The sequence below is a fragment of the Clytia hemisphaerica genome, unplaced genomic scaffold (genome assembly GCF_902728285.1).
Source record: "Clytia hemisphaerica strain Z4C2 unplaced genomic scaffold, Clytia hemisphaerica genome assembly, whole genome shotgun sequence".
Taxonomy (NCBI): Eukaryota; Metazoa; Cnidaria; class Hydrozoa; order Leptothecata; family Clytiidae; genus Clytia; species Clytia hemisphaerica.
The window spans coordinates 178,571-317,789 of NW_027104464.1; the positions used below are offsets into that span (position 1 = coordinate 178,571).

Sequence of the window (139,219 nt, forward strand, 5' to 3'; positions counted from 1 at the left end):
CTTTATATAATTTTTTTTCAGTTAGGCTTGTGAAGCTCATTCCCTCTTACTATTATAATATGATACAGTTCATTCCTCTGTATCTTGAGCTCCATCTTTATCTCCATCTTTATCTTCGTCTCCGTCTCCATCTTCGATTGGATGTTCATCATTTGCCTCACTTGGTTGTTGGTTGTTCATTTCAAAATGGACCTTTTCGGGCCGTCCAGACCCACCCTTCATGTCAGGGGCCTCGTTTGATGACCTGGCCCATGTAAACCTTGATATCGCTCTTGGTCTTTTTTCCGAAATTAGCAAGGACAGCGTCTAAACAAGCAATTTGAATAATATTATATATTTTGATGTAGAGATAGCAATAAGCAGGATGATTGATAGTCGTGTACCTCGTTATTAAAAAATCCATTAAATAGGAGCAAGATTTTACTCTCGACTTCAGTTATTTTGCTATTTGATTAAAACCTCCATGATCACCTGGAATTTTAGTACTGACCCTTGAGACGCCTTGAAGGCCTTGCCCTTAAAAAATCAATAGGGAATAACTAAGGAAAGGAGCTGCAAGACAATAGTAGTACCTTGTACAATTTCTGAGAATTTGTCAAAATCATTGACAAGGTTCCTCTTGCCACGCTGACCTTCCATATTAAATTCGGACATCAATCGATTTTTCATCAACCTGATATGGAAGTCAAAACCGTTTTTTGGTTATTTTTGTTAAGTATTATGTGTGGTTGTATCAATAATAATTCCAGAAAGAAAAAAAACGATTTTTTTTAATGTTCTTACTTACCTCCGCATTACGTTGCCGGTGCTGTCCTTCCATGAATTGCCACCGACTTTTGACATACTTTTGAGCTTATAAGAGAAAAGATTTCATTCATTTAATAACCAAGTCATTCATAAACCATCAAATTCTTTCATCTGTGCAATAGTATACTTGGTAATCCAAAAAAAATATTTTTTGATGGCTAATAGACGATATCGGCTTTCCGAATTCTCCCGAATGATTACCCATGATGCATTGCGCAAAAAAATTCATGGACAATATTGACTTACTGAATTTTTTTGCGCAATGCATCATGGGTAATAATTCGGGTAGAATTTCGTTAAGCCGATATCGTCTATTTGCAATTAATTATTTTCCATAACAGTGACGAAAGAATGGCAAACATAAAATGCAGTTATAAAAATCTAGTTTATTGGTTCTTAAGTTGCGTAATGATAAAGATAAAAGCTCCAGAAATTTAAGCTACCAGACTTACCATATTGTATGCAGGGTTTGTCAGATTATCTTCAAATTTTTCAAAATTTTCAACTGACTCACATATCTGGAATTCTTGAAGATTGTTGTCGTGAAGGTCAATTTCTTTGTCATTGGTCAACTTTTTCAGTTCTTCACGAATGTCAAACAGTAGGTTTATGGTTTTGTACTGGTATGTATACAGAAATAACTATGCAATGCACATTAAGTTTCACTTCAAAGCACTAAAACGCGGTCGGACCTGATTAAATTGATGAAGAGGTGACCAGTAGCGAGCACCTCACTAAAAATCGGGATTGTTAATCTCGTTTCTTAGTAAGTTCCACTTTGACAATTTTTGAAAAATAGAAGCCTTTCAAGTGTTTTGACGCAAATTCGATTTTGGTAATTTCAAAATGAAAATCAGGATTAAAGGAGGGTTTTGCTATCTTTAATAGTGTCAGCTATACGTCGGCTATTCCGACATCGGCACATAAATGGTTAAGGAAAGCAAACACTTACTTTCATCTGATAGAGTGAACAAGCTTTTACTCATTCTTTTCGTGACACGACTTGGTGGAGTAGAGTAGAAAGAAAAAGAAGTAGGAGTGTTTATTTAAATGCATTTCCAATTCCTTAAAAAACTACTTCTGTATTTAACACAATAATTGTATTTGTAATCTCAAGAAAAACTACTTACTCGTTACAGAGACATTAAATAAATCAAAATAGGAAATCAAATTCCAGCAAGACTAATTAATTGTGACCTGAAATTAGTACTTACCCTTAATATGACGTCTCCTTTTAGGAGGTGGAGTGAAATCGTTCTCTAAACCTGGCGAAGTATTTTCTCCTGAAAGCAAAAAGTGTACATTATGTACTATGCTAAGAATAATTTGTGATAAAGATGTCTTCCAAAAAGTTATGCTATATATTGTCCCAGTACTGAAACTTTGAAAATACTTACGTTCTGGATATGATTTTGTCTTGGATGAGGAGTGGTAGATCGGTGAAGCACTTCCCTCTGTCAATAGAATGTAACATAAATTAATTGAATGAACTGCTAGATTCGAAAAGACGATCCATGAAAAGGGGAAATTTTACCTGAACCATATCCTTAACAATGAAAATTAGCTTTGTGAGAAGGGAAGCAATTTAAAAATTACAGATTTTATAATAATGGAAGGAGGGCATATATTCGTAAAAAGGGAAGAGATTTGGAAGTTATGTAAAGCTAACCACCGCTATTCTAGCCACCGAGGTGACCTGAACCAAGTACATAACATAAACAATGAAAATACGATTTGCCCCCCTTGAACCATCTAAAAGTTGTTCTGCTCACATTGCAGCAGTTGCTAAAAATACAATGGATACATATGCATTCATTAGGTTGCGAATTCCGAGCCCTGATGATGTATCTCCACTTTCTAGCTTGCCGCATAGATAATTATATAGGAAACAGCCATACAAAAAAAAACATCAGCATGTGTTGTTGCAGCCGATCATCTGCTTTAAAGTATTTTTCATTACGTAATTTCTGCTGGTCTACTTTATTATTCAACAGGACGGCCTTTTTGAAAAATCTATTGTAATAATTATGCATGCCTATATTACCTATTATTTTCTATTTTACCTATTTTTTTTTTTTTCTATAAAATAATTATTCAACAGGGTGGGCTTTTTATAAAAAGGTCTATGTAGAAATTTAATCACAATTTCGATATTTTAAGCAATTTTACTTAACCCTTCTTTAAATTTTTACTTCTGCCGTTCGCTTAGAACTAATTTCCACATGCAGACACCTAAAGATTAATTTTTTTACTCTAACTTTGATCGTTCGATTGAGTGCGATTAGTTCGATTGTTTGATTGGTTCGACAAGTTTGATTGCTGATCAGGTCTGGCCTTCTGGAAACTGTCAGAACTTTTTCTAGAAGTGGAGGAACCTCGAGGCCAGCGTATGTACCGTAAGTTGTTCTAATCTCGACATCTGTCTTCTAATTTCGACACCCTTTTTTAGAGATAGCAATAATATGAAAGTCGGAATCGGTGATTGAAAAAAGATTTATCCTCTCTTAACATTAAGCAAATAAAATAATTTCAACCTTTTTTTAATTTTTCAGCTCTAGAAAAGGGTGTCGAATTTAGAGGAGGGATGTCGATATTAGACCAAGTTACGGTATATAACATGTTGCTCAACTTCACACCTCTCCACTTAGAAATTTAGTTGGAAAATCTTTACACAATCGTCAAATAAACTTACAGTTCATATCACATCAGAGCACAAACTGCAGATATCAATGTTGTTGTTCTACTGTACATGGAATGTTGAGGACTTTGTACTTTTACTTTCAGTATCTGCTTCAATAATTGCAGGCTAAACACAAAATGATCAGTCCAAATCACATGCATAATTTATTACTTACTTTTTCCTTTTTGTAATTTCTGCGAAGCTGCTGTATGCGACTTCTCTTCGGCGGTCTCTCGTTTTGGAAAGATGTCTTTTGTTTGAGATACTCGTGCGCAGCCGCAGCATTTTTTGAACAGTGAAAAAATAATACACGGGGGTCCTAAATTTTTCTCTTTTTAGTGTCGGGCCTATCCGAATTTTATATAGGTTTTTTCGATAGACGATTGAACCCGACTGATCTTTATAACGATATACGAGATATTTTTTTCCCGCGCAGGTATTCTCGTTTTACCGAGACGAGTGAGTATGAGGCGAGTTAAAGCCCAGTTGTTTGGAAAGACTGGGGAGAGTAACTTTCCGGGGGATTGTTATCATTTTGTATGAGCTATTTAAAAAGATACATGTTTAAAAAAGTAAACTTGAATAAAAAACATCTTGTTAAACTATTTAAGATCTTCAAATAAGATACAGAGAATGCACCTCATTCAAAAATGTGAATGAAATTGGAAAAGTAAATAAGTTTGAAAGCACCCCCGTGTATTATTTTTTCACTGTCCAAAAAATGCTGCGGCTGCGCACGAGTATCTCAAACAAAAGACATCTTTCCAAAACGAGAGACCACCGAGGAGAAGTCGCATACAGCAGCTTCGCAGAAATTACAAAAAGAAAAAAGTAAGTAATAAATTATGTTTGTGATTTGGACTGATCATTTTGTGTTTAGCCTGCAATTATTGAAGCAGAAACTGAAAGTAAAAGTACAAAGTCCTCAACATTCCATGTATAGTAGAACAACAACATTGATATCTGCAGTTTGTGCTATGATGTGTCTTTAGACGGTCTTTTAAGGGCTGGTAAATGAGCAGTAAAAATTTACGGGTCCGGCCCTGATAGCTCGGTTAAAATCCTTTTACGACAATTATTTGATGTAATTGTTACTAAAAATCACTAACTAGCGGCCTGGACCGGTCTAAGGAACGGCCCTGACCGTTAGAGATCACATTTCTAAAAAGTCTGGAGGCCGATCTAAAACAAAACTGCTCAAACCTTTCTTAGATGTAATACCGGACCAAGACTGGTCTTATTTTCAGGTACTTTAAATCGCTTGGGAAGTCACATATTACTTCAAAAGGGTAAAGAAATATCCAAAAGAATGGTTCAGAAGATAATGTCAACAATGATGATGGTTGTAAAAAGTTGTTTTTATTTCTTGGGAACTTGATTTGAACCAACTGATGGATTCAAATTTGATCTCTGAATATCTGTTGCTAAAAATGTCAATTTTGAAAACTTCACTTTAACTCTCATCCCAATCAGTTGTTTTACAAAAGGTATCTTGCTCACAACACTGACGGTAGTTGATTGTTCCATTTTGTCGTTATTTTCATGCTAAGATTATTGTGCTATCATTTATCTTGAGAGAAAATTGTATTCCTGCTTTTTTTACCACGATGGGCTCTGCACAAGTTTATTGACATTTTTCATTCTTGCAAATAAAAATTTGATCATCGGTGGATCCTGGTATTTTACAATATGGGCACAAAATAAGTGGTTTCAATGATGATATATTAACACTTCGTATTGTTCCTACATTGATTTCAAATCCCGAGTTTGAGTGAATGGTTATCACCGAGTCCTTCAAAACTTTTCTTCCCATGTAACTAGATACGGCAACTTCAGTGATTTGATAACATTCATCAAGTTTCACAACTTTTTCACTTGCCAGTTTGCCATACAGTGTGAGCTGTTTTGGCTCAAACGTTGAGTCGTCAATAACTGGACAACGCATTACAAGCAGATTGCCACAAGTAATGATTTCACCAATTTCAACAAACTTTACTTGCAGTAATACCCGTGCAAACATTGGCTTATTGGTAATAGCTTCAATAAGAGTAGTAGCTGACCTATGAAATCTCTTCAAAGGAAATTTGGGTGTAGCATCTGTCATTGTCGAGTGTTCATCAAAGATAAATTCTTGGAGACTATTTACACGCATGTTGAAGAGAAAAATACCACCCACCATTCTTCTTTTCTTCCACGGTTTTCAGTGCATCAATACTGCAAGCAATTACTCTTCGTTCAGCAGCCTCAGTGCAGATTGTGAAGTCAAAATAAGGAACTTTTTTAGATCCAATTCTGGATGGAATGACGTACACCACATATCCTAATAGATCTTCTCAATTAGCATCTTTAAATAGAATGAGATAGATTATTGCCATTAATATATGCGCCAATTTTTTTTTTGCTGAAACAACCAACATCAATCATAACTGTAATTATAACATTCGCTAAAATGGTGCCACAAACTGTTTTTATAAGCAAATAAATAAAAAGTATATTTCATTTATTTAAAAACAAGTGATACTTTTATGGACCTACATGGTTATGTATTTGACACATATATAATTGATATCTACGTGACGTGATCATTAAACAATCATTCAGAACATAAACAGTGACGATCTATTAAAATTAGTCGTTTGTTTCTTATAAAAAAAACGTTTAGAAAACAATATTTCATGCTCTTGAAATATTCTTTCATATTCAAGACTTCGTGAGCAAAAAAAACATCTATCTCATCAAAGAACATTGATATATGCTTAATAATACTGCCGTCCAAAGCAAAAACCAGGTAAGTCCAAAATTTCGAAAATTTATTTTTTTCTAAAAAATTGACTCTATAGCACGCAAGTAACTCATTTTTGAAAAAAAAAATTCAAAATATGTTTCCTACCGGGAAAAACGGCCATGTCATTTTCAGGTATGTCCATCGAAAAAAGGAAATTCCCAAGCAAAGGAAGGTAAGTCCACCTATTATCACAGTAATGGACATACCTTCTTTTTAAGGATAATAAATTATTTCTCTGAGATGGACTTACCTCTTTAATGGACTTACCTTAGTCTAATTATGGACTTACCTTCTTTTAAAAGATGCTATTCCACTGTCAATTTTCAAGATACGAACGTTTAGCATTTCGAATGTGCCAATCGAATGTTCGAATTCATTCTAGAATTCTTAAGTTTGTTTCGAAATATCCCTCACTCTGAACTCGTCTTGTTAATTTAAACATGGACTTACCTTTTTTTTTGTTATAAATACTATATAACCACGACATTCATTTCTTATGTCAAAAGCAGGTAAGTCCACAATCTCTCAATAAATTGATAATAAATAGCCATGTAAAAGAAATTGAATAGCCTTTTACTTTCTACAATTACTTTCTTTCCAAAAATACAAAACTTGAGCTAGTTAATAGAGAAAAGGTACCTCGGCTAAGGTCAAAAGGTTTTTTGCGTTTTTCTTAATTTTGACTTTTATGGACTTACTTGTTTTTTGCTTTGGACGGCAGAATAGTGATTCTTATAGATAAAGATGCTTTTTTTGAGCTGAAAAATTCGTTTTTTACAAATATCTGCTTGAGCCATCTTTTACCTACTTTCATGCAAAAAATCAGAAAAAAAACAATGATCCAATTAGCCTCCGTCTCAGAACGCGGTCAGAAAACTTTGCGGATAATTTCACAGCAAAAGTGCATCCAGTGAAATTGAGGGTAATGTATCATGATTCAAGTCGACTGACATAATTGTACACATAATACATGTTACAAGTTCTGCCTACGGATTCTCAAGCTCGGCTATAATAAAACTATTAAATGTTAGTAGCGGAACCGACTGACCAATGTTATGTAGCAGGTTGAAACATGAGTTTCTGCTGGAAAGATGCAGTTTGTTTTCAAGTTAAATCTTCAAAATAAAACAAACTGTGTGGGTTTCTTTACTTCCAAACAACCTACCAATAGTTTTGGAACACTCCATAATAAAGGAAGATGGCTCTCTTCTTGTGGATTGGCTTTCTGATACGTACCCCATACAGTATAAACACGATGTGACATGAAAGTGAAGAGACATGATTTGTTGGTTTTTGTTTGATTTGATGGCAAATGGGATAGTAAATGACTTTTCATGTATTGCTTGGCTCTACATATGATACCTCTAGCTTTGAACACCTCCAGAATGTTGAAAAAAGCATTTTACCAGATAAGTTTCAATTATAATTTGCATGGAAATTTTTAATCGCCAGATTTAGCTTGGCGCCAGTTTTGTTTGGTTGATGTTTGGTATTGTGATCATTAAAAGCAATGAAATGCCACACAGTCACTCTATACATGATGCCTCCAGCCATGATTGGTATCAGAATGTTGGAAAAAAAACATTTTACGAGAAATTGTTGATAGAAATTATATTGACTTATTTTTACAATTTTGGCGGTGTGGGTTTAGTTGGTTGATAATGTTTACACTCTATGATGGTTTTCAAAAACAGTTATATTGATTGCTGTTTGTTGGAATTGATTACCAAAAAAAAAGAGAACCTTTTTTTGATAAATACTTTATTTTTTTCATGAATCGAGAAAACCGTGTGGATAGTATGTCTTGTAGTAACCAATTCAGTGTCTGTTTTCAAATTTTGAAAGCTCTATGCCTACTGAATTGAAGCTCTGACTAGCTCTGTTTTAAAACTTTGAGCCATGTTTTTTTCTTTGTTGCTATTAAAGATAGATTTTTAAATTGTCGTAATGTAAATTTATTTGTAAAGTTTTAGTTTTTGAGTTTAGTTCATCAGTAGTACATACAGTAGTATTTTTTCAGTAATCCTTTCTTGTAAATATAGTAACATTTAACCAGACTCATTGGCCTCATTATATTCGAATTTGTATTTTTTTAGGACTGATAAGTACATATTTTTAAACACCAAAACAAAGCAAACAACATGCCAGTTCTTTCTGGACAAATATACTTTATTGTGTGCTTTGAGTTCTATTTTAATCAACCCTTTCAACTGCTGATCTTTCAACTATCATTTAGGAGTATAGAATGGGCTTCCATAGTATGTATAGTACCATTTTCTCTAAGTATTTTGTGCAATTTGTCAACAAAGTAGACTTCTTGACTGTCCTTGTCCCTTATGTTAAAGTTGTTCTGATGGAGGAGTTTGCTATTTTTGGTAGCCTTCACGTATCAATAAGGAGCTTTGATGTAACTGTTTTTTCTGATGAAATCATACTAATCTGAAACTATTAGGCCTTAATGAACTTTCTAGAACAATAATCTTGCTCCAATCTTGAGAAACACTGGAAAAATAGGTTAGCATTCCCTGCCATAATTTCACAGATTTCCTCTGCTTTCTGCTTGAAAACGCTGTCGTATAGCCGAAAACGAAAGTGAAACTGTGAAAACGTCCGCAAATTCGGGCCCAGTCCCCTTCCGAGACGGAGGCTAATATTTCACAAAGTCCAAAAAACCCGTTTTTTAGCTGTTTTTTTGGCCCAAATTTGCCCCAAATTTGCCCAAAAACATAATTTTTCGAAAATCGGGCTGCGTCACATTCGAGGGCTTATAGTTATGTATCTTTGTGCACGATTTCATAAAGAATGAAAGAGCCAATCTCGAAAAAAGGGAATACCTAAGTAATTGATAATGTGCTTATAAGGAAATATCGAATTTGGCCAGTTTTTCTATAAAAAACGCCAAGCAGCCAAAATTTCATGTCTAAACACTAATATTTATCAAAAGTAAGCCCTAATGAGCAAAAAAACACATCTATCTCATAAAAAAATTGAGTAATTTGACTAAGAACATTGATGTATGCTTATTAATAGTGATTCTTATAGATAAACATGCGCTTTTTCAGCCAACAAAATTTTTTTGCAAAAATCTGCTTGAGCCCCTATGATGGTACCCTACTTTCATGCAAAAAATCAGAAAAAATTAATGATCCAATTTTTCACAAAGTCCAAAAAACCCGTTTTTTAGCCGTTTTTTGGCCCAAAATTGCCCAAGAAATTTTTTTTTAGAAAATCGGGCTCCGTCACATTTTGCACCTTTGGACCAAAAATCAAAAGATTCCTATGATTCAATCCTGAGAAAAGTTGCTAACAGACGAACGGACGAACGGACGAACGAACGAACACAGGTTAATTTATAGGACCTCCACCCCACCGGGGTAGGTCCAAAAATTGAAGAAAATAAATAAAAAGTATATTTCATTTATTTAAAAAAAATCTTTTTAAAGAAAATAAATAAAAAGTATATTTCATTATTTAAAAAACACTTTGAGTAGGAGTCTCTTTTCATAGTTTTTTTTCAAAAATAATGAATTAAATCACTTTTTATACCATTGGAATTTTGTTTCAACATTTTCCTGTCTGGGGCTGCAAGAGGGTGGTTGTTTAGAAGCCAGTATCCTGATAAAGGCAGAAATCTTTTACATGTAAACCAAATTTCAGATCAATTCTGAAGTTATATTTATAAGTTTTTAGCCTAAGGCTGTAAGGTGGGTAGTCAGATGAATAATAAAATTTGGTTACATTACAGGTCAAAATTACTAAACAGCCTTCGACTATACTATGAAAAGGTCCATAGTATTAGTATTAATTCAACTTTTTTAGTTTTTGGATGTCAAAATAAACAAAAAGTTTTAAATCCCAAGCAGTATTGTGATAATCTTAACTAACAAAATAAAGGCTCTCAAGGATTACTTGGCATGAAGTTTCAAAATATATAATATAAATGTATGCATTAACAAAAAATAACATAAATAAACAGTAATTACGAACAGTTAACCAGTCGATCGATTTACCCACATCGACCCAACGATCGACGAAGTTGTGAAATTTCTTCAAACAATTTGAACTGCAAACTACCTGTTTCCACCAGTTGTGACTTTGACAAAACTTCTTCACAATTGTCACATGTGACCATTATGGAACCTGATTTTTTAACAGGTCGTTAGCATTGAGGACAACCATAGGTTCCTTTTAGTGACTTTAGGTTGATCCTTATGATGGTGCTACTTGATACCTCTACAGCATCTTGCGATCTGATCCTGTCTTTCTTGACCTTAGTGATGCTGGATCTTTTAGTCGATTTGAAAACACGCCGGCCCCCAAACTTCCTAATCGTGATATGTGACATTGTGTACGAACACTCAACAGTTACCTGGCTAATAAGTGCACCGTACAGGGTAAGAACACGGGGTTCTGTATATGAATTTTCGAAAACTTCTTTTGATACACCTCCATCATGATTCTTGAGTAGAGTTGTTTGTTTTCGATTGCGTCTCTTACTGACGTAAGTTTAACTGAATATTGAGCAATGCGTTCAAATGGAGGAGTTTTTTCAATGAAGTTTGAGCCTTCACCAGACTGTTTGACTTTACTCAACAAAATGCCCTTTGTTAGTAACTTGGTAAGCTGATTGTGAATGTCTGTATCGAACGAGACAATTCGTACTTCTCGATTCGATCCGTGCCGAGATTTATTTTAAAAATTGATGTTGTCAACTAGCACAGGAAAAAATGTTCGATTTCCAAGGTTGAAAATTCGATATTTTTGGGTTGGAAATTTTTGTTTTATAATTGAAGGTTGGAAATTTGAGCGATTACTTTAAGTTAATTTGCAAAACGTAAATTACCCATAGGTTTCGTAGGATAAACCAATGCGCTTGAAAAATCAAGTGAAAAAAAAAAATGTAGAAATGACAATTTTCCAAGGCTGGTTGGAAAACATGACTTTTTGGGTGGGAAATTTTTATTTTCCAAACAGTTTAGGAATTGAAAAAAAGGTCAGAAATCTATGTGAAAATACATATTTTTTGTAAATTTGATACCTAGGGTTGAAAAACTAGACTTTTTGGGTTGGAAATTTGTGTTTCTCTCAAACAGGTTGAAAAACGTTAAAAATCCATGTGGAAATTACATTTTTGTGAAATTGAAACTCTTTCGATTGGAAAACTAAACTTTTTGGGTTGGAAATTTGTGTTTCTCCAAACAGTTTGAAAAACGTTAAAAATCCATGTGGAAATTACATTTTTGTGAACTTCTTGAAACTCTTTCGATTGGAAAACTAGACTTTTTGGGTTGGAAATTTTTGTTTCTCCAAACAGTTTGGAAAGCGTTAAAAATCCATGTGGAAATTACATTTTTGTGAAATTGAAACTATTTCGATTGGAAAACTAGACTTTTTGGGTTGGAAATTTGTGTTCCTCCAAACAGTTTGGAAAACGTTAAAAATCCATGTGGAAAATACATTTTTGTGAAATTGAAACTCTTTCGATTGGAAAACTAGACTTTTTGGGTTGGAAATTTGTGTTTTTCCAAACAGTTTGAAATTGTTAAAAATCCATGTGGAAATTACATTTTTGTGAAATTGAAACTCTTTCGATTGGAAAACTAGACTTTTTGGGTTGGAAATTTGTGTTTCTCCAAACAGTTTGGAAAACGTTAAAAATCCATGTGGAAATTACATTTTTGTGAAATTGAAACTCTTTCGATTGGAAAACTAGACTTTTTGGGTTGGAAATTTTGTGTTTCTCCAAACAGTTTGGAAAACGTTAAAAATCCATGTGGAAAATACATTTTTGTGAAATTGAAACTCTTTCGATTGGAAAACTTGACTTTTTGGGTTGGAAATTTGTGTTTTTTCCAAACAGTTTGGAAAACGTTAAAAATCCATGTGGAAATTACGTTTTTCTAACCATTTTCTGCGCATGTCCTTGGGAAAACCACAAGCGATTTTTCGCTCAAAACTGTTTTGATATATAGCTAACCTAGATATTAGGCTATAATGTGAGCAGTCAAGCTGTAAGTTTCCGTCAGGTGAGGCGTCTCTTCGGAGCGGCCTCGGTCAATCGCAGTGAGTTCGCACAGTGAAGCACATAGGGTACTTGTGTCATAGTTTCAAATAGCGCCCTGCTGAGCTGTGTGAGTGATCTAAGATCAACCACGTATCTGTGCGAACAATAACGAGAGATTGACCGGGAGCCATCGAGCCTAGGCTAGCGAGTGACTGTTCACAAAAACAAAAAACCTTGTTTAAGATCTTTTTCCACATCTCTGCCATCACTTTTTGGATTTTGGCTTTTTTCAACTTGAATTTTAAAAAATTCCAACCTTGTTAAATTTGGATTTTGGCTTTTTCAACCTCGATTTTCGAAAATTCCAACCTTGTTTAAGCTTGGATTTTGGCTTTTTTCCAACTGAATTTTAAAAAATTCCAACCTTGTTAAATTTGGATTTTGGCTTTTTTCAACCTGAATTTAAAAAAATTCCAACCTTGTTGAATTTGGATTTTGGCTTTTTCAACCCCGATTTTCGAAAATTCCAAGCCATGGAAAATGCAAAATTTTCAACCTTGGAGAACGTCCCACATTTTCAGGTTGGATTTTCCATTGGATTTTATCTTTTTTCCAACTAAGAAAACTTAAAATTTCCAACCTTGGAAATCGAAAATTTTTTCCTGTGTAGGTGGTAATTTCATTTTCTGGAATGGCCCATTTGACTTTAATCTCCTTCAAAATATGAAAATTTCGAGAGCTTAATCGACCTTTGACCTCAATCTATTGTAATCTTATTGTTTTCCAAATTTTGGAAAAACCCTCAAGGATTTACTCAAAAAAGAAGTGTAGAAAATTCCAGCCAAATCAGACTATTTTTGAGCTTTCCAGAATAACCCGAAATTTCACCCTCGCCTAGAAAAATGAAAGCAAATACTGAAGGAATAGTTGCAAAATTTAATCAATTCGGACAATTTTCGGCCTTTAGGTTGCCCGAAAGTTTTCGGATAGACTGACGGATAGCTTCTCAGATTCTAGTTCAATTTTTCCACTTTGATTGTAAATAACTCCTCTCCACATTGAAGCAGACTTAAAGTCTTTTTGTAAAAATGCTCCCAAAAACTTAAAAACTTCTTTTTTCCAGGAGAGTAAATTTAATGGATAAATATAGGAGATACTTTCTTCAAAACACCCAGGTAAATCCAAGAAAAAGCACAAACAATTTTCCAGCGGACAATCTGTTCAAAAAATCCAGGAGTTAAATTGTGAAAAACACAAGCAAATGCCAGATTTTTTTCAGGGAACTTCTTAATTTTCTTAAAAGGTCTCATTTTCTAGGAGCATTTAAATTTTCTTAGAGAATAACTGTTATAATTTTCCAGAAGCATAATATTTCTAGAGATATACATTTTCCAGGAGTCCCATTTTTTTCCCAGAACAGATGATATAATCCAGGATACAGAACAGATAGTTTTTCCCAGGAGAAAGGGACCTCAAGAACAGATATTTCATACTTCCTAGCCAGTGGCTGCTCTCGAAACTTATACATGCGAAACAAGGCTCTTCAAAAGAACTTTTTATCCACGAAAAATTCACCGCTAAAGTATAGTTTGTTCACTCTAACTCGGATAATTGTTAATGACTTTCTAGTGGAATTCTTTTCTTTCAACTATCGAAAACAATGGGAATTGAGTGTTTGTATAAAAGACATTATCCAAGTTAGAGTGAACGCACTATAAATACGATACTCAAGGAACCTAATCCCAGACAGGACATGTTATTCAATATTTTTTCAGATCAAAAGATGCATGTAGCGTTTTTTTCTAAAGCTATAAATGTATAATCTGGTAATAAAGTAAAAATTAAATAAGTCAATGAAGTACTAGTAAGATGGCGCATATAAATCAATTATAATTGCATGACTCACATAGAATTTAACACAAAGCATCCACAAAATTAAGTCAATGCTTTAAAAATCTTTAAGAATGACCTACATTAGGGCTAAAGTAGCTACATTGTTTTGATGAACTGGCTCATAATATTCTTATTTTCTACAAGAATTCAAGAGAATACGCTCTCAATTTAAAACTACAATGGCCCCTAAGCATCACAAGACACTTCCAGTTATAAAATTTGTGAACTGGAAGTGTGCCAGAAATGGAAGCATGCCCTGAGCCTTAGGGGCCATCGTATAAAACTATAGAGGTGAAATATTACAGCCCTAGATTCTTTCTTTTTTAATATATCATAAACTAAAGAAAATGTCTTCTAGATAAGTAAAAATAAAAGGAACTAAAATTTAGTAGAAATTATTAGAATGACCATAAATTGGCAAGATTTTTGACTCATTGTACACCTCATTGTACATGTTTTTCTTCAAAATGTAATTATGTAAATAATGTAAAAGGAAGCTTAATTTGGCAATTTTATTTCAATTTAAAAGTACAACTTGTTTTGCCACATTTTTTGTTCTGGCAAGATTATTTTCTCTCCATCTTAATTCTTACTCTTGTTTTGAGTCTCCGTTTCTCGATATCGCCGTTTTCGGTCCTCCGTTTTACGATGTCGTCGTTTTGTTGCGAATTTTTAGAATCTGGTCTGCAAAACTAACATTGTCAAACTAGACTAGATGCTCCACTCTTTTGTCTTTGATTTAATTTAACCGTAGGCTATCTAAAATGGCAGACTGGTATATAAACAAGGACCTTATAAACAACACATACTCTAAGTTACACTTACAGCTTTCTGTTACAGATCCGAATCTAGACGATATACAATGGATTTGAATACTCATGCTAGACCAAGGTTCATGGTAAGAACTAAAACTTTTTGAATTCCCTTCCTTCCAGGGGTAGAATGTCAATCAACTGTTTTGACTACAAATTGTACCAGAGCGATTCAGACTTATAATAAACGAACGTCATATCACAAAGACACAATAAATATAGTTGTTTGTATTATAACCAGGCAATGTCAACCTAAAACTCGGTCGAACTGATTTTTGTAATCAAAACACCAGGGGTCATCAAATAGAATCAATGTGTGTGTTGGAAGAAAAAGGTTATTCATGATATTCATGACGGAATCTTTTATACGGAAGCACCCGAGATAACCCGGAACTAGTGGCAAAATAACAAAAGACTAGTGGCAAATTTTGCCACTAGTTCCGGATTATTTTGTGTGCTTCCGTATATAAGATTACATCATGAATATCATGAATATACCTTAGTCCTTATCCGGCGTTTTTAATGCCAGCCCTTATTATGCCTAATATCTGCCTTATTATAACGCCAATAAGGGCCGGTGTGAGGAAAATAAAACCACACATCTATTGGATGCCTAAATTACATAAAAATCCAACAAAGTTTAGGTTTATTATAGCTGCCCCTTGCTGTTCCATCAAGCCGCTTTCTAGAGCAAATACAAAATTTCGTCAGATAGAAAATTATCATGCTAAATCTTTTTTCTATTCAAGTGTCAAAACATTTTGGGTTATTCAAAACAATGCCGATGTTATCAAATGCATTAACAAATTGAACAAGCGAGGTTCTTTTAGATCTACAGGTATATGTACCCCAAAAACAATGGTACCCCAAAAACAGCACACTCACTTAAACTTCAATTTTAGAGGTTTTAGAGCACTAGGATGAAAAATATTTCTATTTTGGAGAGCCATGGTATCATGGGATTATGTTAACTGACCATTTAATCAGAAAAGTTTTCATTTTGGGAAATTGCAGCCTGATTTATAAAAAATTCACAGTTCAGAATTTTCAAAATTTTTACACTAAGGCCACTGAATCAATAAGGTAAGAGACTAAGTTTGCAAACGCAGGATTAAAATCAACCTTCAACAGCCATCTTTCAAAGAGATAAAGTTTGAATAGCAGGAATTATTTACAAATCTCATAATTTTGTCAGAAAAGTGAGCATACCGCAATGTGGGTGTTGGGGTACACCTGGGTTACAGAAATGAAATTTGGAAAATCTGTTAATTTCTTTGATTTACATCTCTCTTTTGAATAAAACATGAGAAAATAACATGAACACAAAATGTACAACAAAATAATATCAACTATGTCATGCCAGAATAGTCACAATTATGGCAACATGTCATTAATAAGGTAAATATGTATTCCTATTCAATTTTGAAACAATAGCGAAACGTTCTTTGACAGATGGATACTCTGGTACAAAGAATTTGTTTCCTTTCATTGGAGTTGCTTTCAAGGGACCAGCTATAATGTCTTCCATCTTAAAAAGACCAATGTCTAGAAGGTCTTGAGTTGTATCTTCAAGGGTTGTACCTTGGCCTATTTTTGGCTTTAAACACCGAATTTCAACTTTATCAACATCTCCATCTTCTTCAGTCAAAAAGGGATGTCTTGCGTTTTGTTTGAAACAATAATAATCTGCTTCTTTGACTGGGGGTTTGATGGTATTCCACACTTTTTGCATATCAGCAATCGCCTGCTCCTCAGGGTCATTGTTTTCCTTGTCTTCCTCGTCTTCGTATGTTTCATCTTCCAGCGTACTCTCTTCAGACATGTCTATATCTTCTTCATCACTTTCATCACTATCATCTCAAGTTTTCTTTGATGAACAGGCCTTTGCTGGAAGGATCATCACCGGCTTGTGACCATCTACTTTGCTAGCTGCTTTGCTGCACAACGATCGTAGCACGTTCTTACAAACTGGACATTGTTTGAGCCTAATAGCCAAACATTTTTCTTCAGAGCATGTGCACTTGTCCTTACACTTAAGGAAATTAGCTTTGTTTTCCTCCTTTTGATTTGCTTTGTCTTTCTTGACTGTTTCCACTTCTTTCTTCTTTTCTTTAATGACCTGGACTTGGCTTGCAACATCCTTGGCTCCGATCGATCCATAAACATTTGTCACCCGCACTGACTATTTTCGGTTGCTGGTTTAACTTTTTTGATACTCAACAAACCGGGTACCTCCTCTAAGGCAATGCTTTTTTCACCGTGATCTTTAATCAAATTTTAAGCCTGTTCGAATTTACTCTTCCAATACTCAGCCGAACCCCTTCTTTTATTTGGTTATACAATTGAGACTGGGGATGATTCAGCAAGGGTTGGATTTGAGTTTGATGAACCAGCCTCCTCTAATAAGTTTTGTGCTCTTTCAAACTTGTCCTCCTGCATAAAATTGACCTTTAATGAGGTTTTAGTGATGCCAACGCGTTTTGAACACTTAACAAGTGTTTCACTAGTTGCCCATATGCCAGATCCTCGATAGAATAAGCATGAAAGATTCTTTGTTTAGTGAATGCATGTCATTGAAGAGCTCATCCTTTGCGTTTTTGTATTCTAAATGGAGGTTCTTATTAAGCTGGTCAAGCAATTGAGTACTCCTGTCATGTCTGGTGGAGATATAAATAGCCAAATGTCTCGAGATAAAAGAAACTTAAGAACATCGTAATCATATCTGGAACTGTGCCCATCAGATAGTAGAACAACTGGCTTCTCAATTCCTTGTTCAACCAGATACCGATCAAACTCTTTGCATGCTTCAATGTAAGTATCATGATTGGATACCCCACTTTCTGATGTACTGATGAGGAGATGCTCAATATTATCTACCGCTTCTAGTGAGGCCATGTGACTTGTAATACCAACAGCAGAGAAGATCACTTGGCAAATAGCAACATCGCCTATATGTAACAGAAAAAGTTGTATAAATTATTTATAGACTGCTTCAATGTAAGTATCATGATTGGATACCCCACTTTCTGATGTACTGATGAGGAGATGCTCAATATTATCTACCGCTTCTAGTGAGGCCATGTGACTTGTAATACCAACAGCAGAGAAGATCACTTGGCAAATAGCAACATCGCCTATATGTAACAGAAAAAGTTGTATAAATTATTTATAGATATATATACCCATATATACCCATATATATACAGATATATACCCATCCAAACGACGGTTAATGGTTTCACGATCTTTAATTAGAGGAAAATTTCCAGTATTCAGAGCAGCTTGACCTTTGACACCATTTTCCTTACAAAACTTGACTGCTTCCTCTATTTGCTTGTTCCTCAAGTTGGTCTTTTTTCTAGCCACATTTGCCTCGTCCCTTGTTGAAGGCTTCTTTACTTTTAAGTTAAACTTAGGCTTCATTGTTAAAATGTTATATTTTTCAATTTTACTTAAAAAAAAGAAACTATAAATTGAGATAACTCCNTACCTTAAAGAATAAATTATGACGGAAATAAAATTTGATTGTATGGCGGAATTCCTGGTAAATCCGCCAAATAAAATTCCCGCCAAATTTAATTTATCTCGTGTATTCTCCAAATTTGTGCTATTTCAGGCCTTAAAACAGGTTTTTGCTTATTCGGTAACAATTTTTGGCCAAAAATTTCCTTCAACCGCCAAATTAAATTTTCGCCTGATTTCTTTTTTCTAGCAATCCACCAAATTAAATTCCTCTGAAAAAACTTTTTCAACCACCCGCCAAATTAAATTCCTGCCAAAATTTCTTCCTTCAAGGTATTATTATCAATTTTGTCAAGTCTCGAGAACAGTGAAGGTAAAGTACAATAAATCCAAATTTTTCAACTTCAAGGTATCAGATGCTTTAAAATTAAACAGCTTTGCTCCAAAGAAAATGTGACATTTACAAAAAAAAAGCAGAGATATGTATTCAATTTTTTGTAGTAAATTTCTCTATCATTTTGTATCAAAATAACAGAACTTGAACTGAAAAGACATATATAATCTTGAAGTTCTATTCTGGAATTTTGACCAAAATGTAGTTGATTGCTATCTTTTGAAACAATGTCCAGAAATATTCATCTATCAGCTTGGTAAAACCCGTGTGTTTTCATCATGAGAAATATCTCGCAAGTCATCAATGACGTAAGCAATTAACAAAAGAAAAAAAAGAAAGATCAAAGAGATTTTTTTTAACTAAGATTTAAGATACTTTCGCCAATCTTGGGAATCTCCATTTTTCGATATTTTATTAGCGCTTTTCGTGAAGATTACTCTCATATAAATCTTATCACCACCAGGATTGGCGAAGTTTGGGAAGTTGAAGCACACAAAGAATTGACTTTTTCAATCATCTGCGGTGGATCTCAAGTTATCTGAAATTGGAAACGTCTAAAACACGATGTGTAATGAATTGTAACGAACGATGATTGTTGATTTTAAAGTCGTTAAAAGTGTTTTTAAAAGTGCGAAGTAATTATCTTGGGAATAAACGAACTGAAAATCAATTAAAACAATGTAACAAAAGAGTTACAGAATTATGTCAATTATGAACGACAGATGAGACTTTTATTTATGGCTTTTATTCGCCAATACGATGACATGGTTTTTGGCTAATTTTACGAAAAGAAACACACCCCTGTCTCACATGTCCCTCATATCTGTTTTTTATGAATACGGGCGAAGAGTGGGGAAACGGTACATCATATCATCTCAGTGACGCTTATTACCACCGGGACAAGGGGTGAAACTTTCCACCTCTTAGCGAGTTTAGTTCGATTTTCCTTTGAGTTCAAGCTGCAAAAATATCTTGTTTCGATGTTTTTCCATTCGATGTAATTTTTACATAAAAAGGACGTGAGATTTCGGTACGGTTTTCCTTTTAACTACCTTAAATTTCCTTTTGATGAGATAGGGATATGAAGGCCAAGTAGAAATAAAGAGCATTGAGAAATGGGAACTTTCATCGGGTAAAATTTTGACAGGCTCGGAGATGCTTCGGTCGGATTTCAAAACTTCACCGAGACAGGGGTGTATAAATCTTACATTTTACTTTAAGGAGACGGGGGTGTATAAATGTTAATTTTTATTCCCAGTTTTACAGATGTTTTTTTCTGTCTATAAGCTTTCGCGAATGGACCTTAAAAAGAATTGTCAAAAAATGCTGTGGCGAAGGAATTTGTCCGCGCGGCCTTACTTTCGATTTTCGGATGCGGAACATACGAAATTTAGAATACGGGCATTGTGAGATAACGATGTTTCAGAACCCTGATCTTGCCACTCCATGCTCATTACTAGGTCTCCAGTGGTCTAGATTGGATGAATCACAACAATTCTTCTCTCGTGCTATTTTCTTTTTTTCTTTTTCATTTCAGTCATTTTCATTTTTTATGGGAACACAATTGCAATATCATTTATCCAGATGACACGTGTATTTTCCACATTTCCGCTGTCGTAATATCATAATGATACACATTCATTGGCGAAGGCAAGAATCTGGAAACCTTCCGGAGAATACCTGTGTCAGAGATCCGGTGGAGCCCTGCAAAACCATCCCCATTGTAAACTTCGAGCTGGAATATAGATTTTCTATCCCAATCGGGACAATACGATTAGATAGAAATTTTCATCCACACTGAATAAGCAAAAGGCTCCACCGGGGCGGCATTGAGACAGTGGTGCGTGTGGCGAGAGATTGAAAAGAACGCCCAGAAAGAAAAGAAAGACCAACGAAGTTACAGTCTATATTCTATTATAACTTGATTGTAATGATCAGTGACCTCATTTTTAATTTTCGCGCCACTTTTTTTAATGTTTTATGTATTTCGTAACGTATATTATTTTATGAATTGTTAAATTTAATAAAAAAGGTGGTTCTTATTTTCTTCTTCACGACTCCCAAGTAGCACGCTCTCCCTGAACAGCTCATAATGGTAACAATCGGTAACTAAATAAAGAAGAACAATTAAAAATACTATCATTCATATGACCGTTAGAAGATCCATGGTACTGTAGATTTTTTAAGCTTCAAACTTTAGACAAATTGACAGTCGCTCAAACTCAAAAAGGTCGGTAGATAAACTGCCGAAGTTACGGTGACAAGAAACAACGCACACTAATTGATGAGACGCACAAAAAACAATCTAGATTCCAACATAGATGAGATAATTGTTTCATATAACAATGTAACTTACGTTGTCTCGGACACTTCTTGAGTTTAGTGAAAGCAGTCCGCAATGATTGTGATATTGACGAATTGACTCTGCTTCATTTGATCCGTTTTTCCTGAATAAAAAGAAAGTAAAAACATCATTTGAACTTGAACTTTCAAAGTATTGAAATCAACGGATTATCAGTCGCTTTTGTTAGCAGTGAAGCAAGTAAGTCCATAATCTTTGGGAAGAGAATACGGATATGAATTTGATGCAGGGGTGTATTTAGGATTGTTAGGCATCGCTGAATAGTATTCTATATGATATAAAAAAGATTGAATGGGTGGAAATTTTTTCAATGGGCACAATACCTTATTAAATTTAAAGAATGAAATCTTGTAAAGAAAAAATGAATACCCGCCGTTCATCTTCATTTTCCCCCGTTTTCACTTTAAAGTTGAAATTGGCGTATTTGCCTGACGCGTTCTAGCTCATTTGCACAGGGTAGGGAAAAACCTAGGGGGTACTTAGGCAAATGGAAGTACGGTATGTGCCACCCTTAAGAGTACCTTTTTTGGATAAAGTCCGGGTAAGGGTCGGAAAATTCACAAAATTTTCCTTTGTTTTCTCCTTTTTAGTCTCGTTAAGGGTCCGAGGGTCGAATGTCGGGCAGCACCCCCCTCGTCAGATCGCAACCCTAGGATCCTCCCCCCAGGGGGAAAACCCGTTGCAAATGCACACCCCGTGCAAATGCCCAAGGATTTGTCTGACTGCCAAATATAGTCCATCTAAAGTCGATGCAAATTTATGCCAAATTCATTCCATAAGTCATTTATGACATTAAGTTTTTCGAATAAAGTCGCCTGGTATTCAACTTTTATAGCTTAAAAAGTCACTCAAGCATGAAATGTAATGTGCCGTTTTTAATTCTCCTTTGGGAAAACGAAAGCTGTTATGCCAGTTACGATTGATTCGTTTTTTTATACTACTTAATTGACAAGGAATTTACGATGTTCTCTACCGTTTTGACTTTCTCGACGTCACAACTATGTGTAAGTACTTTCGTTTACATAATGAAAACACACGGGTTTTACCAAGCTGTCTATAGATGAATAGATTTATAGATAAAATAATAAAATTTGACACTTAATACAGCTTATGAAAAAAAATCTGTCAATGTTACTTTAGATGACTGTACTCCTATTTGATTTTATCCTCAAAATAGGTTAAAAACTGAAGACTCTATGGAAAACTTTCCAAAAATTTTGTTATGTAGCAAATCAGAACATGATGACGACAGTGAAACATAATCTTTAGGTCAGAATATATTCAAAATCAATTGATTTCAATCTAAAAAAGTCTAACATGTCATAATTGATAATCAAGATGACAGATTTGTTATATGTTCGCATAAATTTTATCCCGATAAAAAAACTACTTCCAGCTTCAACATTTTTTGTCAAATTTAGTCCAATATACACAATGTACCATACTAGTTTGTATACTTTTTTACATTTACGGTCAATATAAATAAATTTTCAGTCTGGTAATAGGATATGTTTAAAAGAATTGTTTCATGGTAAACAAACAGATTTATTTCTTTTTCAATACTTGAAGTTTCTTGCTTTTACACATTCATCAGTTGATTAGAATTGTTCACATAATTGCCAAGCTTTTAATTGTATAAACCATAACCAGAGCATTTTTGCAGTTAGTTTGTATTGTACGTAGTCTCAAGTTTTTCTGAAAAAGCTTCTTCACCGATCAGTTCATTTTGACTACCAGTCAAGAAATCCCTGGAGATGTATGCTTTTTTCTTTTTCATACTCCTGATGCCCATGGTCATGGACAAGATAGATGTCAAAATGTATAAACATCAGTCAGTCATTCATCACGAGTGATCATATTATAAAGAAACATGCAAGATTGCTGTTGGAAATCAGTTCAAGCAAAACAATTATATGTGGACAGCAGAGGGTCTTTTCGAGTGAATCTTTAAACTATTTTCCATAGTCATTTTGTCTTTCTGTAAAAAATCGTTTTACAAGCAGTTCCAGTTCGCTCAGTGCAGGGATAGACTGCTTATCAAGGTCTCGTAGTATCTTTCTCTGCCAATCAAGTTTCATTTAAATGACATTTTACAATTGCCAAGAGTTCTTCCTACTTCAACTTCTTCATGTTGAGAATCTATCTTTGACTTTTAAATTTACTATTTACATCAGCCATTCATTATGTATTTAGCTTGTTTTGATTTTTTCAAATTCTCGGAATTTGTAAAATGGCGGGATTATGCTAATCGACATACGTTTCGCGTACATGCCTAAAAGTACTTTCGTTTTTAAAGTGCACCAGGGCTTATATCCCCTGTCAACGCGTCCATCAGAATCATCAATAGCGTAAGGGGGTTAGATAAGCCATGGAGTCGAGGGTGATCCTAAATATTCAATAAATTACGGTTTATAAACGCTATATTTGACGTTAAAAATTTGTATTGGAAAAGTGTCAATTTTTTGACACCGTACTGTCAAAAATGTCATCATGCTCAAGGTGTGAAAATTTTTAGGTGTCAAATTTTTTTTAATGTGAAGCTACTTAAAAGTTAGGAATTTGCAGAACATTTCATGGCGAAAGCTCTACTATTTCAGGAGCTATTAACATTAGCTTCACGCCCCGAACAGAAACAGCCCTCCCCTAGTACGAATAGGGTTAATCCCATTTTGCGTCCTTTTAAAGTTACGAAAATCATCAAAAAAAAAGAATCTTTATGTACGTGTTTGTTCTTTCTTTGAAACCTTTAAAAAATCTTCCTCGAAACTCTAGTCGATTTTGAAAATAATTTGATGGGAATTTGGTCCAAATTTTCCGAAAATATAGTGATCCATGACAGATAAAAAAACTTCGATCTTCGGGATTTTAGGACCCTTTCAGAGAGTTATTGGTTTTTCAAGAGATTTTGAGGTGCGAAAGGGTAACCTTAGCAAATCTTTTAAAAGTCCATTGCATTTATGGAATTGAAATGGTGAACAATTAAGGAGCGACACAGGAGTATATTTGTCAATTTCATTTAATGAATAGTTTTCTTTTAGAGGGTAGGGAAAATTTACATTTTATAGACCTTCAAACACCATAACAAAAATATAAAACGAAAAAGAAAAAAATACGTACAAAAAAAACAAAAATTATAAAATGTAGTAAAAAATTATATATAAAAAAGGTATTTTAACAAAAAGTACAAAAATATCATTCTTTCTTTTATACTTTCATCTTCTTTATAAAAAAATACCATATATTTTATTTTAATACAAAAATAAAATAATAAAAAAATAACGAGAAATACTTTGGAATACAGCGTAATTAAGGAGAGACAGATTTTGAGGGTTGGTTTCGTTCTTTCCCAAAAAAAGTTTAAGTCGTTCTATTGGCTAGTTTTGAGCCTAACATTTCTAACCAATAGAATTTGGTTTCTTTTTGACTTATCCAAAAACAAAAACAACATACCATGAGACGAAGTGAAGTTGGTTCATTACGAAGAAGCTGAGAATTGCCAATGATGTTCCATGGAAGAAAAGGAAAATGAAAAAGCGTAGAAAAATTAGAAAAAATAAAATATTGACAAGGATACTTTAAACAAAAAGAAACATTATTAAAAAAATTCATTTAGAGATCAAAGTCAAAGGCAGCGAGGTAGTATTTGAGATTCGTGCAGAGTCATCTGAATCATCCAAGAAGGATTTTAAGGAATAGGGAGTATTGAGCATAAAATACTTTCATGTTAAACGAGAGAAATGAGAAGAAACAAGTTCCTCATAGAAAAAAAAGCAATACTGGAAATTCTTAGCCATGGGCTCGAAAATTAGTCGTTGTAAGAGATTCTTTAAAAGTATAAAACATTTATAAAAAAATAAAACTTGTGTGTCTCTTTTTCTTACTTTTCACGGTACTGCATTCCACATTATATTTTGGTAAAAAATTCATCGTGTTTTCATTTTCGTGATTTTTCGTACACGAAACCATAAAAATGTTTTTCTTTTGTATGCACATTATTTGATGGGGATAGCTACTCGTTTCAACGAGATTGTCGACAATATTTATAACATATTCTTTAAATGATCTCAACCATTTTTTTGAAAGCGATTTATCAAAACTTTGGCGAGATAAGTGGTCAGTAAAATGTCCACATGCATGTCCAGTTTCGCGCGTTGCGTTGTAATGGTTCTTCAAACGTAATGTGTGTTATTACTTGTATATTTAACATGTTTCTGAGCTTTTGGGTCGCCGTAAACTATGATTTACCTGGTCAGTTGATTAAAATCGAACGTTCAGAATCTTCGGTTCGTTCAGCATTAAGCTTTGTTTACACAACGAAGTATCGCTTCGACATTGTTAGGCGTCCTGTGTTAATTAATTAAGGCTCCATATACACGATGTAAAAATCTTTATCCACAATCTTTTAACACCGCTGCATAGGGTAACAACTCCTCTTCTAACTTTTTGTGTTTTGAACAATAAAAACGCATGCGCATGATCAAATCATGTAAGCGCCAAAGAATGTTGCCGACTCGGCATACGATATAAGTGGCATGTGTGCCGGATCGACACCAATCGCTAGCTGGTCACCCTCCATGAGTCTAAAGACACCATTCGCACTGGTCGTATAAAAACCCTGGCCGTTCGGCACATGATTGGGTTTCGTGGAAAAACCACGTAAAATAATGTATTTTGTGCTATCCGGGTTATATCTGTGTTTACGGAAATGATAAACATAATGACATAAATGTGGGTCGATCCCTTCCTCGTCAGCTTGAAAAAACACTTGAGAATAAATGTGATAAAACCCATATTCTTTGATAGTGATTATTCCTTTCTTGAATTGGATTTTTCCGTTGATGGTTGTGTAGCTTCCTTTCTCGTCAAAGCTGGTTAGAATACCTAAGGGTTTAAGTTAGAAGTGTTATAACAAATGAAAACTTTCAGGTAAAACAAGAGACAAGAAAACTTTAAAATATGTTATAAAACTGTATAAAAAGGTGTTAACTTATAAATAAAGTCAACCTAAATGCCAACTGTCAACAACAAAAAAAGAGAATTAGACCAAAGTTTCCAAGACAATAGTTTTGGTAAACTTAAACTCTCCTATTACGGCGTTAGGGTTGATAAGTGTAGCAAAGCGCAAGCTTATAGCATGCAGTTTAAAGGCAGTTTCACAGAGTTACAAACTTTTTTAATTGGTAACACAAAATTTCAATCTGTTCATACCTTTCGGCATACCATCCAGAGGAGATAGGAATTGATAACCGCTCGCATGGACGACAGGCAGGTTCGGAATCTAAAAGATAATGCAGACCAATTTCGGTGAATTAAACTGAAAAACACATAAAAGTCAGTATAAGTTTTTACAGTAATAGAAATCAGGCTGATTGACCCACTAATTGGAGTAAAAAAGGTTTACCAGGTATATGTATTTCCTAACGAGAAAAATAGAAATAAAATTACCACAAAATAAAAATTGATCATGACTGAATCTTAAACCAATCCCAAGAGGAGTACTTAGTAACGTGATCAAAAACTGAGCAAATCTATTTTCATCTTTGGATATTAACAAAGGAAAAAGCTAACAAAAAGTTAAAACAATAAGCTTCCAGACCAGGGTTTTTTGGACCAGGGTTTTTTGAACCAGGACTACGGTCATTCAAATGTTAAGCAACGGCCACCCTGCGAACAAGTTTGGAGTAATTTACTAATCCGACCACAGCAATAAACAAGAGATTTCCGGCAGTTATCTAGAAAAGTGTATATTGCTTACCGATGCTCTTCCAGGTTCTCCCTTTTCACCTCGGATACCTTGAGGACCTGGCAATCCTATGGTTCCCACATCTCCACGTGGTCCAGCTTTCCCTAGAAGGTGAAATGAAAAAGGTCATTAACTGTTCAAATTCAAACATTCACTCAATAGGATTCTCACTTCAGACCGAAAAACGATTTTAAGAAACAAATTAGGCCAGATTAGGTAAAGTCTTCACATTTTTGCTGAATTTTGAGACGGAAAAAATTATTTTTAACCCGGCTGAAATCTAATCAAATATCCTTTTGTTTCGTAACGCTTTCTAGCCTTATTTTATGAAGAAGGTTTAGAAACATCACAAAAACATCAGGTATCAAAAGGCTAAAAAGGGCGTTGATAAATCGAATAAAACAACTTATAAATATCTTTACATTTCATCAAAACTAGTAGATAAAAATATAGAAAAATTGAATATAATATACCAATATTTACCTGGGGGACCACGAGGACCTCTTTCTCCGATGCCTTTCGATCCAGTAGGGCCGGCTGGGCCTGGAGGACCTGGCTTTCCTGTAGAAGTAATAAAGACATTGTTGCAAAGGGCACAGTCTATATAATATCATAGATAGATCATTACTGTGTTTGGTTAATCAACAATCAAAATGGAGTATGAGTATGTATGTTTTAAGGGAGGTTGAAATACGATAAGTATTCGTGGACTAAAGAAGATTTAATTAGGGTGATTATATAAATAAATAAGTGAATTTGGATTAGTAAAAATGGTTAACCTCTTTTTCCTTTACGCCCTTTACGCCCTGTAAAGAAAAATGAATTAGATAGTTTTGATTAGTAAAGTTATTATTGAAAATTAAAACCTATTATTTAGGCTAGTCCCAAAAAATTCAAAACGGTATGCTAAAAAATATGCATAAAATAGAGACAGGTCCCGAATAACTTCCTTTTCAGTGTATTGAAGACAATTTAGAATAGGGCCCTAATTTACCGTCCATTGAGGAATGGGAAACGTGTGTACTGGAAAGATGTAATTTGTAACATTTAGATGGTTTTTAGGGGTAAGTAATTTTTCTCATTTTTAAGTTGTCACTTATTGACTGGCCAGCATTCGTTTCGGTTGGGTTCACAACCAAGATTCTGGGTACATTTCAAAAGCATTGATATCACAGTTCAAAAGAATTCGATCCAAAGAGTCTGTCAATGAAAAAATACACACAAAAAAGAATCAATTTCAATATGTATTTCGATGAGCCCTTTGGTTGACAAGTTGACATCTTGACGTGTTAGTCAGAAAGGTTTCATCAGTACCGTCATAGTGTCCTCCCCCCCCTGGATCCAGGGGGGAATGGGTTTTGAGGTCAAAAGGACGTATATGGGGGAAAGAATTTTTTTGAAGCCAGAGTGGTGGAAAACGAGGGGGGGAATGGAAAATTTTCATTCTAGGCATGGGGGGGGGATTCACCAAAATCAATTCAAAATTGAAAAACATCTGGTTTTACTATCACTCAATTGGGTGTATAGCATATGCCTTTTCAAATTTTGATCAAAATAATTAGATTGGAGAGAATCTTTGAGTTAATGCAATTTCAATTTACATAATTTATTGACGATAATGATATATAAACAAAGGTAAAATTGGGCTCTTCCAGAAAATGTCCATACATTGTGGGTGGAAGATATATTGTCCGGGGGATAGCGAAAAATCATCAAAACTTGCCTTGTCCGGGGAGTAAATTTGCTCTAACCGGGGGGTCAACTAATGCTTGTCCAGAGGGAAAACCCATTGTCCGGGGGGCCAAAAGTCACTTTGTCCGGGGGTAAATCACTGAAAATTGTTATATCATCCACCCCCATATTCAATTTTTTTCTGGAAAAGCCCATTTGTCAAAAAAGGCTACACAAACAACTAAAAGCGAAAAAATAATAGGAGGATTTCATAAGGCATGAAAAGCCCCGCCCAAAAAAATCCGTAAACCCTGCTTAGGATGATTTGAATTACAAGGTAAAATGAAAATCTGCTGCATCAAAAATATCAATTTAACTATGTAGTAAAGAGAAAACCAGGAAAGAGAGAAAAAGATATTTGAAATGAAGAAAAATAAAATGACAAAGTTCAGTCATTGATATATGAAACTCTGTGCTCTTAAAAAATCTTATTTCAAAAATCAGTCAATCAATCAAGAAAATCATCCCTGTGCAAAGAGAAATCGATTTCAAGATACCAAATCAATGACAAATAATGTCTATCGAACTAACGAACAAAGTCTGGAAAGGGGTGGACAAAATGTTGATTTAATTGAATGACTTTCCATAGTTCGTATGATCTGTACCGTAACATAATTCTTCTGAGATTGGTGCTATGGAATGGAGGGCGAAATCTGCAAACTTACACCATACTATAACATATGCTTCTGCTCATCCGCTATCGGGAAACTTATTATTATAGGAAGTAGAGAGGTCGGCAAAACAGAATACACTCTTTTTTTTTTGTAAGGACAATTTTATAAGAACATCAAGGCCCAAAAATGCCGAAAAATAAGAACAATTTAGTTTAAAATGAGAGATGAGCCTGGCATGTTATAATCTTAAACATTTGAGACCCAAAATAAAAAAAAGTGGGTACAAAGGCTCAACTCCCTCAATATTGCCCTAAACATAAGAACGACCTTGCTGCAAATATCAACCCCAACAAAAATTTACTGGTATAAAAGTAGTATAATGGGCAGGTAGAATATTTTGAAATCATTAAAATCAATATTTCTCTGTGGCATTTGTATTTGTATGAGGTCAACGGCTGCTGGTCAGTGGTCAGGTTGCTATAAATAAATAATACAAAAGGGGTTCCAAACGTAGCTTGTGATGATAGAAAAAAACACCAAGGAAAACCTCACATAAAAACAACAACCATATGATAAATAGGAAAAAAACGAAATTAGTGTTTCTATAGCAACATTGACGTCAAATGTAATCACAAACAATTGTCCCAATATGGCGGTCAATCAGACCATACTTAACAAAAAGTACGTCAAGAAGTGACAAAACTTGGATGTCTTTTTGGAGGGAAAGACAGGATAATAGTGCTTTATCTTGACTAAAGGTTTCAATTACTAATAGTTTATTTCCAAAAAGATTGATTCCAATATTAGTTTTATCGAATGCCCAAAATTTTACCAGGTTTCATGTCCGAGCTTTTGTGCTTATATAAAAATTACTACCTATGTGCAGATCATATGACCGTGCTTTAATACATAAATGGATCAGTACTGGCTTATTGTTGTGTTGATAAAATTGCGTACAAAACAAATAAAAACCAACAGTGGCGGTATATAGATCTTTCTGTATGTGTTTTATTGCCTAATGTATGCCAAAGAAAGTCTAAAAGCATTATCAAATAAAGACTTAGTTCATAAATGCTATTTTACTATGAATTACAAAAGCTTGTATGATCTTGCATTAGATTTTTATGAATGAACTAATCTCTATAGGGATTTCTTGAAAATACACCCATGACATGTATTTTGTATTATGGTCTTTACTCGATTATCTGAAATAGTAGTAACGTAGTTAGACTGGAGTCGTTTATAATGCATGTAATACTAATAATAAACACAAATAATGATACGGGATTTAGTTTGTATAAACGACTGGAAGAATCCGGTGTTCCAGCCTTATAGATACCGGGCCTAGCTACGCAGAAACTTGCGTAGCGAGAAAACATTTTATTAAGCAACAACAAACTCTCAAAATAAAATCAACTCAAATGAAACATTTTTAACACACAAATCCACACACATTTTATTTTCAAGAATTTTTTTTGAGCGGAAAAAATTTTAATTGCGATATTGACACTTTTTTTTGTTTGGAGTTAGTGCACAAAGGTTTCTAGACGACTAAAATTTACTTTTTTGATTTATTTCTAATATGTCTGAATTAGTCGTCTAGCTTGCTAGACTATAACGTAGTAGTCAGCGAGCAAAACATTTTAAGATCAATCTTCAAAGTTAATTAAAAAACTCACTACAAGGAGCTGAACTAAATTTTACCTGGTTCTAAGGCCATGACGATGAAAACGAATAAAATATTTCGGGGGGGGGGCTTCTTGGGCGAATAAATACGGGGATATGCCGCTGGTCAGGATACCTTTTTTCACCTTTTCACCAAATTCACAGGCCTCCTGGAAGGTATTGCGGCCTTATTTGGAAGTTATAGCTTCTAATTAGATGCTTCCATGTTAAAGATTTTGCAATAAACGCACAACTGTTGTTATTGTTTTGAGAAAAACATTTCTCTCACAGACCTATAAACAACACTAGATCATATGATTTGCAATACAGTCTTTCTTCAAGCTGTGCCGAATTACAAAATATCGCCCACAAGAAAGGGAGACTGTTTCATTTTAAACAAAAAATATTTTTTACTTAATGTTAAAAGTCTGTATGATGGCACAACATGCCTCATGTTGTTGCAAGCTGACTCAGCGCTGTCTCGTTTTTATTAAAAGAACCATGAATCAAGTTTAGAACCTTTGAACATTCCGGGTTTTATTTTTTAACCTCCGGTGAAACTCTCCTGCCTTATACAACGTTCATCTAACGTTGTATGAACGCTAACAAGATATTAGACGGACGGGCATTGTTCAGACTTCTTTCGCCAACCAACTTGGCTATCTTTGCTTAAAACCAGAATTCCAAATGATATGTTCATAATCTTATATATTTGTTACTAAATGTTACTAAGTTTTTTTAGAGCCATTTTATGTTCTTATAAAAGAAATATACAGATAGGAAGAGTGGTAGGATTGACTAATCCATAAAATGTAGTAATCTCAAATCATTCCATAAGTTCATTCATAAATTTGTTTTAATGATTTCGTCAATTTACTCTCTAAATGTGAGAATAACTGAAATTCCTTGGATTTTTTATCAACAAACGCGATGTGATATTTTACTAACTGAAATCTGACATAAAGTCGAAAGGATATATTGTGATGTAGAAAGGGAAGGGAAAATATGAAGGAATTTCGTGAAAATATCATTAGATGAAAAAATGTGTCAAGATTTTTGTGAGCACCACAACCTCGATGGTTTGATGAAAGTTTTTTCATCACTGAATTTGTTGACAAGTTAAGGCGGGAGCATAATTTTTTTTTTTTGGACAATAAAAAGTAAAATTCTTTATAATAAAGGACCAACTAAACCCTCTCCCACATAGATATAAAAATACTTTGTGAATGCATCATCCGGAGCTTTCCTTTGATTCTCATACAATAAGTTATTACGAACAACGTCATCTAGAAATCTATCTTAGGGTCATATTACTCTCGGGCTTATACCAAGAATTAGTTTTGATTGGCACACAGCATTGCATCAACGTCCATCTAACATCTACAACATTCATAACTGAATCAAGGTTGTTTGGCAGTTAAGGACCGAAACCAAAACATCTTATTGTAGATTCTAAGAACCTCCTCAACTTATACAAAAAAGTGCAAAGATCATTCAAAATAGCAACCCGTATATAGGACCACGTTTTAGAATAAAAAATGTCATCATCTAGTTTTTAACAGGAAATTGGTTCAGTAACCACACACTACTACAAGAAAATAATTTAATATCATTTTGCTTTCTCAAAAAAACGACGATCATTTATAATGATAAATCTAAGTCATCATGCATGTGTATCTTTTAATTAAATTCGTGTCGCTGGTCCCTTTAATTCAAATAAATAAACGTTATGTTAGCCACGAGTAACTATTTCCTGATGCAGCAAATTTGTTTCGACTTAAATGGATCTTATCCACTTAATTTCTTCACGTTTTCTGTGCCAACTCAAGAAGCTCTTCACTGAAAGTATCAATGGAAAAGATCAACTTAACAAACAATTCAAATTTGTTTTGGGATTTCTAAAATAATTTATTGAGGTTTCAAGGCGATATGAATTAATTTATAGATGATCGTTATGTTAAATGAATTTACCGTTGACTCTCTCTAATTCGACCTTTAAGGAACCTAGGTAGTATATCCAAGATAGTTACTTCGAATTAAAGAAGGATTCGAGCTATGAAGAGCTTTTGGAAGACCTAAAAATGTCGGACGAACCCAGGACTCTCTATAAACTCTGTTCCTTGTATCTCACATAAAGCTCACGTGACGTCGAAAATCATGGGAATATAAACACATGCTGAGCCTGGGATAACATGATGCAATACTTTAATAGGCTATAGTTTAATATATAATATCTAGCTTAAAAACTTAGAATACAGAATTTTGCTTTGTAATGTACACGGATAAGAATATCAGGCATCAATAGTCTGAGGTAAGGGGGTTTTAAATTGTACTAAAGAGATATCCTGTCTTATTAGTAGCTCCTTAAATTGACAACTGAATCAGGAACCTCCCAGTTCCACCTAACAAACGGTCCAGACTGGTTAAAACCAGCTATCACGAAAGCAGATACTTTCGATTGATGTAATTAAGTTAGAAAAGCCAAAAATGGGTGGTTTCATGCACTGTAAAAGCAATGAATCGAATCCATTCAAAAAGACAAAAAAAGGACCCAGATAATACAAAACATATGAATCAAACCGGAAGTATCAAGAAATGAGATAGGGCTGTACTTTAAGGTTATAAATATAATACGGAGTGGCAGTGAATTATACCTAAGTAAAAAAAGCAGGCCGATAATAAGCAAAAAGAAAGCATTTTATACGCCCATTATACTAAAGACAAAAATTGATCTAAAGGGGAACTTCAGAAAATAAATTTCCGAAGGGCATGGTGAGGCATTTTGAAAATTATGCAATAAAGAGAAAGTAAGTCCTTATATTGGCCTAAGGGTAGGGTTGAATCAATTTCCTTTAAAGATTTCTTAAGGTGATTAATTATTATAAAAATGGAAAAAAAGTCAAGACGGTTTTAAGTATTGTTTGTCGATTCCACTTCGTAACCTTGTGAGGAAATGGACAAAAAAGATTTTTATTCTGTATTCAAACAATACCATTTTGGTTTTGATAAAAACTTTGATATCAAAACACACGGTTAAAGCCCTCTATTATTCATGATGACAACGTTCTCTTATAAAGACAATTAATTCATCAATTTTCAATTTCTTTATAAATGTCTTTATGCCTGTATTGTGAAACGACTAGTAATCGTTAAGCCTTTTTTAAAAGAGCACAGATTAAGTCTTAAAAAGGCCCAGCAGTAACAAGTGCATCAATGACCCCATTGTACAATGAAAACCTCCGAAAATAGAGCAGACATTGTCATTCAATCTTTATAAATACAGGAAGCGTGTTTTTTTTGGAAAAACTTCACAGTTGTATTGCAAAAGGAGACTTCCAAAAAATATCTCGATGAGCTTTTTTAATAAGTCTCCAGGTTTTTTTGGGCAAACATTCGATTTTTGACGTAAGCTTAAACTTTGGAAGCTCTTACAGTAGGGGAAAAGTGAATTATAGCGTCAGGACACTTGAAAGGCTTCTTTTTTCAGAAAACCATCAAGGTGGAGCTCACCAAGAAACGGAATAAGGGCATCACTAAATGAGTGCATTCCTTTGCAACTTTTAATCAATATTTAATATAAAGTGTTCAAAGCATTTTATAAGAATCAGGTAAACAGATAGCCGAATGACCTACAAAAATGTACCAAGTTTTAAAGGCAAACTGCTTGTGCCCGAAAAAATGCGAGTTTGCGTATGAAGTTTTTTAATTTTTATGAGAAACTTTTTAATTTTTTCTCAAAAAGTTTCTAAAGTGAAAATTCGCTTTTGTTGGAGAAATCTAAAAACTAAAATATATTTGATAAGATAGTGTAATACACATTACATAAAAAACCAAAAAATTTTGAGGTCAACCGAAACGAATGCATATACCCGGAAAGATAATTGCCACATTTTCTACCCCATTATTGATCATTAAGGCAAAGAATGAGTCGAACAAACTAAGTAGACAACACACATGGAAAAATACCTCTCAAGTGTGAACAAAATCAAAGGTCAAAGCCCTTGAAAACATATTGACAAAGGGAATTCAATTTCACTATGATTTGCAAGAAAGGAGCATCGCAAAACACATTTGTCTGGTTAATAACAAAATGCCTCTTTCTGAAGGACGGTTGATTAGTTTATATCTTTAACCAAAAACTTGCCATCAGATCACGGCGAATAAATAGATTTTTGTTTTTAAGTGTTACATTACGTAATTGCGCCTGCTCAATTTGATTAATGCACAAAAGTCTTGATAACCCAAAATAAGATTTAAGCATACTACCCCAAGAGCTAAAGCTAAGCGAGGCAAACAGACTCTCGTCAGAAATCCATCCGTTTAGGAAAAGTGGGTTTAAAACATACTTGACTAAGTAATAATAGCTCATACCTCTTTCTCCCCGTAAACCAGGTTGACCTGTGTAAGAAAGAAAAGTGAAAAAATTAATCAAAATGAAACAGTAAGCAAATCAAAGTTATCTGACTTGGAGGACTGCAATAGTCCCTCCGGTTAAAATATTTCGAAAGTTACCCACCATTATGTAAGTTTTTAATAACAAAATTGTAAATTTAATAAGGGGTAATGCATTGTGGGACCGTGATCCCAAACTAAAAATTTATAGCAGTTAAATTAAAACTAATTTTCGGCTGATAAACTTTGACTTGACTAAGCGTGTATGTAGCCTAAATACTTTAATATAAAAACTGATCTGACTTTAAAAAGCCAAAAACTTCTGAAGAGTTCTGAAGAGTTTTGCGACAATTATGATTTTTTAACAAACCAGAAAATATTCTTCGCATACAAACAAGGATGATGAGTTGTTAATTTCATATTAAAAAAAAGTGAGCTGTTCGTTAAAGAACAAGACTTTTGGTTCAAAATCTTATAAGATGTTCAGACGTTACGGTTCCGTATCGCTCCGGAACGAAACGGTTCAGAAACAAAATTCGAAACGTCAATAAAGAAGACGTTACAAAGCAAAACAGATCGAAACAGTTTCGCTCTACTTTTTTTATCGGAACGGAACTGCTCCGTTTTCTTGTTCCAAAACGTTCCGAAACTAATATGAACACTCTCGATCCAAAACGGGAACCATATCGGAGCGACACGAAACTGTAACGTCTGAAACATGAGCGAGATTATGTATCTGGAATTCTCTACGGCTACGGCTAAAGCGGCGAGGGAAATGGCGAGTAAGGCAAGTAATGGCGGGTGAAAGCAAGTTCGATAATTGACGTACGGTATTATGTCGACTTTGCTTATACGGTGTTTTGGTGTTTTTCCCGTACAGAGCAAAGTAGACAACGACATGTCGCCTTTGGTGACGACCCGCATGGGCAGCCCCGCAACCGTAGCCGTAGAATATCTCCGATACATAATCTCACTATGGTTTAAATCTACGTTGAGAGTTAACACTGCACATTAAAACAACTAGTTACTTTTATAACGGTTACTTTTAATAAAGAATGTACATGATCAACATTTCAAATTTCAAAAACGTTGGTTTTTCGGATAAATCCTGGAAAAAAGAATCATGCACGTGGCTCACACGTGTTTTACCTATCATTTAATTAGAAATGGCGGATAGATTAAGCGAGGTAAAAAGTATTGCAAAGTCTTTGAGAGAGGTTTTATATAATACTCTGTTTTTACATACGAGTTTTAACAAAATATACTCAAAACCATCATTTTTGGAGATAATTCGACCTAAAAGCTCATTTCATAAAAATGTTGTCAAAAATATTGTATTTAAATGAAACAGACAATAGCAAAAATCATCCCCCTTTATTTATAAGAACAATTTTGAAAGAATAATGCTAAGCCTGAAATTGATGAATTTTTTGCCCTAAAAATGAGAAAAAGATACGAACAAAAACAAAAATTCACTGTAGTTCTTATAAAAAATTGTGTTCTCGTGGAGGTTCTGATAATCTCTGTGTTATCTTAAAGACTTGCTGTGTTTTGAATAATAATATACATGGTAAATAAAGACGGAAGGACTTCTTTATTTTCAAAAGCTAATTCTATAATCTTCAAGGTCTTTTATAGATCAAGTGCACGATATATACTGTCAGAGGTATTGCAAAAAATAACCATCTAGATCTCCAATTGAATTTGATTGGATTCCCAAAGTTCCTCTAGTCTGAATATATCAGATATTTAATCCTTATGACTCGAATCTCTGAGCAGATTTTTATTACTCCAAGCATGACACGTATTCATTTTAAATGCCATGGCTCATTAAGTCGTAAACATAAATTTACCCAGGACGTTTCGCTTTCGTTTTTAAGGCAAAAGACATCGCGGGATGTTTTGGCTGAACAGCCAGGTCAGATCATCACAATTGCCACATCCCTTTAGAGCAAAGCGTGGTGCGTGCAGAATGGAAGATCTGTTATGAGATTATAACAAGTTATATTTAAGAAAGTTGTATGCTTTTATAAAAAAATAGTGCGCGCACTATGAAATAGCAGCCTTACTACACGGCATATTACCGACCAAGATTATCCTTTGTCTTGAAATACAATTTAAGTGAAAAATGGATGGACTGATATTTTATCACCGTCATCATTTTTAGCTTATCGCATCATATTAAAAACAATATGTGATATTAATGAGTACGTTTTTTTCAAGTGTGTGTTATTAATCATATAAAAAATATAGTGCATCTCTGGGAAATACATCTAATTACCGCACACGTGTCTTATTACTTTGCTGCCATCAATTTTTGTTGATTTTAAGAGATAATACACGTATAAGGAATTGTTAAGGAACTGCTCAGGCTGAGAATAAGAAAACTAGTTTTAAGGAATCCAATTTTTGCGAATCCAAACTTAGCAGCTACGTAAATAAGGAACTCGATAAGGAACTTTGAGGCTGAAATTCTCTGTAAAAATTCCTCCAACGTGTATTTTCATTTAGTGAACATCATTAATGAAACTGCCATAACCCTTGATGCGGTATAAACTTTGGATGCATAACCTTTTGCTTGCCTTTTATTGCATTTTGCAGCCTACACGTTTATAAGAACATAAGGCTTCGATGCCCAAAATGTTAAGAACAAGTAAGAACATTTAAAGGCTTTGCAGACTCTAAAATACTCAATTTCTAAGAGAAATGGGCAAAAATGCTCGAAAAATAGTGAAAATAAGAACATGTTAAGAACATTTTTAGGCTAAAAATCAAAAAGCTAAGAACATCCGAAGGCTTCAAAAATTTTGGATGTTCTTATAAAAAAACGTGTAGTTGAATTTTGGATTAGTTGGTAAACAATTTGAAATCATTTGAAAAAGTGCAAAACGGAGACCAAAGTATAGTAAATTGCAATGCATTTTGTTTCATTTCAAGTCCAAATACGTTTCTTTATGTATTGTTGAAGGAAAAACTACAAACCCTAAGACACAATTAGGGGATGGGTGGAGTCGTGAAAGCAAACATCTCGGACACAACGGACACCACTCAACCCCTATTTTGACCCTTTGATTTGATTTGATTTGTAATGACCAAGATTCGAGTCGATTTGAGAAGACATACATGATAACCTTTTTAGACGGACAAAATCTAACTGATAGAGGGGACACGTTTAAAATTGAAATCTAACCATTTTAAAATCGAGACACTTCTGATGCAATAACCTGATAGGTGAAACCACTTAAAATTCTATATAAGGTATGGGCAAAATTGACATCAATTAGGAATTAGATTATTACTAAAATACAGACCCCATAGGATGATTAATAAATGTAAGTCAAGGTTGGGTGGGAGTGAGTCTTTCTTGTTTAAAATTTTTGAGTCTTAACAAAACAACAAAACACGAGTAGTGTGACATATATCTGGTAGATGACTTTTTTATTACCATGAGATTGAAAACAAAATATCAAATGATACCCTCATGGGTAATGTATACTGATACGTGCAATAACTTATGTAAGCACCAAAAGATGGTCTTTTTTTATAAGAAACTTGGTTTTTTCCCACTAACTCAATATTTCTGAAAGACGGTTTCAATTTCATTATATACGGAAAATATTGATAAATGAACCTTTATCCGTCATAAATTTTGATCCTTCCTCCTCAGACCCACTGCTGCTTCAATACTTAAAGTCCAAAAGATTTTCATGATTTTAACAGGAAGGAACTATTAATAATTCTAGGAATAGGTCTTGACAATTGAAATTTACCTCGTGTTATGTATGGGCTTATCAGGGACGAGATGGAGTTTTTAGAAGCTCTTATTTGATTTGATTGGTCATTAATCAATAAAACAATTCTGTTACTTTTTCTAAAGAACGCGTCATTTTTTATTATTTCAAATGACCAATTATTAAAGTATCTTATAAAAACTCCATCTGATCTGGCTTATCAAGAAGGGCTCATAAGAGTTTCGTTGCTATGAAATAGTAAGCCAAAATGAGCAAGGGGCAAAGAGGGAACAAAAAATATTTCAAAATGATTAATGATATTGATTGAAATAAAGTTACTTAGAAATAACCAATTCTGAAAGACAGTTTAAAATAATCATTCTTAAGCAACACTCCTTATTTAAAAAAGTGCTTAAAAACATCCCCCCACAAAGTGATGACACCAATATTGAGGAGAACTTTGTTAGATTTTTGATTGGAACGAGGTGTTAGATAATATTCCTTTCTCAACAAAAACCAAACTATCAAACATTAAGCTGGACATTTTTACAAGAAGTATTATAGTTGGACTTGTTACTGCATTAGAAACAAATTATTTTATCTCTTACAATGAAAAGGATATTTTTATTCTTTAATGTATCCAATAATATGAGCAACTTGTAAAAATTTCTATTCAGTCATTTCAAAAATATACACTCAGATTTGATATCAATGATGTGAAAATGGACTTGTTAATAAGGGGGTATCGAGCCTTCCCCATATCTAGTTCAGTTTTGAGATCAAGTAACAGTATCATCGTCTATGGAGGTCATTTTGGTCTAATTCCCTATGGTTGAAGTAAAATTTTAAGACTATTATGAAGTGCCTCGAAGATCAAAATTCTGATATTAGATCTATATGCAAGTTTTCAAAAAATCCTTGATGAGTTGGAGTAGTGAATTTGAAGAAATCTGTTAGAGCTGATTATTTGACTCAGTGAACAGCCCAAATACTAACATAAAGTGATAATACCATACAAGGGTCTTGGAAATTTCATTTTGTAATTAGAGTATTTGAATCTCTTTTTCCTTTGTTGCTTTTTAAGAAGGCACCATTCAGAACCCCTACATATCCATAACATTCATTACAAGCTATTATGTTGTTTTGCCATAGGTTTCTTTTGCACTATTGCATTTTATATTAGGATATGAATCGTCTGACAAAATTACATGGGGGCTTTTATATCATTATTATAATGATTGGTATATAAAAAGGTCATGTCATAAGGCAAGCAAGTAAAAAGACATTTTGTTTACCATATTGAAACTGTTATAATATTAAGTTGTTATGGTTTGAAAAGACTGTAGATGACGTTTTGGTGTTTAAAAAAGAAACCTATTTTCACAAAAACAATTTAAAAACAAAAAGTTGAACTAAACACTGGTCCTCGATATAGAAATAACATATTCAAAAGTTTAAGAGTTTTATTGATAGATAACGATAACCACAATTTTTGAGCAGTTTTTGAAACCACAAAACTCTTTTCTTTAAACACCCTTCACTATACTGACCTATCAATGGAATTGACTTTTTTCTTGGTCAAGCCATTGTTCAAAAGGTTCTAATTTAGGGAATTATCTGTAATTACTAATTTTTAGCTCTAGTGCCCAAAAACAAAGGATTTAAATAAAATACAAAGAAATTATGATAATTTCAAGGAAATAGATGAGACCTACTTTTCTCATAAAATTTAAAAGGGTAATTTCTGTGTTCATATTTTCTTTTGAGAGATTAAAACTTCTGAGATTCAACTGAATGTGGTGAACTGAAAATTACCGAATGTGTATAATAAGGGATGTATAAAAATTAATTTGGTAAGGCTAATTGATTTGCTTCCCATCAATTTCTCTCATCGTCACTCACGTGAAAATTTTCAAATGATATTAAAGAATAAATCATAAGTAAATCATACTAAAAAGAAAGTTAACGGGCAGATTAACAAGAAATAAATAGAATATATCCATTGAATCTGAAACAAAAATTCCCGTGTGAAAATATCATTGATATTTTGGCCACAGCCTCTTTTTTCACACAGCCTCTTTTTGACATACTAGTCAACAAGTTTTTGAATTTTTTTTTTTGTGTTTTCAAAATGTTTATTAGAATGTGGGAGTAGAGAAAACTGTCAATGTCGAGAAATCATTTTACACTATTTGATGAATGGCAGCATCAAAACATATCAGGTTTAGCATATTCCAAAGAGGTTTTAAAGTGTCTAGAATGAGGGAAGTTTCTAAATCTCATAGAAGAATGTAAAATTGTTTCAGAATTCTTAATAGTAAAACATACAAAAAGAAGTCAAATAATTAAAGTGTGATTTTGAAATTTCTATGAATTTGATTGATGGATTCAGGAGACAATGGGGGAGATAGACATTTCTACTGTGTCCCTTGATACAAATAGTCACTACAAAATCAATAATACGATAAAGTAGCTGTGCTCAGGCAAACATTAGATTGATTGTAAATGTACACTCAAAATCCATTCACACTAGGTTTAGTGAACCTTGTTTACCTTGAATATATTTTCTTTCGCTTAGACATTTTAATGTGACAATTTGTATAACGTTTCCCTTGCCCCCTTTTTTGCTTTAAACAAATTTTGTGACTTAAAACAAACTTTTCAAAATGTCACTGATTGTGACTAGTTCTTCACAGATACTAAATATATGAGAAAGGTTTGTTCACACATCTAGGCTAAAAGACCTAAACAAAGATTCCTTTTAAACTGAATTTCTAAAATTAGTATGCAACTTCTAACTGTTTCACAGCAGGACCTCAAATAAGCTAAGCTAAAAAGATAGAAAACAGTACCCTGAGAGTTTAAAGAACCTAGAGCAGACCTGAAAATACCAAAAAGTTTATTCTAACAAAAATTATTGATTTTTAATTGAAAGAGTTTTGGCTTATCAAAAATAAATAGTAGGTTGTTTATTATTTTGAGGGATCAACGCATAAATTTATTGGCCAACTGAAACATTTCGGTATGTTTATCTTAAATTTATGTGAAGTGTTTTTAAAGTGCTACCGTCACCATTCTAATATGTATATAATGTCAAATCTATCAAAAAGAAGCACTTTACTGTCTGTTGTCTTTTTTGACCATGCAAAAAAGCCTAAACATTTGAATACGAACAGCAGTAAAAAATGGGATAATTTTCACACAGAAAGAGTGCTGAGAAACTGCTGAAATATTTCTTTGCCTGAATTATGGTAAAATCCTCTATTTTTTTTATATCCAGCAAAATTAAATGGTCTAGAAATAAACTGACTGGTTTTTGTCATCCATTACAATTTTATTAGGTTTAATAAGGATTACATCAATCTGACCTTGAATTAAAATTATTACAATGAGTTGGTTGGAAACAATAAAGAACTGAATCAATATTTCAATGGAAACATTGTGGTCACGTTAGAGAACATCAACGGTTTCTCAACTTTGAACGATTAAGTAAAACCAATCATTTCACATTTACGACCAGTAAACAAGGAATGTATTTTCAAGAGCTGAAGTATAATTAGAAACTTTAAATTTGTTATGGTTTCAGCTTTCCTTTTTCTGAATGAAATTTTTCGCTTATCTTTCCTTCAGCCAAAAATATGATGACATAAATAAAAAATGATTAGACACCAAATTGTCAATGTGACAGGCTAAGTCAGCCTTGTGTATCCACAATTTAGACAGTTTCTAGCTCCATTGTAAAGAATTGGAAAGATAAAATCAAAGAGAAAATGCTAACTTTCATAACCTGATATCACAAGAAAAAAAGTCTACTTTGTAATTCTCTCCTTCATCATGATAAGAAAATACATTTTAATAACAGTACAAGATTTAATTCAGGGACTTAATCTAAATGCTGAAATTAACGTGCTCATCCAAAAGCAAGTATCGATAAGCTATGTGTAAAGGAGCTTAACAAACATAACTAAATATCACACTACCAACTGAATTATAACAACGCTAAATCTCAGTCTCTCTATCCCTCTCTCTCAACTCTGCCATTGTAACTTGTAAAAATAAAACTGCTAAATCAAGAAATTAAAAATGTTTTTAGTGCTATTAGAAAAGCTGAAAATTTCAGAACAAGGTTTAAAAGAGGCAATTAATTATCCTTTGTTTAGTTAAAGAAAGCTTTATCCTAAAAGATTTAATTTTCTTACCAATGCAAGTGCATTCTGTACCATTTTTCAACGTCAAACTTTGAATCTTCGCCAAAAATGGTACTGGTGAATTTCGTGCAGACTCTGGCTCTTTGTGAGTATAGCGTCTTCTCTACAAAATACAAGCCAATTTTTGTTGTCAATAATATAGGAGCACCAATTTCTACAAGGTTTAATTTCTCTCATTCAGAAAATGCTAATCCATCAATTAAACAATCTAGAGTAATTCTTACAAAATGGTTTTAGAAAGTTGGCAGCATTTCTAACACAGCAATAAGTTTATGAGAAATTGATATTAATTACAAATCAAGGATCTATATTTATCTTGATGCATGAGAAATGTCTTTCTTGATGAATCAAATTTGTTAGCCTTACCAATTCTAGCGGGACTTTGGTCTCTAGTATGTGTAACTTATCCAGGAATTTTGTAGGTTTACGTGTTTTCTCCTCAGTAGTTGCCTTTTGTTCAGCAGGTCTCTCAGTAGTTTTTTGCTCAGTCCTATTTGCATTTCTATGATTGACACTATAGCCTTTCGATATTGGGTCATCGTGCAGTCTCCTAGTCCTCGTATGTAAACTTAAACTATCGTCCATACTCGTTTTCAAGTTCTTTAGCATCATAAACAAAATAATTATTAGCACCAATAAAACAATATTGAAAAGTCCTTGTAAAACAAAGAAATACTTATTTCTTTGGCAACTTTTACAACAGTCTTTCGGGTTATGGTAGGTAACTTCTGTCACAGCAGGGACCGGTTTACTTGTTTGATTTTCATTACACTCCTTTGAGCTAACATTGTCACTAGTTATAAATCCCATATTTCCAACGAATTCAAAAATATGGTCCTGAACTGAATCTATATTTCAACACATGAGCTCTGCTTGAATATCAACAAATTACGCTTGTTTAAGGAAGGACAATTTCTCCTGAAAGGATCCAGTGATATAAAGTATCGAGCAAAACAACAAAAATACAACAAAAAGCCTCGATAAATAAAACGTTGATACCAACAACACGTTAAATATCCATCTTTCCACAATAACAAAAACAAAATCACTGAAGACCAGAATAATAACTCGTTGTGAAAATAGTGTTTAGCAGTAATACAATAACAATTTTTTTCTTCGTTGAAAAGTTCTCTCAAACTAAAAAGAACGACATGAAACTTCTCTCCTTGCTACCGCCACTACGATGTCAACTTTTGGAGTGTGTATCTTCTAAATGAATTATAGGGCCGTTTCACAAAACGGCCCGTGTGATAAATGAAAACAATAGAAAATGCAATCAGTTGACTGTTAAAACTTCATGTCAAGAGTAGTAGCTCAAATATATATGTGAAAGTAAAAAGGCTCTTTTAGTAATCAATTCTATTCATTATTTCTCGTCTTTTTTTGTTTATAAAGTATGATTCAGTTACATTGATTAAAAGCTTGAAAATGATTGACAAAGGTCATCAAAGTTTTTGTCAACACCTTTTTTCTCAAAAAACGAAACGGTTTTTATCCTATTTTTAAAAGATTTTTGTCTGGCTGTTCTTTTTCTTTTTGGCGCACGTGTGAAAAGAGTCTGAAAGAAGATGAGAGTCGATTGTGGAGCAATCCCTTTGTTTTGCTTCAACCTGATTGGAAGAACGGAACCGCGATTACGCAATACAAAATAATCCCGATTTTATCCCCGATAAATCAAAGATTTATTATGCCGCGCGCGCGGCAAGCTTGAAATTTACCGGAACCAGCAATACTTTTCCGCTTATTTCAAGACTACGGAATACGGAAAACCGATCCACCCGAAAGCCCACAACCGCCCTTTTCGCGCCTTTCTGTTTTTGTACTATTATTCCCGCTTATAATATTTCGGTAAATTCTAATATGTTTGAAAAGTTGAAGAATGTTTCTAAGGTTTAAGGTTATAGACTGTCCTCTCGCTTGAGGCCCTGAAAAACATCAGCGCCCTTGAGTGAGCTGAAGCAAGAATTTTACTTCGTTACATGCGTTCTCTTAGGATTCGTGTTTTATAATATTTTTCTACGTCAATCAGGGAAACGTATTACTATTAGAGAAGCTGTGTATTTTTTGATCAAATCAATATTTTTCGAATTTTTTTCGCATTCACAACGGTCTAAAATCGAAAAGTTCCTGATATATTTCACTTTTAATTATCATTTTTTCCATTTTTGAGCTTTTTCTTCTTTGATGATATTCCACTCCGGAAGATTTTTTTAACGAGTACACAATTCTCATTAGAGTTCTATCAAAATTTATAGCCTTTGTTATCTCTGCTGCAGAATATATTGAGGCAGGCTTTAAACCGAGATGCACGAATCCTGTAAAATAGACTAATAAAAGTTTTCTCCGAAAATGTCGAAAGTACTGCGCTATTAGAGGGCGAAAACGAAAATTATTACGACGGAATATTTCAAATATTTGCAAAGCTGAAACGAGATTTTATTCAATTTATTATTTCCTTTAAATATTGCTCCGTGTAAAAACTTATGACACTAGTTAAAACCCCACTTACACCACTTTTTATTTCAATGATGAACGTGATGATAAATCCTTTCGTGGGCACAATCAGAATGAAAAAGTGAACTAGGAGATTGGTTACGAGTTTGTTTTGCGACCGTAGGGCGTTGTGCAGCGGAAGAGCATCCGGTTACGGTGTACAAGGTTGTTGGTTCAACCCTCCCGCAGTGGTGAAAGCTAGTTTAACTGACCCTAACTTATCTATCAGTATCAGGTATTCGGCAAGTGACTTGCTAAATCAGGTTATCGGTCGTTAATTCAGGTCTTCAGTCGTTGATTCAGGTCATCGACCGTTAATTCAAGTCTTCAACCTTTAATTCAGGCCTTCGGCCGTTGATTTAGGTCTTCGGCCACTAAATCAGATCTGCGTCTGCTGACGGAAAAAAATTTGCAGTGGCACCCACCCAAACCTTCCAATGGGATAATTGAATTAGGAGCCTTCGGGTCGCCTCCAACTGCGGGCGCAGACTTACTTACGAGCTTATTTTCTAGCTACACATTAAAACTGGTGACTGTATGCTGATGTACAATCAGTGACAAAATACTTGGCACAAAAGGGAAATTCACCGGGGTGTTTTGAAACCACAATCGATTTGTAAGTGCTCTTAAGTAGGTTCGAAGCGTAGAGTTTTAACTCCGAGTTTTAACGCTAGACTTAATACTTAGGACTTTAGGATCCAAAAGTTCAAAAATGGTCCAGTACCAATAAATCCCTCCCAGATCGAAATAATCGATGAAATCAAGTTGAAGGCCTAAAATTTGACATTCTCGCTCGAACTTCAATTTCCGAAAAATGGTAAATAAGCCAAAAGTGCCAATTTATTATGGCACTGATTGTAGCGATTACCACACTTTTTTTACTCTCAGCTGATTTATTACTTGTTTTGATGGACCAATGTAAGATGAGATGGTGTCGACTACTATGGCTAAATCCACATTCACTATCTCTCTTGAATTGCAAGGGAAATACTATTACCGGACTAGACGATGTTATCGTCCGTTATATTGATAGTGAAGCAGGCATGGAAATATCATACACGCGGATGGCTGTATACGGAAAGACAATCGACGGTAGTTTCGAAGAAACGTATAGTCTAAGACTTGCAAACTCTAACTATTGTAAACTTTTTTCTTGAGATAGCGATTCGTTTTATACTATGGCATAGTCTACTACCGGACATATACTTTTGACATAAGAAGATAATTTGTGATTGACTAGACTGGACTGGAGTCGTTATAATCCATGTAATAGGGTGAGTGTTATATGATAATGCGATAATTGTTATATGATAATATCAGTTTGTATTAAACTACAATTTTCTGATTGCGCTCTTCCAGAAAATGTCCGTACAAAGGTGGTGGATGATATAGTGTCCGGGGCTAATGAAAAATCTACACAATTAGCCTTGTCCGGGGTTAAAGTTGCTCTGTTTTTGGGTATTTTTGCTTTGTTTGAGGGTGATTTTGAATATCCAGGGGGGTCAACTGATGCTTGTCCGGGGGGTTACAACTGCTGTCTGGGGGATCAAAAATCACAATGCCCGAGGGGTAAATTTCCAAAAAATATAATATCCTCCACCCTTCATATTCAATTTTTTTTCTAGAAGAGCCCTTTTCAATTTTTGATGGATGATGATAATAGTAAACAAGGTAAGTATTCTTTAGGGTGTTCACTAATTTAGCAAACAACCTCATAATCATCTACATAAGTCTAAAACCAAGCCACACCCAAGGCAATTTTGGTCGAAGCTGAATGCCATCCTAGTCAAAATTTACGCCCAAGCGAAACAATATTGTTATGGAGACCTGGGTGCCAAAAAATAGCTCAAATGTCTTAGATATCTAAAGATGTTTGTGAAAAAAACTGTGATTATAGCTGACATATCTCAACAAATTGGGGAAATTTGTTTAATCGCCAAAGGTTTACTTGATGCAAAAATCTACCGACTAAATTGGCGCACCGTATAAAAGCACCCTTTTACCTCATTAATTTACTCATCAATTAACAAGTATAGCTGACGTGTAATTTTTGAATCAAGTCCAAATTATTTGTTCTCTATTGTCTAGACGTCTAAAAGGGTAGTAGGTTGACCTTTTACTCTTATTTCGTGAGATGTTTTCTTTTATGAAATAACGGGTGTCACTCTGTCAAGCAAGATTTCTTGTAGATCAAAGAGATTACAAAAACGGAAAAAGGCGGGAAGTTAACTTGCAGGCCAAGCACGGGATGAATTTGCACAATGTATCATACCAAATTTTTGGAAATGTTTAATCAAGGGTAAATAAGCTGCCAGTGATAAACAAAATGATCCTTCCGCTAGTAGAATCATACAAAAACTGACTGGGTTTGAATTTGTCTTTGGTAAAACTTTTAATGAGTAAAATACCAAACCCTAAATCAAGCTCAATATCTCCTAGACTATGTTATAGTCTAAGACAAATTACTAAGAAAGAGATAAGAAATAAGACATAAGCCCAAAGCTGAAGAAAATTCGCAAACGGTTTTTTTGCCAAAGAGAGTTTACAGTCGGTAGAGTTAGCAAGTTTTCAAAGCTCTCCCGCCGATTTTTTTCTCCGTATACCGCCATAACGCCATACCACCATACTTTACCACCTTTACTATCACTGTAACGGACGATAACATCGTCTAAAAATCTCTTTGAATGGTATTGTTCTTTATGGTTACCTTCGTGATTTACCCCAATAACAATACCTCTGATTGGCATGGCGGAATGATCATGTTAACCAAAATCCTCGAGCAGAGTTTTTATGAAGGTTTTTTTATAAAAATCATATGGTGGAAGTTCAATTATTTATCCGATTACCGGAGTAGATTTTTAAGATGTAGTCTGATTTGGCTTGAAAATTGAGTAGGAAATTAAATTTTTGCTAAAATTTAATCTGGCGGTCAAAAATCGTTTAGAAAAAATTTTGGGAATGCATGAAGCTATATAGATTTTGCAGGAATTTGATTTCAATTTTGGGATGGCATTACATTTCCGTCCAAAGCCATATTCCGACCTGTGACGGTGAATAGCAATTCTATTCAGCGCACAATCAACGCAGAGAAAAGTATTCAGGCTTCTTCTTAATGTATCTTATTACCTATTACATTTAGAAGATTATCCTATTAACCATGTATCAGTGCCGTAGTAACTGGAGGGGGACAAGAGGGGCTATGCCCCCCAATAATTTTTTCAAAAATGGTTATTTTGCAAAATGCAAAGTTTTTCTTTTTAAATTTGTCATAATTGTCTTTATGTGCATGTTTTGAGTGCATTTTTAAGCAATCTAGAGCTCAAATTTTCAAACCCCCCCCCTCGGGCTAAACCATGATTGGCCCTCGCGGTGTCACTAAACTTCAGCCCCCCAATATGAAAATGCTTCCTACGGCACTGATGTATTCCCTTTTCCCATATTCCCGTACTCCCGTTATTCTCATATTCTCCTTCTTCCCCATTTTCCCTTAGTTCCCATATAGTGAGAGCTACAATGTTCTTCGTGTGCACAGACTTGTTAAAAGCAAACTAACTTTTTTAAATGATCAATTAGGTCCATAAGATCACAAAAACGAGTGGTGAGAAAAATGTTGACCATTTTGCTGGTCCCCATGTGACGTCATCACTTTTGCTGGGGCTTGAAAATGAAAGTGAAAATTTGAGGCTCATATATGGCTCAAATGAAAGATATTTATCCAAAGATTCCAAAAAATATCACAACATATACCTGAAAATCAATATTTGAGAAGCTATAAAGGAAAATAGCTCAAAAAAATGACGTCATCGATGACGTCATCGGCAATTAAAAAATCTTCGAAATCGAAAAATTTTTGTTTCATTTGAAAGAGGACCTGCTTGGGAACAAAAAGTATTACTACTGAAAACCTTGAATTTCACTTGATAGGAAATTATTCTGTGAAATGCGTTTGACTTGACTCTCAAGCGTGCCCTGGGCGTGCCCGAAGCTAACGTTTCAAGGCAAATTTAATGAAATACAAATTTGCTGACAGGGGCTTTTAAGGAGTAATTCAGATTTTTTTGTAGTAATGTCCTCTTTCAAATGAAACAAAAAATTTTCGATTTCGACGATTTTTTTATTGTCGATGACGTCATCGATGACGTCATTTTTCAAGCTATTTTCCTTCATAGCTTCTCAAATATTGATTTTCAAGTATATGTTGTGATATTTTTTGGAATCCTTGGATAAATATCTTTCATTTGAGACATATATGAGCGTCTAGTTTTCACTTTCATTTTCACGCCCCAGCAAAAGTGATGACGTCACATGGAGACCAGCAAAATGGTCAGAATTTTTCTCACCACTCGTTTTTGTGATCTTATGGACCTAATTGATCATTTAAAAAAGTTAGTTTGCTTTTAACAACTCTGTACACACGAAGGATGCTTTTAGAACATAGTGGCTCTCACTAATAATCCCCTATACTCCCGTACTTCCCATTTTCCCATATTCCCCTTCTTTCCCATTTTCCCATATTCATCTGATCCTAATCTGATCATAACGAGTGGAGTGTAATATAATTTTTGTTGTTCACTCTTCCCCTCAATTTCAAATTATTACCTTTAATGCCATTACAACAAATTCAAAAGCGGAAATAAGAAATGATAATTGTTGAGACGTTTACACAATATATCGGTTCTATGGTCTTATTGAAAAGACGCCTACAGCTAATCTCCGAGACGATTATTAGCAAAGCTCATCGACTGATCATTGATATTCTATAAACTTAAGCCCGTAAACTTAAGTTAAGAATTTGGAATCATTTCTTCAGTTTATAACAAAGAATTTCGAAAATTCTAAAGTAAAAATTACACACTCTTGACGTATTATAGGTCAACTTCCCACGTGTTGACCTGAATATCGAATGATTAGACCACATTTACACGTTACGGTTTCGTTTCGCTTCCAAACGAAATGAAGCCATCCTTTTGGTTAAATTCAAGTGTTACGTCACTTTTAACCAACAGAATGGCTTCATTTCGTTTCGGACCGAAACGGAACCGTTACGTGCGAACATTGCTTTAGAGTGAAACTTTTAAATGACAAGGTGAAATTCATCAATCCAACTTTCAAACTCGAACACAGTCTCCTTAGTTTTGGATCTAAGTTGAGCTTCAAACTGTACTAATGTGTCATGGAAAGCATATTTGCTGTTGAAATGTCACGTAAATCGTAAATCGTAAATCATATTAGCCTATTTCATAGGATTTGTATTTTTAATACGTGATAAGTTTAATATAAAATAGCGTGTAACAGATGAACGAATCCTATAAAATAGGCAAATGTTGCGAAAATTCCGTTTGGGATTATTATTCATTGGGATTAGAGGATATACAGTGTGTCCGGTAAAAATGGGACTGATTTTCTTATACGGCAAACTCACTGGAGCTTAAAATGATATAATGCAATGAAAAACTGATTGAATAACTAGGTGGAAGCATTTTCATATTGGGGGGGGGGCTGAAGTTTAGTGACACCGCAAGGGCCAACCATGGTTTGGCCCGAGGGGGAAAATTTTGAAAATTGAGCTCTAGACTAGATTGCTTAAAAATACACTCAAAACATGCACATAAAAGACAATTATGACAAATTAAAAAAGAAAAACTTTGCATTTTGCAAAATAACCATTTAAAAAAAAATTATTTGGGGGGCCTAGCCCCCCTTGCCCCCCCCCCCAGTTGCTACGGCACTGCGCGTGTAAAATATATATTCTATGTTGTAAAATATATATTTTATGTGGGAATGGCATTCAGGGATCATATTTAGGCCCGGCGAACGGCGAATTTTGCCGGTCCAAGGCGTGAAAATAATCACAACACGCCGTTCGAAAAGTTCGGTTCGCCGCCTCAAGTACATATTTACGCTAATCAATACACTGCACTTGCTATGAATTCACCCGCTTAGAATTTAGATTAAGAACTTAGTTTTTGTATGATTAGAATTTAATTTCTCATTCGTCAGCCTACCAAAAACAAAACAAAACCCCTGATCATATTAGTTTTGCACCCAAAGCCAAAAACAAAATGCATTAATAAAAAACGGGAAAAAATAAATCTTATAATCCTTCGCATGTCTAGATTTAATTCCGTGCGTCTGTAAGACCGCCCTACTCCTCCCCTACTCTTTATGATTAAAACATTAAAAATAAACAAAATCTAATAATCTGACAAAAGAAAAGTTTTTAAAGAGAAAAGATTTTATCTCATTGCTTATCACTCTTGCTAACTCTGACTAGCTCTGCCCATCTTGTCAAAAAATTTCTTAGTCCTCTTTCTATATTAACTTATGTTTTATTTACAACCCAATCACTTTCGTTTTTGCTTTCTCGCAAAGACAACGCATTTTTATTTATTTTTTTTGGCTGAACAAAAAGGTCGTTTTGTCACTTTCACTAGATCTCTCTAGAGTAGAGCGCGGTACTAGGAGATTGGAAGATCAGTTATGATATAATGCCAACCGATGCCAACGAGGGTACTCAAAACAACGACCTAAGACTGAGGACTAAATTGAGGACTTACTTTAAAACTCTCCTTTAGATCCGCCACTGTAACGGTTTATTAAAATCATTTGTCCTCTGGCCGTCAACAGTATGTCAAAAAATGTGATCTTATATGGCGTGTTAACATACCATTCAGTAGCGTAAAATGATGATGAATTCGTGCAAGTGTAACATGAGAAGGTGTTCCCATGCAAATGGTGTTATTATCATAGTTAATCTTTCTTCGTTCGTTCGTTTGTTAAAAGAATTTTGCCACATTTTTTATGATAGTATAAATTCTTACAGTCATCGATCGATAATATGCAACCCAAAATTGCTGGATCTTAACTCAAATTGTAAATTTCTCCTAGCCCCTGTAAAAAGAACTAATTATTAAAAGATCTTGTCCTCGGTAATTGGCATGAAAGAAAGTTTATATAATTACAGGTCAAATATTGCCATGCAAAAGAACTTAGGGCCCGTCATACCAAACTATGAATATCAACTTAAGAATAGCACGACAGACGGGTTGGAACAATACCACGTGGCGCAAAAGTGAGCGTAGGCGTAAAGAAAAGTATGTTTGATGGGAGAAGTTTGAACCTTGGGGTTATAAGCGCTCTCTCTTCTCGCTCTCTTACACAGTAGTGAGTTTAAGTATCTGTGTTTTTCTGTGGAGGAGACGGTTAGACTCCGATTTTACGGGTTAGAATTGCGGGAATCCCTCCACCGTCCTCAAGAGTGCCAATACATGAACTCATTAGTTACACTGTTAAAAGACGCCCACCCCCCCCCCCCTTGATTATAACGACGATCTGTTAGGATTAACTAAAAACTAGTTTACTAGTCTACTAATCAACATCCCAGCTGACAGAGAACGTTATTTTAACGTTAATCAAACGTTATATGGACGTTAGGGATGTCAGATGGACATTAAAACAATGTTCTGTGCCAGCTGAGATCAGCGTCTTTAACATTGCATTAGCTGATCTAGGTAATTCCGGCTGCAACATCCAAAATCAACAGATCGATCATTTAATGCGACATTATTATAAATCGTTATTTTTGGACGGTCTCCTAATGTGTCATCTACATGACGTCTGCTTGAAAAAGCAATAGCAAGCTACACTAATTCGATTACTTGGAAAATTGAATTAATTCCGGGCCGATAAAGTGTAATGAACAAGTGTATGTATAATGCAAGGGGAGTGGAAAATAGATCAATTATTTGGACAGAATCGTAAATAGCTCTTGCTGTCTCAGTTTCTTTGAGATTACAAGATTCTTTTTACTGAACTGACGTCAGGTTTCATAACTTTCAGTGACGTCAAAATATTGTGAAAGAACGACGGAACGTTGTCTGTGTCTGGCTGGTACAGGCAAACGGAAAGCCCGTATTTCAAGAGATCAATGTTAGGGTGACAATTTCAAACTGAGCAGTGAACACTAGGTACCCAGATCTCTTTCTGCTATTTTTTTGCGTGGTATAGCAATATTCCGTTATCCAAACCTCCCAATAGACTTTATATGCTCATGTTTTAAAAGTCTATCTAAGTGTATCCAAGGATGCCTGTTGATCAGATTAACCTTCCAGAGGTTAACAATTTTGTCGATTTTCAGTGTGCCAAAAGGAAATTTCTATAGCAGACGCCAGTAATGATTGTGTTGTGACTAACTCAAACAAGAAGAGTAAATGCTTTGACTGACGTTGTTAAGCTTTAGTATGGCGCACTAAAATTACACGTTTTTTTTTATAAGGAACACGTTTATAAGGAACTCGAGGCTGAAAATGGTTCAAAAAATAAGGAATTGTTAAGGAACTGCTCAGGCTGAGGATAAGTGGATTTGAAAATAATGTACCTAATTGGGACTAATTTGACCAAATTTTGATCTTTCAAGGGGCAAAAAGTTGAAAAATCTCCTATGTAGTAAGGAACTCGATAAGGAACTTTGAGACTGAAATTCTCACAAAAAATAAGGAACTCCAGGCTCAGAGCAAAGTTAAGGTTCCTTATAAAAAAAAACGTGTATCCATATTGCAGTTTTATTACTTGGCTTTTTTTCAGATTCATTTCACATTTCTATTCTACGTATTTACGAATAAGGCGTGTTACTCAGTTCAAATAGATACAAACGTAAAAACTGCATTTTTTATGACAACTTTCAGACATCGGTCAGTCATTGAAAAATAACACTTTGAATAAAAAAACATAGGAAATCTTCCATCAATGAAGCATCTTATTTTGACAGATTACTTCATACCCTGTGTGTGCAAACAAACCGAAAAATGTAAAGACGTATTGACGGTACTGAGTTGACACAGAACCCATTGATATTTTTGTATAGTTTAAGGGAACTAATTTTTTTCACTAATTTTCGCGGTCGACATCTACGTTTTACCGAAATTCTTTCCTATTTCTAGGGGTTTTTTGAGGATTTTTAGTAAAAGTTGCATTTCACGGAACTTTCTCGGTAGACACCCAAAAAAGTTTGTACAAAGTTCGTCGTTAAAAAATATTCATCGACTGTAAAAATTGACAGAATTATTGCCAACTGACGATTTTTCTTTGGCGACGAATATTTTCACCGACGCCCATGGGCCTTTGCTCTTCAGCTTTCAGTTTTATGAGTTACGAAGTTTTCTCAAAATTTAACCAAATTGCTTTATCGTGACTTTCCGATTTTATAGATTTTCTTAATTGCAGCAGGCACTCTCTTTTCTGCAATTAAGTACACATTTAAATGCCCAACCTCACTAACCAATCTAATTTATTCATAAAATCTGATAACGTACTTGCAATTTAAACCTGTCAATCAATCGCATCAAACTTGGTGACAAAACAATGAAAACACACTCACCATTCTTACAAATAAAACCACAAAATGGTTTGACCTTTTCAGTGAAAATAGAAACTCTCTTTCAAGACCTCTTTCACCACGCATGCATATACTACTGCACAAAATCGTCAAAAATATATCAAATAACAAAGCTAGTCTGAATCGCAGACCTCTATAGATATACTTCCTATAAGAAACTTTTTTCGCTAGAGGATGAGCAGAAGCCTATGTCATAGCAAGCCTCAACGATTATTATGCCGATTTAAAGCGACAATCTTAGACGCGTTTGCATGATGTTACGGTTAATTCCAATCCAAAGCCAATTCTATTGGCTGATTTTAGGGATTCCACTAAATTTTAACTAAGAGCAAAGGTTCTATCTGTATCGGTGCGGAAGGTAGTTGTATGTTGCATCTTCTTGAGAGAAATCTTGTTTTGAAATGTAAATGATCGAGACTGGTTTGTTATATATATAGAGAGAGAGTTGGGTAAGCGAGGCCCCGTAAATAAGCTGCTATCTTTAGAATATAGTAGGGTTCAAACATAACAAATTACTGTCCTAGAGTGTAGAGATAAATCTCAACAAATCTAAACCACAGGAAATTATTGATCTTATAAATAAAGTGGATTTTCATGAGCTAATTATATGAACTAGTCTGCAGTTGGGGAGAAACAGTATGTTTTCAACAGAACACGTGGATCCGCCGACTGTTCAAAAAATGATGCAATACTTTGCATGGTTAAATCAATGTAACAACATCGTAAAGCGATACCAATTAACTCACTTACACAATAATGCCATTAACTGATAAACTTATTGCACACAAAGTTTTAAAACTGTGTTTCCAATTCGTTACATATTGCAGCTTTTTGGCAGCGTAATATTTGTACCTTTCTTTCTTTACACATTGAGATACATAGTAGACGACTCAACATATTTACATAGTAAATCTTTCCTGGAGAAATATCCAGTTCACAAGTTATCGAGACGAACAAAGCAATATCCAATATGAACAAACGAGAGAAAAACGGAATTTTCGCTGATTACTCTGTAAGATAGCCCCCGCCGATGAGGCGAACTCTTTTCAATGAATTGTTTTCAAATAGAACAGGAAGGGGTCCTAAAATAGTCCCTCTTAGCCCTTACCAACTTCAATATTTGTTAGCCCACTTCGGTCCTTAAGTCGAGCATCATGTGTAAGAATAAACGGGATCTTTAAGGGTAAGTTAAAAAAAACAGATCTTCATAAATAAGAACATACAAAATTTTCAGAGATTGTGACCATTGAGTTTAAAGCCCAAAGGGCTAGAATAGAATCTCTAACCTTTCTCAGGCAAGAAAAAAACGCGCCGTATTTTTGACGACAGATTGAATCTAGCAATTCCTTTGTTTACGATTGATATTTTTTTTCGAAATTTAGCGGTAAATTTTAGTTTAAATCTGTCATTTGTGTAAAAACCAGGCGAACCACTCAAGGCCGTGCAACTTTGGTAGGATTTGTTGGCTTCAAATCCTACAGGGAGATTCGATTCTAGCCCTTCGGGCTTATACTTCATTGATTGTGACGGCGTTAACAGAAGTTTAATGACGACGGAGGAGTCTTTTTTAGTTATTCTTTTTATGGCAGTATTTGCTCTCCGTAGAAAAAAAGGTACATCTTTCTGTAACCGTCGTTGAGTGTTTTTTAATCTCATTTCGCAAATAACAAGATTAAGGTAGTGTATTATCGCAAAAATTAACGATGGTCGATAATCTCCCTTAGCAACCAAAAGCAACCTGTTTTGACAACCTAGATAATGACTACTTAAACTTCGATAATAATGACTTAATGATACAAGCCAAGCTTTGAGATGGTAATTTTGTTAACCTGCTTATCAGTAGCCTTATCTGTTATATCTATTAACTCTCATAATGGCAGCTCATCTGCCAGTAGCTTATTTGTGTTTTTATCGATGCGGAAAAAATGATACTTACTATTAAAAAAACTTGACCTTATAAATCGCCCCTTTGAAAAAAAATTTCCATGAATCATCACCCCCTTTGTACAAGCTAAATAATTTTCAGACAAATTGGTCCTTCTTTTTTTCTCGATTTTCTAATAGATTCTCTGGCTCTCTGAATCTTAGATATTCATGACGTAATGTTTTCTACGGAAATACCCCGGTTTTAGATAGTAGTGACAAATTTAGACAAAAGACTAGACAAAAAAAGTAGACAAAAGTTGGATAAATTTGCCACTACTGGCAAAAACCGGGGTCTTTCCGTAGAAAACATTACGTCATGAATATCATGAATCAGGGGTCTTGAGGAAACTTTGAAGCTCTGGTGGCTTCAAACTCATTTAGTATAGTTAGTGCTTGCAATCTTGATGTGATCATTTAGCACAGAGTGAATTATCCTATTAACATCGACCAATTGACCCTTTGGGGTCTATTTAAAGGTATCGATAATTGCCCCCTTTTTCACATCACTTCAAACAAACCACATCAAATTATTGGCCACGTTTCAAAAACAAGATTTCATAATTTGAATAAATTTTCATTTACTTGATTAATGTAAGACCGTAAGTGACAGAAAATGGTTTATGAGTTTAGATTATTGCAAAATCGGGTCATAGAAAAAAGTCCAATTTTTTTCAAAACAGCCAAATTACAACAAAATTATTATAGTTAAATTCAAGCCTTTTCTCTCTTCTGTCCGTTGACCTTCCGAAGATATCAGGTTTCGATTTTGGAGAAATACACCTTTTCGACCGTAGCCGCCAATTGCCGCGCGAGTATTTTTTGTCCCTTTTATTACCCTAAAACGGACAAAAAATGCCCGCGCGGCAATTGGCGGCTACGGTCAAAAAGGTGTATTGTGTACGATTGCTTTCTAAGATGTGATAATTTGTACAATAAAAGTTAGAAATTTTAATGTATAGTGTTTTTAACGACCTTTGGATTTGACAAGGAGCTTATCAGGTAAACTGAAGGACTTTTAACCCCGCCTACCTCTACCATACCCATGAAACTACATTATTTTAACATATAAACATGAAAAACTTATAAATGACGTGTCTCTCTTTGACTATATGTATTTTCGTTTTCGAATTTTTATGTTGATTGACGACCTGAACCTAATCTTATTTTTTAAATCTCCTCAGATTACAGTAAGAACCTATAATTAAATTAAAAAATCCCGTTATGTTTACACACGCTCTGTGATGGAGAATTATTCCAAAATACTTACCTTGTTTCCATTTAAGGCAGACAAGTACACTTCTCCAAGGTGTTTTTGTAGATTTGGCGTTGACGTTATATTTGTAAAGCAATTAAGGAGTACATGTCATAAGTACTATATCATAATTAATGTGTTTACGTGAAAAAATCAAGACAGTAAGATTGTGGTCCCAGAAACCATTTGGTCTTTTTTCCATGCGTCAGTCCCACAAATATTCCTATTTGTATGAAAAGAATTGGAGTGAGGGCCTTTTCCTAAATCGATATACAGTAAGATTGCAATTCCATAAGTCACCCGGGGGGAGTACTTAGACAAATGGAGGGTACGGTATGTGCCGCCCCTTAAGGGTACCTTTTTTGGATTTCCAAAGTCCCGCTAAGGGCCGGAAAAAATCAAAAAATCAAATTTCAGTCCCACTAACGTTTGGAGAAATAGGAAAATTTCAACTTTATATCCCTGGAAAGATCGAAATTTGGTCAAAAATGGTCCAGTTTGTCCCAATAAGGATCCTAAAATTCACAAAATTTTCCTTTGTTTTCTCCTTTTTAGTCCCGGTAAGGGTCCAAGGTACGAAAATCGGGCGGTACCCCCCGGTCAGCTGGTAACCCTAGTACCCACTCCCCTCCCGGGTCAGCTCCACAATTAAATTACTTTGTATCTTACAGTGGGGTCAAAGTTTCAGAAAAACACGTTTTTTTAGTAAGAACATTTGGACATCTTTGATGCCTTCGGATATTCTTAACTTTTTTGAGTTTCAAGCCTAAAAAACCTTAAAAAGTTCTTATTTTTAACATTTTTTGAGTATTTTTGTCCATTTTCCTAAGAAATCGGGTGTTTCAGAGTCAGTGAAACCTTGAAATGTTCTTAACTTGTTTCTAATATTTTGGCCATTGCATTGAAGTCTTACGCTCTTATATAGTTTGTTCTTATAAAAAATGTGCGGACGGCGGGTAGCAGATCTTTTCATTAGGGTGTACTTGCGGCTCCAGCCTCGGTTCCGGAAACACTCGGTCCAATCCTTTGAAGCCAGTACCATTGATATTAAAGTACTTTTATTAAGATTATTCGGCTAAAAGTGACGAAAAAGTTGCTTGGTGACGACATTTTTTACCGATGAATTATTCGAGAAAAAGTGCATATTTGTATAGTCGTCTCGGATATGACAAGTTTATTTTGAAAAAATTGAGAATAAAATTCAGGCAATTTTATTTGTGTCCCTTTTGTTAAATTTTGTCTCGCTCTTCATGTCGGACACTGTAGCAAAAATAAATCTGACTCGTTAATTCTTTACGAAAGGCGGTGGTCCTTATGCGTAATAACTGGATTTTCCTAAAAATTAGCAATAATATGTAGGCGAACCGTCTTAGCTTTTTATAGCATGATGACAAAAATTAATCCTGGTTTTATAGTCGTGGGAAAGTTGATTGTTAATCTATTAGCGAGCCAAAATGAAATATTTTCTTTAAATCAAGTATTGTGATATTTTTTTGGTAGATCAGGAATCGCTTAAAGTAATGAATTAATCTACCGTGGGAAAACCTGATGTATTATAGATTTGCAAAATAGTAGTAGTTTCATTGGACCGTATCGTACTGTTAACCATGTCCCGTTTGAACGAACGAACGAACGAACGAACGAACGAACGAACGAACGAACGAACGAACGAACGAACGAACGAACGAACGAACGAACGAACGAACGAACGAACGAACGAACGAACGAACGAACGAACGAACGAACGAACGAACGAACGAACGAACGAACGAACGAACGAACGAACGAACGAACGAACGAACGAACGAACGAACGAACGAACGAACGAACGAACGAACGAACGAACGAACGAACGAACGAAAACGAACGAACGAACGAACGAACGAACGAACGAACGAACGAACGAACGAACGAACGAACGAACGAACGAACGAACGACGAACGAACGAACGAACGAACGAACGAACGAACGAACGAAACGAACGAACGAACGACGAACGAACGAACGAACGAACGAACGAACGAACGAACGAACGAACGAACGAACGAACGAAACGAACGAACGAACGAACGAACGAACGAACGAACGAACGAACGAACGAACGAACGAACGAACGAACGAACGAACGAACGAACGAAAACGAACGAACGAACGAACGAACGAACGAACGAACGAACGAACGAACGAACGAACGAACGAACGAACGAACGAACGAACGAACGAACGAACGAACGAACGAACGAACGAACGAACGAACGAACGAACGAACGAACGAACGAACGAACGAACGAACGAACGAACGAACGAACGAACGAACGAACGAACGAACGAACGAACGAACGAACGAACGAACGAACGAACGAACGAACGAACGAACGAACGAACGAACGAACGAACGAACGAACGAACGAACGAACGAACGAACGAACGAACGTGTCAGAGAAATGTCACTTATATAAACAAAAAAAATTCATGTTTTATCTATGACACTTTATTAAGCAGTCGACGATGCATAAACTTCGATACTTCAGATTTTGGTTAACTATTTAGAATTCGTCAGCTAAAGACGTTTTCAATATCTGGTCGCACCAGGCTGTCTGGATAAAAAAGGGAGCTTATACGTATACCTTTTTCGATACGTCATTCTATATTTATGGTATATCTACACATTTTTATTATCATAGGAATTACATAAATCGAGCCTCGAGCCTAATTCTGCCTTGTGATTCATAAGAAAATTCAATTCTGAGCCTTAAAAATATTCTTAATAATTATTAAATTTCTAAGAGGAGTTAGGAAAGATTTTTTGTTGTTCATTCAATAACGAGATTAGACTGACATTGTGACGTGCCGTGGCACTCATAAGGTTCGGCCTCGCGCGAGCATCGCTCTCCCAGTGTCGTTCGAATGGCATGGTATACGCCATGGCTTGGCAGCTCGCGTCTGTCAAGTTGCAGTGTCTGTCAGCGCCGTGATTCCTACTCCTTCGTGGGTATGACCCGTCAGCGCTCATATCTAACGAGATTCCAAATATCCTGCAAGCGCCAAATTAAACCCCCGAAAATTATATTTTTCTACCCATCTCCCATCCAAATGAAATTCCCTCTGCAAAAACGTTTTTTGGAAATCCACTAAATCAAATCCCGCCAAAATTTCTTCCTTCGATCGAGGTAGTATAAATGCATGGTGGATATTGAATTTTGCATCAAGAATCTACAATACGAAGTAGAGTATTTAAAGTATGCCTAAAATGTATAAAATAAGGGTTTAAATTGAAAGCAAAGATAGCGATCGCAGTATTTCATTTCAACTACATGAGCTAAGAAAAAAAACCAGCGATACTGACCTTGGCGGTCGACGGGGACGTGCTGATTAACCTTATAAGCAACTTGCCAAAAATTAGCGAAAACCCTGTAAGACAAAACATCAACGAAATGTAGATCCTAGCAGACAAATTTTGGACTCAGACGAAATACAGAGTCTGTCAATGGAAAGTTTCAATGTTTTTTTTTCTTCTAAAAACCCAACCTAATACCCAACCGAAATGTCTGATATTTCAGAGCTTGAGGAAGTAACCCTGACAAACGGCACGTCCCCGTACCCCTATTCGCCTGAGTGACATCCCCAGGATTTTGCTATTCACATTACATGAACAACGCACCTTGGCTTCAATTTAAAATGTAGTAATTTTTATATTGTGGCCTATTTAAAAAAGTAAACGGGAACTCTGTTCAGATTACCGCCAATAGAAATTGAAAATTTTTGATCCTCAATAAAAACTTATGTCTTCTGTTATAAGTTTCGGCTGTTTACAAGAGTGCTTTACAATCATAATATACTGTTAAAATCAGGCTCCAATAAAAACAGTTATTATTGCAATATTGTAAATGGCCCAATATAAAATTTCAACCACTTTAATTTTCTATCCTTTAAAACCCTTATAAAAACGTTGTCATCTATATATAGGAGTCAAGGTTTTTACAAGTACTTTACTATGATAACCATAAGAGAGAAGACTATAAAATAACATATATTTAACTAGACGCCTAATCGTTATTAGCTGCTGACACTACATGACGCCAATCTTTAGAGTAAACATTACATCTCCTCCCAGTCATAAATCTTGTCGACCGCCGAAGGCGGTTTCTTTCATAGTGGTACGCTAATCTCGTTTTGCCTTGGCTCATTACTTCGTCTACCATTTACTTTCGGGTTTTTTAACTAGATTACCCAGGTGTTTCTCTTTTTTTTGGCTGAATCTCTTTTATTCGGAATTGAATAATCGAGACATGAAAAATGACTATATTGTAATCTGTTTTCAATGAATAATCTAAAATGTACTGGAGATGACATGTAGGCGTTAATAATGTGCGCGCGCTCTTTCGCGAGCGTGATGCGTGAAGATGCGTGATGGAAGGCGGTCGTTTCAGTGTGGTTTAGATCCACACTGTGACCTAGTAAAATAATAAATGGATGTTTCCACTATAAACGAAGGTTTTCCATCCTGGTAGAAAACGTCCATCCTTTATTAGATGGCAGTTCAAGTGAAAATTTCAATACAATTTCAAGTGAAAATTTCAATGTTTTCCTAAAACCCACCCTCACAAGTATGACTAAAATCAACCCTGCCATAGATACAAATTTCAAATTCGAGCGAATTTACGGAATTGGCAGATATTTCAGAGCCTGAAAAGGTAACCCTGACCAGTGTCATGTCCCTGTACCCCAAAAAATGGGGGTAAAAATAACGCACCAAAACTCGACGGGATTCCTATGTTTTTATGGCTGGGGACTTGAATTCCATTGTTTTCTAGCCAGAAAATTCAGTGGGGATGGAAAAAATAGCACGATATTTTGCAGTGAGTATTTGCTTATCTGGTTATTTTCAGCGGGGACAAAAATTAGAGTACAATTTTCCACTGGGGACGATATTTTTGCCCTATGGGTTCCCAGTGGGTCTGTGAGAAGGGGCTATCAAAGCGATTGCTCTGGCAAATACTTGAGCATATGAGCGACCTATTATCACATATTCCCTTACTCTTGTATCTTGCCCAGTTTTCATTCAGATATTGAGTGCGCAAGTTTCACACACGCAGGCTTATCATCGCTTGTTGCGATGGCTGGGAAATCTATGATTTGGAGTTTTTATTTTCTACAAGGACCATTATGGATGAGTTTATCCGCCGTCGTAAATATTGAGACCACCCCTCTTAGATCCGCAAATAACATGGTGATAAGTACATGTTTTTTTATAAGAACAAACTATATATGGCTTCGATGGCCAAAATATTAAGAACAATTTAGAACTTTTTAAGGCTTTGCAGACTCTAAAATGGCCAATTTCTTAAGAAAGTGGACAAAAATGATTACAAAATGGTGAAGATAGGAACATGTTAAAAACATTTTTTGGCTTAAAACTCAAAAAGCTAAGAACATCCTAGGCTTCAAAAATTTTATATGTTCTTATAAAAAATGACGCGTACATTATAATCATGTTTGTACTTTCAAAATAAATTTCGTTGGTTAAAAAAAAAGAACAAACATGGTAAATTAAACTAGATATCTGAGGAATTCTTTAAAACGACTACTAATGACGTCAGCAAATTTTAATATATAATCAATCAATTAAACCGCTAAATGTCACATTCTATAAAACATTATCTTAGAAAACACAAGGTTATCTAAAATCATCACACATAACATCATACCTTTTTTGGATTTTCAAAGTCCCGCTAAGAGTCGGAATCATCTGAAAAACAAATTTCAGTCCCACTAAGGGTCGGAAAAATAGGAAAGTTTCAACTTTTTACCCCCGGAAAGATCGGTCAAATTAGTCTCAATAAGGGTCGTAAGTTTCACAAAATTTTCCTTTGTTTTCTCCTTTTTAGTCCCTGTAAGGGTCCAAGGGTCGAAAGGAAAGTTGGGCGGCACCCCCCCCCCCCCCCCGGGAATGAACCCTACCAAGTTACCACTATGTGATCTCTGAGGGGCGGTGCTCACGTACCTTTAGAAAGACCATAAATTTTTGATTTTGGTTTTGAGCCGTCCTTTTCTCTTTATCGATGTCTTGCTATAGTTGGTTTGCGAATACAAATGGCAATGAAACAGTAGATGTCTTGAGTGACCAAACTACCTCAAAAATCCAAAAGACCAAACCGGATTTTGTTTACTTACTTAAGCACCTTGGGCACCTTAGGGTACTTGAATCAATAAAATTAAAATCTTTCAAGAATTCAATGCAGGAGGGAAACCGTAATATTTATGGACTAAGGAATGTATTTGAAATGCTAAAATTTGAAATGGCTACAATAGTCAACAATAAATAACGTAACCGTAACCGCAAATTTAAAACGTGTTTTTTGAATTCAAATTTAGCTAACTTGAGATCATCTAATATGAATCACAGACCTCTACAAAACCCCAGGTAGTATAAGGATCGCGAATCCGTTAGTGGATGCCAGAAAACTTCCAATACTTGGACTCAATTTAACTAGTTATGGATGTCAGATACACCCCTGCCGCACAGCCCCGGTGGAACTTTTTTCCTCATTGGGGATAAAAATTCCTATTGAAATCCCAATGGGGATAGAAATTTTATTATTCCAAGGTTAAAAAACTTAGTGAGGATGGTTTTGGAGTGCAATTTTTAAACATGGAATTTCGAGTGGGGATGAAATCAAAGTCAATTTCCCAGTGGAGCTGAAAATCAAGGGTATTTTCCCACCGAGGACGAAATTTTTGCTTAGTTTTCCAGTGGGGCTGGGGTCCCAACGGGTCCGTGGCACAGGGGTGTTCAGATGGTGGTTGCTTGAACGCTATATTTAACTCAAAGCTAATCTAACATGATTTAGAATATCGATCGAGAGTTGTTCTGAAAATTCCAAAATTTCTTTTCGTAGTTTGGTGGTGAGCGATGGTTCAGTATTCTCCTCAAAATTTTCAAGGTCTTTGTCTATAGAATTCAAACATCCTTCTTTCGGTATAATCACTGTATTGTGAGATGTTTTGTTTTTTCCTCTGTCTCTTATATTCTCACTATTATCAATGTGGTGATTATCTTTAGGACTATGGTGTCTGTTCCCTCTTGAGGCAAGTTCGTAACCCGAATCTGGCCTTGCAGTGGTGGAATTGTTATCAAAGCCAGTATGCGAGACCTGGCTATCTTTACGTTTAAAATCTATCACTTCATTAAAAGCATCAGCTAAAATTGAATCATAAAATTGTACAATATAGTCTTCATTTGTTTGTAGGTAAACTTGAATTTCACCAGAGTCTAAAGCTTCAATAGTGTTCTCTTGATTTGTTTCAAGGTCTTCTTCTACATGATTCTCCTCATCGGATGACTGTTTGGTATTGCAGTTACTATTTATGTTGTCTGGTGAATCGAGGCTCTCCGAAACTGGTTGATCAAGATTAATTTGTATCTCAGGAAGAGGAGGATTTGAGTCCTTTTCTTCAAGCTTCGATGATATAATTTCATCTGTATTTGGAGTTGAAATATCGACAGTCTTCGAATCTGATTCTTCATTTATCAGTGTTTCTTTAATAAGAAGAGAATCGACATTTTCTATCAAGTTTGATACTTCATTGGAAATTGTCGTGCCGTTCCCGATTTCTGCTGACTGTGCAGATTCTACGGAAATATCATTACCCTCATTCTCATTGGTCGTTTTTATCATTTCTATTCCTTTCTCAACTTGTATGGTAGCATCATCCGTGGTAATTAATTGATCACCTAGTTGTTCGGTTAGTTCCTCTTGTTGTTTTAACGGGCTGTTAGGAGTTGATCGTTTTTTCGTTACAGAGATAAGCCGAACTTGCCCATTCAGTTTTTCCTCATCTCCTTGTTCCCTCCGTTGCTTTTTTGCAAGTTTGTTCCCCATATGGTCAAAGATAGTACTATAAATCCTCTTCAATCTCTTTATTTTTTTGTTCAAAATCTTTTTCTTTTTCCTTGTCTTTTCTTGTGTGGCTTATATTTTTTTGCCTAAAGGTACAAGACAAGAAAATATATATTTTACAATGAAAAGCAATATAAGGAACTAATAAAACCGATTTTTGTATAGTGGTTTTTGTACAAAATGGTTTTAAGGAAAGCTGAAGAGACTAGCGAATTTAAAATAAAACTAGCTGTAACAAAATAGGGAATACATAACCCCCGGTTAATTTTCTCAAAATGTTGTTGCTTTAAAGAGCTATCATGTGAAAAGAAGGTACATCAAAATTAGAATTTTTCTAGAATTTTTCAAAACGCAAAAGAATTTAACTTTAAATCCTAAATCGATGTTGCTCTTTTTATTCCTTTAAAATCATTGAGTTTAAAAGTCGGAAAAGCTAGAGAGGAACCTCTCGGACAGTTATTCCCAATCCAAAACGCATGACCTGGGTTATTTGTAGAGAAACGCTGGATTATTGAAAGTGAAATATGTATTGCAAGATTCCGACAAATGTGCCACGTTAAAACAAAGTTAGCACTTACATTCAATCCGTCATCAAAAATACGGTGCAAAACTTAAGATTTCACTTTTTCTTGCCTGAAAAGGTTGTAGATTCCTCTGTCTAGCCCTTTGGGCTTTAAACTAAATGTTCAAAATCATTGATTTCAAAGCCCCGAAGGGTCTAGATGGGGTCCAGATCGAGATTCAAAACTCCTGGATGAAAAATGAAGCCACTTATTTCCCATCCAGAACACGCGAACCGTGTGTTTTTCAAACAAAAATTCTAAATGCCGGGCAAACTTAAGACTTCGCTTTTTCTTGCTTGAAAAAGGTTATCGTCTACTCTAGCCCCTGTCTAGCTGTTTTATAGACTTAAACTAAATATCCGAAATCTCTCTAGCATGCCGCCTACCCAAAATCACTCAAATCACTTTTTGGAAAACAAACACTATAGGATATGAAAAAGATGGAGAAAAGTAAGTAGAAGAAGAAATTTTCCAAAGCAAACACTTCGATGAATAAGGCCAGTGAGATACTTCACACCACAACAAATAACCATTCCTCTGAAATAACAAATCTTCAATTTCTCTCTTCTTCGTTCTCTTTGAATGAGTTTTCATTTTCAAAACTGAAAATAAGTTTACTGTTTAGCTCCAATTCAGAACTGAAAGAAATCAAGCTGTGAACAAACTAGTTTATTATTAGTCTAACCCTGTGGGAATATAAAACTTTCAAAATGTTTTGAAAATTCTAAGAAAAGTACCTGGATAATGGAGGATACACATTTTTTATAAGAACAAACTATATTTAAGAACAAAAGGCTTCCATGGCCAAAATCTTAAGAACAAGTTGAGAACATTTTAAGGCTTCGTGTGCTCTAAAACACCTGTTTTCTCAGGAAAATGGACAAAAATACTCAAAAAAATGCTGAAAATAAGAACATGTTTAGAACATTTTTAGGCTTGAAACCCGAAAAGTTAAGAACATCCGAAGGCTTCAAATATTTTGGATGTTCTTATAAAAAAACGTCTAAAATCTTTTTGAATAGAGAATTCAGATTTCCTAAAAATACACCATGCAACAGATTCTGATACTTCGCGTATTCAATCTAAAGTTATGGCTCCGTAAGAGAATCTGCTCAGGTTGGCGCACCGATTTGATCTTTTTCATCCAGTTTTGGGATGAAGCTTTAGGGCGTAGTGCAGGTAGTGATTGGTTAAAGTAAAACAATCGCACAAAAATCAAAATCCAGGACACATGTGGCATTTCTCAAAAAAGAGCTGTCTCTAGAAGCTCTATCTCATGGCTCATCATAAGAATTACTTTATATTTTATTTAATGAAAAAAATAACTGAGTACTTTTAAACTTTTAACCTGAAGATTTAAAAAAAAATTATCTTGAATATTTGAGCTCCGCCAAAAAAGAGACTGTTTCTACAATAGAAGTATAATCAAACACATCGATATCAATATACCATGCATGCTTTAGCGATTCTACCTTCTATGATGAAATTTTAAAACAATTTTGACTTCATTAAAACTTACTAACGTGCTATCATCTCTCCCAAAAAGAGGTAGTCATGGCCTTTCGATGAGCCTCATTATCTGGCACGACACGTTTTTTTATAAGAACAAACTATAGAACATAAGGCTTCGATGGCCAAAATGTTAAGAACAAGTTCAGAAGTTTTTAAGGCTTCATAGACTCTAAAATAGCTAATTTCTTAAGAAAATGGACAAAAATGCTCACAAATTGGTGAAAATAAGAACATGATAAGAACATTTTTAGGCTTAAAACTCAAAAAGTTGAGAACATCCTAAGGCTTCAAAAAGGATGTTCTTAAAAAAAAAGGTGTATTTTGTCAAAATATTTTCTTTGGAATTGCAATATGATCCGGGGGGGGGGCACTGGGTTTGCCAACTGACGGTATGTGCGGCGAAAAAATTGGCTTTTAAAATCGCACCCTTACAGTGCAGCAAAAAATCGCCGAAATTCCGTCAAATTCATACCCTTACAGTGCATTTTCTTCAAATTTTCAACCCTTTTAGAGCAAAAAATCAGACTTTTTGGGCAAAAAATCTTCATTTTTCCTTGGTTTACTATAATTTCCACCCTTACAGTGCATTTAACAAAAAGTCTACCCTTACAGTGCATTTCTGCTATCTTGAAAAATAGACCCTTAGCCGCCGCACATACCCGTCGGTCAATTTGCCTGGCTGCCCTCCCCCTCCCCGGGAATATGATACCTGTTACGTTCTGGAGTATTCAATTCAAACTTCAATTTAAAAGACTATTTTTTATGCGTGTAATTAATAAAAATGGGGCGTACATACCAAAGTTGACAAAACGAAAATAAAGATAGTTCATCGTAAATCATCGTATAACAACAACTCACTCTTATAGCACTGAGTAGTAGCTGAAAATCGAAGAAGAAAAAATTATGTTCATTTTTTTCCTTTTCCAAGTAATGAATTGCCGAGTCAAGAACACTAAATCCTTTCTTTCTTCGTCTAGACTAGTAAACCACGTCGTTGTATTTCGCTGCAGATTAAACTTGCAAAATGGGATCTATTTTTATATGTTCACTGAATACAACGACTAGTTCCAAAAGGCGCTATTTATTAAATAAACGGTAGAGTGCTTTTTCTACCGCGGCGGAGTGCTCACTCAAAACAGCGCACTCACTCTCACGGATCGGAATAAAAAAGTAAACAACTCGGTACTTTTTACACTTTATTATTATGTTTTTTTTTTAATGAGACTCTTGAAAAACTAATTGCTGAACTAAATTAACAGCGTTTTTGAAAACTTTGTTTTTTATTTTGTTAAATGAGAGGTGTTTTATCATCTTATAGTGCAACATTTGGTTATACAATTATAAAATTTATACAATTCAATTCACTCAAATCAAAACAAACTCACATCCTGATTATTTTTTGATTTCAATGTATTATAAAAGAAGGCGAGTACAATGGAATATCAGTCAATTTAGAAGCTTTTTTATTTTGAAAAAATTGAAAGTACTTGAAAGTACTTGAAACAAGATACCAACAACAAGGCAAGGAGTTAAATAAAACTATTCACAAAAAGTATGATTTGTTTGTCTCTTTTTTTTTTATAGAAGCCAAAAAGAAAAATATTTTCAAAAAAGCAACAGCTTTTACATCCAATTTTGCTATAAAAATTATATATAGTATACCTACATAAAATTACTTCCAAATCCAAGTAGATTGTTTTTAAATTGGCAAAAGTCCAATCAAAATTTTCATAAATTTTATAAGTATAAGCAGTATAAGTTTTGAAAGACTTTCACAGTAGGTATAAATTTCAGTCTGAACGTGTTCAACAACACCAGGGGACAACAAAAAATTACAAGGTAGAAGTATGCTCCGGGGGAGGGGGGGCACCAACCTTGACGACTGACGGGGATGTGCCCTGCGCTGGAGTTTGAAAAGTGGACCCTGTGAGATATGAATGTTTGGTAAATTTGGGACCATTTCAGAACGATAAATGATTCAATCGAAAAAAATCTGTAAAGTGGCAAAAATGACTTAAGACGAAAAATTTTCTAATATTCTCACTGTAAAAATTGTCTAAAATGACCAAAATCGACCCAGTCAGGGTTACTATCTTGAAAATTAGTACAAATTTGGCACCCTATCATATATCTCTAGAGTCTGAAAAAGGGACCCTGATCAGCGGCATGTCCCCATACTTAATTTTGCCTAAGTGCCCCCTGGAGGTCTGCCAGTAGTGAAAACCCAAAACATCCTCGTACATCTAACAATTTCAAGGTAGTGAAAACCAGCTAAACAACGGCCGGGCATCCGAAAACTCAGAAAACCAGTCATCTCAATGTAAAATGTTGTTATTTTCATTCACAAATAGAACCAAGATGTGTCTCACTGGTCAGCTTGTCAGAATATTGTTTTCGTAAAAAATACATTCAATATTTAAATTCCAAATTACCACTTTCACTTTTCATCATTTCCACACCATGTATCGCACCACCAAAAATGTTATATAAATACCATACTTTCCATCTTAATTTTTGAGGATTTCTGTCAGAGTTACATTCTCTGGGATAAGGTTATCAAGTTTAACTTGTACTATAGAAAAAGCAGTGATCTGTTACCCAATGAATGTGAGCATAAACATATTGAACATTCCCTGCAAAAAGTATCCTGCATGCAGTCGTGGAATCTGTGTTCAGCTGTGTCATATTGTCATAAATACTGCACTTGTACTATAGATTTACCAACGTACCAAGCCAACAAAATTTCAAAGATGCCAGTGTTAAAACATGTCATGAATGTTTATAACCATACATAATCAAAAAATCTTTCAATCACAACAATCACAAGAAAAAGTGAAAGTATAATCCATATAAAAGTTTGTTTGTTTTTTGAATATATCAACGTCTCAACCAAGCCAAAAATTATGTATGAATAAAGTATCTCAGATAGAGAATGCCAAGACAGTTTAAATCTGTGTTTATAAACATTTAAAAGCATTAAAAATCTTCTCTTCTCAGTTTTGCAAAGAAGTTGGAGAAGTCCTCGCCACGTTTTTCTGTTTGTGTTTATATTTTTTTTCTCATCCATAACTCCGAGAAACTCAAATATTGCGATGAGAATAGAAGAAAAAATAAGCCGTGTCCATTCATTTTATCTTCCCTCTTTTTCGAGGGAACGTTGCCTGAGATTAGATTGAAGCAAAATCCCGTATTGCACCGTTTGGAACTAGTCTGTCTTTCCAATCCACTCTCCCGCGGCAATTTCTATTTTTTATAAGAACTCTTTATTATAAGCACTATTCCCGTGTTGCTGTGTCCAAGGAAAGACAGACGCTTGCTAGTCTATTCTTCGTCTTACCCTAGCTCAAGCTAAGAAATGTTTTTTTAATATTATTAAACTGTATAGTACGTTCAACACAAAAGAAATACCGCCACTTTTTTTCCTTAGAACACCGACGAAGTAACGCCATAGGAAAGAGTCGGTTTTTTCGACGGTTTGATCGAGTTTTTGTTCAAACGATATTTCAAAACGGTGAAAATAAGACATATATAATATACCAGAAATAGACAAAGAATATGATAAAATACACCATTTGGAAAATTCACGAAGAACAAAGTGTAAAACGAAGGAAGAAATTTTTCCAACACAAGTACAAAAATAAGGTTATCACCCCGTTATCACCTAAGAGTAAAAAGTGAGCAGGAAAATCGAAGAAGAAAAAAAATATGTTCATTTTCTTCCTTTTCCAAGATATGAATTGCCGAGTCAAGAACACTAAAGCCTATCTTTCTTCATCTTGCCCTAGCTCGAGCTTAGCTAGCTAAATGATTTTTTTAAGGAAATAATAAGTATAAAATGTAAAAGATGGGTGAAAACTAAAAGCTTTTTTTTATTTTTCACTGGAACAGCTGTTTAAAGATAGCACAAAAATATATAGATTTTTCTTGAAAAAGAAGATGTAAAAACACAACTAGATTTTTTTCCTATGGTCGAGTTTTTACGAAGAATAGCGAAAAATATTGATTTATAACTAAATATTGGTTTAGCTCATTACTATGAAGAAAGAACTACATAGTTGGACGAGTCTCCCCCTCTTTCCCTGAAAGTAGAAATAAAATTCACTAGAGGACCTAGGCTGTGGGCAACGAAAATTATTATCAGAGGGAGATTGGAGAAATTTCAGAATTTATTAAACGAAGGCCCAAGCAACTGCTAGAAAGCTTAAGAAGGTTCAAAATTTCCGATCAGTCCCCAATTTCCTCCCAAGCGACATTTAGAGCCTTTCTGGAGAATTTCGGGTTACACGTTTTTTTTTATAAGAACAAACTATATAAGAACATAAGGCTTCGAGGCCCAAAAATTTAAGAACATTCTAAGAACCTCCTAAGGGTTTGGAGACTTAAAAACATGCATTTTCTTAAGAAATAACATCAAAATGCTCAAAAAATGCTGAAAATAAGAACATTTTAAGAACATTTTTAGGCTTCAAATCCAAATAACTAAGAACATCCGAAGGCTTCGAAAATTTTTGTCGTTCTTATAAAAAAAAACCGTGTAACTGTGTGAAGTACCCGGTCAGTCATTAAAAAATTAGTTTAAAAATATTTTAACATCCTCTCTTTCTCTCAAGCTTTATTTCTTAGTTCAAAACAACTTTCATTTAGGCGAGACGAATTTAATTTGTTTTTCTACGGGTTCGAACGACCCTATTTTTGCTAAAGTCTAAAAAATGATAATATTGAATTTCCACTACAATATATTTTACACACTAGTTATTTGTAAGAATCAAATTTGAATAAAGCTGAAAATTAATTCAAGAAATTGAAAAATTTAGAAAATCAAGCATTCCATACACTAAGATTTTATTGTGATCTTCATCGAAGATAAAAAAAGTGAATTTTTGAATCAGATATTTTTTGGAAAACATTTTCGGTACTTTACCAACCCTGATAAATGAAAAATTTATTCTTATTTTATTCTTATATACCGACCGACCGGCGGCCCATATTTTGCTAACGATCTGCCCGTAGAACAACAAATTAAATTGGTCTCGCCTTAGCACTCATATAAACGTCAATTTAACGTTCATATAACATCTTAATAACGTCTTAGCATGTACCGGAGTTTGTATTTTAGTCCATTCTCCTAGTCCCCACAAAGCCTAAAAATATTCTTAACTTGTTCTTAATGCTTCGGTTATCGATGCCTTATGTTCTTATATAGTTTGTTCTTATAAAAAAACGCATACCACGCTCTGCTCTAAAGGGATATGAGCAGAATCTGCTTGAAAATTTTTTGAGACTGATTGTTTGATTTATAAGGTAGTATATAAAGTATTTTACTTTAGTTTGAAAAACGCACTACAAAAAATAAACTTGTTATAATAATATTATAAGTACATACAAAAATGGAAACAGAAAAATTGTAAAATTGATTTTTTAATAATTATAAAATGTTATAAAAAAATTGTGCTGAAAAATCATTTTGGTGTGCTACTATGTATAAAAGATGATGAATAATATATAAAATCATTAGAAAATATTTTATGAAAAACCAAAAAATTGTGTCTCTACCAAATATATATAAAAATAATTTCTTCAAAGGGGTAAATGTATATTACAAATACAGTACGTAAAGATTTTAAATTATAAAAATAATATAAGAAAGAATAACTAACGTTTAACTACTTTGCTATAATCACATTTCTCTGAAGCTTGACTGCTGTCAATACACGCATTTTTTGTTTATAAGAATACACTTTATGAGAATGTCCATGATGAAAATGGCCAAAAAATTAAGAATATGCTAATAATATCACCATCATGGAATTTTGCTACTCAAGCTAACAATACCATTTTAGAGCATTTTCGATTATAAATTGTCAATTACCCCCAAGTAAGGCTCGTCCCTTTCACAAAAATGCCATTTTATGCTTGAGACGTATCTACTAAATGTTAAATCTAGTCTGAATTATGATCCTAACCTTAGAATGCTGGAAGAATATTTTAGGATGATTTTCCCAAAAAAGTTAAGAATATCCATGATGAAATGGCTTCTTATAAAAAAAAGAAGCGTGTAATGACATCAACTGAGGAAAATTTTTGAAACCAAATGAACGCCAGCTTAGATGATCAAGTGATGTTGGCCAACTCCTATAGGGAGCGTCCGAAGATACTGTCAAAATGTATCTGTTCATCAAATTATGCGAGTTTTCTAAAGATCATTGTAAGAAACAAAGGAAAGGCCAATTTTTTTATCATGAGCAAAATCTTTAAATTGATTAACTTGAGTTATAGTTAAACCCAATGTTCATGTATACCAATTTTTATATGTATAAAATATTTGACTAAAGATATTCACTACAAATCACATGTCTATGAATTCACATGGTCATGAAACAGGACAGAATTATCCCCCAATTTATGAAGAAACTCTTTGACCATCTTGATCCACTAATGATCTCGAGCAGCTAGTCCGTTGAAACTATTCGGATACTGCAAACCGAACTTACATATTATCTTTTCAGTATCAACTTCATAACAACCACCATCTAACGCTCGCAACGTCAATATAATGCTGGTAACGTCCATATAACGCTTATTACGTCCATACAAAGCTCGTAACGTCAATATAATACTCTTAACGTCCATATAATTTACTCGTCCATGTAACGCTCGCAACGTCAATATAATACTCGTAACGTCCATCTAATGCCCGTAACATCCATATAATACTCGTAACGTCCATGTAATACTCGTAACGTCCATGTAATACTCGTAACGTTCATATAATACTCGTAATGAGCGTTGAAACAACTTCATAAGCCGGCTGGCAGCAAGAAATGACCAGGTTATTATACTATCACCATTGTCTTTCTTACACATTTCCATTCAACCAAAGGGAATGGAGACCAGTCAACCATTTTTAATTTTCTCTATTAAAATTCTGTTTGTATAAAATCAACTGATGGAAGGTAATTTACGTCTTGATCTACTTGATAACGTGTTCGAAGCTTTAGTTGCGGTACTCAAAACATCATACCATCTAATGAAGTAATAAAAGGAGAAAGATAATTTATTTAAGAGCTTGAAGTTGTAAAAAACAACAACACAAAAAAAGACACTCCAATCAAGGAATCCAGAGCTACTTGCACCACTTTGAAATTTCAGCGAGGGACATGATACAACCCTTTGATGAGCACTTATTGAATCATGGGAAACTGGACTAAGGGACTGGGTTCAAGTTCGACAGACAAGCTTGTTTTTTTATAACAATCGCAGGATGAATATTTCGAGACTTAGAAATTTTGAAAACTAAAGAGCTGCTAACATTTACTGCTCCTTATAAAAAAGCATGTAACATTTACGAATTGCATGTTCTTTCTTAGGAAATTTGCCTCGAAAAAACGCTTTCTTCTTATCAATATGAAAATGCATGTTAATCTCAATATTGGTCAAATTAAATGCGGGCAAATCAGTCGGTCCATTAGAATATACACTTCAGTTTTTTATAGACTGGGAGACCTTACGTTGACGTATAAGAAATTAACAAGGAAAAACTGAAGCAGAATTAGGCAGATTTAGGGTGGGGCAGATTTAGGGTGGGGCAGAATCACGTACCTTTCATATGTATATTCATTATCTGTTTTGAATAAATATTGATGTGTCTTGAATTGTAACTTGAATGCAAATTCTTCGTGTGTTTCAGCCTAAACGAGAATTAAATTGAGAGAATGAGCTATTCCAGAAAAAATTTATACCCCTATGTTGAGGAAGTTTTTTTGGGGGGAAAGGTGACTGAATCTTTTTTTCAATTTTTCAGGAACCCCTTGATTATTTTTCTCATTTTTTGGACCACCCATGATTCCCCACCTCATTTTACTGAACCCTGGATTTTTTATTTTCCAGATCACCTCCTCCAACCTATGTGTACACTTCACTTTTTAAACAATTTTTCAGCTGATATAGCGTTGAAATATATATTTTGGAGGAGAATAGATGAAAGACTTTTTCTTCTGGTTCAAACGTTATGACATGACACCTCAAATATTTCAATATCGTTGATTTCAAATCTGTATTCAAATTGTTCATATCTTTCTTATATAAAGATTTGTAGCCCTGTGAAGTAGGTCTATTTTAGCGTATTTTCGGTTATTTTCAGCCGTTTTAGTTTTAGGGATTTAACTTTTTAACTAACAAAGAATCGGAAAATTTGAGCACAGATGTGAAATCAGTGAAAATGGGATGAGCATAATTAACATATCTTACCTCAGTTGGGCGACTTATAGTGTAACCAAGTAGTGGTAAATTGGCCAATGGTGCGTCTTCCTAAATAACAAAAAAAGGTTTCATTGTTTATTGACTTTAAAGAATTATTAGGTTCAAATAAAAATTTAGTCTTCAGAAACTGTCAAAATAAAACTGCAACAAAAATTAAACTAACCTTTTTATTACTAAGTGGTTTTTTCTTCTTGTGCATTCCACTTTCCTCTGACTCAGCAAAAAAATAACAAATAGTGAAAGCTTTTTCCTGTGAACTGATGTCTTGGCTTTTTGAACCATAACTTTACATTCACTCTTGCTATCTGCCTCTCTACTTTGATTTCTCTTTCTCATTATTAAAGAACCTATCTTGGTTTGGTTTGCCTAGATAGCCCATACAAAGTGTGCCACATTTTTTACGCAGCGATTTGGAAAAGCGAGACACAAAAGTTATCGCAAATCGATCCAAGGCGGCGTTTGAAATCTCTTCAAGGCACCAAATGAATTTCCCTCCTTTACTAAACCTTCAAGCGGTCAAACTTGTGCAGATTGAATGGTTTTTTACAAGAGAAAACGAGAACATTCCAGTTATTAGATCGTCAGTAATAAGGAAGATTTCTCTATGTTTACACCTAAAATATTCCCATAGACATAACCCCTTAGGATCTTTCAGATAAAGAAATGACGTCATACTTACGTCACCAGTCTTGAAAAAGTACAAGCAGAAGTTGGTGAAAACCACCCACAATTTTTGCCATTTACTCGTGTTCTTGTAACGACGGAACAACTCTCCACTGATACTGTTCTGTAGGACAAAAAAAAAAGCGAAAATAAAATTAGGGCATTTTTTTACAAAGTCAAAAACAAGAAAAACTGCGATTCCAATTGACTGCTAGTAGTATTATTACCTGAATTGACAACGTGTATTCTTTCATGCTGATGCTCGTGTTCCGATGCCAGCACACGCGGCGCGTAGAAATGGTTCGCGAATGGGCGTGGCGACGATCTAACGAATTATACATATCATTGACTGTGTAAGAACCTTCATCATCGGAATCAGCGTCTAGTGACGGGCGTTTAATGTTGGGCGGGGGCGGAAATCTAGACTGCCAGAATTGTAAACGTTCTTCTGGTGCCATATTTCCTGAGTAAGTAGATAACAATAGAATATTCATTTTCATCGAAATAAAGTTGTGTACTAGTGCCTAAATTAACGATGCTTTTTTCAAATCAACGATAACTTATTTTCTCTCATGCTTAAAGATATGCTTTTTATGATATAGAAAAGAGGCGCATCCATATGCTGACAAAGCAAGACAAAGAAAATAATTTCTCAAAATCTGATGACAATATATGCGAGCCTTTCTTCCTTACCTAGCTGTTCAATTTCTGATTGACATTTGTGACACATATGTGAATTGTCTTGACCAACGTATAAAATAAATTCCGATTTATTTGATTGACAGTCCACGCACATACCCTGAAATTGAAAGAAAACAAATGAATTACCTCGTAAAAAACATCTTTTCACCTAGTAAGCATGATATTCACCAATGCAATGACTTGAAAAAAATAATTAATTTCACTGTTTGTTTTTCTACCCATTATGTCACCTTTTATTTGCTAAATACACAGGTTGCAAAATTAAAGTCTGAAGACAAATCACGCTTTTACTCGACACTTATTTCTGATTGGTTCGAATTTATTGACACTAATAAAGTTATCAGCTGTAAGTTGTAAAGCAAGTAACATGGGAATAAAATCACGTGAACTTTTTCGAGTAATCACATGTTTTGACTGCACTGATATAATTTTGCAGCACGTGTATTCGAATGAGTGCAGTACCGTGGAAGGCATATAAATTACGAGGGGCATAAACAACAATTAAATTGTTAAACAACACTTTATAGATGCTCATCCATTGAGATATCATTGAAGATGGCAAATGAGATAATCAACTTGGAAGGCATCTTGCAATTTTAACAGTTAAAATGTGAATAAGACATGTTTTGCAGCCCTAGTTCGATATCAGGACCAAGGTACTGGAATTTCACTAGTCGCCACAATCAAGGACAAAATTCATGAAACTTTTTTCTTCTTAAAATTTTATTAATTACTGACCAAAGCCCCCCTCTTCTAAATATTGAAATAAACCAAATGGGTTTTTGGACCCTTAAATGGTTATTTTCAACATTGAGAACGTGGGACAGCATTTATTCATTTTAATATCCAGGATTGAGAAAAAGTTGATGTCAAAATTACTCACCATTTTAATGGCGTTATTGATAGCTCTACGGATATCCTCCATCCATTTCTGTTTCTCATCTGGAGAACTGGCAGCTACAATGAAAGACTTGGTTCCAGGACCAACGATGGTGAATGCGTATAAACCATGCAATTCCACACCACCTTCTTCAACCTGGTGGCAATGAGACAAACGATAAAAGTATTAGTACTAGTAATAATATGGTTTGAAATCGATTAGTTTTAGAAAAAGTTGTAGGCTTTTCTTGGAAGATTTTCTTTTTCTCTTTTTGCGGGGTGATTACAGCAGGGTTATTACAGATTAATCACCCCGCTCCTCCCTTTCATTTCCAAGCTAAATGTAACCAGACATATAATTAAGATGTTAATCAACTCCAGCAAACTCGAGTCTCTTGGTTCACTTTTTATGATTCTGATAGCGTTAACGAAAGCAATTGTATCACGAGAATCATTAAAATCAACAAGCAACATGCTGAATGGACCTACCTAATGATTAACATCAGATGAAAATAAGAAAAAAGTGACAATAATTGTACAAAAATTCAGAATGGAAAAATAAAGCTTGTGTGTTGAATAATGTAAAATGGTAAGAAGGAATTTTCCCAAATACGAAAATCACTTGAACCATTCAGACCAAAAAACCTTTTAAGCTGTTTTTGGCCCAAATTTGCCCAAAATAATTGTTCTTAAAAATCACATTTTGGGCATTGCCATTTTGCATCATTGTGCAAAAAATCAGAAAAAAATTATGAGTCAACATTGAGAAAAGCTATATTTTTTTATTTGGTTCAAGGGAATTTCCCCAAAATACGAAAATCCGTCTTTTAAGGCGAATAAGAATTTCCCGAGAAAAACCACTTCAGTCATTCTTTAGAGAATCTTGCCCTCCATCTTTGTACAAAAAATCAGAAAAAGTAATAACAGGATTTTGCACAAAGTCCAAAAAACCCTATTTTAGGCAGTTTTTGGCCCAAATTTGCCCAAATATATTTTTTTTCGAAAATCTGGCTCCGTCACATTTTAGGCACTACCATTTTGCATCATTGTGCAAAAAATCAGAAAAAAATAACGAGTCAACTTTGAGAAAAGCTATATTTTCTTATTTGGTTAAAGGGAATTTCCCCCAAAATACGAAAATCCGTTTTTTAAGGCGAATAAGAATTTTCCGGGAGAAACCACTTCAGCCATTCTTTAGAGAATCTTGCCCTCCATCTTTGTACAAAAAATCAGGAAAAAGTAATGACAGGATTTTGCACAAAGTCCAAAAAACCCTATTTTTAGGTAGTTTTTGGCCCAAATTTGCCCAAATAAATTTTTTCTCAAAAATCGGGCTCCGTCACGTTCTGGGCATTGCCATTTTGCATCATTGTGCAAAAAATCAGAAAAAACTAATGAGCCAATCCTGAGAAAAGCTGGTAACAGACGGACGGACGAACGAACGAACGAACGAACGAACGGACATGGGTTAATTTATAGGACCTCCACCGGGGCACCCGGAGGTAGGTCCAAAAAGTGGTGCAAGTGGCTCTAGGTACGAGATTACAATTTCAGTTCTTTGAATATGTCCATCTCGTTGATCATTCGAGAAAGATGACAGTTGAGATGTCGTGCAATTAAAAATTTCCATTTTTAGAATTATCTGGATACGTTACGCCTATCATATCCCTAGGATACGAAATTCAATAGTACATGAAAAGGTAAATCCTTTTATTTGACAAGACCATGATCATGACATGTTGAAACTCTACTACTTACCCTAATGGAACGTAATGGTATTTGAGCTCTTGCTCGGAACTGATTGGTTGCAGTCACGCCCTGACTTGTGTACAAGAGGATGTCTGATAGCTGAAAAAGGAAAATGCAAGACACACGACATTAATAGCGAGTTTGTGTATCTGTGTTCTGCCACAAAGACAATTAGTTTTTGTGATTTAAATAGTTTCTGACCGACTGAGAGCGCGGTGATAAATCAGCACGTTTATCGGCATTGATTTTTCGGGTTGTTCCAAATCATTTATTCTTCCGTCCTCAAGAGGATTGATACATAAACAATGTTAAGATCGGATTTCCCTTGATTGTTCTGTTTGGAGACTGTTGATTAGAATCACATTTCAGCTATCCGCGGGTTGTATTTATCATGTATCTTATGCAACGAAGACGGTTAGTTTTTCTAGTTGTCTATATTCCAACGATGTAAATTAGGCTTTTACCATCTTGACCTTGTAGGTTGTTCCAAACCGGTTTCTATAGTAACACTTTTTTCTCTTCAAAAGCGTAAATAGCGAGTTTATGTATTTGCACTTTGAGGACTGAAGTGAGTGAAATGATTTGAAATGACCCGCGAGGATGGTAAAAGCGTTGATTTACTGTCGTCCTCATTGATCAGGATTTAGCCCAGTCAGAAACTAACCGTCTCCGTCACAGAAAAACTTACATAATTAAACTCGCTAATAGCTTTTTCAGGACAGATTGCGGTGTAGAGCTCCCGTGGTGAACAACCTCGATAACAAAATCAAAGTACTGACTTACCAAAAAGAACATCCTTGGCTGTGGACCTTTGCGACAGATCTTGTGCAAGCATCCTTCACGTATGAAGAGCTAGAAAGGAAGAAATGGAATATCTTGTTGATAAAATTGAGCAAACATTTCCAAGGCTAACTACGCGTCTTATACTTTTTCTAAAAGCCAATTCCCCAGCAAGATTCTCGCATCAAGTTTCTCGATAGCAATTTTTAAAGTCCACGATTTCTTTTTCGTTTTCAAATGTAATCTTTTCCCAAATATAGAGAAATTAAATAAGGACGGAAGGATTAGTGCTAAGGAAGATTTAAATAGCTGAACTAATTATGAATGATCGCTTTAAAGAATTCAAAAGATAAACTTTGAAGAAAGTCAACAATTTAATGAAAGCGACAACTTAATGAAGGAAGATTATAAATTCTAAATTTGTTAAAAAGGAAAAGTTGGTACCCATGTTAAAAGACCTAATGTACAACTTTTGCCACCAAATTTGTTTAAAAACCTGGTAAGTTTATGATGATATCCTTCCTTGCTAAAATTTCACATGACTTAACGAAACGAATCAGAGGGCTACTGGCAGTCAACTACCTTCAACGATTATGAATTTAAAGTTTGTGATAACTTTAAGTTAAACGCTCTCTAATTTGACGCTCTATTATTCGATGAGCTCCGTTATTCGATAAAAATCAGATTCCCCTTGAAAATAGAATTAGAGAGCGCTAACTGTATGTACGTGAAGCAACAATAAACCTAACTTACTCGTTTTGGATGGAGAAGATCTGTAATGGCAACCAAATCTCTCTCTAATTCCACCAATTTATGCATGTTTTCCTGAAAAAGTGACAAGTAAATTCAAAAGAAAAGTTAGAGCACTTACTTATTTGGTACTAAACAAGTTCACCGTATTTCTTCTATTTAGCGTTAAGTTAGCCGATATTGTAATAAGGGAGTTAACAAAATGAAGCTTGTACTATTTTCAAGTAAAGAAAACAAAACCATCGTTGCAAATTTTGCGATTTCTTGTTAAATCCTAAAGATCCTACTCTTCGAGCTAATCGTGCGTCCCCGTCAACGAGAAACCTCACCGAATTTCACCGTGATTCGAACGAATTAGATTCCCCGTTCAAGTTCGAATTAGTGATTGTCAAATATATCAATTAATCAATTCAATTCAGTTTGAAGATCTGTGGGGATAGATCCGCCAAATTAAATTTGGTCGATTCTCTTCCACTATCTGATGGATATTCATTTCAAAAAAAAGCTATTGACAATTATCTTACAAGTTTCGATATGGAAGGTTCAATGATTTTACAAGCTTCGACAATTTCTTCGTAAGCTACTTTGGAATCGATTGCATCCGCACTACCTTTGCCATATTCGTTCGTCAATTCTATGAAGAAATGGAGAATCGAATCATCGAACCAGTATATCAAACATACCTTTGTCAAAATTCTTTTCATTGAATTTATTTAGTAAAGACTGAGAATAGAGCCGTTTATAATTCATGCAATACAGTAATAAAGTAATAAATAGAGGTGTTATATGATAAAATCGTATATTGTTACGGGATAATAATCAGTTTATATCCCTTCCATTATTTTTTGCTTATTTTCTACTACGTTTGAATTAGTTGTCTAGTCTGCTCGACGAGAATAGTAGTGAGATTTGTCAGAGATAAGAAAAAAAAAACCCTTTGGGTCTTGTCCGTTAGGGTAAGGTTTTTAGGGGATAGGCAAACTTCTATACTATCTACCCGGATGAAAAAACACCGTGAAGATGAATTGAAATTTCGGAAGATGGAAATTTACAGCGATACAAATCCGCATCAAAGCCGCGTTTTGTATATCAGGGATGAAATCTCACGGTATCTTTTCCATTTTTCTTGGTTTTACTTTTCCAGTGATAAGTAGGGGCGAACCAGACAGTCAGCAACCACTAAGCTTCAGTGTTGCAACTAGCAAATCCAAGTTTTGTATATCGGTATGAAATTTCACGGTATTTTTTCCATCTACGACTATTCTTGTTTTTACTTTTCCAGTGGTAAGTAGGGGTGACCCAGACAGGGCCAGCAACACTAAGCTTCAATGTTGCAACTAGCTTTGGCGAACATGGACGGAAATCTTGAAAAAACCTTTGAAATAGTGGGTCATTTTACCAAAAACCCTCTTAATGACAAGACTTGTCTGTACACAGACCCAGTAACTACGGCTTATTTCAAAATTCATTTCCGTAGGGGGTCTGTTGCCATTGTCTTTTCTCATTTGAGATTTTTCAAACCGACCGCTGCAATAGAGTGTTGGTAAAAGAGGGGAGACGATTGAGAGAAGTGTTGCTATCATCATACTTTATCGCAGAGTTCTCCGTACGGAAATTTTTAATCAAATAGACAATGCGCACAGAGTGTACTACGAAGCGATAAACGTGAGATACACTTTGGTACAGAGTATGACAAGACAAAAATGGTGTATTTGTATCTCAACTGGACGGATTTCCGCCTATAGACAAAAGAATTGCGACACTGAAGGTAAGACTTACTATTTAACATTGAACGATAATACAAGATGCGTTGCGTTGGTTTCATCAAGAACGAATTGACAGATAAATAACACACTTTACTCATCTAAAAATAAAAAGATAAGAATGGTATTCGAATTAGCAGTGTACTGTTGCGCCTTGCGTTCACTCAAAATCTTCAATAAATTCTAGCTTCAGCTTCAATGAAAATGCACTGGATTATGCGTAAGTAGACCAAGATATCATAATCTTTCCTCCAGCAACTTTTGAAACTTTCTTAAGAGACGGAAGGACGGAATACGTTACGTCGCGCTCAAGATACCGACTGTAGGGACCTAAGGGCGCCGCCGCCTATACATATGCGGTTCAATCAGGTATAGACTCTAATCGTGGTTGACAATGTCTCGGAATGGCCTTTTTCATATACCATATCTATCTATGTCAAATGTCATATCTTCGTTGTAAAGATAAACAGACCACAGCAAGAATCTTCAAAAAAAAGTAAAAGAAAACACCCTTAGCACTTTTGGGTGGCGATTTGGGCGGCGCAGACTACTTTATATCATACCTCGAACTCTTTGTATGCCCTTTCGAAGTCAGGCGATTTGTTTGCATATTTTTCAAGTTCGATGATGATATCACAATGTTTCTTGATACAACTTGTATACATCTGAAAATTTGAAATAAGATAATTATATTATAAGTGAGTGAGATCCTTCCACAGTCCCTATAAATTAAGACATTTCCATGGCGCTAAAGCAATTTAGGGGGGTTAGATCCGAGAGTTTGCCAGAAAATAACATATACTTAAAATATACTTCAAAAAACATGAGTGATTGACAGTAGAGCTCTTCACACATTAAAATTCGATACAATTACTTTAGTGATAGATTCAACTCATAAATTAATATGAGAGCCGTAACAATTGGTAAGGGAACAAAAAGACATTAGAAGTGAGAACAGGGAAATCCCAGAGACAAGGTAAAGGCGTTATATATATTGAAAAAGAATTTATCCCGTAATGAATCAATGGAATATAAAATCTGCATTTTGTTTAGAAAAGAACTTCAGGACAGACAGCACCTTTTTAAAACCTTGAGATTATGTTTAAACGCTCTGGTATCATCTCTTATCATTCCGAGATGAAAGCAATTTTATTGAGAATCCTTAATATCCCAGCTAATACAAAAACTCAATTTTGTAACCAAACAAAACCTTAGCGTTCTATTTCAATTTCTATCTGGTTAGGTTGCATAAGACTCTGGGGCCTATTTTTTGCAACTATTGACAATCTCAATGAGCGACTGTCAGCACCTTGAACTGACTCCTCACATTGCATTTGTCTAACCAAGGCCAAGTGAACGGCCGTGACTTGGAATTGAACCATAGTCCCCTGTGTAGCGACCAAGACTAATGTATACCACTATACAGCTTCACAAATCAATAGGTTTAGAACGCCAAGGACAATACCCAACCATAAAGATAAAAGCAAAGACAATTATTCGAGAATCAGAAACAGAAGCCAACCTTGATTTGTCTCATGTTGCGATGCATGATGTCACCAATTTTTTGAATATTGTCACGTGATGCTTCAGTGGTCGATGAACTGTCCCTGAAAAAGTGAAATATAATTGACGTCAATTTTTGTCTGGATCTTGATGCTGACAGCATTTTTATCATCAAATAACCCTACACATTTTTTTATAAGAATAAACTTTATAAGAACATAAGTTTCCGTTGACCAAATTATTAAGAACAAGTTAAGAACATTTTGAGGCTTCACAGATTCAAAAACATCCGGACATAAAATTAACAAAAATACTCACAAAATGGTGAAAATAAGAACATGCTAAAAACAATTTTAGGCTTAAAACTCGAAAAGTTAAGAACTTCCGAAGTCTTAAAAAAATTTGAAAAATATACTAACCAAAGTGAAATTCGTTCTTCCAATTCAGCCAAAAGCGAGCAATGGAAATCATACAAAGGGTCTATATTCTCGTACAGAAATTTCAACAATCTAGCCGGTAACGCATTATCATTTTCCACAACGTCACGGAAAGAGACCGTCAACACTTCTAAATCTTTGACATATGTTCGCTCAGTTTGTAAAATCTCTTTAGCGATATGATAAATTTTCCCATTAGAACGGTACTTGAGACGTAGCTCGGAAAGGTAGTCACGATTCTTATGGATACTGCTAACGCTACTGGTTGCACTGCCAGCGTACGATAAATCGTCCTCAAATGCCGATCCTTCGTCGTCGACAGAGATCGCAGACGCATCGGAGTCAGAATCGTAGGAATGTGTCGTCGGACAGTTTTGAAGATATAATGCTATCAGAACAAAAATAGATGCAAATTTTTATTTCTCAGGTTAGCTATGACTATAATAACATTATAAATTCAAACAAACGAAATCCCCAGCGGCCTTAAATATCACGCAAATTCACGCATAAACGATCATTTTTCCCGAGTTTCAAGCAAACCCGTTTTCTTTTCCAGGCTTGTCTAGAATTGTTTTATACGCTTTATCGAATAATAAATGTTTCTTAAGAAGAATTTTCTGAGTAGCAAATCTTTCTTAGTAAAAACAAAGACTTTGGGCCAAAATTACTTAATTCTAAATTCTCAAAGATGGTGAGAGCGGTTTGGACCCAAAATTACAACAACAAAAAAAAGTACAAAAAAAAAGGTATAGTATAAATAAGACACACTATAGACTAAATGCTTTTACAATTAAGTATAAATCCTAAAAATTTTGGGTATAAACCTTTATAAAATGATGTTTTTTACAAAAATAAAATGCTTTTGTTTTAAAATACTTTTAAGGCTATCACGAGAAACCATGAACTTAGTTTACTATAGATAGGACTATATATACTGAACGAATAAAATATCAAAAGAATATTGGAAGCTAATAGGAACGGAAAAAGGTCGATTCGAAATTTTTTATTAGGGACGCCTTATACTACACTTCCATTCAAGCCTGAGGGGGGTGGGAGTATTTGGGCAAAAAGGGGTACGGAAATGTGCCGATGATCAAGGTATATTTTTCACCTCCATGGGTACCAGGTAGGGTCGCAAAAACAGCAAATTAGAAAAATAAGTCCCTTTTAGGGTACATTTAAGAATTTGAAGCGAGAAATTTTGAGAAAACTTTGGAATTTCAACGCTACTCAGGGCCACTTTTTTCGCAAATTTTTGACAAAAGTTTCCAAAAAACGAGTCCCACGTAGTAGGAACCTCAGCGGCACACCCCCGTCGGTTGACAAGGGTAGTAGAAGGGCAGATTTGCAATGTTTACTCTGGAAAAGGTACTTGACCTTTCGGAAAAAAACCAGGGGATTGATTTGTTTTCGAGCAATACTCTCCAAGATTTATCCTTGGAAATATCAAAACAATCACCATTCACCATTGGACCAAGCCAGTTGGTCTTTGGATTTTTGATCAAGTCAATCTCGAGCTACTTTGGCCCGTCTGAACTGTGATATTACAAGTACACCGAGAAGTGTTTAATTTTAATCGCCATGGTTGTACACCAGATTTACAACAATAAACCAGTTTTTCATTAATGTATAAGCCAAGGAAGTGAATTTCCTAAGCAGGACTTAAAGCCACTTTTTCCTTTTAAGTTGAGCAGCACTCTCGTATGCTAGTTTGTTAAATCAAAATACTGCAGCATTTTTGAAATTTTTTCACGTGAAAACAAAAAAGGGGCTAGAATCTCTCGTACGATATGTATCGCAAATCTTAAAATCACTTTTTTCTTGCCTGGCAAAGGGTGTAAATTCACTTCGAGCTTTCGCTACTTCATTACTGATGACGCCTTTCGCGGTGTAACAAGTAACAAGGTTAGACTGATGGTTATTGATAATAGTTTGTCTATCCTGTATATTCGTGAGTCCGTCATAAAAGTCGTTCTGTCCAGTCTAGTCCGTCACCGTCTAGTGTGTAGTAATTGTTAGCACGTAATTTAAATTAAGATTGATGACATGATATCTCGGATATGAGCTTGTGTTGGTTAGTCTCTAGTTTCTGTACAATATTCGGGATATCGGAAGTTACTGTAGATCAAGATCTAAAAGGAAGATTTGAAATGATGTTTAGAAAACTAATACTAGTTCAATAGATTTGGCCTTTCGGGAGCCATTCCGTTTTATATCCATACAAGGGGGTGGACAACCATTTCTAGAATTCTAGAATTTTCAGGGGGTCTGAAGAAAAATTTTTTCATTTTTCCAGGGGGTAAATAACTAATTTTAGTTTTAGTCTCACTTTAAGGTAAGAAGAAAGTTTTTTAAAGGGTTTTACCAATTCTGCAATTTTCCAGGGGATGTCCACACGTTTTGAATAGTTTTTGTGACTTGAAAAGGTTCGTCCACCCCCCTGGATGAAAAATAAATGAAACAGCCCAAAATAATTTCGATATTAGAAACTACCTGTAATCATAGGTGTAATAAATCTAAAGCTAAAAATAGGTGAAATTTGTGCAAGTTAGTTGTAAAGGTTATGATTGGTCGATTATACACACAGATTTACTTTATTAAAATGTTGGTTGGGGTAGGATATTAGTGCATATTATGAAAAAGTGTTATGTGTAATGAATGCATATTATAAACAAAATATTACATAGTTATAGGTGAGTGTGCATTAATTAATTAATTACTTATTATAAAAAAGAAATTATAATTGTGATCTATTCAAAAGATAAACCTACTTCTATTCTACATGAAAAAAGTGCTTGAATGTGTGAACTTACGTTGTTACAATGTTACGTCATACATTCATTCATTCCCAAACCACTTCGTAATGACTGGTGATGTTCTTGATGAATTTACATTACGTGAAAATGAAAATGATACACAACGCACCCAATCAAATCAATTGAAAATGATAATCACCAATCCAATGCTAATGAACTTCAACCTTGGACAATCAAAGCTGAACAAATCTCTATATGAAGCATTCGTGTCAAAAATATCTTTTTTTCAAGTGCGTTCAAAAAATCACTAATTGTTCAAGAAAAAGATTATTCTGCTTAAATCCGCTTTATAAAAAATTTGGCGGATTTGGCCAAAATTAACTTCCCGCCAAATATAATTTTTTCCGTCGTCCACCAAATTAAATCCCCGCCAAATTTAAATCGTGTATTTATTCTCCAAATGTGTGCTTTTCAGGTTTTTCCTTTTTTAATGGCGTTTTTTGGACAAAAATATTCTTCATCTGCCAAATCTAATTCCCGAAAAATTTATTTTTTCAAGTTAACCGCCAAATAAAATTCCCTCTGAAAAAACTTCTTCGGCCATCCGCCAAATTAGATTCCAGCCAAAATTTATTCCTTTAATGTATTTATTTTTAGAGTGCAAACATTCGAAAAAGTCGCAAAGTGTAATAGACGAATAGAAAAAAGCCACCACGTCTAGTATAGGCTATCTTTAGGTTAGAAATGACGTTTTTGCCAACAAAAAAACACGAGAGTAACGAGCAAACATGGCCTCTAAATGAAACTGGTTACTAGCATGAAAAATACATTGATCAATAAAAAAAGTCAAACAGACTGAAAATCAAAATATGGTATAAAATCAGTAGCAGCTTGTATGGTTGGTAAAAAGGGTTTTAGGTGTTAGGTAATATCTGTGTGTAGTGTCAAGGTGTAAGTAGTGTGTAAGTATAGTCTTTGCGTTATTCATTCGAAAACGAAAAAGTAAGTGAAACCTTCTCCTTGAAAGGTTTGAGGGGGTTTATCTAAAGAATCCTGCATTACTAAAAATAGACAAAAAGAACGACAAATTTCATAAAAAACGACATATTTCGCCGTCTACAACCCCGACCGAAAGTGACTGTACCAACCCTAGCGATTCATTCCCTTTCGTTTATCACGGGAATTAACTACTAAAAGAACGACAAATTTTACACATGCGTATTTACAATGCAGGATCCTTTAGAGGAACAGACTGGTTTATGCTTAACGAATTTTAAAATCACTTAGAGTAATAAAACTAGTAGAAATGTTCGTATCAGATCCCAGTAAATCATGGAAAGTGTATTGTAACTGAAACCGTAGGCTGCGAAGTCGAAGAACAGCCACGTTTCACCACTAGTTTTTGTGACCAAAATTCAGAAATAAAGATAAATCAATTCACTTAATGACTTATTAAAATGACTCGCATCTTAAAGAAACTTCCTTTTCCTTTCCCAGCTGCCACACAACGTTTTTTCAACGTTTATCTAACATTCACAACGTCCATATAACGTTAGGTGAATGTTAAGACAACGTTGTGTGTTAGCTGTGTTAGTAACCCTTTACTAACCTTTTACTTGTTCTCTGAGTTGCACTTCTGAATCCGCATCAGCTTCAGGTGCTAGCGTCGAATGGTGCTTATCGGCTTCTATTTTACTGTCCTCGTGATCAAATGATGTGTTCCGATTGGCTGACGGCGAGGAGAGAGGCGATAGGTCGTACTTCCAACTCGTATTTTTTGAGCCGTATTCTGACGTCAATTTATTGAACATTGATTCCATCTAATATGTAATTTATGAATTTATGATAAAACCAATAATAACTACCAAAAAAGTCGAGAGAAAAGTGGCCATGAAAGAAAGCTATTACTGTGATAATCTTGGCTAGGCAGATTGCCTAGGTAGCTGGGTAATGTTTTTTATAAGAACATCCAACATTTTTAAAGCCTTTGGAAGTTCTTGACTTCTTAGTTTTAAGCCTGAAAACGTTATTAACGTATTCTTATTTTCACCATTTTCTTTGTATTTTTGTCCATTTTCCTAAGAAAGTCCACGAAGCCTTAAAATGTTCTTAGCTTGTTCTTCACATTTTGGCCATCGAAGCCTCATGTTCTCATATAAAATGCTCTAATAAAAAGACGTGTAGCTCAATAAACATTCTTCCATCACCAACAGCTGCTTTAGAGAATTCAGGCTGTTAAAAGTTGGGATCGCAAAAAAAAACACGTCTGAATATTTGACGATTTCCATGAAGTGCAGATCAATGAAATCAAGTTAAAAAATGGTAAATATCTATTAGATGAATGGAGTTATCGTGTTACCTCGTCCCCTAAACCACCTCCATCAGTGCTTGTGATATTGATAGTAGCATCTAGTGACAAATCGTCACCTTCTGCATGACCGTTTGTAAGGGAAAACCCGTTGGTGGAGGGCGGTGTGGGCGGTTCAGATGATGATGCTTGTGGTAAGTCCGCCTCTGGAAGATCTGTTTCCACCTTGAAAGAGAGAGAAAGCATTAAGAAGAATGTTAAAGAAGTAAAGTAAGTTTGCGACCGCAGTCGAGGGCGACCCGAAGGCTCCCTTTTCGTATAGCTGTCTACCCGAAGGTAGGGGAGGGCACCACTCCTTTCCCTGGATTTCTCCACTTACCCTTGATCCGTCTCTTCAGTTGCTGAGCATCAAGCAGAGAGGCACCAAGTACCATTTTGGGAATCTTTGGTATGACCCGGCTGGGGATTGAACCCACAACCTTGCGCACCGTAGCTGGATGCTCTACCTTCATGCTACGGTCGCTTTCATGCTACGGTCGCTTGAAGAATGTTAAAGAAGAATGAAGAAGAAAGTTAAAGAAGATATAACTTGTTGATGATATCAAACTTCGCATAAGATTATTCATGACTAAAGAAACAAAATCACAAAATAACATTTCAATGAAATTTTGGTCCATAATTATGTTGGGATAGCCTGATGTTGTTTTTAAATATATAAAGCCTTTAAACACTTTGCAAGTTTAGGTGCTAATTTAGGACAATTTTAGACAGTGTACAAATATTAGTATGTCTGGTAAGAGGTGCAACCATTTTGAGGTAGATATTGTACGGATTCAGGTGATTAGTCAAAAGCTAAATACAGAGGACTCTTGCTAATTTGAACTTCTATTATTCGGATCTCTCTACATATAACTCAATCAATTTTCAGTTCCCGTTAAGAAGGAACGCTCTTGTTTTCTACAATACGAATCTCTCCGTAAATCGAACTAATGAAATTCCCCATTCGAGTTCGATTTAACGAGTGGTGTCAACTTTATCAAAAGAATATTCTGACACAGAATTCTTCAAAACTACATCATATCGAATATCGCCCAATACAAGAAGTGGCGTTTGAGCTTGAATAACCAACCTGATAATCTATCGATGACGTTATTGGTGGAGTTGATTCCATCTCTGTTTCTTGTTCCTCCTCATGAACTGAATATTTATCACTGTCACCAGCATCGTTCTCTATGGTTGTTGTGTTTACTACGTCTTCATAAGATGGCGGCACCAGGCCCGCTTCACCATGGCAACTATCCGTGTCTAACGTTTCTTGGTGTTGCATAGTAATTACTGTGTGTTGCGTGGGTGGACTGGGTTCTATAGTTGACTGATAAGTCGGTAGCGGGGTTGTGATTTCATGCCTGATCGGTTCTGGCGAATAAGCTTCACCACCGATAGAGTAACTTCCTTGGTCTTCAGATACTTGACGATTGAAGCTTGCAGAAGAAGAGACCGCATGACTGGATGGTGTTTCCGGGAAATTGTATGTACCAGATAGCCTAGCGTGTCCCCTTAAAATAGAGAAGAATTCAATTTCGATTTGACAATAAACTAAAAAGTTGAGTTCCTATATATACTGGAAAAGCTTTTTAACAGGCGCTCATAATAGTATTTTCTAAAAAGAAGAGGGTCCCGTTTATAAAATAAGTCTTAGCTTTTACAGTCTTAAAAAAAAACTTTTGGTAAGGCCTTCTAACAGCCTTTGCTTTAAAACAACAATATTCAAGAAAGTGAAACTCGGAGCTTCCTCGTACCTGTCGCTTCCAGGGTCGACCGAGCTTGCTTGAAATTTGTTGGTAGCTTCGTCAGAAATTTCCTTCTTCGTACGGCCACTGAGAAAAGAAAGACACATCACAAAATCAGACTAATATATTCCCAATTCAGCTGTCTCAAAAGGAGTACGGTAATTCTGATATAAAACACACTATTTTTGGGATCTTTACAATTGAAAAAGTTCCCTCTAGTTAGAGCCAGCTTAGTTGAATATTATAATTATCAAATTAATCTACCAAGCTAAATTTGTTTTAAAAAAGAGCCACAATTTTGATTCTAAAAGGCTGTTCTGTTAAAATTCAAGAAAATAAAAATTGCTTTAAGTACCTGTATCTGTATCTAGATCCTCGCTTGAAAGAGGATTTCTTCTTTAGCCTGGGTGCTTTGTTATATCTGAAATTTGAAAAGAAAAATAAATTGAAAACTGGAGAAAATAAGTTCGTTGAGGATTTGTTTGTCGCGGTAAAATGAAAACATTTTCATTCTACATCGTTCATTACTTTTTCTCAATGGACACCCAACTTAAGTATACAACAATCTAAGAACGAAAACCCTGTTTGTATAAACCCTGTGATTGACAGGTCTTTTCAGCGTTTTGAATGGACGATTTTAAAAACAGTCAAACGCCGATCTTTGTGAGAAAATATAGAATAAGTCCATAGGATAGAGATTCAATAGCAAGGGTATTATTTTAACCTGTTTTTAATGTTTTAGTTCTGCACAATCTTTCCAAGGATTGGGAGTCAAAGAGGAAGAGAGAATACCCGCAGAGATTATAGGGGTAATGGAGGGAGTAAAGATTTATTTTCCTTTAAAATGGTTTCTTTAAATATGAAAATCTTCTTCATTAGTTAGTAAATGCCCACTCGTTTCTAAATTCAGAATTATTCTCGCTTATTTAATTCTCAGAAAATATAATCAGAAAAACATCACTTCGTTTGACGTTCCTTAAAATGGAATTTTTGTGACCTAGGGAAGAAGAAGATACCACCCATATTTTGAGCGTTTCTGACGTGCACGCTTAAAAACAAGCAAAACCACTGAATATCAGTCAAGTCTTTGAGGTTACATATAATTTTCTTAGAGGAATGAGCATTTATTTATTAGTTGAGTTACCCATGATAATAAAAAGACACGAGTGCTGATAAATAATTAACCCTTGTATCAAAAGCTGTAAAAAAAGATTTGTGACAACTTCGTCCCCGTGTATCCCAAGCTTCATGTACGTTACTGATGGACGCCAGAGATATCTGGCGAGTATGGCGCTATCAGTAAAAATAAAAAAACTGATAATACGCAGGGAGCGAAGTTGGAACCATGTGTAAAATTTCTGACAAGTTGGCGTATTTTTGTTGCGTAAAATATTTAAAATCGTTCAGTAGGAGATAGATTATAACGAAGAGGATGTATGGGGAGATTGTATTGACCCAATCCAAAAAACAGACATTTGACATCAATCTATCCAATTGAACTCCTAATCCTACTTTATGAAATTTGAAGCAATCAAGCTGGCACACAACGTTGTTTCGACGTTCATCTAACGTTATTCATGATATGCATCATTGCAATGTCTTCAATTGACCCAACAGCTGATTGAATGTAAGTGACGTAAATTCAGTCAATAGGTCACTTGCAACCAATCAGCTGCTCGGTCCGTGATGTAATGTCAGAAGACAATCAAGTGTTGTATATCATGAATATGGACGTTTGCGAATATTAGATAAAAAGAAAGAGATTATGTATCGAAGATATTCTACGGCTACGGTTGCAGCGACATGTCGTTGTCTACTTTTCTATGTACGGGAAAAACACCAAAAATCCGTATAAGCAAAGTCGACATAATGCCGTACGTCAAATATCGAACTTGCTTTCACCCGCCATTACTTGCCTTACTCGCTATTTCCCTCGCCACTTTAACCGAAGCCGTAGAGAATTCCAGATACATGATATCGCTAAACTTTGGAGCAACGTTATGTGTTACCAGGGAAACAATACCTGAAAAACACGTGATGATTGATACAGACTTTCCAAAAAGATTTTGCGCCTGCTCGACTGCATAAGTTGAACAACAGTGTGTCATTTTCTTCATTCGTCTGAAATGATATTGTGTTAGGGAGAAAGAGTTAAAATCGGACCGAATTCTCTAGCTTTATTCTTATTAGGATGGAATTTATAAACAGTGAAACTTCTGGATAGATAGAACGACTTCATTTGTTTTTGGCAAGCCAGTATCATATTTTATGTTTTCTTACTTTGTTTGATAACCACAGAATAAGAGACAGTGGTCATCTACAGGCTATACGTAACTATAACCGACTTTCTTACTGACGTATAATAAGCAGATTTAAAGGGAAGTTTGGAAAGTTATAGTAAACGACGATTTTTATCTTAGGGATTTAAATATCGCAAAGACTTTTTCTTGGAAATACATTCTCTTTTTCTTTTTACACGCCTTTCCTTTTTTTACTATCTTTTGTAAGAACAATTTTATAAAAAACTTGAGACTGAAGTTTAATCTAAGTGTAAAAACAAATTGAGAACAACCTTACCAAATCAATCAAAAATTACTATGATGATATACATAATAAATTTTGAAAAATCAAGAAATTTGAGACTGAGCTATAAAAATTGACTGGTTCTTATTAAACTAGCGGAAAGTTTGATGAATATCACATTAATTTTGTAAGAACATTACATTAGCCTCAGATTTAGGCTCTCAGAACAATAGCTCTATTGTTTGCAACAATAGACGTTAGGAAAAATAGAAATTTAAAAACTCAGGCTCAGCCAAAATTTACTGGTTCTTATAAAAAAAGGGTGTATACACGTTTTTTTTAAAGAACATCCAAAATTTTTGAAGCCTTCGGATGTTCTTAACATGTTCTTATTTTCACCATTTTCTGAGCATTTTTGCCTATTTTCCTAAGAAATTGGGTGTTTTAGAGTCCGCAAAGCCTTATAAAACATTGTTAATATTTTGGCCATCGAAGCCTTATGTTATTATATAGTTTTTTCTTGTAAAAAAGTCAGACATCTTCAAAATGAAAAGATGAGGTTATTATATTTCAAAGTAATATTTATAGCATTTCGTAATAGTGGTTGATGAAATATTTATAAAACTGTACGAGATAAAGATTATTTTTAGGTTCAGAATGTATTTATCTTCTTTTTAAAAACATAAAACGGAGGAGGAAAAGATTGTAGGTGGCTAACGTCTTGAAATGATATATAAAGACTTTGGCTTTTTCATTTTCGTTTCGTTTCGTTTCGTTTCTTTTTTAGTTTATTTTTATTGTTGTGCAGTAGTGTAGGTCATCAAATCTATGTTTCGTGGCTAAGCCTCATGATATTGGCAGCAGTAGGCTTGTGAATGATAGAAGCACTTGTCAGATCACGAGCTCAATCTGATTTAAAACTGGTTTTTGGATAACTTTAAAGGTCTATAACATCAATTTTGTTTCTGGTTGTAGATTTGGAGATCGCAACAACACAACATTTGACTTAATTTCATCATACTTTTCTTAGCACTGGTAAACTTTTTAACATGTTCACTGACAGATCATTGAATATTTTTAAGAATAAGGTTTCAGAAAATTGAGACTTTCCAAGGCTTAGTTATTCCTATTTTATTCTGTTAATTTTTTTCTTATTCTGTTATTATTTTTAGGACGTTATGTATTTTATGCAATATAACCTACTCTTGCTACCCTTATTTTCCTTGACGTAAAACCACATCACGCTTAGGTTAATCTTAGATTGTTTTCAATTTTATGTTCATCATCTGGTTATTGAATGATAAAAAGTTGTAGAACTTGGAACTTGTTTATGTATATAGAATCTTAAGTGGGAACCTACTCAACTTGACACTAATCACTGATCCCTCCTTCGATAAAGAATATTCATGAAAAACGATGGTCATTAAAAAATAACTTTTTATACTTTTATTGACATATTCAAGTAACATAAGCTGACCTTAAGTAACAGCTTAACAGGCTTCTGAACGAGTCATATCAAAGAATTTATTGCCAGACTAATGGCTAATGTGTGTATTTTGTGGATAAATGATTCATGTGAGTTATACTGACACATTTGATTTCATATGGTATACGCAGAGGAAATTTTAGAGAGTTTCTTTTTAAACATCTTGTCACTTTTGTCCTTGTCGCGTTGAGTTGGTTTGAATGCTTTTGACTTTTAGCTTAACGTGCGTTGTTTCTGAATTTTCATTAGCTTTTTCAGATATATAAAATTCCGATAAGTTTTCCGTTCAGAGACTGGCTCTTCACTAAAAAGGAAAAGGGAGAGGGTTTGGGTTCAAGTTTACCAAAGACGAATGGCGTCAAATGTCAGAAAGCATTACATTAAACCGCTTACAGATGACCTCATTTTATCCTGGTAGACTCAAACCCAGTCCCCTTGTTGATTGATAGGTGTATAGCAAAAGACCAGGGTGATGTTCTAGAGTCAACTTTCTTTAATTCGAACCTCTACTACTCGTATCTTTCTATATTTCGAACAAAAATATTGGTACCCTTAACTACAAATCAGTATTAAAATACTCTATGCAATTCGGATCTTTCTCAAATTCGAAGAAAATTCTTGATCCCTTAAAGATCGAATTAGAGAGAGTCGACTGTAGTTCTTCTAGAACAATCAACCGGAATGATTTTATGAAGCAATGCAAAGTCTTTTTATTTTTTGGGTTTTTAAGTTTACTGAACTATCTGTTTTCGCAATTAAAGACCAGCACAATTGATGGTTTATACCACCTGGTTTTTACATTTATGCGATGCAGTGTAGGTATCACGAGATATTTTTAGATCATTAACAACTATCACATGACCCATATTAATAAGGAATGTAAAACTAATCATATCGAACTGGTATGAGAGTTGTGTTATTCATTTCTTATGATATGAAATATCATAGATATCAAGAAAGATATCAATCTTAATTTTAACTGACGGTATCATTTTCGCTCATTTGACAACCAAATAAACCACAAGATCTGTTACTGAACAAAAAATATCCAGACAGAAAAGATCGGTCTGTGACAAAGGTCAAATAATTAAATTTTGACAAAAGGTTGGTTTATAGACGAAGGTGATATAATAAGTCTCATAAAGAATTATGTTCGCTTTACGAAGCAAGGTCACAGATTTCTGTAAAGCTCGCCGAAGGGCTAGATGTCGTGCATTAGGCTCTTCCAAAAAAAAAGTGAATATATTGCAAAAAATATTTTTTCGAAAACCCGCAAAGCTTCTTATTGGTCAAGCGCTGACCTAGGTAAGTTTAACTACCTAACCGCGGCACACTTTTCAGCAAAGCACAACATCTAGCCCTTCGGGATTTATAAATCATTGGCAAGGTCCAATAGAATTCATTACCCCTTTGTGTAGTTTAATCAGGAATCTTTTTTTCTTGAAAGTCACTTTGCGAATGTTTGCCCTGAAAATGAAACATTTATAAAAACGAATATAATCTAATAAACATAAACTTGTTACCAAACCAAGTCGTAAAAAGCAAAAATGTCACAATCTAAAGCATCAGGAAAATACTTCAAAAGTCTTCACTAAAAAAGTCTGGTACAGTTTGAATGACATAGTCTATGTGTGAACAAGGGTTCACAGAATCTCAAAACTTTGGAGACCCAGGCAGACATATAACAATAACTTAAAAACTCTGAAAACTAGATTTCTTCTGTAGATAAATAAGTATTTTGCTTACCATGAAAAATTATTGATGACCCTATTCCTGTCTTGGAAAACCAATATTCCACTGTGATATACAGCTAAGTTTAATTTGACGCCATCAGAATCTTGCGCTGGATAAAGTGTTATACCATACATTTCAATTTTGCGGGCAATTTCTAACATATTGTGATCCGATTCTGCTGGACTCTCCCCCCTAAAAGTTAGATTCGGTAAAAGTGAATTTTTACACAATTTATTCTCTATAAGAAGTATGGATGATCATATATCATCTATTGAATTCTGATTGAAATTTCTCATGTATAGGATAATTTTTATTGGCGATTCAAAATTTCTATGCTTTGCGAAGGTTTTTCTGTTTTTTAAATCACTGTAATTAGAGTAGTCATTTGTTTGGTTTATTTTAACAAAATGTGATTATTGAAAATATTTCAAAGACGAAAATGGACATTAAATTTGCTACAAAATTTCAAATTATACATTTCTTAGGTTAGGAGTTCAATATAAGAATATTTCAAAAACACCAGAATGAGATTTTAGTCAATCTTTAAACAAAAATAATGTAAGAATTTCAGTCCTGAATTCCTGAAATTACCAAAATAATAATGTGTTTAAAAGCCTCTTTAAATAAAAAAACTTAAGTCTAACAAACCTATGAGACCGATGGTAGCTCACTATCTTTTCTTCGATATCTTTGGTCTAAAAAAATGAATCAGTTTATTTTTCAAATGCCTACAATATGTATCAGAAAGATCGGCTGACAAAAACCTTTTAGGCCCTCTTAGATATAATACCTGGAGTGAAATAAGTCAAAGCAATATGGTTGGATAAAATAATAAATACAGAATTAATAGAACCAAGCTCTTAATAATAACCTAAAAACAACCAGATTTTTTCAACTATAAAACTAAGGAGAATCTTCCTCAGTTATACATATAAGTTTTCTAGAAGAAGAAGCGATCATATGGTCATATAATAGGCTCTGGTCAAAAGCAACTTAGAGTGCATAAAAAGATTTGAGATTTGCAATACAAAGAAAAACCAAGAATTTATTTTTCGGACAAAAGCAGATGGTTAGAAGGCTTAGATATCAAATAAATTAAGTGCCTTCATGTTTTTGAATTCATCATGTTGACTTTTGTGAGGAGAGAAGTACAACCGTTACTTTTTTATGGGTGAATATTATCAGAAAAATTATTAAATGTCGACCAACAACATAGGTGAATCTGGAGCCTGGACTGAATTTCTAAAATTGCAAAAGTCTCTGCATTCATGGCTTTATTTATATATGGAACTGTATGGAAGACATTAATGTAAGAAATTTACAGACGTAAAGATCGCAAGACTGATTATTGCAACTTTAGATTTTTCTCATTGAGTTTTGGGATGTCTATATCATTATTAATTATCCATTTTGACATTTTAATGACAATTTCATGGATAACCAGGGATTGCTTGACCTGCACAGATGATTAAAAGATTACAAGTCGTGAATATCTATTTGATATTTGATTTAATCCGAGTGCCATAAGGAATGTTGTAAGATTATACACATAATAGAACAATTTTTCTTTTAGTTTTTTAAGCTAGAGCAAAAGTCTTTTGAGATAGAAAGCAGATTAATTTCCAGTGTAAGAAATTTTAAGCTTTTTGCTGAACATTCTTTTCAAGCCGGTACTAATTGGATAATGAACATATTTTCCTATAGAAGTTTATCCTGATTTAGTTGATCCAATTTAAAAAAAGTCATTGAAATGAGTAAAACTCAGTGCTATGTCATTTAAAAGGCAGCTATTTTTTTGGATTTGTTTGCGCTCAGATAAACTAGCGTGTACAAATATACAAATCAATTATGTAAATTTCGGATAATAATCTTGTAAGAAAATCACAATTAAAGGTCAGGTTTCATTTAAAAAGTAAAAAAAATCTTTTTTCATGTTTGTTTTAGTCGTCAAAAAAAAGAACAATTTTAGGAATCCTGTATCCATGTTAAGCTTGTGATGAATGACTGTTCCTTGTTATGCTAATCAAAACATTATTATCTCCCTAATATAAAACCTATGTGAGGCTTTCTCTTTTTTTTTTAGTGTGTTGACTTCATGTAATATTTCTCATTCTCTCTCTCTCTTCAGACAAAAATTATCATAAACATATTAATCAATCATTGTTTATCTTATTAACAACTTAAAAAGAAACTCTTCAAGTGTCATAGCAGGACTGTCTACTTTAGTCATAATACTCTTTCCTTATTGGATAATTTAAAAAGATACAATGTATTACCAACCTGGTTCGGAACAAATTGGAATCCAGCCAGATAGCCTTCCTTATGGTTTAATGGGTCATAATCCCCTAATTCACCTAGAAAAAGAAAATAAACTTTATAAACTAAACTAAAAGGTCGATCAAAAAATAAAAAGATGAAATATATAAAGCAAAAGATGAAATTTTGTATTTCAGCTTGTTTGAGAGGGTCAATTAACAGTATTCTTTTCATTTTCACTCTGCAATCTTGTTATTTTCAGCATAGACCATAAAATTTAAAGAAATATTTCACGTATAGCTATAGTATATACACTACAATATATCAAACCAGAGACCTGAAATTTAACAAATTACAAAGGGTAGTTTTTAACAAAGAAAAGTCCAGAGACGTTTTAAGCTGGCTGCCCTCCAGGATTATTTTTTGTAGATCAAAAAATTTGACTCGTTCAAGCCAAACACCCTACTATTGGTCAAGATTATTGAACTTTACTACCTTGCACAATATAAGACGCCAGCAGAGCTCCTGTATCTTCAACACAATATAACCTGCAAAAAGGGAGGGAAAATTGAATCAAAATTATTGATATTATATCAAAGTGAATTAAAATATTATGACTCAATTCCAACTATTTCTTCGAAAATTCCGTAGTAGAAATCATTTTCTGATGATAATTTTGAACGATAAAACTATTAAAGAAAACATCATAACTTTATACCTGCCATCTAAAAGATCCCTCCGTACTTGTAGTGTAAATAAATATCTAAAACAAAATAATATGACGTGATAATAAGTGGTTTCCCCACAATTCCTAGATTCTATTATAGCGTGAAAAATTAAACTATTTTGTAAAGAAAAATTTAAGATACATTTCATTTCTTTAAGGTCCCGAATAGAAAGAAGGGTTCCAATAAGAAGGGGGGGTCAGAAATTTTTTTAAATCCAATAAATGAGGAGTTCCAAATAAAAGGAGGGGACCAAATGGGTACCTCCAAAAACCCTAAAATAATGTAATCATAAGCTAAAAACAGAATATTTAGAGCAATTCAGCTTGCAATAGCTGAAAATATATTTTCAAAAATAAATAAATGGGAGGGTTCTAGGGTCCTAATAAGAAGGGGGTTCCCAAATTTTTTCGAAAATGAATAACCAGTCAGGGACTTTTATTCAGGACTGTAGAGTAATCTTTGCTGTTAGTCCCATAGATAACCAAACAAAGATAACTATTTTGTGAATGATTTTGTATATCTTCTGCCCTAGTTTGAAGGCAATAAAAAATATATTTCTAACTTGAGAACAATGGGGAGTGGAGATGGTTTTGGAGTGCCATAAAATCAAAGGGCACTTTCAAGTGAGGTGACCCCCAGGCTCTATTGGGTCTGTGTGGGGGTGTTCAACAAACCTTGTATACTCTTGTAATGAATTTGGATCAGGGGTGTAAAACCGCACTCGGAACTTGAATGTTATTTTGGTTGGGTCTAAATTTAATGAAAAATAATAAATGAAATTTAAATGGTAACTTAATATAACAAGTATGATTCTTATAAATCTTCATTTTATAAGACATTATTACAAAACAGCTTTTGACAGAAAGTTCGAGAAAGACAAATCCCTGAATGACCTAAAAATACTAAATTTTTAAAGAGAAGTTGAATTCAAGAAAACAAAAGAAATTATTGGCAAAAAAAAAGAAAGGAGACAGAAAGAGGAAAGTTTTTACCTTTGACTTGCTTACTAATGGGTTTCATATGATCCAGCCATGTCTAGAAAGAAGAATTCCAATGCATCAGTCTCAGAACTGTCCAGATGAACAATCAGGGTAAATATGCTAAGTCACATAAAAAAACAAACAAAACCCACAAGATTAAAATGAAAAGATTGATGTAGAAATTACCTGATTTTCATGTTCATCTTGAAAAAGTAAGCCAAAGAATTCGGGTTCATCAAGATTCAAATGCTTATTAACTTTTGCATACAGCTCATGGCCCTTTGATCGTTGCTACAAGATAAAAGACTTTGAATTAGTTGACCGAAAACCCTCATGCTGACAAGACAAAATGGTGTCAAACCCATCCTATATTCAAAGTACAGAGTACTACTGAGTAAAATGACATGTCCCTAAATACCTTAAGGGTAAGTGCAATGGTTTGATCAAGAAAGCGACACGCTTCCGCAGGATTCGTCTTAAGAACTTTCAAATCCAGAAATAAGAGATGATGACAACACTGTGAAGTCATTAACCATTGGGTTACTGGAAAAGACTGAAGAGCTAGGTGGTGGTAGGAGGTAGGAGGGGAAATACATTATCATTTATACTTGGAGCATGCTAGAAGGCTTAGCAATTATAATATTTCAATCGATTATGAAACAGTGACTAGGAGCATCTTTCACTATTTCAAGTAGAAACAAGTGATACTTTTATGGACCCACCTGGTTATGCATTTAACACATTTATAATTGATATCTACGTGACCATTAAACAATCATTTAGAACACAAATAGTGAAGATCTATTTAAATTAGTCGTTTGTTTCTTATAAAAAAACCGTTTAGAAACCAAAATTTCATGCTCTTGAAATAATTCTTTCATATTCAAGACTTTGTGAGCAAAAAACATCTATCTCATCAAAAAATTGAGTAATTCGGCTAAAAAATTGATGTATGCTTATTAATAGTGATTCTTATAGATAAAGATGCGTTTTTTGAGGCGAAAAATAATCTTTTTACAAAAATTTGCTTGAGCCATCTTTTACCTACTTTCATGCAAAGAATCAGAAAAAAACAATAATCCAAAGTCCAAAAACCCGTTTTTTAGCCGTTTTTTGGCCCAAATTTGCCCAGTAACATTTTTACTTGAAAATCAGACTCTGTCACATTCGAAGGTTTATAGTTATGCATCTTTGTGCAAAATATCATAAAGAATGAAAAAGCAAATTTCGAGAAAAGCTAATACCTAAGTAATTGATAATGTGCTTATAAAAAATATCGAATTTGGCCAGTTTTCCTATAAGAACACACCAAGCAACTAAAATTTCTTGTCTTAAACACACAAAATATTCTTCAAAAGTAAGCCCTCATGAGCAAAAAAAACATCTATCTCATAAAAAAATTGAGTAACTTGACTAAGAACATTGATGCTAATTCTTATAGATAAACATGCGTTTTTTGAGCCAGCAAAATTTTTTTGCAAAATTCTGCTTGAGCCATCTTTTACCTATGATGGTACCCTACTTTCATGCAAAAAATCAAACAAAATTAATGATCCAATTTTAAGTCCAAAAAACCTGTTTTTTAGCCGTTTTTTGGCCCAAATTTGCCCAAAAACTTTTTTTCTTCGAAAATCTGGCTCCGTCACATTTTGGTCACCACCATTTTGCACCTTTGTACAAAAAATCAAAAGATTCCTATGATTCAGTCCTGAGAAAAGTTGGTAAAAGAGAACGAACGAACGAACGAACGAACGAACGAACGAACGAACGAACGATAACGAACGAACGAACGAACGAACGAACGACGAAGAAACGAACGAACGAACGGAACGAACGAACGAACGAACGAAACGACCGAACGAACGAACGAACGAAAACGAACGAACGAACGAACGAACGAACGAACGAACGAACGAACGAACGAACGAACGAACGAACGAACGAACGAACGAACGAACGAACGAACGAACGAACGAATGAACGAACGAACGAACGAAGGTTAATTTAAAGGACCTCCACCGGGGTAGGTCCGAAAAGGAAGGAATTGTTTCCCTACCAGATAAAAAGAAGCCCCTTTCAATGCAAAGTTTATACATCCATTTGTATGCAGGGACCAAAATTGTTTAACTTCCTACCCAAAGATTTGAAGAATTATACAAACTGTGAAAAAGACAACTTCAAATGAAAACATCATTGTTATTTGCATACTGTACTGTCTTGAATAAATCTCTTCTTTCAGGCTGCACAAACTAAAGAAGAGCAAGGTCTGATATTTTGAAAAATGTCATTTGCTTTTCAATTTTCAATCCTTAGACTATCTAACTCAACATTAAAAAATGATGCCACAAAAAGCTATTGTCTATTTGACCATGCATGTGCCTGATTTTGAAAAAAAAACGGAACTAGGGTGAGATTATAAGCTCAAGCTGGGTCACGATTGCATGCCAGTGATTATTGTAATTGCCCAACCTCAGAAATTCAAGTGCAAAATTAAAAGATTTCTAAGACTTCTCAATCGAACGAAAACAACAAAAATAATGCTAGAACCAGTTGACTCAAATTGAAAGCAATCCACTGGTTGAAATTCGATTGATGAATAGAATAGAATCTCAAGCGAATATTGCCTTCATTTTCAAATTTGATTGGGATTCAATTATGTTTGATTATATTAGATTTTGTTTGAATGTATTTGATTGGTTTGTTATGTTAATTGTCAATGATTAATCAGGCGACCTAGCAAGCGATTTACAACCTTGGTGAAAATATATTGAAAACTTTGGTTATTCCTCGTTTTTATTGGGCAAATTGATTAATTTATTCGAGTATTTCAATTCGGGAGGGGTTTATAGATATCCAGGCTATACTCTAAGCCCTATTGGACCATTCTTGAACTTTTGGATCCTGAGATCCCAAGATCATAAGTCTAGCGCTAAAACTCAAAGTTAAAACTCTACCCTTCCAACCTAATTCAGAGTGCTTCCAAATCATTTGTGGTTTATAAGATTTTCTACAAAAATGCAAATTTGGACTTTGAACCCAAGCTAAAGTCCTGCAAAAGCGAGACAAAAATCAGTTTTTTGAAGTTTGCATAAAAAGGCTACATAGAAGATCTTTCAAATTCAGTATGTGAATAGAGCAGTAAAAAATACAAAAATTTTTTTTCCTTTTATTTGCAAAAGTTCCAAAAATGAAAATAAAGGGATATTGATAATTGAATACTATCCACTCCGATACACTGATGATCCAAGGCATTATCCACTCTTGGACATTCTGCGAGTTTTCTTGTCTCAATCCTCAGACCGCGCTAAAATGGTTTAACTTAGCTGCAGCAAATCATTTCGATTGAGGTTGTTCGAATGTTTACAAGGCTCTTGACAGAAAATTCTTTGTTTGATAGTCAATGAGAGTTAGCCACACTAGGAAATCAAGGTTTCAGAAATAACAACATCAGTCATCTACAGGATGTATTTGAAACAACAAGTGTGAGAGTTACCTGAATCAAGTTGAAGATCCCAAGACAATTAAGTAAAAGTCAAAAGCTTGAAACAAAACATAATGGCCAATTACTAATGTGCAGTATCCAGCTTACAAACCAACCAAAATTTGTTATTCAATTCCCAAGATAGTGCCTTGATTGTGAGGCCTTGATTACACTAAATTAAAAATAATTTCGCACATGTAAATGGGTTGGTGTATGAGCTCCGACAAAATTTCCGGGAAGTAGCCTATCCACCAGTGCACAGATCTAGGTGGTTCTTACATGTAGATCTTTTTCTTGGGAAGTTGTTCTTCAAATTAGTTTTTGAGTTTGCCTTGGTTCTAATTATTTCATCTATGGCTTAAAATTTACGCAATTTTTCATAGTTTTATCTAGTGTTAATTTCATTAAAAAGCGTCGATTTATTTTTTCAATCAAACAAACCATTTTCTGTCAAGAGCCTTGTAAACAACAACTTCCAACGAAATGATCTGCTGCAGTTAAGTCTACCATTTTAGCCTGTAGTCTGAAGATTGAGCCGGGAATGCTTGCAGAATGCCCGCGAGCTCCAGCGCAGGTGAAAAACTTTAATCTTTAAGCGATTCTAGCTGTACAATAGTGCCATGGATCATCAGTGGATAGTATTTAATCATCATATCCCTTTATTTTCATTTCTGGAACTTTTACAAAAAAAAAATACAAAAGTTGTATTTTTTACTGTCTATTCACATACTGAATTTGAAAGATCTTCTATGTGGCCTTTTCTTTGCAAACTTCAAAAAACTGAATTTTGTCCCACTCTTGCCGGACTTTAGCTGAAGTGCTTGCGTGCAGCATTGGGTACAAAGTCCAAATATATGTTCCCCGTAACTTTTATATAAACAGTTTAGGGCTATACTGACATTAGACAAACTTATAGTAAGTATAGTGGACCCACGGTCTGGCCCATACTTGGGTCACTTGGCGATTTTGAAATTGAAAAAAGTCTTGACAGTCTATGCTTAAACTCCTATATCAAGATTACAGGATTTGGAGCAGGTCGATTTTACTTTCATTTTCAGTGGTTTCACTTTCGATTTCAAGCCAACATCTTAGCAACAGGGTTGGCCATAGTTACAGGGGTTTGTGCGAAAAAAACAAACATAGAAATTTTTCCAAATCCCCTATTTCGATTGAACCAATAAAAAATGAAAATTGTTTCACTTTTTTGCACCAATTCTTCAAAATGAAAATATCCAAGATTTTTTAAAGTTCGTTTATTCAATGATTTTTAACGGCACTTTGTTGACAATCTAACTCTCACATCAAATTCCCGCTTTCTTCAGTAAATTGAAGATGAGAAAAAAGCTATAGGATCATGGGTTGGGACAAATATATGAAGGGTGGGGTTTTACAGCCGCCCGTCGTGCAAGGCACTGAGAGGCCACAGATGCCAAAAAGAAGGGCTGTGTGAAATGTGGCAATCTCATTGGTGGAAATTTGATAAACAGCTGTGAAGGAGCGCCAGGAAGCAATCAGTAGCTAAGAGACCACTTTTGTTTTTGTTGCAGATTTCGATACAAACTTCTCTCACAGGGATTACTTGTCAAATTGTGTCAAATTGTCAGCATTGTATCGTTGTAAAGGATAAAATAAAAGAGGTAAGACTAGCCTAGTCTCTAATCCTTATATTGGAGTTTAAGCTTAGACTGCCTGAAAAGAACATGACCCAAACTGGTCCCCAAATGTTTGGGCATGTTTGAGCCAGGTTTTCAGAGTTAAAAATCCTACCGTCAACTACTCTAACTTGGGACTATCTGACAAAACATGGAACGGCAATTCGGCCACCATTTCACTGAACATCCATAGTCATTTGATTTGAGTTAATGAACGGCGTATTAAAAAATACATGATTTCTCTTTTGCACCGAGTAGGCTTTTAAATCGAGATATGAAAAAATCTGTAGTGGAACGCACGCAAGTGTCTGGAACGAAGAAGAACAAATTAGTGGCAAAACGATGGAGCGTTTGATGTCACTTGCACGGCAAGTTACACACTCGTTATTTGTTAATCCCATCGGGTGGGCATTCTGTAATTCTCCAATCAGAAGCGTCCTGTCATTTTGATTGAAAACAAAAAAGTTAAAAAGGGCGCGCTATCAGTGAAAGTTATTATGAAAGAAAGTATGATTGATAAACTTGGAGGAGTTATCAAAACAAATTTATCGTCAAAGAGATTTTTAACAGTAAGTGAAAATAAGTCCCATGTTTCAACCAATCGTCCCAAGTTAGAGCAGTTGAGGGTAAATATTATGGCCTGAATAACAGATGTTTGTTTGGGCTGAAAAATTGTTTTGCTATTTTTGGCACAAACATGACCCAGAAAAGTTTGAACTGCTTATACAGTAGTGGGGTTGTGTGTAGTGTAGACATGGATTTTGATGCAATCAGAGGAGCTAGTCCAGCAATAAATTTACCTCAACATCAAATGCTACAACAGTATCGTCTAGCAATGAAACTTGCATTCTTCCTTTGACCAAAGAGCTGGTTCGCTTCAACGGTTTTCCATTTGCATCCCCGTTCATTTTGGAGTTTATTGGAATATGAATTCATTCCAAAACCATCTTACTTACTCACTTCTTAACACTCTACCATCCGACTTTTGAATCAATCTATGAGTATAATGTTGGTATTGGTGCAATGTTAAATAAAAAGAATTTCAGGGGATCCAGTGCAGTCCAGTGGCAAGCCCCAGCCAGAGCACGGGTTGACACAGTTGATGCTGCAAATCTTGAATCTTGATTTCCTGGTGTGTGTTCCGTGAGTAAATTTATCAATCCGAATTTCTTCCAGCTCAGTAATACTATAATAAATATCAATGAATGAAATTAAGAAACATTATATAAATAAATAATCAATATATTTACACACTGATTTGTTGACAGTACAAAAATCTTGACCACAATTTCTTGATTTTTGAAATTCTGAGAGCGCAACTGAATGCTGTGTTATGTTTCACATTAGGGAGGGTTTGTTTACAAGATCCGAGAAACAACAATTTGTTGTTTTACTATTGTGGAGATAAGATGAGCGGATAGTTTAGACCGCGCGCTCGCGTCGATCTGATTACTGATTTATTGTGACGTTGTTTGTCGGTATTTTGAAAACATTCATTGGTTAATTTTGCCGTCATAAAAAAGCCGGCCGGCAAAACATCTAAAAGAAAATCAATTAACCTCTTGTCCAATCAATTCACTGTAATCTACGATACCATATATTTGATTGGTTTATTATCACGTGATCTTGTAAATCAGAAAGACAACATGATGACAAAAATTCGTCAAAGAAGAGGTAAAAATGTAGGGAATCATGGTTGATAAAATGGCTGAGCCAATATAAATTGAATTCTCTTCTCAGAATGTCTTACAAAGGGTAATGTATAGACTTTTATCATTTTGAAACATTCTTTTCACATGTCATAAAGGTTTTAGTATGTTATTTCAAATCTAGCTCGCTTCGCGGCCTATACAGTAATTCCTGCAATATTGGTTTGTTTTGAGCAACAACTTTTTGTGTTTGTTTGTGTTTGTTGAAACTAAGCAGCCAGTCAGAGTAAGGATATCTTATAATAGTTGGTTTTAAGAATGATATCATTGCTTCTCAATGGATTTAGATGAAATGGTCCTTGAAGAGGCAGGACTTAGATGACCCTTCCATGGCCGAGAAAAACTTAAGGAGGGAAAAATGTCAGAACAGTCCAGTCGAATGGGCTATTCCAGAATTTGTCTGTAACAGGGGGCGGACAACACAGGATTTCTGAGGGCAAAAGCTTTCACCAAAATTCAAAATTTCCAAGGCGAGAGAAGAAAATGTATGAATTTCCACGGCAATTGAATTAAAAAACTAATTCTATTTTCATCGAAATATCCAACCACCAGACCACTGGAGAGAAAAAAACTATTTCCGAGGCTAGAAAAAATTTTAAAATGCATGTCGTCTAACAGGGGGTAACAAGAATTTTCTGAAATGACCAAATCTAATTCCCAAAACAGTAACTCTTTTTATAGCTTCGAATTTGCCTGGTTTTGCTGCAACCTTAGGTCATTTTGATTGAATTTACAGTAAGAGAAAGAACAATACATTTTTCATTAAACAAAAAATTGTGACCTCAAATTCAATCTAAACCATCTAAAAATCTTGAAAGGTATGATTTTATTTATCTTTGGTAAAGTTTTTCGAAAATCTGTGGTGTATAGGAGAAAATCCTGTTTTGAATTTGGCTACCATAAGTTGGTCTGATGTTGATATCTCTCTTTAATTTCTACATCCTTCTTTGGAGATAGGAAGGTGGGAATCACTGATGGACTCCTTGACTGATTGCTTAGGAGCCACTGACATATATATAGATTTTTCCCACGCTTAGCGTCATTCCGACACTATAGGGTGGTTGGGTTAGATCATCTGACGCTAGCAAAATCTACTTGAGATATCAATTTTCAAGGCCCAAGAGATGTTCAAATTTCTAGAAAATTATAACAGTCATACTATTTTTTAGCAGCCTCTCCATATTCAAGATTTAATAAAACATCCTCACTTAAAATTTGTCTCTTGTTCACGGCATCAAGAATAAACCGATATAGTAATATGTCGGAGACGCTCATTATGTTAAAAAAGTTTGGGGCTTTTCTTTTCTCACGTCATAACAACTAATGCAGGTCTGGGGACCAATCTGTGTAAAAGTCATATATACCGAAACAACTATACAAAAAACAAGTGAAATGTACCAATCAGAAGGGGGAAGCAACTTCCCTGACAGTGGAACATCAATACTTAAGTGAGAAAGGAAAAAAGGTTTTCATCAATTTTCTGTATATTATATAATATGACGCTAAGGGCAAGGGTTTGGTGGGCTTTTTAATTAGCACCGGAATGACGCTAAGTGAGTGGCCCCTTAGCAGAGAAAAATAAGTTTCAATCTGCAATTCCGACCTTCCTATCATTCCTATCTGTTCCTATCTTTAAAGAAGGATGTTGAAATTAGAAGAAAGGTGTCAAAATTAGACCAATTTACGGTACCAGACGTCAATCGAACCAATCAAACATCTGAATCGATTAAAAAAACAGTTAAATTGTCGATCGCAATAGAATCCTAATCGAACATAACGCAGGGTTTGCCATTTGATTACTTCGATTACGTTAGATTGTATTTGATTATGTTTCATTACCTTCAATTCATTCAATTGCATTTGCTTGCTTTCTTTTGCAGTATTGTGCGCTAATCTATTTTTTTCTTGCGTATTGGCAGTCCCCACACTAAAGCTCTAAATGAGTGGGCCAATTCAATTATGTAATCATACGTAATTGAATCTCAATCAAATCAAACCAATTGAAAATCAAACGGGTGTTCAAATGTAATTACGGTGTTCAAATGCAATTGAACACAATCAAATATTACCCAAGAATCAGCTGTTTGGTTGAGATTCGATTTTATGTGACAATTGAATTGCAATTACTTTTACGTTAAATTATATTTGATAGGTTCAATTGCAATTTTCCAGGCTAGCTCTAAAGCTCTAAAACAGCATCTAATAACATGAAAACCAGAATATGATTCTTCTATGGGAATCAAATCTATAAAGTGCACACACGAACATCAATTTGTTAGATCTAACAAAATTAAATACGGCACTGTCATAATTGTCAATCAAACAAAGGATTTTCCGTCAACAACCTTGTACAGTAAATGTTCCAACAACTTCCATCAAAATGATCTCCCACCAGCTGCCACAGCTAAGCTCTACCATTTTGCCTGGTTTAAGGATGGAGTCGAGCTCCTGTACGTTTGGAAAACTTTATATTAGACTTTATAATCATTTTCTCAAGCAAAGAGTACTCAAAGCAATTTTAGCTTTACGACAGTGCCGGGGATTTTCAGTGGATAGTATTTAATTATCATTATCCCTTTATTTTCATTTCTTGAACTTTTGCAAGAAAAGGAAAAATAGAAAAAAAGATGTATGTTTTACTGCCCTATTCACGTACTGAATTATTTTAAAGATTTTCTATGGTGATTTTTGCAAAATTCAAAAGAATAACTTTTGTCTCGCTTTAGTGGGACTTTAGCTTAAGTGCTTGCATCCAGCATTGGGTACAAAGTCCAAATATGTGGTTCCCATGTGCATGTGTGAAGAATTAGGGCTATACTGTTTTTGTTAGAACTTGTTCGATTGACACGGTCTGGTAATGTCAACATGTATCGTCTAATTCTAACACTTCTTTAGAGATGAATAGTGTAGAAAGGTTGGAATCTTGGTGGTCAGAAAGGAAAAATCTTTTTTCAATAGCAAGTACTCGTCTAGAAAATCTTTTTTCAATCAATTATTCCAACCTTTCTATGATTGAATAAGAAGATTTTGGAATAAGATTAGGGTTGACCTCGTTAGACCAACTCATAGTAGACTGAAATTTGTTTGTGTTATAAAATAATGTTTTAAAAGCTTAAAAACAATAGGTGGTGTGCTTTTGACACAGTGGATTGCAAAAAATCATAGTTTGCCCGTTATAAATGAGCCGATGTTTAAATCATTTTAGAAAGGTGGTTTATCTAGATGGAGGTTTAAGATGTCAGTGATGTGCTTTTGTGTTTCCCCTGGTTTTCCCAAATTAGAAGTTTGATTTCTGATTTACCTATGCAATGTCTTCTATCTTTATTGTTTAGTATGTTTCAAAACATTCAATTCGTAATGATTCTTCTTTTTTTTGTAGTGCAACAATGTAGGGTAGTATCAAATTTTAATTAAAAGAGTGAATAACTCCAGGGTAGGGGTAGTTCTATTTACTTGATGACTATGGGGTCAGAGGAATTATCAATGACTGGTTACAAATTTATCTCTCCCAGTTGCTCTTAGTATCAGTAATCGAAACAGCAATCAGTTATCGGTTAAACCCAACCAGACAAAAAAACCGCCAACCCTAAAATCAGAATTTGTGAAAATAACCTACCAATATTGATTGAGTGACTTAAACTAATCTTGACGTTAGGTTATTTATGGGTTAAATACTTTATTACTAGCTCCATAGTAGTGATTTTCTTCTCTAATTTCTTCGTTACATGAACTTTATTCCTCTTAACTTTCTTCTCTGACTTCTTCCTTTATCAAACTTAGTAACTTTTTTACATTGTCAAGAATACTCATTTACAAAAATTTTCAAAAACTGTATGGAGTTTCTAACTGATTCAATGGATGACAAAAACGTATTATGTTTATTAATTGCTAGTTATATTGGGAAATTTTTGGCATGTAACTGTATATACTTTGTCCTATTTGATCATTTTGGTGGTGCATAGAGCAAGTTTTCTTTGAAATGGATTTTCAGTAAAAAAGGGGGATAAATAATGTGACTCCTAAATTGATTTTAAGTACCTGAAAATTGGACTGGTCTTGGTATGGCATGGCTCCGACTGGGGTTCTAGGTCCCCCCGCTAAATTTAGGTCCCCCCTAAGAACAAGGTCCCCCCAGCCTGATAAAATTTTAGGTCCCAGTATAATAGGGGAAAAATTTTTGATATATAATTTTTTTTCAATGTGAGTTTTTACCATTTAGTCAATGAAAACACAAGTAAATAAACAGTAAAGTAAACTAGTAGTAACTTAACATTATACAACTTATGCACCCTTGAGTTCTTAAAATTGCCCTCTGAAATAGTGCCAAGAGGCAGTTTCCAAGATTAATTTTCCCTGACTTTTGGTAAAAAATCCACCCTTTTCCCCTGACAATTATCATGATTATTTGGAGGACCCACCATGGTTGGGTCCGACAAGAAAAATTTTGAAAAGAGGAGATTCCTAGATTGGCTAAAAATCATCAAATTCAAGGCATTCTGGAAACAAATTCCCTGACTTTTCCAGGTTTTGCCTGACTTTTTCTAAAAGCAGTCCTTTTTCCAGGTTTTCCCTGACCGCTGGGAACCCTGCAAGGATTTCCAAAGCTCTATTTACATGTGTGTGCACTTCTAAGGATCAGATCACACTTCGCATGAAGGTTTTTTAGAGAAATTAAAAACAGTAATAAAGAAAAATATTTAGGAAGTGTTATTTAGCCCCCAGAGTTACAAAAAATTATGCAGGTCCCCCCCAAGATAGAGCTCCCCCCGCCTGTCAGGAAAAACAAACAGCTCCCACCTCTTATATGGCAAATTTGAGGTGTAGCTCCCCCCCGCTCAGGCGGGGGGGTGCGAGCCATGTATGGTATCATGAGCGATCTCATGGCGGTCAAATTTGTTTTAGATTGGCCTTCAAACCTTCTACAAAATTTTAAAAATTGTTTAGCCCCCCCCCCCCCAAAAAAAAAAAAAAACTCAGGACAGGGGGAAGAAAATGGCCAGAATTTAATTTTTAAAATGGTTTTGCTCCTTCCTGCAGTTCATGAAAATCTTCCATAAGGAAGCCAAATCTTAACTTGTTTTTACCTTAATTTTGTTTAAATACTTAAAGGGCATGAAAATGGCCTGATACTCTTTGCAGTGGATTTTGCTCGAATCGTACAAAGCTTTTAAGTTCAGTCCTCAACTTGGTGAATTAGATTTTACGTTGTGTATTAGTATTGAAGTGGTTATTTCTCCAGTTTTTCTATTCAATATGCATTTTCTATGTTCGTCTCAATTCACCTCTTCTTTTTTTTTGCTGATGTTTTCCATCTTCTTTTCAATTATTGTCATTCTGATACCATTGTCAATATTTTTCTTTAATTTTGTTAATCCCCAGATTTGTACAGTTATCAATTCCAGATAGATCTTCATGAAAAATTATTTTTACTACACAGTAACAGTTTGACCATTTTCTTACATTTATACATATTTATATATTAATCAAACTGTTTTTCTTCCTTTTCTCTCAAAAACTCCAGCTCATCCCTCTTTTTGCCTTTAAAACTGCAGTAATTTGACACCACTAATAGAAATGTAGATTTTATGTTTGAATTTTCAGCTAAATAAGATTAAGAATGTGCGCCTAATTTTTTCTCCTGTTATTCTAATGCTCCCTGCTTTTACATGGGGTCAAGTTTAGTTGAACTTTAACAATGGCCATGTCATAGTTATCTATGTTTATGTTTCTTTATAATTGCAATACTTAGAAATTGTCACGTTACTTATTTGAGACAGTGTGAACATTTGCATTTTTTCTATTTCATTGATGGTGGGGAATTTATTCTTTCTGTATTCCTAGTGGTTAAGCAGTGAGACTTTGAGAAAGAGACAACATTTTAACAAAGACGTTTTTTAACAATATTCTTAATATGTTGAATCTAATGAATAAGATTTGTTATGATCTTTTCAATTTGGATTTTGTGTATCTATTTAGTGAGTGTGGGTTTTTTGCAGAAGAAAAACCCCTGCTGTTTCATTCCTCTTTCTATTTAACTAACATTCCATGAAAAATTTATGAAGACTTTTCAAAGTTTCTTCACAATCTTCCCTTGACTCACAATCAACTTGATGAAAATGGGAAAGAATGAAATAGGAAAGAAAACGTTTTCTCAGCATGTTTTATATGGGGGAAAAGTAAAGAGTAAAGTCTTTCTGGGTTTTACAAGATAGCTTTTTCATTTTTTTTGCCTGTTTTAGACAAGTATTAAGTAAATTTTATGTCAACAGTGAATTACACTTCTTGATTATCATGAAAATTTTCTTGATAGTTTTTTATCAATTATTCATCTATTTCATCATTGTAAATGTGAGAGAAGGAGAGAGAAAAAAATTGATAAAAACTCATTCAATGTCTCTCTATAATAATATCTTTTGCTCAAGAAAGTAAACTACTAAAAAGTATGATGAAAAGACCATTGTGTCTTTTTACAAATTTAATTAATACTACGTGAAAGCAAGCTGGTTTTTACCAATCTTTATGCATTGAGATAAATTGCACCACTCTCATGAGAGTATTGACTTATTTAGTAATGATGTCACAAGTTATGTGATTAGTTTCTTACGTGGAAACCAGGTTGCTTTCCTGATGACCAGTTGATTGTTATTATATTGCTGCTAATGGTGAAAAGAGAAGAAAAATTACAGAAAATCATAGGAGCGGAAAATTTGAAGGGAATTTTATAATACCTCTATTATGACGACACTTATTGACGCATTAAAAAGCTATTCAGTCATTTTTTGATGCATTCATTTTGTTTCTTTCTAATGGACATACCCTGCTTTCGACTTGTATAAAAAGTTTTGTGTTGAGAAAATTATTTTCAGTGACAAAAAAATTCGCATAGCATACACTGTATATATTTTTAAGAAAACTAATTTATTAATACAAATTTTTATAGAGATTTAAAGAAATTATTTAGAGAAGAAAGAAGTTATGAAATTGATTCTACTTGTTTTTGGCTTAATCCAAGCCCATGCATCAGTCCTTGATGTTTTTGCTTTCACCAATGGACATGAGCCACGAGTTGCCATGAACTGTGATCATGTACCATTCTACATTGACTTGAAAACCGGATCATGGGTTGAAGACAGCGAAGGACTTGAAATTTGTGATCACAACAAAGAAGTTGTCAAGAAGTAAGTTTTTTCATTTCTTATTTAAGAAAATTTTGACATTTTTCAATTTTTCTTACCTTGGCCCGAATTAATATGGTTATCCCTTTTTTTTGTGATTTCAATAACATTCGACAGACTGATAGGGTTGATTTCTTTTGAATGACTTTTTTTGACTGTGCCCCAGAATCAGTAAGTCTTGTATTGCTCAAAATACTCATAATTTTTGTCCATCCTTTATCTTCAGATACTGTCAAAAGATGTACCCAAAACTGAACATCACCAACATTGTTGAAGCCAATACACCACAAACCTTTAACAACTGGTGCCGATCCGGACAATCCCAATGTACTGAAGCCAAAGAAGTTGTTCCATACAGATGTTTGGTCAATGAATACGAAGCTGATGCTCTTATGGTTCCAGATGGCTGTAAATTTGATCACATCCATGACCCAAACCAGTGTTTGAGCCATGACCAATGGAAAGAAAAAGCCTCCAAAAAATGTGACAGCCAATACAAAATGAAATTGAAGGACTACGGAATCTTGCTCTCATGCGGTACTGATGTCTTCACCGGTGTTGAATTTGTCTGCTGCCCAGAGAAAATGCCAGAAACCAAACCAGCCCCAAGTGCTGCTACCCCAAAAATCACCAAGGATGTCTTCCAAGCTGCTGTTGCCAAATTCTTGCAATACTTACCAAGTGTCACCAAGGGATGTGACAGAAGCACCTATTTGACCAAACAAGCCTCCATGGGAGAACACCACCAAAGCCAAATCGCTGCTGTTGTCGATGAATGGGACAATGCTGAGAAGAGATACAACGACTTGAAGAAAAAAGACCCTGTTGTTGCTGAAGAAAAAATGAAACGTAAGGAGAGTTATGATTTGTGAGAATTTGCTTCATGCACTGTGTTTTAGATTACTTTATTTACTTTGTGTCCACTAGCAAGGATGAAACCTACAACATTTTAATGAGTTTTCTTTGTATTCTTTTCAGGAACCTTGGAAGTTTTCCGACAAACTCTTGCTGCCCTTGAACAAGAGTCCAAGGACGAGAAAGAACGATTGAGAGTCGAACATGCTGACTGTATCAACACCCAAATCTCCAAGGACAAGAGAGATGCCATGATCAACTATTTGGCCTCCATCCAAAAGGAACCTGCCAATGCTGACGAAATCTTGGGAGCTGTCCGCAAATTCATCCAAGTCTGCGAACACGACAGAGTCCACAGCCTCCGACACTTTGAACATGTTCGCCGACGAAATGCAAGCGAAGCCGATTCCATCCGATCTGAATTATTGCAACACTTAAAGGGATTGAACAAAGTTGTCAATGAAAGCATGGCCCTCTTGAACTACTTGCCAACTATTGCCAAGAAATTCGGACTCACTGGAAATACTGCTGTTTTGAAACCAAAAGTGAGTGTTGTTTTTTCTTGGGAAATTTTTGTAGGAATTGAGGATGATGAAAAGATTTCTAAGTGTATTATAAGAGAAAGGAGAACGTCCCTACTTTGTATTTTAAAGTTTGTGTTTTTTAGAAAACTTTTTAACACCTTTTTGTTCGTTTTTGAAGAATTTTAGTGTGAATTCATGTGTTATTTTAATGTTGTTTATATCTCTACAGACTGAATTACCAGAAATCAAGCACGAAGACCATGTCCATGAACGTGTCAAAGAAATCCTTGAAAACAACAAACACCTTGAGGTACATTTTCTAATCGTGATAAGCTTTTTTATCACCTTTTTCTGGCATTTAGATACACCTCAGGAATTTAAATTATTTTGTTAAATGGTATAAGGAGAAAAAATTAGCTTTCCAAGCTTTTTCTGATTCGAGAATTAATTTCTTACTAAAATTATCTGCTTGGATTCCTTGAATTTTTAATCCATGACTTAAAAATTAATCGATTTTTTGACGAGAGGTTATAACCCCTAATTAAACTCTGTTCACTCCTCAAAACGTCACGACAAGGTCAAGTTTTGTAAGAATTTATGCATTTTAGAATTTTCAAAATTCATGATGGAGATTTCTCTTAATCCTAGACTTTTCCTTCCGTAAAAAGCTTCTTGATGAATTCAATTCTTAGAACCAATGAAGAGCTAGTATTTCGATTTTCTATCATTTTCACTTTGTTCGTGGTTGCACACACTAAACTGTGTAATTCTTAAAGTCTAAAATTTAATCATGGTTCGTGTGTCCATTTTTTAGGAAGATGATGATGAAGACGACGATGATGATGATGAAGAATCTATTTTCGTCACATCCAAACCCGTCCCATTGAAGAAATTATTGGCCGCTGCCAAAATCAAAAATACCGTCGAGAAAACACCCACTATCAAATCTTTGGGTAAAATGGCTGCCAAGATTAAAAACGAATATGATGACTCCGATGATGAGGATGATGATAATGACATCATTGCCGATGCTTTCCCAGTCCCACAAAGACGCACCCACCCACCACAAAGGAAAGAAGGAACATCACCGATCACCGATGGTTATTAACATCATCTTGGGATTGTGTTGTGGTATCTTGGTCGTCATGTTGATTGTCGTTATCGTCATGGTCGTCCAACGCCGACGTGTCGCCCACACTCGAGTCGTCATTGCCGAAAATAATGATGACCGTGAGCATTTGATTCAAATGCAAAAAAGTGGATTTGAAAATCCAACCTACAAATTCTTTTATTATTAAATTTTTCCTTTTTTAATAATAATTGGATTTCGAATGATGTATGTGATTTAAGAACAAACACAACATGAGAAAGAAATTTTATTTGTTACTTATTTTGGTTATTTTGGTAAAAAAAAATCTACACATGTAACCAACCTTGGAAAGATTTAGTGAGAGAAAATGTAGATAGATTGAAAAAAAAGCACATTTTCTGTAAGAAAATTGGTGTTGTCATCACACAAAGTATCGTTGTTGCTACTATTATTTTTTGTAAAAAAAAATTTTTTGTAACAATGAGATCGAATTATAGATGAGTTGTAGGTCGACTTGGCTCACTCGATTTTTCGATTACTTTTAAAGTTTCTGAAATTCCCAGTTCGCAAACAGGATTTTGTATCTTTTATCCCTCTTTTGTTGTACAGAAAATTGAAAATTCCCTTTGGAATTCTTTCTCAATACAATTCACTTTAAGAAGGTCTCTTGTTTTTACCCTTTTACTTTATTAAAAGAAAAATATACCTTCGTTGTTCTAAGTGTAAATTTTTTGATTTTTTATATGATGTAAATTTTAAGTATTTTTTTTTTTGCCCTTTATTATGCCATGCTACCGTTCCACATAACTACGATCTGACGACATTGACATTTTGACCAAGACTTAAATAGAATTGACTTTCTGACGAAAACATGACTTCGCGACTTAGTACCTGACTTACAAGACGAGACTAATTAAGACTGTTACTTCAATGAAACACAGACCTGTGAGGACTGTTTTTTAACTACAATACTTTTGAGACAGGACAGACAAAAAACTTCCTTCGACTTCTATCGTTACCACAAAGAAAAAAAATATTTGAGGGGAGGTATCAGGAGGCATCTCAAACAACTAAAAAGGAGGTCTAGATAAAGAAATAGGAATTTCATTTTCATTTGATGCATCAATATCTATCCATCAAACGACGACAAGATAATAACAAAACATCAACATTCTTTTTATAGTTTTTTTATATAGAGAGAAAATGTTTTTGTCAAGTTAATTAAAAAGCTTTTCTTTTAAGACGCATTTCCTGACCCCATGTTTCGAAATAACCTCTTTGTAAAGACGAAATACCGACCGACATACACGATAACAAAAGACCTACTCTCTTTTTTATTAGAACTCTATTTTACAAGAACAATCTGGCTCTGAATCACCACAAAATTGGAAGACAAAAGCTTTTTGTTGACTTTTATAATGTATAAATTTGAAGTCTCCCTCCAACCTCAATTTTGGTGAAAAAGAAATATGACCAATCTCCTGAAGCTTGATTCTTTTAGAGAAAGACCTAACGACAGAACAAAAGACATTGACTGCACAAAACAATATAATATTCCGCCCACACCTCCTGATTACTTTAAACTTTGTTCCTTCACTAATTATGTTACACATTATATTACCCATCATCTCTTGTTTTTTATTATTAATTATTTTGGTATTTTATAATAAATGTTTTAAAAGATGTCTTTTTTAAATTGGAGGATAGGTACTGTAATGTGAAATTGGTCTATAATAAGGTAACTATAGTAATCAAACGCCTTTGAACTTAATTGGAATGTTGGTTCTTTCAAAATATAACCAGCCTACACCTTCCTTCATTTTTTAAAAGCATTCTACTGTCTTTTTTTTAATTCTTATTTATTTTGTTAATAACAGCTCCTTTTTCCTCTTCTAAGATATCCTGCCAGACATCCTGGAAATTCAGCATGATTTCTCGGTGATGTTCTCATAGTACAATACCTAAGATCTAGAATCTTCGTGATATTCGATGTGTAATGCGAATTTTACGTCACTTTTTCTACGTAATGTCAATTTTTATCAGCTTTTTTCGAGCATTTGCAATGACATTTTTAACCAGTGAGAAAGTGATTTCTATTATATTCTTCACACAAATATCACGTCTTCCTCTAAGCTTCTACAGGAATCTTAACAAACAACTGACCCTAATAATTTTACATTTTAATTTTGCTTTGAATCTGATTAACGACTGTCATTTCATTTTTAATATATATAATGATTCCTTTTGTTCAAGATTTTTCGAAAGTTTGAAACACCTGGTAAACACACCTACCTACTATGATAATAAGTTCGGTATCTCAATTTTGTCATATTTGGCACTCAACTGGCATCAATCATTATGTCATAAATGGCGTTTCATTATGACACATAATGACGTTTCAGACTTAATTATGACGTAAGAGATACCCTACTAATTATCGCCAGTAGGAGTTTGTGTTTGTCTATTCGACTAATTTAATAATTGATAAAATAAAAAGGAGCTGGATTTTTTTCTTAATCCGATTTTTGTCAATTTTCTTTGTCTTTCTGAATATCCCTGTCTTTTCGTATACACCCAATGTGTTCTCATGGATGGAGTTTTTACAAGATTTTATTTTCTCTTTAATTTATTTTTCTTTAGTTCTTTTAACTTAACTCGTCCATCCTTTGAAAGGCTAGCTTTCTCTCGTATGATAGGAGAATTGTTTTTTCAAACCGTGAAAACATTATAATACACTTTTCGAAGGTTAGAGCCTTCTATTGTTCTGTCATCGTTTTTCTCATCTAGCTAATCAATAATCGTTCTTGTAAAAACTCCATCAGGAATGATCTCGTTCATGTTGACAATTTTTCTCAGCATTTTTTCATAATCCATTAGGAAAAGACTTTTGAAGCATGTCGTCAACTAAACTAATGAGGATGTCTCGATCTCAATTTTGAGTTCCTTTTTTGTCTTCTTTTTGAAGAAAATTGCTTTTTCTTTACAATATGATTCTCTTTACACTTAATTTATGTCATCCGTAGGTCTAAAAATCGTGGTACCCCTTCATTTAATTTGATATTTTCTCACGGTTTTCTTTCCAAGTTCGCACAACATCCAAATATCTGATTAGTAAAAGTCTCGAAATGATGATGTAATGATCAGAATTGACCAATCACTGCTCAGTTCAGAAAAACAATTTGAATATTGAGTAATCTTATATGGTTCCTTGTTTCATTACATCGTGAGCAGTTTGTATCAATTTCAGTTTCTTTCAGCAGAAAAAACTGCCAATCATACTTTCTTTTCAAATAGATGGTGATAATGACGTAACACTATGGAATTATTCAGAGAAGCCCATTAGGTCAATTTTCAATGGAATATTTAGTAACCTGGTGTCAGGTCTCCAACCCCCGCATTTTGACGTTTTTTTGGTTGATTTTGGTCAAAATTTCTGATAGGTGTACGATATAAAAATATCCATTTTATCATGGATATTCTTAACTTGTTGAGAAAAATCATTCCAAAATATTATTATGATATTTTTAGGTTATGACCCAAATTGAGAACTAAGACTTAGCATGCACTGCATAGCTCAATCATTTTTTGAAAGCTTTTAGCATTGCTATGGGATAATTAGCGATTGATTTACAGTGAAATTAATCTGATAATGGCATTCATTAGGTTCAGTTTCCAGATTCCATGATGGTGGTATTCCTAACACATTCCTTTATAATAATTTGGCCAATTTCATCATGAATACACGTTTTGTTTTGTCTTTAAGAAACTAGTTTCACCAAGCAGCCTCAATGCCTTAATAGTTTCTTACATGTTTCTAAACTTTTTGACATAATCAGCCTATTTTTCATGCAAAGAAAAAAAACATTTGTTTTGATTTGAAGGTTCTTAAAAGAAACGAAGTAAAAAATGTTATTTTCTCATTCTCAGCCTCAGCATGTTTCTTAGATGTTTCTCAGTTTTTAGGCATTCTGAGCCTCATGTTTCTTAAAAGTGTGTTTCTTAAAAAAAAAACGTGTATTAAAAAAAAAAAGCATGTAGTTACTACCGTCGTTTTATTTTTAACATTCCCATTACTTTTCTATTGGAAAAAGACCAGGGCTCTGGATAGTTGAAAAATGAGCTTCGGAAAGTTAGGCAGTTTCGTGAGTAAACACAAGATTTTCCGTACTTTGAAACAAACCCTTTCAAATTTCATCCCAGTTATCCCGGGAAAAATAGCGCGGAAAGATTCCAGAAAAGTTAAAAGAATCTTAGTACAAAATGAACGACGGTAGTGATGCTGATGACATTTTTTAAGCACGTACAAAATCACTTTCATACCCATGTGTCAGATGATTTTCACAAAGTGTACTGAATATAATAAGTATTCATGCGGTCTAAAAATATTGACTGATTGATATGATGAGCGATTAAGTGATTACTTTACGATGATCGTTTTTGCATAAATTCTTATATGTATCGCAGTTTTATTTGTAACGAATATTATAACATTTCCTGGTAATAATGGCCATATTATTACTTCAGCCTTGAGCAACTCTACCTGCGATCAAAAAACACTGTTATAATATACCCTCATATAGTCTCAGAGGTTGGTTTTATCTACTATCATTGCCTGTCTGACCCGAAAATCGAAGTCAACTGTTAGAGTTTTACAGGAAAAAAATGACGTTTTCCAATTTTGGTTCAAATTTTCAAAGGTTGCGACTCTTTGAGAGGGATTCTCCTAAATTTTGGACACTTTCTTAAAGTGAATTGGTTTTGCTGTAAAAAAGAGACTTTCGAGAATTTAAAAATAGAACCCTTATGGCTCGCACATACCCGACACTCATTTTACTTAACTCTGGAGAGAGAGGAATGCCCTGTCTTACTTAAAAATTAATGGCGAAGATTGTAGGTGTCAGACATAATACAGGATATTGTTAAAAGAAATTAAAATCCTTTCATATTAATTTCGAGGCTTTTAAATTGTTGAAAACTTTTTTCATCTAGATTTTACCCAAAGACAAAATCACGAACTACCTAGCCAATGGAGAAATATAATCTTTGTAGCACAAGAAAGGGAAAATGAGAGGCATACCATAGCATGATGGATTATTAAGGTATACAAATTTCTTCTTTTTTTCCTGCTTTAGCTTCCTATCTTGTTTGAAAACTGAAGTTCATTAAAAACTATTCAACCCAGAAACGGATCTTTCTGGTAAAAATGACATCAACACAAAAAATACAATTTAATTGCACCATTATTTCAGAACGTTGTCGAATTAAAGATTACGTCACTTTCCTCTCAGGTAGATGTAAGCGTGGTGTAAGAGCAATCAAAATTAGACGAAAGATTTCAATTTCAGCAATAATCAGTTTATATACAGGTATAATTCTAAGAAACTAGGTTTCTTGTATCTCAATTATTGCCAGCATATTATACAGGATTTCTAGAGTTAAAATATGTTGTAGTGTCATCAAACCATAACCTAACGATTTGCAGTCTTTCGCACCAGCTACAGTGCTTCTTGTTACCACCTGCGTTTTCATAAATTCGTCAGATTCTGAATCGCTTCAAACTGGAGATTTAGCAACATCCTAGCTACTCTTTCTAACTGCTAGACATTGTCTCGGAAATTCAGTTGTAGGTTTTTGCATCCCCAACATTAAAGTTGCATACATGCCTGACTAGGATTAGATATTTCTTATATATTTCTATTGTAAGATAGTCCGGATTAAATAAAGTTTTTCGAATTGGTCACTGTAATGGACTATCGCAAAAGTCGTACAGTTATATTTTAAGTTCAGCTACATCTGGTCGGTAGAAATAGTACCATAGTAGATATTGGTAGGTGAACTTTAAGATTAAAAAAATCAACACAATCTTTCTCATTTCCGTATTATAGTATATCGTCAGGGAAATAATCAAAGCGAAAGGCAAAGCGAACGTATAATCTCAGCTCATAGTGATAGGAGGTCTATCGACTTTTAAAAACTGACTCTAATGATACCATCTAATGGTTTTAAAGAGAGTTCTCACCTGGCACACAACGTTGTTTTAACGTTCATCTAACCTTATATGGACGTTATGGACTTTAAATTAACGTTGAAACAACGTTGTGTGCCAGCTGAGTTTGAAACCTTTTTGAAAGAGGATGTAGTAGCTTTTGATCCCTTCTCTAATCTGGTTGATTAAACCGTCCTTTGCAGCTGAGGAACCTTTCTATGATAAAAGCGGAATCCAATATATAACACCCCTGTCTCACATACCCGATGGGACCCCCGCCCCGTAGCCGCAATCTGGCTAAGATTTTGTCCTTGGTAGTAAAACACTCTACAATTGCATTCCCATTTGAAAAATAAATGTAAAAATTTGCACTCAAAAGCACCCCTACTGGAGTTTTTTTAATTCGGGACAAAAACATAGGAATTTTTATCCCATTGTGGGAATATGTTGCACCGGGCATTATGACTGAGACAAAAAGTTGTTTTATAAAAGATGGAGTGCCACAATCATGGTCAAAATCTATTGAGAATTTAGCTTATTTCTTCGTTTTTCGAATTTTGGAGTTCGGACGAGAAAGTCGCTTTGGGCTAATTGATAAATTTATTCGAGTATTTCAATTCGGGAGGGGTTTACAGACTTCCAGGCTATATTCCGAGCCCTATTGGACCATTCTTGAACTTTTGGATCCTCAGATCCTAAGCTCCTAAATCTTAAGTCTAGCGTTAAGACTCAGAGTTAAAACTCTACCCTTCCAACCTATTTTAGAGCGCTTCCAAATCGCTTCCAAATTCCCGTACGGAGACCTCTGCGATGAAATGATGAAATATGATTTATAAACAACAACTCTCCTCTCATCGCCTCCCCTCTCTTACCAACACTCCATCACAGCGGTCGGTTTGAAAAATCTCAAATGAGAAAAGATAATGACAACAGACCCTCTACGGCAATGAATTTTAAAATAAGCCGTATATACTGGGTTTGTGTACAGACAAGTATGGTTTTCGACAGACAGACAAGGGATCTACAGGCTGCGTTTGAAATGAGAAGAGACAAAAATCCTTGCCTCAACTGATAGCAATTTGGATAGATATCAGTTTGAAAAATCCTTGTCTCACTTTATGTCATAGGATTTCACTTGATGTTGTTTATCAGATTTAAGTATCCTTCCTTCCCTTGATGACCACGCAATTGTCTGAGTAGGTTATGGTTGTCATTTATTGATAACCAGTGGATGTGAGTAGGAATCTCAAGACGAATTGTGTGACAAATTAAATATTCTTTTTCTCTACTTGTAGGTGTTGTAATCTTGTGTTGGTGGAACGGTAACGCGAACCTTGACAGCCAACTTAATATCTTAGAAACATATGTGTCTTATGCTGCGAAGTTTTTACTCTGACGAAATTTGCACCTTTTTCAAAAAAACACCATAATCTGAAAAAGTTTGGGGGGGGACCCAGGCCCCCCCCCCTCCCCCGGTGGCTACGGAACTGTATGCAACACTGAAGAGTCTTCTCAGAACTTTTAAAATTTTCCACCCAATACGACACTTAAACAATAGAAAAAGTGACGTATTTGGTTGAACTTTTTTAAAAATTCTTGGAAGACTCTCCAGTGTTGCATATCATGAATACCATACTAAAATAAGGCCAATCCCGTCACACCGCAAAAGTACAACCCCCTATAAAACACGCTATGGTGTAGAACTGAAAAAGTATTTTCTTGGCCCCACGCTTAGTTAGAATCGTTCCTTTTGAATCTGAAAGGCTATTGCGGACTAATATCAGATATGAAAAGCTCTCTTATATTGATTACCACACACGACAATATTCGCTAAACAATGACTACTAATCCAAAATGATGTCCCTCTAATCTCCCACTCAGTTTTTCTCATTACTGTCTCAGTTTATGATGTATTTATTGGAAGAATTAGTGACTCCCACATCTTATATTTCAAAGCTACTTGCTTCACCACTGTATCACCCACACATCGCATATGCTCTCGCTAACAGATGACAGGTAATGGCTGGGGGTACTAGGTTTGCAAGGTGACATGTTCTAGCCAAGAATCGAAAATCAACTAGAGAGGAAAAGTTGGCGTTTTTGGGACCCTTAGAGAGACTTCTCAAAATTTTCATCGATTTTCACTCGATTTTTGTCCAAAGTTTTGAAATAACGACCCTTTGAAAGAGGAAATTTTTGTGATTTTTGGATCCTTGAGATATACAGAGATGTGCTTTTTAATGGTTTTTGTACCCATTTTAGAGGCTTTGGCGGGTGTGAAAAAGGAACCCTTATGACCTAAGTACACCCCCCCTCCCAGGGATAATGACCCCCTAATGACCTGATTATTCACAAAAAAAACAGACTGAAATAAGATTTTCAATTTCTCTTTAAAATCAGTTTGAAAAGAACTTTATGCTTATATAAACTGTCTAAATAAAAATATTGTTTAGCGACTAACAGGGTGGGATTGTGAGGCTCAAAATTATAAAGTATGTTTGCGAATGCAGTCAAGGATGACCCTTTTCCCTAGCTGTCTACAATTTGGGTAAAAATATCGAAATATATATTGAGAATTTTGGTTAAATTTCCTTGTTTTTAGAAATTTGAATTTCGGGGAGAAAGTTGCTTTTGAGCTTATTTGTTCAATGTAATCGAATATTTTAACATTGGAAGGGGTTGATAGACTTCCAGGACATATTCTGAGTTATTTTGGAATATTATGTTGGCCCATGAAGGCCATTTTTGTTTTCAAAGTATTGTCCATTCTGGTCCTCAGTTAAATCGCTTCCAAATTGTTTGTGGCTGATAAGGCTTCGTGGGGAATTTCCTTTTTTCTCAAAATTGTACCTGAAGGTACACTTTTTATAAGAACAATTTTATAAGATCAACTAGGCTAAAAATCTCCAAAAAATAAGAACAATCTAAGAAAAATGCTGAGCCTGGAATTACTCAAAATCAAACAATTTAGGGGTCAAAGTAGTAAAAATGGGGTAAAACACCTAAAATACCTCAATTGCATCCTATAAATAAGAACAGGATAAGAACAATTTGAGGCTCAAAGTAAAAAAAAAAAAATTAGAGCAGCCGCGACTCATAAAAAATCTACTGGTTGTTATAAAAAACAAAGTGTATTTTTGACACCACGTTAGCTTTTACAACCTCTCACTTTGGGCTGACCCTGGGTATGCTAATTTTTTTTGGCAATTTCGAGCCTAGAATGTTCATATTGGTGTTCTTAAAATTGATTAAACTTTGAATATACAAGATGTCCTGGATGGGAAAGGTGAAAGAATTGCGAAAGAATCTTATGAATTCAGACAGAATCTTGATTAAATCTCTTCAATTCTCAGGCTGGCCATGTTCTTTCCTATATTCCCCTAATTTTCAGCCTAAATGTTTTTATAAACAGATTTCTAATAAGTAGTTGGTAAACGCATTAAGGCCGGGGAAAATTTTCGTCGGGGAAAAATATTCGTCATTTTGTTCCAATATTATTGAATGTTATATTGAATGTCTTATGCTGATATTTTCAAAATGGTAGGTAGAGCTGTGATGGTATTATTGAAAAAGTTGAAAAAATGTTGATTCTGTCTACTCCATAATTATCTTTAATTGCTTTACAAACGTTCGCTAAGTACTGAGTACTTAAAATTGAACCAACAACCTGGTTTCTACTCAGAGAGATATTAATAATTATGTCTAGCACTATTAAATACATGTTATATATAAGAAAATCAAAGTTTTTTTGAAGCCTACGAAAGTTCAAAACTTATTTTGGTTTTATGTCTAAAAAATGTTTATCAAAGTTGTTTTTAATCTCCAACATTTGGATGAGTGCATTTGTGTTATCTTCTGGAAAATTGCATGTTTTAAAGCATACAGAGCCTTCGAATTTCCGAAAATGTCCTTGGAAAAGACATTTAAAAAAAAAGAACGTGTAACATAGTTAGAATTGGGAAAATCGATCACCTTGCCTTTAAAATATTTTCTAAAAACTAATGAAAAGTTAAGACTTCTCTAAAATATTTAGAGTATCATCTGATTTCTGTATGTGCATAGTTAAATTCTAGGTTTATCATACATATAAATAAATATAAATTTACAAAAATCAGTCAAAAATCGTTAAAGGTCACACAAAAACTTTTAAATATGGTGCACAACGATAAGATTGGTGGTGCATCTTAAGAAATAATTACATTTATGTTTAGCGTTCCTTTCTTGAGGTGACTGTTGTATACAAATAACGGTCGGCCAATCAAAACCTTGAATATGTGAATTGTCAGTAATCAAAATATGTCCATCGCGTAAACAGTCGTAAGGACTTTTGTCTCTTTTAATCCCATAACGACTCTTAGTCACCAGATATCTTCGTTTCAACGCTTCTTCAAAATCTTCAGATTTCTCATAAAAATATGTCTTAAAATGTTTTTTATTGTTCTCCATAAAATTTATCAAATCGTCTTTCACATCTGTTGGGTCAACGTTAACCAAAATTCCACCCCTCTTATTCACTTTTCTTGCCATCTTTATGCCTTCTTCTATTGTTTTAACATATTTTGGTCGACAACCAGTCGGAAAATTTGGAGGTGTCTCAGCCAAAAGCTCTTTATAGCAATATTGGTCATCCTTTTTAGCAATTTCAGATGTTACCTTCACAATTTCCTTGCTATTTCTTAGATTGTATTCTAAATCTAAAACTTCGAAACCATCCAACGTCAGATTATCCGGTAGTTTCATTTTCCGTTGACTTGGCGCGCTTGGTGCTATCCATAAGATATCAAGTTTCTTCAACAATTTTTCAACTTCTACTTGGTGAATGATGTTATCTTCCTCCGATGATTTTTCATGAATGTCCCACTCGTCCAAGAATAAAGCTTTCGTTCCTTGATCAATGATTGTATGTAACTCTTCATATCTTTTTGTAATATCAGCGTCCTATAAGGAAAGAACAATGTCAAATTTCCTCGGTAACCTAAAATGATTTGTTGGTTATAGAATTTGAATACAATGGACTTTCGCTAGTTCGAACTCGAAAGGGTATTCTACTTTTTCGAATATATAATTATACTCCAATTTTTGTCCCCACTGGAAATATTCGGATAAACCAATGTTTACGCTATATTTTCCATCCCCAAAACAAAAGAATTTAAATCCCCCGTCATAAAAAAATATAGGGAAACCGACCCCCATCGAGTTTCAGCACCCTCGACTCCATGGCTTATCTAACCCCCTTACGCTATTGATGATTCTGATGGACGCGTTGACGGGGGATATAAGCCCTGGTACACATAGAAAACGAAAGTGATTTCAGGGGTGTACGCGAATCGGATGTTGATTAGCAAAGTCCCATAATGACGGATAGGAAAAAAAATCTTGTCCGAACTACGGATGGTTTATATCATTTTTCAACAAAATAAAATACAAACTAAGTAGCCACAACCAGACTGTCAAAATGTTTGAGCCAAGCTGTTTCTCCAAAGCAAAACAGAATATGCAAGAGGATCACTTGTCACTTTCTTGATTTCTTTCTCATTGAATATGAAGAATGTTCTTCTGATCAAGCAAAATGCCATTGGAATTTCATACTGCTAACGAACACTATAGAGGGAACTATGAACTAAACAAATTTGATGCTGATTTTCTACTGTCTGCTGCTGAATGAATAAAAAGACATAAGGACAGAAGAACTATGTAAAAGGTCCTATGTCTACGTATAAATATATCTCTGGTACTGATGTCAGCTAGCACTCAATGGCTGAATGCCAATTGTGTTCATCGATCTGGTTGGATGAATTGGAAGTTGCCTTCTTTAGAAGTGGGAGTTTTAATGACATATCCATAAAATGAAATGGACTTATTGGATTGAATAATAAAGTATTATAAGATTATAATCTGTGTATACCTACAACTGAACTTGGCTTTACTTTTTATGTCCTTGTATAACTTTGTGCGCGTAACCTGATGCCTTACCCAAGTGACAGTACAAAATGGATTGACGTGAAATGTATATAATGAGATTGGATTTGAATAGCGGTAAATGATAATGACTGAATGATATTTGGGGAACGTCTTTTGACGCCTGAGTGAAACTACTGATACCAAGACTGACAGTGTTGAACGTTTAAATGGGAATGTGACTACTAATTTTTATCATTTTGGCACTTGAGAAATTGTTCAACATTTTTTCAAAATACACCTGAATGATAATTATATAAACAGATATAAACACTGCCATTTATACATTTTGGACTGATAATAAACTTGCCAAAATTGGAAATAATATATTTTATTTGACAAACTTTGAATATTTCAACCTTTGCAATAAAACAAAAAGGCAATAATCATTTGCTCAGTACAATTTTAAACTTTTATGTTTGTCAAATTTTTTGAATATTTCTAAAGATCGAACAAAATTTTCAAACAAATTCAGAAGATTGAATCAAAAATGATTTCAGATTTCAAGCTCGTTTATTTCGATCCAATGATTTGGAAATTATACAAATAACCTTTGTTTTTGGAAGTAACAAACTTCTGACTTTCTTCCAAGATTTCTACATTATTCTGTTTTTTTTTAAGGAAATAAGTTTCTTCCATAGAAAATAGAAATTTGTTGACTTTTTCTTGTTTTTAAAGGAAAAATATCTCTGTGTTTTTTCATCTTTGTATTAAGGATAACTGTTTTATTTTTGAAAGAAAATGATTTTCTGCTTTTTCAAGAAAATGTCTCTGTATTCTTATAGGAAACTCAATTTTTGTATTTTGCAAGGAACTTCGTCGACTAGCAGTTTGCTTGAATTGTGGTAAAATTTGAAAATTGAAGACATTTTTTTTTACTTTTAATCTCTCTTCAAAATTTCTTACCAAACTTTTTTCTTCAAAGAAATAGAATCATTTCTACACTTCCCCCCCTTTTTTATTTTCAGACTGCTCAAGAAATAATTTCTTATTTCTAAATTTCTAAAGTAAAAACTTGCTAATTTCCTACAAGGTTGTCACCCAGAAGTTTTACAAGAATGTGATGAGATTTGTTAAAAATCATCAAAGTTTGCTGCCCCTTTTCCATGGTTTTCCTTAATTTCCAGTCTCCTAGGAAATTTTTTATCCTTTTTTCAGGATCTTGCTTGTTTCGTCCAAAATCCTGCAACAAAAAAAAGAATAAATATTGCCAAACAACAGCATAAAAATTTTACCTGAGGACAGGATAATTTTTGGAATGAACAGGTTGATATCGCAGATTTGGGTTCCACTTGAAAAGTTTTATTAGGTCCTTTAAAAATCAAACCTATTAAATTATTATTATTAGTTTGTTGAAAGATAAAGAATTGACATGGAAAGCTTCAAAAATAAAGGGACACTTTAATAAAAATAAATAAAACTTTCATTCTCTAGTAAATAATTCTGTTACTGTTACTTAATGAACTACAATTTTGAACAATTCCTTGTACAAGGATTATTAAAATGGATTAAAATACAATTACAAACAACAATCAATATTATTATGTTGTATAAAAATTCCTTTAACACCTCTTTTACACTCAATTTTCATATTTTGGATAATTCAATTTTGTTAAGAGATCCTGTGAAAAGTCAATTTAAATTTCTGTGCACTGTTACGCATACATTAAAGGAGAAATTTTGGCCGAAAAGTTCCGCCAAATTTTTAAATTTCTCAAATCGATTTTTCACTATTAGACGTCATAAAAGGGGGTATTTCAAACATTTTCACCTTAATTTTAATCCTTGAAACCCATCATGCCAAATTAAATTCCCGCCAAAAATCTTTCCTTTAATAATTTCAATATACAATTTTCTATTCTCTGTAAAAGATTACCTGTTACCATTACGGTAGTATTATTTTTTTTTGTTCAGTATTCTTGAATAGAAAAAATCTAATCTTGACAAAATCAATTCCAGCAGAAAATCTTACTACACGCTTTTTTTTTATAAGAATAGTGTACTTTGGTTGAGGGTAAGCATTATTCTTATTTTTCTATTGTTCTAAACAATAGGCCTATTGTTTTAAACCCGAAATCTCACCCTGATATTCTTATAGAAGTTATTCTTATAAAAGAAAAAGCGTGTATTTCACGAAATTATGATTTCCATCATGCAAAATTTTTGACTTTGATACAAGATTCTTGCAGAATCCCTCCAGTAGCGTAGCAAGAGGGGCCAAAAATTTGTGTAGAAGCAGATTTCATGGCATGTAATTATCTATTCATAATATAAAAAATAATTACTGTGTCATAGAAATCTGCTCTCCTACACAATTTGGCCCCTCCTGTCTGCGGTACCTGCCTCTAGAATCTGGAAATACCCAAAAACTTGAATGTGTTATTTTTTTTGGAGATAATTATACTTTTGGGCAAAAATTCTATTTTTAATATAATTGATGTAAATAGCATGCAGATCTGAAGATAACTTACCGTCAATGGCTCTTAACTTGGGACATCTGAAAAACATGGGACAGCAATTCGCCATCATTTTCAGAACCTCCAAGTCATTTAATTAACATAGTCGCAATCTCATAGAAAACACTTTGTGTCAGGAGATTTAGCAGTAAGTGAAATACCGACCAGAAAGTCAACCATCCCATTATAACCACCGTCCCAAGTTCGAGCGTTACGGTACACAGGAAAAAATTCAGAAAATTCCTTGTGACTTTTTAGTGATTCACATGAATCTAGGTGAAAAGTTGCAACCTTTCTACAATCACAGCTTTTTGATGAATTATTGAATTATTGCAGCTTTTCACCGAATTCACTAAATGTCACAGTGATTTCTCGTAAATCTTTCATTTGATGTCCACAATATAATATATACAATGGCCATATTTGCAAAATCCTTTCAGTGTCTTTGGCTGCCAATGTATAAATCTACGACCCATGTACACTGTTTGAGACAAAATTCATTTAAAATTTTAAACATACGTTAACAACCAAATTATTGAGCAATGTTAATTTAGCAACCAGAAATACCAGGGCTAAAAAACACAGTAATTCTCTCAGAGTTTTTATAACTCAATTCAACGAAAATGAAGTTTATTCCATAAATGTTGATGCTACGTTAAATCTCATCTGATAAATTCATTCTTCAGTTCCCAGTGGCACATCTTGTTCACGAGCGGCAAAAAAGCAGCTGCCATGATGTATGTGATTGATAAATACCCTTTTAGGTTTACTACTCGGTTGACTTACTGCATGGGCGTCTGGTGGGGCTGGTTAATAAGACATAGCAGTCAATCAGCTACTCTTAAATTGCCATTGGAAAATATAAGCATGAGATTTGTTTTATTCTAACAACTTCTCTAAAAAAAGAAAAAAAAGCTCATAATTACAGCAACTAAATTCAGGGCTGAAATTAGGCCCTGCTGTCTGAGTCTAAACATGCTAAAGTCAGTCAAAGGGAAATATAGGCAAAAGTCAAATCAGATAACCAAACAAACACACATCCACATCCAGAAAACATTAACATTTATGATGATTTTGACCTGAATTAGATAATTTTGAGCCAGTAAAACTAAAACTCACACAGACAGTTAATTGTATATAGTGTAAATTTTTATTGAGAGAAAAAACACGAAAACAGTCAAGTCCAGGCCGTTATTAGTCCAACACTCCAACACTTGCTTCCCATCCATCAAAAACGAGAAACCAACTTTTCAAGATATTGGTTTTCATTGCCGTGGTCGTACAGCGTAAAGCTATTCACAGTATTTTGATGAAAATTATCCTAGTAAGTGCGTTCGCAGCTCGATTTTCTGTCTTCCCGAAATCTTTCTCTGACTCACTCAGCCAGAGTCCAAAGGTCGAAAAATATCAAGAATCTTGATATTTTTCATTTAACTGTACCAGGGCCCTAAACGATTCCTCCAATTATACGGTACTGGCCTCTTTAAGTCGCAGAATCGTTTATCGGCCCTGGCTCGCGAGGGTGCGAGTTTCAGTTCGTTATCCCCCCCACTGGCTGAAAAATCCAAATAGGTCCTGTGAGAAGGGTGTGTCTCTGTCGCACTAAAGCAGTGGTGTCTCAAAGCAGAATTTGGTCCCGAAAAGTTATTTTACGAGCTTTGGTTATCCTTTAACGCTTCCCTACCTTATGTCAAGAAGATTTTCTTCCAACAATCGTGAACATACTAAATACTTACCGCTTTTATCTCGTGAACAGCGACTTTCTCCGCCAGTGCTTTCTTTGATCGGTGATACAACAAACTCTGAAGACTTTTAGGAGGATGTGATAAACAAACGTAAGTGACCCTTCCAAAATATTCTTCTGTTTTAATACAACGCAATGCTTTGTCATGAAGCAAGACTGTTTTACCTGTCCCAAATCCACCCTTGATCAAGAGTTTCTTGTAAGCATTTGTAGATCCTAGAGCATGTAACTGGTTTGTTGAGTAAAACAAAATACTACTAGCTGCACATTTATCAATAGATTTACTGACATAATCCACCCAATTTGATTCAATAATAGGCTTATCTTTGTTTGAATGAGCTATGAATATGATTATTTTGAGAACATTCCTAACTTGACTTTTTGATGTCACGATATCTCTCTCAGAAGTCAAGAAGTGCTGATTCAAAACTGCCGTCAACCAATTTTCAATGTCTGTCTTCATACTAATATAATGGTTATTTACAATGTCAATTTCTTTGTGCTCCACGCAAACAGTTGGCCAAAATTTCCACCCTGATCCTAATTGATCACCTAGTTTTTGTTCTAACAATTCATGGTACTTTTCTAGTTGTGCGAAAGCTGAATCAGTCAAAGTCCGCTTACACTCAATCCCAATGATAACTTTTCTCTTCCAGCAAAAAATGAGAAAATCAAATTCGGCTTGCATACTCCCTATAATATCTGTGTTGAAAGGAGTATTACAAAGAACAACTGTATCTTCTAACTGTGTTGTAGATGACCATAGTTTATCAAAAAGCCAGCGATCCACTTTCTCTGCAATCTCAGAGAGATCAAAATTAAAAAGTGTTTTCATTTCAGGGTCGTTTTCCGGTGGATTTTTTCTAATGAATTCTCGTACCTCTTTTTGAATCTCTTTTTTCGATTCACCTTTTAATACAGATAAAGGTAGTAATTCCCTGAGTCTTTTATCAAATTCAGCCGGTGAAAGAGTTGAACTCAATTTACTTCGTTTATGTTCAAGCATGTACATGAGCTTTACATTAGACATCCAATCATCATAATTGTTCTTATTCAAAACTGAACTTTTGTCGTCCGATATTTTGTTAGTATCAATGAATTTCTTCAACTCCTTTGTGAACCAGTGTTCGGGCTCATTAATTTCCAAGTTTTTTAGAGAGTTTATTAATGCACTTTTAATATCATAATCTAGTATAGGTGTATCCGTACTTTTATTGAATTGTATTGACTTGAATACAGGTGGAATGAAGATAGGCAAATTACGGCTTTTATCAAATAGCGAAGACTCACCATATTCTCTTTTCAAAAGATAACCAGCAGCATCAATTGGATCTTTGAATCTATTTCCATTACCAAGGTTAAATTTCTCGATTTGCTTTTTCAAGACTTTTCTTTCATTCCTTTCAATTTGTTTATATAGAGATGTTTTCTGATCACAGTTATTTGAGTCAATCGCTTGCCCTTTCAAATTATTAAGCTTCTGCTTCAAAACATCTAAAGAAATTGGTGTTTCCAATCTACGTCTTTTTGCTGGACATCTCGACATCTCCAACCAAAACGCAAGCTAACTTACTAATAAGCAAGCTTTTCATTCAAAATAGAGGTATTAGAAATAGATTGCACTAATGCAAATAGTTCAAGACAAGTAATCAAAAGATAGGAATTTATTTTTTAAGTACTAACAATAGGACAACTGAATAAGAATTCTTTAGCTTTTTTATAAACCATTTTATAGATAGTGAAAGTTATGATGTTTTATGTTCGTAAGCGGCAAAGTTTTGGAGAGCTGTCGAGAGTATAAAATCCTCTGAATTAGCGGTCGTAATGCAAATGTAGAGCCGTCGATTATAATGCAAAAGCTTTTGGCCAGGTCATGCCATAGATTACATGATGAGAGTAGTAGCTTAATGCTTAGCAATAAGTGAGAAGGATCAACTAAGCAGTATGCTTAAAAAATGACCAATAAGGTTAAGCCGAACACTGAAGTTAAATCTACTATGTATGATCTAAGGCCACTTTTTTCCTACATAAGTTGCCTGGCATGGTTTTCTAAAAAACGATGGATTGGAAGTAACATTTACCGGCAGAATTTGAAAAATGTAAAACCCGAAAATAAAGAAAGTGCTAGGTTTAATTCGTCATTCGAACAAAAAAAAGCGTAAACTCTAAGGCTTCCTTTTTTCTGGCACGAAAATGATCATCCACACCTCGATTTGCAGTAGCTATTCTATTCCACCCTATTCTTACATGCGTTTTCAAGTGCATTTCAACATCTTTGATAAGGGATTAAGTGAAAATGAAAACCTGCGCTTAACAAAGAATTATCAAAGATTATCAAAACAGAAGCATCCGGCAACCTTTTCTGAATATCTGCTGTTTCGATCATAAGTTAACCCGGATTTTGGAATTGTTGTTCAGAATTCTTTGGAATCGCTACACCTAGAAATATTTATATGCTGTTCCCTTTGATATGTCAAACTGAATTTTGGGATCCCTTTTCTAGATATTTGGATCTGTTGTTCAGCTAAAATCGTCTTCCTTATTCTAGAGAAGGTTGCAGTTCTGCTTTACTTCTGGTCAGTCCCGCCTCCGCCTTTCTATTTGCTGTTCCACCCGTTCCCATTCTCTTATCTTATAATTTTCTAATTTATCTTTGAGCCTTTGAAAATATACCTTAAGAGAAGAAATTTTTTGGGGAAAATTTTATCAAATGAGCCCATTCGCCAATTTTGGTGCAATTGGGCAGAGTTTATTTTGACGATTTATAATAAAATTTATAAATGTGGAGAATTAGTGAACGCTTTTTTTTTGTTGAATATTTAAGCTTAAAAAGGATGAAAAAAGTAGTTTTTAGGAGAAATAGAGACTAGTTTGAAAAAATTTCAAATTTGGCGGGACGAAATTTTGGCGAATTTGGTGAATTTTTGAGGCAATTCGCCAAATTCGCCGAAATTTCTTTCCGCCAAAATTTCTTCTCTAAAGTTATCTGTTTTATCCGACCTATAAAATATGATGTGCTGTTCACTGATTACGTCATCATCAAGAATTATCATCTGTTCTTTATCGGTAATGTCTTTTTTAAAGGAATTGTATTTTCCATTTCATCATTCTTAACTTTTTTTGGGGAAAACTATCCTGGAATATTCTTAAAGCATTATTTAAGTTAGGAACCAAAATGAGCCTAAATCAACCATACAATACATGAGCAAGGAATTCGGCATTTTTGAAAGCTTTTAGGGAATAATTGGAGATTTACAGGGAAGTTGTTGTAAAAATGGCATTATTTAGGTTCAGTTTCCAAATTCCATGATGGTGGTATTCTTAGAATATTCTTAAATTTTTGACCAATCTCATCATGAATATTCTTATAAAGAAAAAAGCGTGTATGATGATCTCTTCTCCTGAATAAGAACAGCAGATAATTTGAAGAAAATAAACCATCCCGGGAAATGGGATGCTGGTCACTTTCAAAGAAAAACCCGACACCTGGTAAAGAACAGCAGATATTTCGTACAAACGGATCGACAGATGCTTCTTTCAAAACTATGCCCCTTCAACCAATTATGGTATGTCAAATGGTAGGGATGTGTAAATGCAGCCTTAAAAGATTTTCTCCCTTGGACTTTTACTTCGGTGAACACATATGCCGGCAATTTGCATTTTTGGCATTTACTCATTGACTCAGAAGTGACTTTTAATAGCTTTTTCATTATTGTATTTCTTGTTATACCTTTTCAAGGAATCAGGGTGTATTCACACTGAAAGTTTCAAGCTGATGGGCCTTAGTAACGTGTTTGAATCATAAAAATATTTTGTTGATAGAATGATGAAAGTCTAGAAAAGAAAATAATGTTTACTATTTCTTGCTGATGTACGTGAAGCGTTCAAGCGAGTGTAATCATTGCCTTTGTCTCTTTTGCGTAGGTTTGAAACGCAACTTGAAACGTTGAAACAAGGAACTTAAATTACCTAACTTTTCGAAATACAACGAATTCAGGTTGTCTGCTCACTAATAAAAGTATTCTTTTCCATTAAAACAAGATCATTTATGGTTTTTGCTTGAAGTTTGCTTATCTGGCATCCAGATGCATAAATTTTTATCGGACACGCTAAAGCTCTGAAGGTCGGGAAATTTTATTACGGAATTTTGCAAGACCGCGTCAAGGATTTTACAACGGGAGGTCTGGAGCCCAGCCCTCGTTTTCGGGGATTGGCGGG

General features: G+C 34.5%; 4 protein-coding genes across 5 annotated transcripts; 1 reads left to right on the forward strand and 3 right to left on the reverse strand.

Moving 5' to 3' along the window:
- Positions 1-24,959: 24,959 nt before the first annotated feature.
- LOC136821137 (uncharacterized) lies at positions 24,960-44,478 on the reverse strand. Of its 2 annotated transcripts, XM_067077361.1 has the most exons (8): positions 43,650-44,468; positions 43,275-43,386; positions 35,324-35,350; positions 27,722-27,748; positions 27,426-27,503; positions 26,955-27,046; positions 26,408-26,477; positions 24,960-26,080 (listed from the first exon to the last, which is right to left on the reverse strand). In XM_067077361.1, exons 1-8 carry the CDS (start codon positions 44,091-44,093, stop codon positions 25,677-25,679), a joined length of 1,254 nt encoding a protein of 417 aa, XP_066933462.1. In that variant the 5' UTR covers positions 44,094-44,468; the 3' UTR covers positions 24,960-25,676. The 2 variants fall into 2 exon arrangements, with proteins under 2 accessions (XP_066933462.1, XP_066933463.1); XM_067077362.1 differs by lacking the exon at positions 27,722-27,748 and having other exon boundaries at positions 25,183-26,080; positions 43,650-44,478.
- Positions 44,479-73,627: 29,149 nt separating this feature from the next.
- On the reverse strand, positions 73,628-108,692 carry LOC136821138 (FERM, ARHGEF and pleckstrin domain-containing protein 2-like). The gene is made up of 32 exons (XM_067077363.1): positions 108,305-108,692; positions 102,558-102,662; positions 102,384-102,426; positions 102,066-102,141; positions 101,382-101,426; positions 101,159-101,211; positions 100,688-100,761; positions 99,056-99,102; positions 98,420-98,599; positions 98,080-98,140; positions 94,688-94,785; positions 93,020-93,085; positions 92,674-92,751; positions 92,004-92,430; positions 90,926-91,099; positions 90,176-90,386; positions 85,793-86,198; positions 85,393-85,477; positions 84,434-84,535; positions 83,887-83,971; positions 82,632-82,741; positions 82,111-82,182; positions 81,361-81,429; positions 80,587-80,676; positions 78,833-78,985; positions 77,941-78,046; positions 77,475-77,710; positions 77,264-77,371; positions 76,573-76,632; positions 75,925-76,013; positions 74,379-75,349; positions 73,628-74,026 (listed from the first exon to the last, which is right to left on the reverse strand). Exons 1-31 carry the CDS (start codon positions 108,410-108,412, stop codon positions 75,265-75,267), a joined length of 3,702 nt encoding a protein of 1,233 aa, XP_066933464.1. The 5' UTR covers positions 108,413-108,692; the 3' UTR covers positions 73,628-74,026; positions 74,379-75,264.
- A 7,310-nt stretch (positions 108,693-116,002) lies between these two features.
- Positions 116,003-121,374, forward strand: LOC136821141 (amyloid-beta-like protein). Its single transcript, XM_067077368.1, has 5 exons — positions 116,003-116,391; positions 116,615-117,237; positions 117,367-117,788; positions 117,997-118,077; positions 118,582-121,374. Exons 1-5 carry the CDS (start codon positions 116,189-116,191, stop codon positions 118,873-118,875), a joined length of 1,623 nt encoding a protein of 540 aa, XP_066933469.1. The 5' UTR covers positions 116,003-116,188; the 3' UTR covers positions 118,876-121,374.
- Positions 121,375-128,686: 7,312 nt separating this feature from the next.
- On the reverse strand, positions 128,687-136,547 carry LOC136821136 (uncharacterized). The gene is made up of 2 exons (XM_067077360.1): positions 134,994-136,547; positions 128,687-129,781 (listed from the first exon to the last, which is right to left on the reverse strand). Exons 1-2 carry the CDS (start codon positions 136,545-136,547, stop codon positions 128,990-128,992), a joined length of 2,346 nt encoding a protein of 781 aa, XP_066933461.1. The 3' UTR covers positions 128,687-128,989.
- Positions 136,548-139,219: the final 2,672 nt, after the last annotated feature.

Bases quoted from the DNA above. Each gene is read 5' to 3' on its own strand.
- LOC136821141 (XM_067077368.1), top strand. From the start codon at position 116,189: ATGAAATTGATTCTACTTGTTTTTGGCTTAATCCAAGCCCATGCATCA. The intron at 117,238-117,366 runs GTAAGGAGAGTT...TATTCTTTTCAG, and splicing joins TGCTGAAGAAAAAATGAAAC to GAACCTTGGAAGTTTTCCGA. The intron at 117,789-117,996 runs GTGAGTGTTGTT...ATATCTCTACAG, and splicing joins CTGCTGTTTTGAAACCAAAA to ACTGAATTACCAGAAATCAA.
- LOC136821138 (XM_067077363.1), bottom strand. From the start codon at position 108,412: ATGAACGGGGATGCAAATGGAAAACCGTTGAAGCGAACCAGCTCTTTG. The intron at 78,986-80,586 runs GTAAGTAGTAGA...CATTGCCACCAG, and splicing joins TACCATTACGTTCCATTAGG to GTTGAAGAAGGTGGTGTGGA. The intron at 76,014-76,572 runs GTAAGATATGTT...ATTCTCGTTTAG, and splicing joins CTATAAGTCGCCCAACTGAG to GCTGAAACACACGAAGAATT.
- LOC136821136 (XM_067077360.1), bottom strand. From the start codon at position 136,547: ATGTCGAGATGTCCAGCAAAAAGACGTAGATTGGAAACACCAATTTCT. The intron at 129,782-134,993 runs GTAAGTATTTAG...CTTTCCTTATAG, and splicing joins CTGTTCACGAGATAAAAGCG to GACGCTGATATTACAAAAAG.
- LOC136821137 (XM_067077361.1), bottom strand. From the start codon at position 44,093: ATGGGATTTATAACTAGTGACAATGTTAGCTCAAAGGAGTGTAATGAA. The intron at 27,047-27,425 runs GTAAATATTGGT...TTCACCTTCTAG, and splicing joins AGGTCCTCGTGGTCCCCCAG to GGAAAGCTGGACCACGTGGA. The intron at 26,081-26,407 runs GTATGAACAGAT...TTAAACCCTTAG, and splicing joins TCTGGATGGTATGCCGAAAG to GTATTCTAACCAGCTTTGAC.